General features: G+C 48.0%; 4 protein-coding genes across 9 annotated transcripts; 3 read left to right on the top strand and 1 right to left on the bottom strand.

Annotated features, from left to right (window-relative positions):
• The first annotated feature begins 1,197 nt into the window (after positions 1-1,197).
• Positions 1,198-32,725, top strand: SPINT2 (serine peptidase inhibitor, Kunitz type 2). 4 transcript variants are annotated; one of them, XM_036345548.1, is made up of 7 exons: positions 1,209-1,721; positions 25,045-25,215; positions 27,845-27,904; positions 29,336-29,389; positions 29,982-30,143; positions 30,475-30,513; positions 32,099-32,725. In XM_036345548.1, the coding sequence occupies exons 1-7, from the start codon at positions 1,616-1,618 to the stop codon at positions 32,263-32,265; spliced, it is 759 nt and encodes a 252-aa protein (XP_036201441.1). In that variant the 5' UTR covers positions 1,209-1,615; the 3' UTR covers positions 32,266-32,725. The 4 variants fall into 4 exon arrangements, with proteins under 4 accessions (XP_036201442.1, XP_036201444.1, XP_036201441.1 ...); XM_036345549.1 differs by lacking the exon at positions 30,475-30,513 and having other exon boundaries at positions 1,198-1,721; XM_036345550.1 differs by lacking the exon at positions 27,845-27,904 and having other exon boundaries at positions 1,217-1,721.
• Positions 32,726-42,365: 9,640 nt separating this feature from the next.
• YIF1B (Yip1 interacting factor homolog B, membrane trafficking protein) lies at positions 42,366-50,206 on the bottom strand. Of its 3 annotated transcripts, none has more exons than XM_036346701.1 (8): positions 50,080-50,206; positions 45,648-45,886; positions 45,462-45,566; positions 45,180-45,258; positions 44,992-45,049; positions 43,828-43,983; positions 43,653-43,746; positions 42,366-42,724 (listed from the first exon to the last, which is right to left on the bottom strand). In XM_036346701.1, the coding sequence occupies exons 1-8, from the start codon at positions 50,117-50,119 to the stop codon at positions 42,569-42,571; spliced, it is 927 nt and encodes a 308-aa protein (XP_036202594.1). In that variant the 5' UTR covers positions 50,120-50,206; the 3' UTR covers positions 42,366-42,568. The 3 variants fall into 3 exon arrangements, with proteins under 3 accessions (XP_036202594.1, XP_036202593.1, XP_036202595.1); XM_036346700.1 differs by having other exon boundaries at positions 50,071-50,193; XM_036346702.1 differs by lacking the exon at positions 50,080-50,206 and adding an exon at positions 49,929-50,041.
• Positions 50,207-52,201: 1,995 nt separating this feature from the next.
• KCNK6 (potassium two pore domain channel subfamily K member 6) lies at positions 52,202-60,237 on the top strand. Its single transcript, XM_036346098.1, has 3 exons — positions 52,202-52,839; positions 58,978-59,373; positions 59,511-60,237. The coding sequence occupies exons 1-3, from the start codon at positions 52,233-52,235 to the stop codon at positions 59,732-59,734; spliced, it is 1,227 nt and encodes a 408-aa protein (XP_036201991.1). The 5' UTR covers positions 52,202-52,232; the 3' UTR covers positions 59,735-60,237.
• A 7,894-nt stretch (positions 60,238-68,131) lies between these two features.
• Positions 68,132-106,691, top strand: CATSPERG (cation channel sperm associated auxiliary subunit gamma). Its single transcript, XM_036346097.1, has 28 exons — positions 68,132-68,223; positions 69,336-69,760; positions 74,313-74,457; positions 74,755-74,881; positions 75,062-75,134; positions 76,538-76,693; positions 81,292-81,463; positions 84,565-84,702; positions 85,920-85,979; positions 86,202-86,321; positions 86,848-86,898; positions 86,994-87,123; positions 87,618-87,729; positions 88,744-88,902; positions 88,986-89,098; positions 89,817-90,030; positions 90,342-90,404; positions 90,517-90,715; positions 90,832-90,950; positions 91,087-91,167; positions 91,259-91,315; positions 103,186-103,342; positions 103,539-103,602; positions 103,710-103,805; positions 104,214-104,300; positions 105,896-105,988; positions 106,077-106,176; positions 106,266-106,691. Exons 2-28 carry the CDS (start codon positions 69,365-69,367, stop codon positions 106,527-106,529), a joined length of 3,546 nt encoding a protein of 1,181 aa, XP_036201990.1. The 5' UTR covers positions 68,132-68,223; positions 69,336-69,364; the 3' UTR covers positions 106,530-106,691.
• The last annotated feature ends 6,515 nt before the right edge of the window (positions 106,692-113,206 follow it).

The raw sequence follows: 113,206 nt of genomic DNA, 5'->3' as shown, positions 1-113,206 counted from the left end.
GGCTTAGTAGGATAGGGGAAGGGGTGGAGTGCTCAGGTGCTGGGGAGATCTTTGGGCTCACATTTGGAATCTTGATCTGGAGTTCCAGGACCTCACTGCAAGATCAAAGAAGATGGCTGGCATAAAACTTTAAGGTAAACACCATTTTACCCAATTAAGGCTCTTCACATATCAGGGGTGGATGAAAATAGGTTTATAGTTGTAACTACAGGAAACAGAGTTTATTCCTGTATTATTTATTTTGCCCACCCCTGTATTAATATGTCAGGAGGGAGGCTGACTAGTGGGAGTGGCCCTGGCTCCTATAACATACTGTTGTCTTTCTTATCTTAGGATTTTTTGCTTTGCTGTTCTAATTCCTGGAATGTTTGTCCATTATCCCTTTTGTCAGTGTTCATTTTCAAAACCACCTCCTCGTGGGCTCCCCTGCACTGCCAGCTCAATACGTCTCTTTTATTTCCCGCTACTCCTATGCCTGTCCCACTCCATCCACCTTTTGAGATTCTCTTCCAGGAAGTCTCTCTGGCCCCCACGCTGGGTCAGGCACTTCCTCTGGGCTTTCCTCCTTTAGGGCCTGATTACTCTGCCTGTGTTTCCCTATCGCTGCCCCTATCCCAGTCTGGTGAATAATTTATCTACTTTTCAGGACTGGGAACTGTAGAGGCAGAGCCTGAGGCTGGTGTTCATTCGTAAGACCATCCCCTCCTCCGGAGAAGCTCACACTGAATGGGGGATGTGTCTGGGTTCCCATCACCCACCACCCCAGCTCATGATCACTTGGCCTGTGCTTCCCGTCACATCCCTAGTCACTCTGCCCTGTGGCTGCTCCTATCTAGAGACTAGAGACGCAGGGACTAGTCTGACGTGGTCAGTGCTGCATTACCAAGTTCCGACGAGGCGCTTAGAGAACGTCGAATTTAGAAAAAAATAAATTTCTCTTCCTCAAAGGAAGACTGAATTGAGGCGGGCAAAAAGCCAGCTTTTCAGGAGGAGCGTGTCTGCGCCCTCTGCTTCCACTTGGAGTTGGGCGAAGGTACTGGGTCTTCATCAACCAGCCCCAGGGCAAGGGTAGCAGGAAGCCCGGGCTCAGCGGGCATGCGCCGACCCGCAAGCCAGGCTTAACCGGGGCGGAGCCAACCTTAGCCCGGGCCTTTCCCCAGCGCCAGGGGGCGGGCCCAGGTGCGCCGAGAGAGGACGGCCGCGCAGGTGCCTGCTCCCTGCGCCTGCGCCAGGTGCTCCCCGCCCCCTCCCAGGCCACCTTCGACGTCTCCTTCCAGCCGGCCGCCATTGGCTCCAGCCCCCACCGAGTCATTTGCCGTGTGGTGGGGTTCTGAACGGTGGGCAGTCGCTGTGTGTCACCGGGGGCCAAAGGGCGAGTGAGGAGCGTTCTCCCGCGTGTGGGCGTAGGAGGCAGAGAAAGGCGCTTTCTTCCGGAGACTTCGGCGCCAGTGCCTGCGCCAGCGCCAGCGCCAGCGCGACCCCTCTACGAGCGTCCGCACCTGCCCGCGAGGCGCTCCAGTGCGCGTGCGCGGCAAGGGGCTTCTCGCACCTGATCGCGAGACCCCAACGGCCAGCGGCTGGAGGCTTCGCCTGCGCGCGGCCCGTGGAGCTAGTCATGGCGCAGCTGTGTGGGCCGAGGCGGTGCCCGGCGCTCCTCGCCCTGCTGGCATCGTTGCTCCTCTTCGGGGCCGAAGCGGCCGACGGAGAACGTGACGTCCACGGTGAGTGCCCGAGCGGGTCTCCAGGGAGGAGTGGAAGGCCGAGAGGCCGAAGGCGGGACGTTAGGGGCAGGATGTGGAGGGTAAGTTGGGATCCGAGGGACTCTGGACAAGGTCTGAGTGGGGAGAGTGGGGAGAGTGGCGGGGGAGGAAAGGGGCGACTTGGTGAAGCTCACAGAGGGTGTGGTGGAGCCAGCTCCGGGAGAGGGAGCCTTTGAAGGGGTTGGCAGCTCTCGGGAGTGCGGCCGGGCGGGGGAGTCAGCGTTGAGAGTTTCCAGTGGGTGAGGGACGAGACCGGCGTGTCGCCGGGGAGTAGCGCGGCCCCTCCCGTGGCAGGAAGGGGTGAGAGGCCCCCCAGAAGGCCAGCCGCGTCCTGGCCGCACGAAGCCCCAAGGCTCAGGAAAGCCTTGGGCGGCCAGGCCTGTGAGGAAGGGGGTTGGGTAGGTGACCTGCTGGCAGCTTGCTTCTGGGAAGCCGGCTCCACCCCCGCCTCTTTAGAGCTGGGACGTGAGCCTCCTGAGAAACCTTTCTGGTTCAGCCGCCGTGGAGCGCCTCCAAGAAGGAAGGTGATTCTCGGTGAAGTCAACAGGAAGAAGAAAAGCAAAAGTGTTGGAGGGGAGAAATTTTGCCAGATGCCAGGGTATAAGAAGAGTATTGGCGCCCTGGCCGGGTGGCTCGGTTGGTTGAAGCATCATCCTGGACACCAAAGGTTGCGGGTTCGATTCCCGGTCAGGGCACGGACCTAGATTGCGGGTTTGGTTCCCCTCCCCCACCAGCCTACTCCCCTCGGGCTCGTGCGGGAGACAGCCGATGAAACATCGATGTTTCTCTTTCTTCCTCTCCCTCCCTCTCTACAATCAATAAAAAAACATATCCTCAGGTGAGAATTAAAAAAAAGAATAATATTGGTTTTGAGGAGCTGGGCCTAGATTTATTATTGGATTGGTCCTTTAAGAGGTTCGGATTTAAACCTCTCCACTCTTAAGGAAGTTTAGCTTGAAAGGTCTTTTTGAACAGGTGTTAGAACCTTAACTTCTTAAGACAAGCACAAGTGGGCTTTGAAAATAACTGTTGAAAGAATTCATTGATTCAGCAAAACTTTTTGAGGTCTTGCTATGTCTCAGGGACAGTGCTGTGACTCAGACAAGCCAGGTCCCTACACTCACAGAGCTTATAATCTGGTGGGAGAGCCGAAACCGGTTTGGCTCAGTGGATGGAGCGGCGGCCTGCAGACTGAAAGGTCCCAGGTTCGATTCCGGTCAAGGGCATGTACCTGGGTTGCGGGCATATCCCCAGTGAGAGATGTGCAGGAGGCAGCTGATCGATGTTTCTCTCTCATCGATGTTTCTAACTCTCTATCCCTCTCCCTTCCTCTCTGTAAAAAATCAATAAAATATATTTTAAAAAAAAAATCAATAAAATATATTTTAAAAAAAATCTGGTGGGAGAGACAGATAGTGAGTAAACATTTAAATAAAGAGCACTCATCACAATATTAAATTACTAAGAAGTAAATGAACAAGGCGAAGTACACAAATGAGGTGATGTAAGATGATGGGGGACACTTTTCCTCCCAATATAATCACCTAAAATTTTATTCTCTATTATGAACAAACAACAGGTTCCAAATTTCATTTTTTCCCTTCAAAAAGTACACTATTCAGATTCCATGTGTATATTTTGAGGCAATTTGCTTCTCTTGCCATTCTTTCTCTATGACTTGCCCTGTGACCCAGATATATAAATATCTATGTTCCTGTGCTTCCTCTCGTAGTCTTTTCTATCCTTCAACAAGACTGTGTTCTTATAATTGTGCCCCCCTTCTAGCCCCAACCCCTCTCAGGTGGGTGCTTGGCATGTGAACAAAGAAGCCAGCCAGCCTGCAGGACCCCTTGTAAGAGCCATATAAAAATATGCCTGATGGGGGTCATTTTGGTTCGGTAGTCAGGGGAGCGCTCTCTGAAGAGGGTGACATCTGAGCTCTAAGATGAAAAGTGAGGAGGTGGCAGCCACACAAAGACCTTAGGGGTGAGTGTCCAGTTGGAAGTTATGGAGTACAAAGGCCTTGAGGCTGGAAAACACAGGGTGGTTTTGAAGGAAAAGACCAGGAGAGCTAGCCAGCCAGTGTGTGTGGCTGGAGCAGAAAGGGAGGAAGGGAGAATTGGAGTAGGATGTGAGGTGAGAGAAACAGGCAGGAGCCAGTGGCATTATAGGCATAGGCCAGCCTATTAGGGAAAAGTGAGAAAGCCGATGGGTGTGCAACAAGTCATCATCTGCAGTGACTTCTGAAAACTTAATTTCTCTTTGCCTGAGACAGAGAGAAAAAAAAGTGAGTTATTGGGGATGTCAAGGGCTCAGCTCTAGAGGAATAAGAATTAGGAATGTATTATTCTTTTTTTTAAAAATGTATTTCTTTATTGATTTCAGAGAGGAAGAGAGGGGAGAGAGAGATAGAAACATCAATGATGAGAGAGAATCATTGATTGGCTGCCTCTTGCATGCCCCACACTGGGGATCGAGCCCGTAACCCAGGCATGTGCCCTTGGCCGGAACCGAACCTGGGACCCTTCAGTCCGCAGGCTGACGCCCTATCCGCTGGGCCAACCCGGCTAGGGCTGGAATGCATTATTCTTATTCTTTGTTCATTATTCTTGCAGTCTGAACCAGGATTTGTCAGCCCTTCTGGACTTATGTAGATGAAGTAATTATGTTAAGGATGTATAGTACCTTCCAGTTACCTGGCCTGGACTTTGTCAAAACTGAGTTTGGGGCTAACATCTATTGCTTATTCTGCATCTGTATTTCAGGGATGGGGAACCTTTTTATTCCAAGGGCCATTTGGATATTTATAACATCATTCGAGGGCCATACAAAATTATCAACTTACAAATTAGCCTGCTATGTTTGGTCAAACATTTAATTCACCCCTAATGCCTTGGCAGGGCCAGACCAAATGATTTCACTGGCCTGACTTCTCCAGGTGTTATTTAATCCTTGAGAAAACCTGGTGTGGGGAAGTGCCGGGGTCCAACCCCAGCAGGTCCAGGGGTTCCCAAAGGCGTAGACGGAGTCGGCGAAGAAGGAAGGACACAGAGACAGTGTTCAGTTGATCAGCAGCCTAGCCAGGATCTCCAGCCAGGATCTCCAGCCAAGTTCTGGTCTGGATCTCCAGAGAGGTTCTGCTTAGGATCTCCATCCAGGTTCTGTGTCCATGTTCTCTTGCTAGGTTCTCCAGGTTCTCCAGCCAGGTTCTGTAGCCATGTTCCCTCGCTAGGTTCTCCAGCCAGGTTCTGTCCAGGTTCTCCAGCCAGGTTCAGTCACCAGGTTCTAGTCAGGTTCTCTTGCCAATTTCTGTAGTCAGGTTCAGTCCAGGATCTTTTGCCATGTTCTCTCGCTAGGTTCTGTCTCTAGGTTCTGAGGCCAGTTTCTGTCCAGGATCTTTTGCCATGTTCTCTCCAGCGAAGTTCTTCTGTCTCTAGAGAATGTTCTGTGTAGGTTCTGTGCCTCCTGGTTCTGTCTTCTAAGTTCTGTCTTCTTACATCTGTATTTATACCAGTTGATTCCAATCCTATCAATCTCTATTCCAAAGGTTAGGGCGTTTCTTATCTCCATTCCAGGGAGTAAAGATTATGTAGCTTAAGCATGATTGTTCATAGTTAAAGTGATTAATTACCCGCCTGGCACTTAGTTAAGAGGTTTTATTCCCTCCCTAACTTCAGGGGAAAATCCTTACCTGGGGAAACAACCTTTCTCAGAGACCTTGGTTAAAACACATAGTGCCAAGGAGGTGAGCAAACATATTAAGGACAGTATGCCATATATGCCAGGTCCCTTGAAACAGCAAGCATGGACCGGCTCCCGGCAGGGAAGTTACAGATCTTATCTAAGGTCACAAAATAGTAATTGACAAAGCCAGGTCTGGCTGCAGTGGCCTCCCTGGCTGCTGCAGATGACTGGACCTACTGACCTTTCAGAAGTACTCCTGTTTGGCTGGGTCAACTAATGCCCTTGCTTATCTGAAGTTGTTTGTTTGAAAGCTTTCTACCTTTTTTTCCCCTTCTTCTTTCCTGATTGCTTTGATTTTCCCTGAGTGAGGTGTTTCTCCAGCCACAAGCAGCTGCATAGGCTTTGTCAGATAAGTAGGGTGGAGCTGCATAGGTTCTGTCAGATAAAAGTGTGTAGTGGACAAATGTTTAGGGGCTGATTATACTAGTAGGTCAAGGAATTTAATCTGTGAAGACATGAGGGCGTTGAGGAGTCATGGAAGGGTCGTAGGGCCAATGGATTGCTGAAATTGAGGTTTTGGAGGGAATGAACTAGAAAGATAGGACATGGTGGGCAGTGAATGAGATGCGTGAAACTGAAGTTCTGAAGAGGCTGCAGTTATTTTTATTTTTTAAAATATATATTTGTATTGATTTCAGAGAGGAAGGGAGAGGGAGAGAGATTGAAACATCAATGATGAGAGAGAATCATTGATTGGCTGCCTCCTGCATTTTTCCTCTTCTGGGGATTGAATCTGAAACCTGGGCGTGTGTCCTTGATGGGAATTGAACCCGGGACCCTTCAGTCCCAGGCTGACACTCTATCCACTAAGCCAAACCGGCTAGAGCAAGACTGCAGTTATTAAGACAAGACCTAGGCATGACCATGGAAGAGTCTGGGGGAGGATAGAATCATTGGAAGAGAGGAGGTCTTCATAGAGGTCAGGATAATTCAAGGATCACTGGCCCGGATATGGAAATCACCAAGGATTATGATGGGAAGAGGGGGGGTGGCAGTGAGCCTGGAGCTAAAATCATGGAGAAGTGAGGTGTAATGGCCTGGGTCAGGAGATGATGCACAAGGTGGATACTATCTGCCCTGAGGATAAGATTCTTTGCTGGGGGACTGGGGAGAGGATGGAGGCAGAATGTCTGGAAGTAGCACCTAGGAGCAAGGTGACCTACCCACTTAGAAGGGCATAAGAGAAAGCATATCTTCAGGGGAGAACAGACGAGGTTAGAGATAAGAAAGTCAAAGTGACTGAGAAAAGGAGAGATTTTACTTAAGATAGGTCGTAAATAGAGAGGCCCCCAAGAGTTGGGGAAAGGGAAATGGTAACAAGACAGGATGATGGGTATGAGAGGTAATTTAGGAGGCTGGGACTAATGTGATAATGATAAGCATGTGAGAGGAGAATCATGGAAAGCACAAAGAAAGTATAAATTTTTAATAGGAAAATTTGTATTTTGGCTTTCCCTGAAAATATGAAGATCTGGTGCCACCAGTCCTATCTTCCCACAAATCACCATGGGCTGGGCCCCATCCCTCCTTTTGGACAGGCTAGCTAGCCGCTAGTTACTACTCTCAGTGTGTATGTGTTCACTTGGCTTACCCTTTTTATCTGTAAACATTGGAGCTGTGACTTCCACCTTAAGTATATGCTCCATTTAGTAAATGGAGGTGGCTAAAACAACTCTATAAATTGTACAATGAGTGTATGTATGTGTGTTATTGATGTTGGGGAGTGGAAAACCCTTTATCAGGTGACCACAAATGTGCGTAATTTTTTTCTCTCTTCCCCAGGTATTTGGAGGGCTCCCAAATAGTAATTTTGATCAATTCAAGGACAGTAATATATTCCTCTGCAGAGTAGTACCTCAAAAATTCCTTTAGGGAGTAGTCAGTTGTATTGTATATTGGCATAGTAACTGTTGCCAATACCTTTATCCCGGCCTGGGATTTATTTTTGGGACTTACGCTGAGGACAAATGCAGCATTTGAGAACCTCTATTGCACTTTCACGTGATTTTCAGTTTCCATCAACCTCTTGGGTTAATTACAGTTTCCCCAGAATTTTTTTTTTTTTTTAAATATATTTTATTGATTTTTTACAGAGAGGAAAGGAGAGAGATAGAGTTAGAAACATCGATCAGCTGCCTCCTGCACACCCCCCACTGGGGATGTGCCCGCAACCAAGGTACATGCCCTTGACCGGAATCGAACCCGGGACCTTTCAGTCCTCAAGCCGACGCTCTATCCACTGAGCCAAACCGGTCCCGGCCCCAGAATTTTTACTAAAAGGGTGAACTTTAGCAAATCTCTAATAAGGGTGTTATTAGTCAGTACATTTTTCTCTTCTCACCCCCCTGGATGGTCAAAGACACAGTGATAGATAGGAGCAAATGTGTATATGGTGTTGGTGATCAGCTGGGGATTCTCCAAAGTAGCATCTTCTGGTATTCTTGTCTGCCATAGAAGAGGCTCTTGTTCTGCTTGCAGGCAAGAAAGTGGTTCCAGGACAGTTTGAAATAATTATTCAGCACATTTATTGAGCACATACCAAGCTTTATTTTTAGGCCCTGGAAACAGAGCACTGAAAAAAAAGACACACAGTCCATGGTAATTAAATTGTGATGAGATGAAGACAATACAATAAAGAAATGAACAATGAATATAGATCTGGGGATGAGTACTTTGAAGAAAAGTAAGGCAAGATTTGGTGTTTACTGAAAACATGGGCTTTGAAGCTCAAATGGCACCAATCCCCAAAAAACATTCAGGGTCTTGCTTTTAGGTCCACTGAGGGAGAATGGACCTTTCTGTGGAAAAAGATACTTTCCATCAGAAACACTCTTTTGTCCTGGTCAGCATTTGAAAGTGCAACCTGTGATAGAAAAAGCCAGCTTCTCTTTCACTGCTACTGCCCCACCTGTTTCTCATTTTACCTATCCCCAGAGCCATTTGCTTGCTCAAGCTTGTCTTCTTGGTAGTTGGCCAGACAGCCAAGCCTCTGTTTGCCATGTCCTGAGACTGACAAGGAAGGCCAAATAAGGGATATAGTAGCCTGTGATTCATGTGAGGGGGAGAGAACTCTGAAGAAGTCACACCAAACTGACTTCATTAACCCCAGGAGGCCTTGGTGGCCTACTGGTCATATGACTAATTCATAGATGAGTCTAGAATCATTAGCTTATGGATTATGGATATCTTTGTATGATCCTGGTCACAAATGTCATTTCAGGTGTTGTTTCTGACAAGATCTTTTTGAAAACTCCCTGTGATGGAATGTGAGGCCAGGAACTTTTGAAGAAACAGTTTTAGAAATAAGGATCGCCCTGGCTGGGTAGCTCAGTTGGTTAGAGGGTCAGGGCACATACAAGATTCAACTAATGAATGCATAAATAAGTGGAACAACAAATCTCTCTCAAATCAATAAAAAGAAATAAGGGTAGCCCTAGCCGGTTTGGCTTAGTGGATAGAGCATCAGCCTGCGGACTCAAGGGTCCCAGGTTCGATTCCGGTCAAGGGCATGTACCTTAGTTGCGGGCACATCCCCAGTAGGAGATGTGCAGGAGGCAGCTGATCGATGTTTCTCTCTCATCGATGTTTCTAACTCTCTATCTTTCTCCCTTCCTCTCTGTAAAAAACCAATAAAATATATTTTTAAAAAAAATCACTTAAAAAAAAAATAAGGGTAAACATTTTTAATTGTTGTTTTTCAGATGTTTGAGATGAATTTCATCAATGGGGTCCTGGGTCCCTGTCTTTAGAAGCCCCTTAATCTGAAGTCCCTAAGTTTACATGTGATATTTTGTCCATGTGTTTCCCAGTGTCTAAGGCATATTCGGGGGATGGAGGAGATATTATATATTACAATCGTTTATGACCTTTCAAAGGGCCACTCTGTATAAATAAGTATACAGTATGTGTGGTATTGGAATTTCCTGGGGTGACTAGGAAAAACATGTCAGGGCTCCTTGGGGTGGGTGGAGAGTGTAATAGTAAAAAACAGGTTGAGAAACACTGCTCTAGGAAGAGGGTCCATTAGGTTTTATCAGTTTCTGAAAATGATCCATTTTTTCAAACAAGGTCAAGATCCCCTGAATGTGAACTAACAGTCTCATAAAAGACTTTGAAACTGTTTGTTTCCAAGTTGTTCAGATCACCTACTGTATTTCTAATTATGAATTTAGTAACGGTATAATTTATACTCCTGTTTGGGTGATAAATATGAAATGCTGGTGGGCAGGAGTGCTGGTTTGTGTTGTGTTGGTAGTTTATGAAATGTAAACTTTATCTAAATATTTTATATCTTAAAATGCCAAGATTTTATATCTAAAACATTAAGATTTTATGAGCCTTATAATTGAAGTTGGGTTTGTCCATTTAAATGTTCTTTCCTCATAAATACCTACGGGTTATTTTAAAGTTTCTGAATTATCCTATTAATGAGAACTTCCAGACACCTGGATCTAGAGGAGATGGGTAGTTAGTAGTTTTCCATTCTGTAAACAGAAGTACTCAAGTATGTAGAACCTATCTAGCTACCAAAATAGGTGAACTAAGGCTGATTATAAAATAAATGTCAACTTTGGAATTTGGCATGGTAGAATTAAAACAGCTTGCTTACCTCCCTGGCATTGAGTACCTCTTCACTCATACAATGAGATTCTCTCAATCTTCAGAGGAAAGATATTTGTAGTCCAAATGGGTAACCAAGGCATATTTTTTCTTATTTTCTCCAGTCCCACCCTTGGGCTTTCTGTCCCTGAACTCTTGAACTCATGATAATCTCATGGTGCAGGAGTTCGATCTGTGTGATAGTTTGCCATTACCTTACTTCAGGTGAAGATAAGTTTTGTCACCTCAGTCATGGCAAATGGTACATAGCAGAAAATCCAAGGGAAGGAGTGATTGAACTGGTTTGACCAACTCCTTAATCTGAGGTTGTACTTTTGATTTTCCATATTCCCTATATCCTGTCAGTCACCACATTCAGTTGGACTTTCTAGTGAAGTGTGTCATCCTTTTCTTTATTTTCGTTCCCACTGTCTCTATATTAGTCTGGTCTTCATAAAAGTATAATATCTACTGTTTATTTAAAGCTTTGTGCTAAATGTTTTAAGCGCTTGTAATGTATCATAAACTATTATAACCTTCACAACAATCTTATGGTATTAACCTGTGTGTGTTAAAGACAACCCTCCCATTTGAACTGTTTTCAAGAAATGCTTCAGAGCCTGACTGGCGTGGTTGAGCATTGACCCATTAACCAAGAGGTCACTGGTTTGATTCCCCATCAGAGGATATGCTTGGGTTGCAGGTTTGATTCCCAGTATGGGGTGTACAGGAGGCAGCTGATCCATGTTTCTCTCTATCACTCTCCCTTCCTCTCTCTATAAAATCAATAAAAACATATTAAAAAAAAAAGAAATGCATCAGAGCAAGCCTGCAGAATTTAGCTCAGTGGGGCCTATTAGTGAATTCAAGTTACAGTGAGCAAATGCCCTTTCCCAGATACGCCATTGTCAAGATACTCTCAAGGTTAATGGTGCATTCCTCAGCAGGAAACATAGGGGGACATTTTGCTAACAAACTTGCCAAATAACACTTTTATACTAACTAGGTCCAGAACAGGTATAAATCACACACAGAGGCCTTCACATCAACGTGGGCTGAGTTTTATTTATAATGTCCTCAAGATTGTTCTCTTGCTAACATTCTTAGCCCTTAACGTGAAAAGATTTTAAAGTGAAAACTATCCTGTTTACTACAGAATACTTTTGACACCAGATGTGTGGGTTTTTCTACATCAAGCAGTTCTCAAGTTCTCAGACACTGATGGGGTGTCCTGTGGTTTAACTCAATTCTTTTTTTAATAACTCAATTTTGATAGTACCCAGAGTTAGCACAGACTCCACAAGTTAAGGGGTCAGTCACACAAAATGCCCCTCCTCCCTAGATGCCACTTAAAAATCCCAGGTTGTCATATGTACTTCTGACCAACTTGCTATAAATGACGGGTTCCTTTTATATACCTTTGGGTTCAGTAGTTCAATAATTTGCTAGTAGAACACTCACTAGATTCTGGAAAACAACATTTGCGGAATTATTATAAAGGACACAGATGAATAGCCAGGTGAAGACATAGGTGAAGTCTTGAAGATCCCCAGCACAGAAGCTTCTGTCCTGGGGTGTGGAGTGAGCCAGCCACTCTCCAGTCATATGGATGTGTTCACTAAGTAACCCAGAAGCTCTCCTAACTCAGTTTCTCACCCCTGTCCCCTCCCTGGAGGATGGGAGGGTGGAGCTGAACGTTCTAGCTAGACCTTTAATCTTGCCTTGGTCTTTCTGATGCACAGCCCCATTTTGAAGCTCTCCAGCCCCCCTCCCCCCATCATCTTATTAGCTTACAAAAAGTAATTTTATCCCCATCATCTCATTAGCATACAAAAAGTAATTTTATCACTCCAGAGATTCCCAGGGTCTTAGACACTCTTGTGTCGGGAACCTGGGTCACAGACCAAATATTAGAACAAAAGATGCTCCTAACACTCGGGAAATTTTAAGGGTTTTAGGTGAGGGGTGGGGAGGGGCACAGGGGGTCAAAGACCAAATATATTTTTTCTTATTGTATCACAGAAAGCACTGCCTAATCTTCCTAAAACCTGCTAAGATTCTTTGATTTAGATACTCCAGGTTTTTAAAATCTGCATGATTTTTTAAGTAGGCAGGCCTAAATCAATGAATATGGGGCTTGGTGAATTAAGAAATATGTGAGTTATACATTTTCCAGTTTTATTATTAGGCTTACACATTTTTGTTCCCATGTTATGAATGAAGAAATACTAGGAGGTTAGGAAAATGCCCCTGGGTAACTTCAGCAGGTAAAAGGGAGCCAGGTATTCCTTCAAGCTTTGGTCCTTTATCGGGCTAACTATTGACTCTAATCTGTCCTACACACTTTTGCTAAATGACTCTTCCTTATTGTGTCACTCCCCTATACCAGAGTCTTTAGTCATTTCCTTGTATGGCTTATAAGCCCTTTGAATTAGGCTGTGATTATAATATTTTACCTTGTGTGGTTCCTTTTTTCTTATCTTTTCTACCCAAGGGAGTCTTGTGGCTGTAATTGAAGTATAAACCCCTGGAGGGCAAGGACCACATTCCTAGTTAGTGCCTTCAGTGTATAGGATGGCTTGGAGGATTTACCTTGGATGGTTCCAGTTTATACTTTTACAGAAAAACCGTAGAACCAAGCAACGCTTACAGAGATGGAGTTACATTTAGCGCGGGCCCAGAGGAAAATGTCTCTCAAATTCTGGGTCCTTCCCACACGAAGTTTCTCATATTTATACGATCTTACCCTCTTTATCTCCCAAATATGGGTTTTTTCCGGTTCCCTTTGCAAGTTCTTAAAGGGCCCTATGTGCTGGCGCTTTGAGACCTTGACCAAAAGGCTTGGCCTGACGCCAGCACTGATAACTTCGTCTGGAGAAGGTTTAGTGGCTCTCTGAAATGGGAGTAGTCTTATTTTCCTTATTATTTTAGCCAGCAAGCATCTACAGAAGCCAGAAATAGCAGGGTTAAAATTTCAAACAGCAGTTTTTATATAAGATGGATGCTTCAATATCACCATATGTCCCAGGGTAACTATTAACACTCTGAAAAGTGTCTTGATGAGAATCAATTATGTGGTCACCATATTTACGTATGATAGCTATTCACAAACACTATAGCTTAGTACTGCTCCAGATACTAGGGAAGTTAATACATTCAGTTTTAATTCATGTAGTTTAAAAATTTTTTACTGAAAAAAGGAAGCAAACAAACGTGACCATAATCTGCTGTCCAGATAAGGCCACTGATGGCTCACACTATACCAAAAACAGGTGAAAAAGAAAACCTGTATGTAAACGACTCCTTCCTTTAGTCCCTTTCCCTTGAGGGTTAGATTCATGCATGTGTCTAAATTAAAAGTTTAAAAAAGGAATTATGATACAAAAACCATTCTTTTGCTCCCCCCCTTACACCCCCCCACCCCTCTCGCCCAATCTCAGACTTAGCCATGTTTCTGTACCAGCACATACACATTGGACTGTTTTCACAGCTCTGGTTATTCCATTATGTGAATGTCTCACAGTTATTCATTGGCATAAACAAGATGTCTTGGTGGTGAATTTTCAGCTGTGGTGATCTGTGAAAACCAAGCCCTGGTAATAGTTGCCCCTGGTCTTTGAAATTCTTGAATTATATGACTCTTCATTACTTTCTTTGCTTTTGAATACTGAACAGTGAACTGTACTTTGCCTTATTTTTGTGTATAAAATATGATTTTCAAATGTTCAAGAATTTAAAAAAATGTTTTTATTTATTTTTAGAGAGAGAGGAAGGGAGAGGGATAGAGAGATAGAAACATCGGTGAGAGAGAAACATCATGGATTGGTTGCCTCCTGCACGCCCTTACTGGGACTTGTTCCCTCCTGGGTATTGAGCCAGCAACCCGGGCATGTGCCCTGACTGGGAATCGAACCAGTGACCTCTTGGTTCATGGTTCAACGTTCAACCACTGAGCAACACTGGCTGGGCTCCAAGGACTTTTTATATCAAATAATTTCTCTTTGGCCATTATCTCTTAGAATTCTAAGTGGCTTCAATGAAGAGAGTAGAGCTGTTTTTATTGGTAAAAGGGTGTGCTACAGTCTTTTAGCAAAGGAATGCATGGTCAGTTCTGCTAAAGAAATGTAAACTCTAGCAATCTATGTGGTAGCTTCTGACTACACATATAAGACTGAGTTCTGTAAGGGTGGAAAATCTGAACAGGGAGTTTTTTATAAACACTGTAAAAATAATTGGCAAGCCAAGTATGATTTTTATGTTTTTTAGTGGTTGAAAATCAAAATAATTTTTAAAACATGTATAGGTTATGTGAGATAAAATTTTTAGTGTCCGTAATAAAGCTTTATTGGAATGACAGCCTTGTCATTCATTTACATATTGTCTGAGGTAGCTTTTATGCTACAATGACAGAGTTGAATCAGAACTATGTGATAAATGGTGATGGGGAAAAAATATTTTTTAATTGCAACTAAAAGTTAAAAAAAAGAAGTATGTAGCCCACAGCTCTTGAATAATGGCAGTCCTTGCTTTGCAGGGTTTTCAACATGCAAAAATTTTCATTACCACGCTTTCATGAAATAATTTCAGTCCCTTAACAACAGGCCTCAGAATACAGTAACCACAGTATAATAACTGAAAGTACATGGGTACAGGTTTCCCCTGCTAGTCAGTCCTACCGTCACAAATCACTATAAACTATACGTACAGCAGTGATTGGTCCTTTCACATTTGTTAGTTCATATATAGCAAAGCATGTAGTTGTGTTGCCGCCTTGTTTCCCAGTGATAAACCTATGTGAGTTTATATAAATGGTTAATCAGTAGAAGGAATTGGCCAAAAATAGATTCCAGTGCAGCAAAGAAAAAAAGTGATAATGCCAGAACTGAAATTCCAGTGGAGCATAAATGGAGTGACAGAATAACTAGCTGACTGTGGGAATGTTGACTCTACCTCCAGTTGAGAGACTGGATATGCCCCCAGCGGACCTTAGTGAGGGCCCACTTAGCAACAGAAATGTGGCAAAAAGGATGAAGTCGCAGGGGAAGTAACACTGGCAAAAACCTTCACAAAAAAGTAACTCTCAGAGCAATTTTGTTTTACTTTTTTTTAATCTTCACCTGAGTATATGGATTTCATTGATTCTAGAGAGAGCAAGGTAGGAGAGAGAGAGAGAGAGAGAGAGAGAGAGAGAGAGAGAGAGAGAGACAGACAGACATTGATGTGAGAGAGAAACATCTATTGGTTGCTCCTGCTATGTGCCCCGACCGGAATCAAACCCTTTGAAACAGTCATATTTTTTCCCTGTTTATTTGCATGATTTCAATACTAGCATGCAAAGCAAGTACTACCTGTATGTTCTATTTGACCCATCATAAAAGAAGTTTACTGAAAAAAAAGGAGACATATGTAATACTCTTTGTAATACTTTAAGCAATAAAACAAAATAAAAAAAAAAGCATTATGAAGACCGTAATATGGGAAATATTTATAAGTGAATAAAAGCAGTTTATAGGTTTGAACAAAATTATACTCAGGGTAGTGGTTGTCTTAGAATAGTAGAGTTATGTATAATCTCTATGTATGGTATATATATATACATATGTTTTTTCCAATTTTATAAACTTTCTGTAATTGTATTATATATTTTATTTGAAAAAAACAATCAAAATAAATTAGAATGTCAAGGGGGGAAAAAGGAGACATATGTAATACTCTTTGTAATACTTTAAGCAATAAAACAAAATTTAAAAAAATGTTTACTGACATTTGCTCTAGAGAAACAGATGGTGGTTGGGAAGAAGAAGACCATTTCATGGCAGCCTCAGGCTTGGGAGATGATTGGACTTTCTTATTAGGCCTATAGTGAGGCAAGGTGTTCTTTAGTTTATAGCACTCATGGGACTAAAAAGTGTATCGAGGACTAGAATCCTAGGCAAGTTATTTTTGTTTGTTTTAAAAGTAAACTGTTTTAAAGTTATTTTTGTTTGTTTTAAAAGTAAACTGACTCATTCCCAGCTGGAATGGCTCAGTGGTTGAGCGTCAGCCTATGAACCAGGAGGTCACAGTTTGCTTCTCGGTCAGGGCACATGCCCGGTTGCGGGCTCAATCCCCAGTAGGGGTCGTGCAGGAGGCAACCAATCAATGATTCTCTCTCATCATTGATGTTTCTATCTCTCCCTCTCCCTTTCTGAAGTCAATAAGAATATATATTTTTTAAAAAGTAAACTGACGCCCTGGTTGGTTTGGCTCAGTGGATAGAGTGTTGGCCTGCAGGCTGAAGAGTCCCAGGTGTGATTCCGGTGGAGGGCACATGCCTGGGTTGCAGGCTTGGTCCCCAGTGGGGGTGTAGGAGACGGCCAATCAATGATTCTCTCTCATCATTGGTGTTTCTATCTCTCTCTCTCCCTCTCCTTTTCTGTCTGAAATCAATAAAAATATATTTTTTTAAAAAAGTAAACTGACTTTGGGTATGAAAACATGAGTAAAGAAAACACCAAGCCAAAACTGGTTTGGCTTAGTGGATAGAGCGTTGGCCTGCGGACTGAGGGATCCCAGGTTCGATTCCGGTCAGGGGCGTGTATCTGGGTTGCGGGCACATCTCCAGTGGGAGATGTGCAGGAGGCGGCTGATCGATGTTTCTCTCTCATCGATGTTTCTCTCTCATCGATGTTTCTTCCTGTCTGTGAAAAATCAATAAAATATATTTAATAAAAAAAAAAGAAAACACCAAGTTCAAGATAGTTGTTCATTGCAAATGGGATTGAAGTGAGGGGTATCCTATCTAATAAAGAGGGAATATGCTAATTGACCCTCAGGTCATCACAAAAGATGGTGGTGCCCACAGCCAATAAGCTAATTGAGTGCCCCACCCTCAAAGATGGCAGGACCCACAGCCACAAGATGGCCAGCAGGGGAGGGCAGTTGAGGGCGACCAGGCCAGCAGGGGAGGGCAGTTAGGGGCGACCAGGCCATCAGGGGAGGGCATTTGGGGGCAACCAGGCTTGCAGGGGAGGGCAGTTGGAGGGGACCAGGCCGGCAGGGGAGGGCAGTTGGGAGCAACCGGGTCGGCAGGGGAGGGCAGTTGGGGGTGATTGGGCCAGCAGGGGAGCAGTTAGGCATCGATTAGGCTGGCAGGGGAGCAGTTAGGCATGGATCAGGCTGTCAGGGGAGTGGTTAGAGGGTGATCAGGTGGCAGGCAGAAGTGGTTAGGGACAATCAGGCAGGCGAGTGGTTGGGAGCCAGCAGTCCCGGATTGTGAGAGGGATCGGGCCTAAACTGGCAGTCAGGCATCCCCTGAGGGGTCCCAAATTGGAGAGGGTGCAGGCTGGGCTGAGACACACACACACACACACACACACACACACACACACACACACCCCGCCCCACCCCAGTGCATGAATATTTCCACTCTGTCAATATTTTAGTCCTTTAAAATGTTATAATTTGATAAAGCTGAGAACTAGATACACCAGTGTTATGTTTTCTATACTTTTTAGAATGTTTGAAATACTTTATTAAAGTAAACTTTAAACTTACTTTTCAGTCTGCACAGCTGTAGTTGTGCATTTTTGAAGAATAATTAGACACCATCTTCTTCAGCCTGTGAAATTAAATTAGATTGGTAGTGCCTGGGAGCATACCACCAGGCTAATGTTTCTGTGATGTCCTTGTTAGGAGGTGACAGCAGATGGTTCCAGCCAGCTGCACACAGAGAGGAATTGTCTGAGCCATTGGCTAGGTGTCTTGGTTAAAGCCCTAGTGGTTTCAGAACCTGAGAAACCTGTTTTCATGACCAAGACCCAGCTATTTGGCAGTTTTGTAATAACTAATGTTCAAAATGCCTGCCTGGGTTTTATAATTAAACAGTTTATATTTCATGTAATGTGTGATTTTTAACCATTTTGGATGCTTTTCCAAAGGTATGTTATTGTTACTTGAAGGCTGAAATTCCATTTTTGCATATTGTGAAGCGAGTATATCCAGATTTGGTTCCCTTCAGCTTTTCTTACTCTGCATTTTGAAAACAGAGTATTTAATTTTTTTTTATCCTCGCCCATGGATATGCTTACTTATTTTACAGGGGGATGAGAGAGAGAGAGAGAGAGAGAGAGAGAGAGAGAGAGAGAGAGAGAGAGAGAGAGAAAGAAAAGAGAGAAAGATCAATTGGTTGCCCCCCATGTGGGCACCGACCAGAAGATCAAACCCAACATAGGCATGTGCTCTGACCAGGAATCGAACCCACAACCTTTTGGTGTATGGGATGATGCTCCAACCAATTGAGTCACACAGGCCAGGGTGAAAGTGCTTAATTTTGCACTAGCATTTGTGAGCATACAAGTCGGACTTAAGACATTTTTTTATGATTGTTTCCTAACACTATTCTAAGACTCATTTTGTCATCTCCATAATAATAGAATTATTCATTAACAAATAACTTCCTGAAAATTTGTCCAACCAAATCTCCCTCAGTGTTGGCCAGTTCCTTTGGTATGATGTTGTCCCTGACCCTGTCACAGAGTGTGGCTGAGAACAGGCCCAGCCAAGGGCCTGGCCTTGGTGACCCCTCAGATTGTGATAAAGGTCTTCAGGAATGTTGTGGCTTTTAGGCAACTTCAGTGTCATGTTTTTCCCAGGGCCTGGTACTGTAGAAGCTTTTTCAGTCCGAAGAGTCATTAGAGTGGTGCTATCTAATCAGACCAATATGAATTGAATGCATATCCAGGTCTGCTGCTCGCTTAGCTTAACCCCCCCCAATCAGGCCTGTGTCCTTATCTGCAAAGTGGGGATATTACTACATGATTCACAGTTTAATTGTGACAATTAGAAATAGTGCACATAATGTGCCTTGTGTACTGCTTGGTGAAAGCAATAAATGGGGTGGCAAGAAATAAGTAAAACGGCTTTTTGATTTTAATCTGGATACCAAAGTAGAGTACTTTACTTTTTTGTTTGTTTGTTTTGTTTTGTTAATTCTCACCTGAGGATATTTTTCCATTGATTCTTAGAGAGAGTAGAAGAAAGGGGAGGGACAGAGAGAGAAACACGATGTGAGAGGAACATATCAAACATCAATTGGCGGTGAGCCTACAACTGAAGTATGTGCCCTTGACCAGAATTGAACCCGGGACCCCTCAGTCAATGTGCTGATGCTCCATCCACTGAGCTAAACCGGCTAGGGCTTAAGTTCTTTTAAGGAAGATAAATCGTGGAATCTGTCTTACATACTAAAAGTATTTCTGGTTTCTTGTACAAGTTTTTTGGAGAATAATGAAAGAAAATTTGTTGTTATTATTTGGGGTGAAAGTCAAGAATATATAGCCTGTGTTTCCTAAAGGGACACTGTCTTCTTTGAAACAAGCAAATAAAACAGATTTATTTTTCATGAGCTCATTTCTCTCAGGCCTAGAGAGTAAAAATGTATATCATAGAGGCGTAAAAGCATATGACAAAATGAGATTTTTCCACCATTTGGCTTCTATATTCACAGAAGCACTTGTCTTGATACAGTAAGTGGATGGTTAAATTTCATCTTAATTGAACCTCACTTTGGCCAATTAATCTGCTACTTAGAGCTCTTTTACTTTTTTCCCCCCAGATCTATTTTTATTGATTTTTTTTGAGAGAGAGGGAGAAATACCATTTGGCTGCCTCCTGCATGCCTACTACTGGGAATAGAGCCCATAACCTGTGCATATGCCCTGACTGGGAATCGAAAAAGTGACCTCTTGGTCCGTGGAACAACGATAAATCCACTGAGCCACACACCAGCCAGGCTCTTTTACTTTTACTTGAATAAAATTTGAGTAAAAAAGAGATTACCTTTTTTCTCTTTTTATTATAGGAATTTTCAAATGTACACAACAAAGTAGTGAAAACAGTTTTATGAGCCCCCTCAAATCATCCCTTGGGTTCAACAATTATCAATATTCTCTCCAGATACGCTGTGATTTTTGTCTAATTTAGAGACAAAAGTAAAGTTTCCCCATCTCTTACTCTACCCAAGGAACCTGGAAATAGGCTGCTTTTGAAACTGAAGCTATGAAATCAGTGTGTGATAATTGAGAGCAGCTGTGTGTGACAGATTAGCCTCCCAGGCCCGAAATATTAGTAAGGAAGGGACCAGCATATCCACAGAAAGAACATTTCAGTAAGGAAAGAAAGCATCTCTGAGGCAGACCCAAGAGAGAGGATGTACCTGGGAATCCTGCGGCAAACTTTTCTTAACCGCAAATCCAAGTGACCTTCTACATTTCAGCTTGCTTTCTGAGATGGTATGCTGGTGAATGTACACATCCAACTGGCTTGACAGTTATTTTCTTTTTTTTTTTAATGTTTTTTTTTTTGTTTGTTTTTTTAATATATTTTATTGATTTTTTACAGAGAGGAAGGGAGAGGGATAAAGAGCCAGAAACACAGAAACATCGATGAGAGAGAAACATCGATCAGCTGCCTCACGCACACCCCCTACTGGGGATGTGCCCGCAACCAAGGTACATGCCCTTGACTGGAATCGAACCTGGGACCCTTGAGTCTGCAGGCCAACGCTCTATTCACTGAGCCAAACCAGTTAGGGCTTGACAGTTATTTTCTCAGTATCCTCTTGTGTGCTGTGGTAGCAGGGATCAGCATCCCTGTGGGTGTTGTCTGCCTGTAAAGATGAGGGCCACATTCCAGGCAGTGTTGACTTCCTTCACCAAGGAAACTGCCATCCACCCTGGATAGGTGTTTTTTTTCTCTTCTTTGCAGACACTGAGGCTTCCATATCTGCACAGAGTGTGTGTATGGCATATGTGCTTATGAAAAACCACCAAATTTTCACCCTTTATACTTTGGTCACCCTGTTGCGTTGGTGTCTGGTAGTTCTTACCTTGAGCTTCGATTGGCCCTCTCTCAGGTTTTGTTTTAATTGAGATGTAATTCGCATACTATATAATTCACCCATTTAAAGTGTACAATTCCACCCTTAGCTCTTTGCCAAAAAGGCAGTACCTGGGCATGCTCTCCATCCAGGTAGTGTGCCCATGCCATTCCCTTTCCTCTCTCCTTCCCCTACAGGCACAACCTCCTAAACTCCAAGGGACCCCATGAGACTTGCACCAGGGCGGTAATGGGCAGCAGCAGTTTGTCCTACGTAAATCCCCTGAAGCTGTATTGACTTCCCAGTGAGCCAAAGCAGCCCAGCCTAGCCTCATTTCCCCACCTGGTTCCTCTCCTGTTATTCTAGGCCCTTTCTTGTTTCACTGTCCCAGTTTTAATAAATGTCCCCTAAAATAAAATGAAAAAAGGCAGTGCCTGGTACTGCTCAGGAAGCAAGGACACACAGCAATCAGGGTGCTTTCCAGGGCTCTCAGCTTAGCAGGACATCAGGCAGGCTGTCGCTGCCTCGAGCAGTTGGGTGCTCCCTGTCTTGATGATTTCAGTTTTGGGTCCTAAGTGGATCCTCACTGTCTTGTCTCATAGCTATGCTGCCACTGACATTTGGCCAGCCATATGTGTCAGGCAGAATCATTTACCAGAGAGCTCTCCCGCCTTGTTTCCCCTGGGTTGTGTTAACAGGATATGTTTGTGACCTTTTTTGTTTATTGGTTAATACTCATCTGAGGGTATTTCCTCCATCACTTTTTAAAAAAAATTTATTGATTTCAGAGAGGGAGAGAGAGAGAGTTAGAAACATCAGTGATGAGAGAGAATCATTGATAGGCTGCCTCCTCCTCACCTCCTACTAGGGATCAAGCCTGCCAGCCAGGCATGTGCCCTTGACTGGTATCAAACCTGAGACCCTTCAGTTCTCAGGCCAACTCTCTGTCCACTGAGCTGAACCAGCGAGGGCCCTCTACTTTTTTAGAGTGGAAAGGAGGGAAGGCTGGGGGAGCAAGAGAGAGAAACATTGATGTGAGTCAACTGGCTGTCCCCAATATGCACCCCAACCAGGGGCAGAGAGCGAACCCACAACCCAGGCACATGCCCCTGACCTAGAATTGAACCCTTCGGTGCACTGTCAAACGCTCTAACCACCAAACCATGACAGCCAGGGCTGTTTTGTGACCTTTGGCACATTGTTGAAAGTACCTGCTCCAGGTGCACACCCAGCTGGTTCTGGTTGAAGTGTTATGGGCAAAAATTATCCCTATTTTTAAAAAGACTGCTTTATTAAAGTATTATTTACATACCAAAGATCATTGGTACATTTACAGAGTTGTATAATCCAGTCATCCCCAAAGTCCAATTTTGGAACATTTCCATCATCTCCAAAAGATTCTTGTGCCCATTTGCAGGGACTCAGCACCCCATCCCTCAGCACCAGAGACCATTAATCCACGTCTTACCCTAATGATTTGCCTATTCTGGATATGCTGTGTGATTCTGTTCATATCACATGTCCAGATAAGGTATGTTTTAACTGGTGATTTCATTGATAGTTGCTTTGAAAGTAACAGTTTCTTACTTCAGAATATGCTTTTCCTGCTATACTAGTTACTTGTGATTTATTGGGGTGTGTGGGGTATTTTGCACAGCACCAACCTTTTTTGTGCAAAGATTGATGTTTTTCTGGAACATTTAGTTTCATGCTGATCATCCTATATAAGAAAAGGGTAATATGCAAATTGACCCTAACAGCAGAATGACCGCTGGACCAGTCACTATGAGGCACACTGACCACTTCTTGGTCCCTTTCCCTGGCCAGCAGGCTCTGATCACCTAATGGCCACCTGTGGTGGGGGTGGGGCTGACCTCTCAGTCCCTTCACCCGGCCGTCAGGCACCGATCACGTGATGGCGAACGGGGAACTGGGGGTTGGTGGCAGCAGGGGGCAGGGCCGGCTGTGGGCAGCTGGGAAAGATGGCCCTGATCGCAGGCCAGGCCTAGGGACTGTACTTGCACATGAATTTCGTGCACCGGGCCTCTAGTCTATATAGATAAAAAGCTAGCGACTGGAACGCCTTAACGACCAGAACGACCGGTTGCTATGACGCCCACTGCAGCCAGCCTCCCGCAGCCCCTCCCCCCAGCTAGCCCTGCCCCTGATCAGCCTCTCCCACCCCAATCAAGGGCAGGGTGGCCAGCCCTGCCCCTGATTGCTCCCTGACCCCAATAGGGGCCGGGCTGGCTGGCCCCATCCCAGATCAGCCCCCCCACCCTGATCAGGGTCAGGGCTGGCCGGCTGGCCAACTGCCTGCGGCCCCCCCAACCCCTCAGCCAGCTCTGCCCCCTATGGGCTCCCCACTCTGATTGGGCAGGGCCGGCCAGCCAACCACCTATGGCCCCTCCCCAGGCCCCCCCACCCCATTTGGGGGCAGGGCCAGCTGGCCCACAGCCCCTCCCCAGGCTGGCCCCAGCCCCCCCAATCAGGGGCAGGGCCCACTGGCCAATCACCCGTGGCCCCTCCCCCCAGCTGGCCCGGCACTGATCACCCTGATCAGGGCGGGCCAGCTGGCCCGCCAACCTCAAACCATCTCCTCCTCCCTCTGACAGGCCTGGCTCCAATTGGGGCCCGGCCAGCTGGACCCCATCTGTGCACGAATTTGTGCACTGGGCCTCTAGATGTGACATATTTTGGAGACACAAGAGAAGCCAAATCCTCTTCCTATGCTTTCTAGAGTCATCCTCTAGTTCAGTGGTCACCAACCAATGATCCGCCGACCACTGGTGGTCCGTGAAGTCTGAAAGATTGGCGACTGCTGGTTTAAGGAAACTTTGGAGCAGCAATAGCCAACTGGTGGTCGTGAGATCCAAAAGATTGGCAACCGCTGGTTTAAGGAAACCTTTGGAGCAGCGGTCGCCAACCTATGGTCCGCAGACCACTGGTGGTTCGTGAGATCCGAAAGGTTGGCGACCATTGCCCTAATTGGTGAAGTAAACCTAACAAACGTGAAAATAACATGGAGCCAAGTGTTGGGCCCTGAGATATTTATCAAGCACCCAGTGCTAGGCTCCCTTTTGCCAGATGTAGAGATCATGGAGGCCAGGATATAAGGAGAGGTAGTGTGGACTCATGATCACATGGGAAGGTTGAGTCACTTGGCTTTTTTTTTTAAATATGTTTTTATTGATTTCAGAGAGAGGGAGGGAGAGATTTAAACATCAACGATGAGAGAGAATCATTGCCTCCTACAAGAGCTGTACTGAGGATCAAGCCCACAACCCAGGCATTTGCCCTGACTGGGAATCGAGCCACGCCAGCCAGGCTATCTCTTACTTTTTTTAAGAGAGGGAGCAGATTGCTAGACCTTTCTCAGGCAGATGCATCTGGCTGGAATTTTATAACATTGTTTTGTTTCCCTTGTATAAGAGCAGGCCAGATTTGGGGGCACCTTGGTGTGCTCAGGTGGAAGCAAAGGAGTGACCTGAGTTGCCCTTGGAGCTGGGGGTTGGCAGTCGGGGGAGCTAGAGTTGGGTAGTTCTTTCTGAGGCTCTGTGGTAGTTTAAGTATGAAGCGGCGTGCTGGGTCAGAGAGTGGGTAGGAAAGGTTAAGAGAGTTCCTCTTGAGAGGTGCTAAGAGTGCTAGTGTGCTTTCTTCCTGCTCTCCCATCGCCAGTGCTGACTTTTCAGCACTCAGCTCCCCTAGGCCCATTGTGATGGGACACACATTCAGAAGGACCTTGATGTCTGTTTTTTGCATCTGAACATCAATTTCTGTACTGGATATGTGCGTTTTTGATAATGGGGGCAAGGACAGAACCAACATGCAACTGAAATACAATTCGGTTGAGTGGGTTGGTATCTTTGTCATTAGATGATGTGCTTCTTTCCTGTACAAGGAAGGAATCACCAAGGAGGGCCTGATGGTGACGCTGCAGAAACAGCTCATGGAGGAACTGTGCTGGACTGGCCCTCATGTTGGGGCTCGGGACGACTGTGGGCCTCCTCCTGCAGGTCTGAGCATGTTCTCTGTTGCTGGGATTGCCATGCCAAGCTAACTGGTGTGTACTTTGTGTTTTAGACTTTTGCCAAGTTCCGAAGGTAGTGGGAAAATGCCGGGCCTCCATGCATAGGTGGTGGTACAATGCCACTGGCGGATCCTGCCAGCAGTTTGTATATGGAGGCTGTGGTGGGAACAACAATAATTACCTGACCAAGGAGGAGTGTCTTGAGAAATGTGCTGATGTCACAGGTAAGATGGTGGAGTTGAGGATATGTTACATTTAGAGTCAGTTTATTCATTGGGATGTGGGTGCCTTTTGCTCTTCACCAGTTCTTCATAGCTGGACTTGGGGGATGTTTTAAAAATCAGAAGAAACAGGCACAGTGTGAAGGTTACCAACACAGTGGTTTCACAGTGGTCCTCTCCATCCTCTTCCCAGAAAGGGGAGAGTAGGCAGCCGGCTGGGGTGGGGGCAGGACTACGTCTTCTCCGTGATTTCCTTTCTCCTACTACTGAGTGCAGGTTCCACACCAGACCCCACACAGGAGGAAGTGACTTTAACCCTTGAACAGAGTCCAATGTTCAATCAGGTAGGCTGCCCCAATTGCTCCCTGGACATTTGGGTTATTTTTGCCTCTGGAGCAAATGACTTGAGGAGCTCACCCATCCAGCTGAGTTCTGAGTCAAGTTAAAACTAGAACAGCCTGGCCAGCATGGCTCAGTGGTTGAGCATCCACCTATGAACCAGGAGGTCACAGTTCGAGTCCCCATCAGGGCACATGCCTGGGTTGCAAGCTCGATCCCCAGTAGGAGGTGTGCAGCAAACAGCTGATCGACGATTCTCTCTCATCATTGATGTTTCTATCTCTCCCTCTCCCTTCCTCTCTGAAATCAATAAAAATATTTTAAAAATCAAAAAACCTAGAACATACTTCCTGGAGTCCGTCCTTTTCCTAGCCCTCACTTGCAAGGGATTCTGTGGAATCAAGATAACATTGACCCTGAGAGCCTCACAATTTGAATAAAAACTTAACTCCCACAACAACCTGCACTGGCTCTGAACTGAGCCTTGAGGGACCTCTTGATGGCAATGAGACATTGGACCTCTGGGGCCTGGTTCCTCCCAAGTACTCCAGAGAACCCAAACTGTTAAATGTTTTCATTGACAATCTCTCTAACATTGTTATGTGACTTCCCTCATCTGTTCTTGATGGCTTGGCATCGACATTAGGGCTCGATTCTGATTCTGTGTCAGGATGTGCTGGTGCCTTTACTGCTCCCTGCATACCGCCAGCCTGTGAGCCTGTGTCCCGCCTCCTTGTGCGGTTTTTCTCTCTCCTCACTCGCCGGCTGTAATCTCTCTTGGCTTTGTACTCTGCATTAAAAAATCAGATAACCTTAGTAAAGACGCGGGGGGGGGGGGGGGGGGGGAGGATAGTGGCCTTGGCTATAACTTGAGATTTGAAACAGTGCTGAACACACAAGCCCACCAGTGACTGAGTGCCTTGAACACTTTGCTGATCTTTGTGTGCTTGGTGCCCAGTAGGCACTCAGCAAGTGTTTGGAGAGCTGGGGTATTGTTTTTGGATCATACAGGCAAGCTTTTCACCGTTCAGGGAGCAACTGGCAACCTTACCAGATGGTGACTGAGGAAAATAGCATTTATTGTAATTTTCCATCATCAGCTGGGATCCAGTGTTGGGGGAGGGACTAAGGGGAAATAATTTTGCTACCTTTTCTGTCCCTTCCTCATTGATTTGACTGTAGAAAGTGTACCTGCCCATTCTGGTTGCTTCTCATTTTCTCAGGAAGAGAGTTGTTTTTAACAATGCAAGCAGCAGACACTAGGTATTAAGACAGGAGGTCACTATAAGGGGTCAGGGATGGTTGTGTTTGGCTGGGAGAAGACAGGCAGCTATCTTTGTTCAGAGTCTGACCCTAGTCTTAAGGGCCTAGAAAGCTCTTTTATTGGCACCCAAGCATGTCTCCACTGCATGTCTCTTGAGGATCTCTTGTGAGTCTGTAAGAACTCGAACTGCCAGAGGCGCTAGGCACTGGGGCCTTTGCCAGCAAGTTCTCTCCCAGGCAGGCAAGCTCTGTGGGAAACCACATGATAATGAGAATGCCAGTTTATTAATTTATACTGAAAACCAGAACCTCCCAGGGGACCAGACACTCAGGTCCCTGTGCCTGCACCTGTAGTCCACATAGGCAGTCCTCTCAGCCAACTTCCCCGAAGATTGCTTGATGAGGAGTGAGGCAGAACAAGGGGAGCTGGCTTGTGACATAAATGTTTAATGGCATCTGGTCAGGCCAGCCTCGTGCCTCTCCAGAAAGTCTGTTGGGACTAGTAGGAAGGCGGGAAGCCAGGGTCACTCCCTCCTGCACCCTGCCAGCACTCCTTTTTGTGCTTCCTTAAGTGGCTAGCCACTCTACCTCACACCCTTAACTGTGTATGTGTGTGTAAGAGAGGGAATATACATTACATAAATTTTACCATTTTAACCATTTATAAGTGTACAATTTGGTGGCATTAAGTACATTCTCATTGCTGTGCACCCCCTTAATTTTTTAGTCATTAGATAGGTTACTGCAGTTAACAGGGTATTTGGCCTTGTAAGCCATATTATCTTTTTACATTCACTTCACACATCTTTGCTCCAATTACTAGCAGGTTGATCTTAAAATTTAACCCACAAGGACAGTCTTGGTTCCTTATTTCTAAGTTCTGGCAGGCTTGTGGTCCAGTGTGCTCATTGAAAGGCCCACATAAAGGAGAAACGGGAGTCTCCATGAAGCTCAGTGTTACGCCTTGTTTTGTTTCACTGGATAGCTTGAAGGAAGGGGCACTTTCTCACTATGGTTTGTCTCCTTGTAGAGAACACTAGTGATGGTTTGGCCACCAGCAGGAATGGAGCAGATTCCTCAATCCCAAGTGGTAGGTTTTTAAGAGACCCAGGATGGAATGAGGGCTGTCCAGATGGGGAACTGTGAAAGGATATTTGTAATCTGGGACTTATACATAAGCTTCCACCTCCTGGTTCTTCTGTTCACTCACCATTGGCAAACAGGGGCTCTGCCTAGGCTGCCACCTTCTGGCTCCTTAACAGAAAGGAGAGCTGGGGGAGTCTGCAGTGCTTCTGAGCTGGCCTCAGCTTCCTCCTGTGGGTCAGGGAATTGTGATCACTGCCCATGTGACACAGGCCCTTCCTTCTCTCTAGGCTGGCCTCTGCTGTCTCACTGCTCACCCCACCTCTCCTTGCCTGTTCTGCCTCCTCTGCTTCCTGTGCTAAGAGTACTCCTCTGCCTCCTGCCTCAGTTCCCACTAGTTCTTGATCTTGAGCTTTGTGTTAGCTTGCTTTGTACTGCTGACAGTAGCTACCCCATTCCTCCTTTATGCTTAAAGGGCTCTGCCTCAGGCCGCTGGGGTGAGTGGTATAAATGCACTAGCAAGTTTAACCTAGCTTTCCCGAAGGCCAGTCCCTAGGCGATGGGTCCTGCTAGGCAAGTCGTTCTGCTCCCGCCCAGTTGGAGGGCAACCCCCTCTGACTGTGACACCAGCACTTGTGGGAGAGTGTTTATTCTGTGACTTGCAGAATGCTGAAAGTTAGGCTAGAGCCACTTTCCAGTTTTGCTAGGCCAGGAATCCTGTGACCATCCTGGCCATCACTTTGCCTGGGCTCCCTATTCCCAGTCTGGCCTCTCCAAGGCCATCCAGAACCCTGGGACACTTGCATAATAACTGGTGTCAGTCCTGTTTCAGAAGAAAATTTCCCCAGGAGAGTAAGGGAGGGGCCTCCTCGCTGTGTAGAGAGTGAACAAGACCAGCTTCCTCATCACCCCAGAAATTGTGACTGGGATTAGTTTCCATAGCAACCCCTGGAGTGGCAGGCGGGCCTCCCCATTTAGCATTCATTTGGTGTGTGCTATGGAACCCATTGGCACTGGAGGTAATGGTGCAAAGCTGCCCACATAGGGTGCCAGTGTCCACACTCCCTCAGTGGGCCCTTTTATTTATTTATTTATTTATTTATTTATTTATTTATTTATTATTTATTTTTTAAAATATATTTTATTGATTTTTTACAGAGAGGAAGGGAGAGAGATAGAGTCAGAAACATTGATGAGAGAGAAACATCGATCAGCTGCCTCCTGCACATCTCCTACTGGGGATGTGCCCACAACCCAGGTACATGCCCTTGACCGGAATCGAACCTGGGACCCTTCAGTCCACAGGCCGACGCTCTATCCACTGAGCCAAACCGGTTTTGGCTACACTCCCTCAGTGGGCCCTTTTAGACTCAGCCCCCGTCAGACCACATGTCCTGTGTCCGTCCCAGCCTCCCTGATACAAATGTTTGTGTTTTAGTTCCCAGAAGACAGAATTTTGATGACCCCTCTGGTGATATTTTCAACTACGAAGGTATAACATTTTTCAAAATTCATTTTTTATTTTAGATGATAGAAAGTATAACTTTTAAAAAATACTTTTATATGGGCAAGATGTATTTTCTCTAGTTAACTGGAATTGAGACACAGTGGAGGATCTCCACTAAGGAAATTGTAGCGTGGAGCTTCATGGCCTTTCCTAGGTGGCGTTGAATGCACGAGGATGCTCAGGGTAGCAGGCAGCAGGGCATGCACAGCGTGCTGCAGGAAGCTGTGCTCCAGAGAGGCAGTCCAGAGTGCAGGCCCAGCCTCAGAGTCCCTGACTGTGAAATAAGGGGCCTAGGACAGATTACTTAGAGACCAAGTTAATACATGGAAAGTACCTAGAACAGTGCCTGGCATAGAGGAATCACCGTTATAACATAGTCTGACTGTAAAGAGAAAGATACTAGAAATGTGGGGGAGGGTGTCTAAGGGGCCAAACTGGCCACTTCTGTAGTTTACCAGTTTCTGTAGCAGACAGTTCTCCCTTGGCTGGCAACTGTGTGACTGCCCTGGAACACTCTAGCTCCATCTCCCTTCCCTGGGCCCTACTCATTTGTGCTCCTCGGCTCTCCCACTCCCAGAATACTGCACTGCCAAGGCGGTCACTGGGCCTTGCCGCGCATCCTTTCCACGCTGGTATTTTGATACCGAGAAGAACTCCTGTGACAACTTTATCTATGGAGGGTGCTGGGGCAATAAAAACAACTATCTCTCCAAGGAGGCATGCATGAGCCGCTGCGTAGGTGAGTCTGTCTGATCCTGGATCCAAGAAGCAATGGTGGGTGGATGGCCCTCCCAGAGTTCATCCCTATCCCTAAACCGAGGCCCTAGAAAGGTTGTCATCTGGCCTCCATCCTTCTCTGGCTCCCTATTGGGAAACAGGTGGGCTTTGGCCCTGGCTATTGGGCAGACATAGCCCACCAAGGTGACAAAGCCTTAAAGACCTCAGAAGAGCTGGAAGAGGAAGTGCCTCAGAAGGATTCTGCCATGAAGTCCCAGGGCCGAGGGGGATCTTCAGGTGGCGACAGCTTTGAGGGAGGAGGACTGACCTCAAGGTTGTGTGTTCTCTTCCAGGCAAGCAGCTGTATCCTGTCCTGCCCCTGAGCACTAAAGGTAAATGGCCGCCTACCCTCCCCCACCTGCCTGCCTGCCTGCCTAAGCTCAGCTGTGGTTTGTAGGCTCGTGTTGTCTTAGACACATCCTTCTTCACCATAAACATCTTTAGGTAGAAAGTCGTGTTTCTGCACAAGAATAGCCAGGCAGCTTGGAGCATGTGGTTGATGTTTGTCCCACCACAGAGTGTACATAGCGGGGGCTTGGAGTGAGGCAGCTGGGGATGACTGGAGGAGGCAAGTCCTGCTGTTAGGCATGCGGGGATCTGCTGCACACCGGCCTGAGTCTGACTCCAGGTTTGGAGGGAACTTTGCTTTGTGGGGTGTACGGAGTTGGTCATGGGTGATAGGAAGGAAGTTGGAAACCTTGCTGTATGCTAGGCACAGCCAGTGCTGCTGTCCCCAAGCAGTATGGTCAATAGTCTGATAAGGAGGCTGGGCCTCTGTTTCTGATTCTGAGCCTGTCATGGAGGATAGTGTTTGCACAAAGGACCTGTCACACTGGTTTGGCTTCTTTTCACCTGTTGCCCTGGTAAGGAGTTCCAACCTGGCCTGCTGCCTGCTCTATCTTAGAGGAGGGGTGAAATAAACTGGTTTGCCAGGCCTAGGCTGAATGCAGCCCAGCCCATATCTGGAGTGCTGGTGGGGTAAAGATGGAGAGGGACTCACCCCTTTCTGATTCTGTAGCCAAGTGGGGAAAGGGAACCAGGTAGCTGCCACAGGAGCCACATTCCTTTAGTGCAGTGATGGCGAACCTTTTGAGCTCGGCGTGTCAGCATTTTGAAAAACCCTAACTTAACTCTGGTGCTGTGTCACATATAGAACTTTTTTGATATTTGCAACCATAGTAAAACAAAGACTTATATTTTTGATATTTATTTTATATATTTAAATGCCATTTAACAAAGAAAAATCAACCAAAAAAATGAGTTTGTGTGTCACCTCTGACACGCGTGTCATAGGTTCGCCGTCACTGCTTTAGTGGAACCCCACCTGGAAAGAAAGCATCTTCAACGACCAGTAGGATGACCAATGTTAAATTTTCTAGGGCCATTAGGAGCAGTAGGGTCCCCTCCCGGCACTGCTCCAATGACACCCTTGCCTCCACTCTTACTTCATTCCACAGGCAGCCTCCCAGCCACCTGCAGCCCACCTTTCTCTGTGACTGGTTGCGGGTGGTATATGAACACATAGCCTGGGGTTTTATGTTTCCACACACCCCAGACATGTATGCTCTTTACATCCTGGTGTGCAAGGGCTTAGGACTCCTATACAGCTTGCTCCTGAGTGGTGGAGGGAAATAGAGAGTTGAAATGAGGCTGTTTGTTCAAAAAGAAGGCATACAGTTGCTCTTTGTCTGAATATAACATGGCACCTCCCTGTTTCAGGAACCAGCTTCTTAGGACTGTAGGGACTCTCCTGATGACCTCCCTGGTGGGCCATGTCAGTTCTCCAGACTCTCCCAGGTTGGGCGGAGGGATGTTAGGCACAAGGGATGCTGGTCCTTACCTTCAGCCCCTAGGGCACCTGTGTTGTTCCTAAGCTCTGTGCTGCACTACTGGTTCTGAGGCCTCTCTCATCCCCAGTGGTGGTCCTGGCGGGGCTGTTCGTGATGGTCCTCATCCTCCTGCTGGGAGCCTCTGTGGTCTGCCTGATCAGAGTGGCGCGGAGGAACCAGGAGCGCACCCTCCGCACTGTCTGGAGCTCCGGGGACGATAAGGAGCATCTGGTGAAGAACACATATGTGCTGTGAACGCCCTGTCACCAAGAGGCCACGTCTCTTCAGGATTCAGGACCCCCTGCTGATGAAGAGAACCTGGGGGTGGGGGCACAAATGTAGAAAGTGTGTGTGCTTTTTAAAATAGAGTGATTGATTTGTATTTTTGTGATCATTAGGGCTTTTGGTCTGTTTGTTACTTCAGACGTTAAGAGGGCTTCCTGGTCCTCTGGGCAGGTTTGCTTTGTTCACATTTGGGTGGCTTGGCCCCAGACCAGAGTCAGTTCCTCTTTGATTTCTTTACTCCATGTATAGTTTTCTTTGTCTATGTTGAAGCCTTTTGCCTCCTTCCCCATCATAGAAATTTCCTTTGTTTGGTTTGTGGGTTTTTCTTTTTTTAAGTAAACAAATAAAAAGGTTTTTTTTATTAGAATTCTGAAAGGAAGAGAGTAAAATGTACCAGTTCAATAAAAAGGGTCATCCCTTTTAAAATATATTTCAGCATGTGCTTTATTTCTTTATGCGACTGCTAATTTAAACTCTACCAAAATTATCACAGGACACTACATGAGATGTCCCATTCTAGAAACTTTTTTTTTTTTGAAACAAACCCTTTTAAAAAGAGCATCTTTCAGATCTTTTTGAATGAAATATATCTTGCATTATACGTGAGTGCCCATGAAGTTTTATCAAACAACACAGCCTTACCACCCATGGTGAGCTCTGGGTGTTTGTTTCTTTGTTGTTGTTGGTATTTTCTATTCTAATTCTCTTTTTTAAATTCTGGCCATATCTCACTGAGTAAGAGCAGGAGGGTTGCTCTTTAATTGATTTTTTTTATTTTTTTTTTAATCTACACCTGAGGATATTTTTCCACTGGTTTTTAGGGAGAGTGGAAGAGAGAGGGGAAGGCAGAGAGAAACACATAGATTGGTTGCCTACTGCATGTCGGGGCCTGGGCTGGGGAGGAGCTTGCAACCAAGGTACATGTTCTTGTCCAGAATCAAACCTGGGAACCTTTGGTCCACAGGCCAACACTCTATCTACTCAGCCACACTGGGTAAGGCTGATTTTTTATTTTTGAATGACCCACTAAAATGGATCACTGCTTTGCACAGGAGGGTTGGAATAAGGATGCATCCTGTTCAGGGGAAGACCGAGACGTTCCTAAAATTGGAGTGGTTCTAACCAAGATCATTTGGGCCTCATGATTTTCATCTTTTCCTGCAGTTGTATAGTTTTCTCAGGTCTCCCATGAGTCCCTGTATTGAAATGGGGACAGGGCTACAGGCTGTCCTGATTCTGCTGCCTATCTGGGTGTTCCCTTCCTATCTTGACTCTGGAAGCCACTTTCCTCCCCTCTATCTTCCAAACATATAGTCCTAAACACAGCAGAATCCAGGCAACCCACAGCATTAGGTAAAATTTCCCAGGGTTGAGAGACCAAAGAAAAAGGCTAATAACTCCATCAGGGCATCAAAGAGTTTTTTAAGGGAACTTGGAGCCTATCTTGAGCAGCAAGAGGTCCTGAAGCCACTGAAGAATTCTATTGAACAGGGCAAGATGACAAAGGTACTGGGGGTGACTTGTTTCAGGTAAAGGAAAATGGCTTATTATGCTTGCCTGGGACAAGCAATGGCCTATTCCAGGAACCAGCTCTAGTGGGGTATAGGGGAGGTGACCATCAGTCAGCCTCTGTTCTAGCTGGGCAAATTGGTCACATGAAGGAACATGCTCAGTCTCCACCTGCCTTCGTGACTCAGGAGGCTGGACTCTGGCTCGGGAGTGGGCAGAGGTACTTGGCCAGCCTGTGTGCCCTATGCAACCTGACAGTTCCAATTTTTCTTTGGCTGCTCCTTGGAACAAAATAACTAATAAACTTCTTCCTAGAAATCTTTCGGGCCAAAAAGGACACATTCTGTACATTGGAAGGAAGATCTGCATCCATCAGGGCTTAAAAATCTATTCTAGAAGCAAGTTGGCAAATACCTCATCTGCTCCTTCCTGGCCTCCCTTGTCCATGGTAGGTGTTGCTCATGGATTCTGGCATTTTCCCTGCCAAGCCTTTCAGTCATTGCAGTTGACTCAGTTGGTGAGCAGGAAAGTCTGCACTGCCCTACACAGATCGGGAACCCCAAATGGGAGAGCCTGTGGTCCAGAGAAAGGGCATATGCATTGGGAAGAGACTGCCTACCAGTCCAGGTATTCAGTAGTGGATAGCTCACTTAACTGCTTTGAACCTAGAGTTTCCTCACCTGTAAGACAGTGAGGAAACTAAGATAGGTGGAGATGAGGGTAACATGAGATCACATGGCAGGTTGCCCATGGGACGTGCTCAGCAAGGAAGCCTCCTTCAGGGAAGGGGCTGGTTTCCGCCTCCGCCCACATACCTACTTGTTTCTCAGTAGTGGGTGGCTCTCCCCTAGACCTACCCTGCCACCATGAGCAATCATTAAATCCACGTAAGTCTTCATCTTCAGGAACCTCAAACTCGCTGATGCCTTGGAACTAGGAGAAGGCCTTTCTCCACCTACAAGCATTGCCACCTTTAAACCTTAGTTACATGAAAGTGTTGTGTTTGAGTTTTTTAAGAAAATTGGGAATCTTTTACTGCTGTAGTAAGAGCATGTAAATTTTCTTAACACCATCAAGACTAGTTGAGCTTTTGAGGGCTTTGTTTCTGACACAGAAGTTCTCACTATGACTTGCTTCTGTCAAAATATGTCCCATTTGTCTCACGGTGAAAGAGGCCCCAGGGCCCACTTGCTCCTGTAGATTGACTACGGTGGTGCCACCCTGCACTTTTCAGGTGTGGTGCTGCCGTGCCAGGCTGGTCAGCCACTTTCTGCCGTGCCATGGATTCGACTGGATGGACCATTGACAGGCTGACAATGGTGTTCTTTTTCTTGCAAAGGCTGCCCAACAGTGGGCCAATAGCCAAGTTACTCAGTAGACACTTCACAGCCTTTGGCCTCATTAAGTGAAATGGACTTTTTAAAAAATCACCTCACAAAGATCTCACTTCCTCCTGGTCCATATACCTTAGGGAGGCAATTTGGTCACTGACTGGCAGTTCCCAGAAAGGGCCTTCCTATGGTGGCTGTCCCTGTACATTTGTAAAAATACTTGTTCCACTCATATCTGACCCAAACAGAAGGTCTGGGTATGAGTAAGTGTTGATAGAAGAAGTGAAGCTATACCTACTGGGATGGGATACACACTGATTTCAAGTCCTTGGAGGAGGCTTTAGACCCCAGGAAGTGGGGGTGGAGGGAAAGTGCAGTCAGAGCCTTCTCTGTCTTTAGATCTAACACCGAATCCTGGCCAATCACCTGGTCCACCTGAGCCCTGCAGCATCTGCAGCTGGCAACGTGACTGACAGGCATGGCTAGTCCTGACGAATTCTGTGCCTAATCCCATCAGTAGCAGCTTCTGAATGCAGGCTCCACCTCTAGACATTCATAAACACAGACCTGCACAGCCTTGTCCTAATCTGGCTGATGAAATCACACACTGCTGCCTGAGCACCCCTGGATTATGCCATGTACGGCAGTGGAGGCTGTAACTACTCAGTGGCACTGCCCATGTGGTTTAACCAAACCAAGGTAGTGTTCCAAGTCAAGTTCAACAACAAATCCTGAACTGCTGTGCCCTATGCCCCAGCAGTCTGTGCTTTTGTGTGTGGGAAAGAATGAGTCATAATGTCTCCTCATGGGGCATGAGGGCTGCTTTCAAGCTTTGTGATTATTAGCATGACATGGAAGATCAGCAGGGCACCCTGCCCTCCCTGTGGGTCCTAAGAGATGACAGCCTAACACTATATCCTGGAATGAGTCCTGCTCATTCACAACCAGATGGCAGATTGGCCTCATAGCAACAAGACCGACCCACTGCTGTTTGTGGAGTCCTGTTAACTGTAGCCCTAATTAAATGCTGTATGAGAAAACTGAACAAATATGGCCCCAGCCCTTGTTAGATTAATCAGTGACTGACAGAATGGCATATTCATGTGAAAATTCATCAAAAAGGGCGAGCCCTGACCGGTTTGGCTCAGTAGATAGAGCGTTGGCCTGCGGACTGAGGGGTCCCGGGTTTGATTCCGGTCAAGGGAATGTACCTTGGTTGCGGGCACATCCCCAGCGGAGGGTGTGCAGGAGGCAGCTGATCGATGTTTCTCTCTCATCGATGTTTCTGACTCTCTATCCCTCCCCTTTCCTCTCTGTGGAAAATCAATAAAATATATTTTCAAAGAGCAGGGCGAGCAGGCTGTTGGTAGAAACAATACTCTGTGCTGCTACAGATCTTTCTGGGTGTGCCAAAATGCATGACCCTGACAGCTGTTTACCTAGGCCAGTGGTCGGCAAACTGCGGCTCACGAGCCACATGCAGTTCTTTGTCCCCTTGAGTGTGGCTCTTCCACAAAATATCGACTTCTGCGCATGGGCCATGAAGTTTCAATTGCACTGTACGTGCGCGCACATGGTATTTTGTGGAAGAGCCACACTCAAGGGGACAAAGAGCCGCATGTGGCTCACGAGCCACAGTTTGCCGACCATGGACCTAGGCCATTTCCCGGTTTGCAGTGAGCACCTTGAGGGATGAGGAAACGGCTCCAAAGAGCACACTTGTATATTGCCTACTATAAGGTGGAAGGCCCCCAAGCTCAGTGTCCCACTCTTGTAGTGCAACCCTCTGCATGTGGAGGGCCCATTTGGACCCTCCATTTTGTCCCCATGTGGCAAGGGAAACCAACACAGATACTGATGCTTATGTGTCTTGCTGTGAGTAATAAAGCCTTTTATCTCTGACCCAATAGTCTGGAGGCTTCTGCCAGCATTTTGGAAACTGCTCCAGGGCCATCTTGCTAGCTAGCTGGTGAGCAGAGTAAAATCAAACCCCAGACACAACAGTCAGTTGGGCTGTCAGCCACTTGGAACTCCCAAAGGATGGTTGTCAGTTTTCTGATTATTAGCATTCCAGAAAGACTCAGGCCAGTGCAACACTTTCGTGGGAAAGGAAACCGAGGCCCTGCCCACTGCATGCTTAAGGTCGTCCATCTCCTGAGATGTGGTTAAGTTCTAAGAAAACAGTTCACAAGGGGGATTATGGTGTTTATAGGACCGGGGCACTCATGTAAATTCCAGAAAGAAACTGAACCAGGCCTCAAAGCAGTTTTTCCAGTGAGTTGTGTCAGTCTTGAGATGAGCAGAAGTGTGGGGCCCCCATAGAGGGTCTCTCCCTGCACCACCTTGTCTTCCCTGGCCACTAAAGTTGGCATCCAGCAGTCTCTTCCTAAATTGTAGTGATTAAAACATCAGGGTTGGAGTGACCCTGGAAGAACGTGTGCTAGTGAAAAGCTGGAGGAGGAGTGAATGACATCAGTATTGCAGGCCAGTCGGAAATACACGTTCCCTTCTCCCACAAAGGAGAATGCATCACTTATACCTTTAGGTAGGTTTTTAAAAATTTCTTTTAAGCAGAAATAATAAAACAAGCAGGGGAGGGCAGTGCCATTAGATGCCGGGGCCAGGCAGAGACTGGATAGGACATACCTAAGCTACTGTCCTTGAGAACTAATATTTTCCAAAGAGCAGAAGAATGAACATGCTCTTAGGACTTCACACCTGTGTTTTCCATCCAAGCATTTGCGTCTGCCTTCCCAGCTTTGCTCTGGCCTCCTTCTGGGTCAGGCACCGTGCCACCAACAGGGAGTAGTGAGACAGACTCCTGTATCTATTTTCCTCTTCTTCCTTTCAGTAATAGAAGTACCCAGGTTTTAGGAGAAACTTTATCTCCCAGTCTCCCCTGCAGTAACCATGTGTCTATGTCCTGGCTGAACTGGTATGTGCTGCTTCCAGGTAGGTTACTTAAAAGGAAGTGCTGTGCCCTCCACTTGCCCCTTCCCGTAAAGAGGAACGGATGGTGGGGTGTGGAGAGTGGCTACAGTGTTTGGACAGGTTCAAGCCTCGTACTAATGAGAGGGCACAGTCCTCTCATTGCCACATCCAAGTCCCAGCTTGGAGGGCAGAGCCCTCCCAGCACAAATCTAGCCAACAGCTATAGTTGTAAGCTTAAACCCATGGTCCGAACATGTGACCCCACCTGCCTGAGTGATGCAGGCTTGATAAGAGTTCAGGTGCATGTAACTGAATAGGATTGAAACCCACGAGAATGTTGTAAACATCTTGACCATGCCCTTAATTTGCCTTGTGGAATTGGCCATAAAATAAAGACACGACTTGTAGTCTGTGGCACGCTCTCCATCTGGGAGCAGCGTCCCACCCAGACCCAGTTTTTTCTCTTGTCTGTCTTTTCTCCAACCTTCACCGTCCCCTCTCAGGGTCACTGAACCAGGCTGAGCTGGTGTAGCACATAAGGCGCCCTGGGTCTGAGTATGCTATGGCCGCGCCGACTTGCCACAGTGGGGGAGGGATGCGGAACCAGGTGGGAGGAGCGCGGGTCCCATACCACCCACTCACCACTTGACTCCCATCAGCTCAGGCTTTTGTAGTAGAGAAAAACTGAAGCTATGTTGTTCAGCCTCTTGTCTTTTGGGTCTCTGCAAAAGCTGCCACATCCTAACTATAATACAGGAGTGATTAGAGAGGAGTCTGAAGGACCAGGCCGTGGCCCCCCAGACCCATTCACTCTCCACGCAACTTTAGCGCAGCAGAGTGCTACTGTGTCTTGTGTTTGGAAGACTGTTTATTCTGCTACCCACAACCTAGCCCACTGTCCTTGGGCATAACATGAGGATCCTACTGGCAGTTTTTTGAGGAATCATGAGATTGTGTTTGTGGATAATAATAAAACCTGACATTGAGCATCTATTTACCTTGTTCCAGGCAAGCTCTGTGGAAAACCATCTACCTTATCAGGTAAGTTTTCCACTTTACAGAGGAAGACACTGAGGCCCAGAATGGTTGACTTCTTTGTCCACAGGACAGTAGAGCAAGGGTTTACCTGTAAGCAAATTGACCTCCGGAATCCAAATTCATGGCCACTCTATGCTTGCTCTAACCTTCCATTAGATTAGCACAGTGCCTGGCATCGGGTAACCTCACTCATTCACCAAATAACAAGCACCAACTCTGAGCCATGCTGTTCTGGTGTTGAATAAAGCAGACAAGGTCCCCACACTCATGGAACTTATGACCTGCCTGGAGAGACAGCCACTTTTATATCCTGCATACAGTTGTGGGGAAAACCACAATCATTTCAGTTCTTCTCATTCAGAGTAAAGAACAAAGATCTTTGATTTACAAGACATCGCCCCCCAATCCTCCCCATTTTCTTTCTCTCCATTCTCACTGCCATTCTGAGGGCCTTTGCACTTGATAGTCCCTCCAGATCCTTGCATGGCTTGTCTTCTCATCGTCAGATCTTTACTTAATGACTTCAGTGACGCTTTCCTTGGTATCTCCAACTAAAATCCAACCCCTCCCCAACATACCATATAGTTATTACCTAGTCCCCTTTCTTGCTGCATTTCTCTTCTTAGCACATATTATTTTTAATGGATTTTATTGGGGTATAAGTTACATAAAACTCACTCCTTTCAAATGTAAACTCGGTGATATTTAATAACTTTACCAAGTGGCGCAACTGTCTCCCTAAGTCCATTTTAGAACATTTTCTTCCCGCCCCCCACTCCAAGATCCCTCCTGCCCATTTACGGTTAATCTCCATTCCCACGAAGCTCTTAGCAACCACTAATCCACTCTGTCTCTCTAATTGCCTTCTGTGAGCACATCACATGAATGCTATCATACAACAGGTAATCTCTGTGCCTGGCTCCTTTCTCCCATAATGTAGCATGGATGTGCCAGTTCATCCTTTTTGTTGTATAGATATATCATTTTCCCTACCATTGGTCAATTTGTTTTCCAGTTTTTCTGTTGTTTTTTCTAAAATACTATACATTTTTACCTTGTTTCCCACATAGAATATCAATTCCAGGAGGCTGGACGTTTTGTTCACCTCTGTACCCCCAGCACTTGCACTGTGCTGGACACATATAAATATATGCTGCTGGGATGAGTGAGAATCAAGAATCAGGATAACTTAAAGATAATAGCAAGGGCTGTGCTGGCCATCAAGCAGTGGAGAGATAAAATGACGGGACTCTGTGGAACTGGCAGTCAGGCAGGCTCTTAAGGAATGAACTTGGGAGCAGAGACCTGAGTGCACAAGGCTGATGACTGCACATTCATTGTCATCCGCAGGCCCCAGCCACCTGCTTTAGGTACAGGCTGCCCAGCTGCTGGCAGGGCTGGGCTGGAGAGAAACGTAGACAACTTAGCCTGACAGTGACGGGAGCAAGTGGCCCAGCCCAGTGTGGGGAGGGAAGGCTGGGTTCTGCCAGCTGCCCCTTCCCCTGATCACCCTCCAGGTGTTCAGATTTGAGCCACACTCCCTGTGTGAATTCCAGCTCTAGGCTGTTCATTGCTGCATTTGCCCCTTGTCATCTTACTTAACTGTTTGATCCCTCAGTTTTTTCATCTGTAAAACAGGGACAGTAACAATATCTACTTTTTATTTTTAAAAAGCCAAAACATTATTTCATAAGCACTTCCTCTGGTGTGGTTCAGTTGTTGAACATTGACCTATGAACCTGGAGGTCATGGTTCGATTCCCAATCAGGGCACATGCCCAGGTTGTAGGCTGGATCCCATGTGGGGCGTGCAGGAGGCAGCCCATCAATGATTCTCTCTCCTCATTGATGTTTCTATCTCTCTCTCCCTTCCTCTCTGAAATCAATTTAATATATATTATATATATATGAATGTAAGCTCTTACTCTGTGCCAGGCACAGGTCTAGGAAACTAATCCATCTGATTCTTACCTTTACCCCATATGGTAACTGTCATTTACAGATGAGAAAACTTGAGGCACAGGGCAGCAAAGCAACTGTCCTCAGAATTCGCCACTACTAAGTGGTATAGCTGGGCTTCAAATTCAGCAGGCTGGTCCCAAGTTCACACTCTTCACCCTTTTAGACTGCTTGTCATCAAGCCACAGAGGGGTTGCTAACATGAGTAATAATGCACGATGCCCTTAGAACAGCACCTAGCACGTAGTAAGCACACAGGGAGTGAGTGTTCTCACGCATACAGGCCACAGGGAGCCACCCTCCCTCTTGAATCTGCAACTGCCCACCCCAACTCCCAACCACACAGCCCCACCTCACTTGCCAAGGCTGGAGGGGAATGGGTTTTTTTTTGTTTTGCAGTTAACTGTCCACCCTCCCCATTGCGCAGAGGAAAAGTTGGGCGGTGCTGGGGAGGGGCTGAGGCAGAGCTGAGGACTCTGAACAAAAGTCTGGAGGGACTCCTCAGCATTCCTTTTGAGGGCATGTCCCACTGCTCCACCCCTACACACACACACACACTTTGGACACACCTTCTCTCACCACATAGAGTTGGACCCGTGTTCCTGGGAGTGTGCAGGAGACATTTCCTATCCCAATCCAGCCAACTTCTCTCAGCAGCCCTGGAGTCCACCTCCAAAAGCTTACGGGGGGGGGGGGGGGGGGGGGGGGCAGGCCAGGTGAGTGACCCCAAATACAGCTCCCCCAAAGTTCAGGTCTGTCAGAAGCAGGGGCAGCTAACGGAAGGGTTAATCACCTCTCGACAGGGCATATCCTGTGGGGGAAGGGGGTGCATGGTGGAATTGGGTGCTTTTGACCCCAGAGCCCTGAGTCTCAAGCTCAGGCTTTCAACTTGCCCGGCCCTTGGCCTCACTGTTATGCTTTCAACTAGCACGGCCATGGCCCAGTAGCTCCTCAAATTCTGACAGCAGCTCTGGCAACTCAGACATGGAGGTGAAGATAAAGGACTTGTCCCTCCCAAGTGGGTGCCCCTTCACCAAGGAACCCCCTCTCCTCTCCTATTCCCACAGCCCCACCCTGCAGAGATTCACGGAAGCGCCCCAGTCAAGGTCAAGAAGCCCAAGTTGAAAAAGGGGAAGAAGGCTTCCTACTGGGCCAGGCTCATTAAACCTTCACCTCTGGTGGCCTCCAGGTTGCAGGCAACTGTGAACCACGACACGCCCCCCCCCCCCCCCCCCCCCCCCGCCTCCTTCGCTTCTCCAGCGGGCCTGGCCTGCCCCCTGTAGGCAACCGCACAGCCACCAAGGAGAGCTACCCAAGCTGGGCTCATGGTTTATTGTTTCCAGAACAGAGGCCGTCTGCTGGGGGGTGGCTAGTGCCCCAGGGGAGCTCTGCACCTGGGGTGGGGGCGGGGGCAGAGCGTCTTGGGCTGGGGGGCCATGGCAAAGGTGGGCTGGCAGGTGGCCGGGAGAGGAGCCGGCAGGAGCAGCAGTTAGAGGCCCGCCGGCCTCACCTCACCAGGTGGAAGGTGAGCCAGTACATGAGCAGAGGCTGCGCTGCCGCCACAGCCATGGTCAGGTACATGCGCAGCTGGTTTCGTGCTCCGCGCACTGGGACTCCCTCGGCCGCAGCCTCCGCCAGGATCTTCAGCCGCAGCGTCCGGATCTGGGGCCGGTAGAGGTTACCCTTTAGCCCTTCCCGCCAGTGGGAGCGCCTGGACACTTTCAGTCCCTGCCCCTCTGCAGTTTCCATTTTCTCCCTCCCTCCACAGGGGCAGCTGCGCTCATCTCCACTCTGGGACTCCCTGGCTTCCCCGAATCTAACAGATGGTGACGCTCTTCCCAAGGCCTTGAGAAAATGTCAGGGCTCAAACCCAGGCCAGGCCCCACGGTGAGTTAGGGAGGAACTGCACTGTGATCACCCTGTCTGGGCGGCGTGGCTCCGGTTGCTGTCACTGCTCATGCTGGCAAGATGATAATTTTTAACACAAACCAGAATGCCTTTTTAAAAAATCTTGTAAATAACATCTAAGTCAAAGTTTATCTGATGATTAGATGTGGCCCACAAGTTACCAGTTTGTGCCCTCTGCTTCTCACTCTAGGTCCCCCAAGTATCCTGAGGTGCAGTTATCATCCGGATTTTACAAAAGAGGAAACTGAGATTGAAAAGGAGAAAGTGATCTTCCCAGGATCCAGCTAAGCTTGGGATCAAACCCAGGCCTAGCTTAACCAGCACCCCCACAAAGAGCCCTCAAACAAGCTACGTCAGGGGTGCTGAAACTTTTTTCATCTTAAAGAAAATCCTGGCAGGAAAGTCCACGATGTAAGGAGAGTGCTGTGAAGGTGAGCACCCGCCCACCCTAGCAGTCTGGCTGGCTCCTCTCTTCCTTCAGGCCCTAGCTTGGACACCCCCTCTTCCAGGAGGCCCTCCTAAACCCCAAGCTGTGGCACCCACTCCAGGGGTCCTCAGTTCAGCAATGCAGCTCTGGTCTAAACTCTCCACCTGACATCCGCTGCTTGGATGTCTTCAGGGGAACCCAATCTGCCCAAGGGACCTGTGTCTTCAACTTCATGTCCCTTGAGCCCCAACTTACCATGAACACAAAGATCGACATGCAGCACCAGCCCAGCACCAGATAGTAGCCAATCTTTCCAAACAGCAGGCCCATGAGGATTCCACCAATCATCCTGGGAGAAAGAGGGGAAGGCTGGTCTGAGGAAGAGGCCCAGGGCTGGGGCTGTTTGTGGAGGGGAGATGGTGGTACTCACCCAACATATTTGTAGCCCAAGAAGGCCACCAGGTCGATAGTGGTGAGGTCGGTGTTGACAGTGACCAAGTAGAGGCTGAGCAGGATGGCCAGCACCTCCAGTGTCAGCCAGGCCAATGCAGAGCTGGCCTGTAATCCTAGGAGGTCTGGGGAGAACCTGCCGGCACCCAAGCTGTCATTCGATTGGCCTGCTCAAACCCTCCCTAAACATCCACTGGGGGACAGCCTGTGTTGGGTGGGGCTGGAGACCCGGCAGTGACCAAGGTGGATCTAGGCCCTGTCCTCATGGAAGTCCCATTCAGGAAAGGCAGATCTGTCCTCAGTGACACCCTAGACATATCAGGGCTGCGACTGGGGAAGCACAGGGCATGGGAAGTGCCTGACCCAGCGGGAGGGGTGTCAGATAGGGCTTCCCAGAGGGACATCTGCCTGAGGCCTGAAGGAGTAAGGAGATGGTTGCTCTCTGCCATATTCAAATGATAATTATTTTCAGTGCCACAAAGGAAATGAACAGGGGCCTATGAACAAGAGGTGGAGGCTTGACCCAGCCTGGGGTGGTGGGAAGGCTTCCTCAAGGACGTGACATTGGAGTGGAGACACTCTGAGTGAGCAGATGCTCGGCAGGTGATGATGTCAGGGAGGAACGCACTCCTGAACAAAGGAAACCAGATGTGCAAAGGCCCTGGGATGGCAGTGCTAGGCCTGGTGGAGGATGGAAAGAGGACCACAGTGGCACAGCAGAGTGAGGCGGGGCAGAGAAGGGCCTCATGGAGGTTAGTGCAGGGCTAAGAAGCTGGGGCTTGGTCTGGGGCCTGGGGAACTATGGACAGTTTCTGAGCAGGTTGGGATGTGGTCAGGCCTGCCTCTCAGACAAGACCTTCCTGGCTGCTGCTAAAGTCAGGGTGCAGGGGGGTGTGGGTCAGGGCAGCTGGTTAGGAGCGGGAGAGGATAAGACTAGATCTGGTGGTGGAGGCCAAAGAGGATGAATTTAGAGAATCACCCTGTACAGGGTACTACATGTGGGTGGGAAGGAGAGGGGTGACCCTGAATATGACACCTAGAGAGCACAGTGGGCTATTCTGAGAGAGGGGACCAAGAGACTCTCCCAACTGCCCCTCAGTCCTCCAAAGCCCGTGCCACCCTACCCACTTGCATTCTCTCTTACCTATCCTGGGTTCCCAGTGCCAGGCCAGCCACCAAGACGTAGGTGATAAAAGCCATAGCTATGGGAAGCAGACACACAGACACAGGTCAGAGGAAGGACCATCTGGGCTTCCAGGTACCTAAACCTCTGCCCTAGATATGCCCACCCAGAGGGAGGAGGGTGCAGGGCAGTGGTGGATAGGGTGAAACCTGGAATGTAGAGGTCTGGAGCGTTGACATCAAAGCGCGGGGCCACTGGCGTGTCCTGCTGGTACTGCACCTCCCAGTCCTGTGGGGATAGTGGGGGAGCAGACAGAACCCCCAGAGCTGGGCTCCTCTACCCTGCTCACAGGCCCTCTCTTAAGGCTTATCACCCATCCTGCCCCTCATGCAGGACCCAGACTCTGACTCAACCCCCATCCACTGCCCCCTACCCAGAGGCTGTCTTTCCCTCTGACCGTGGATGGTCACTTCAGTAGGTGGCGCTCTGACCTGGTGCAGGTAGGGGAAGAAGAGCAGGCCCAGCTTTTTGCCCACGTACAGGGTGTCCACAGCGAAGTAATACTTGAGCTTGGTGACGGGAATGAAGCGGTCGATCTGGGGAGGCAGAGCTCTCCCTGAAGCCCTGGCCTCATGGCCCCAGCTTTCCCCCCACTCCCACCAGCCCAGCCCACTCACGTTCTTATCCACCAGCTCCTTGCCCTGTGCGGCTAGGCTGCTCCCATAGGCCATGGCCATGTTGGACACAGGATCAGCTAAGAAGGCTGCCTGGGGCGAGGCAGAAGCTGTAGGGTAGCCCAGGCCACTGGGTCCCCGCTGGGCTCCATAGCCCTGGCTCTGGGCCGAACTTGTGTCATCAAAAAGCTGATGGGGGTCAGCCATGCCCAGATGGGACACAGGGATCCTCCGCTTTGAGGCTGCAGGGGGAGAGAGGTAGATGTCTCATTCATTTTGTGGGCACCCCCCCCCCCACCTTACTCCAGTGGGGCACTGGTTTTCATGTTAGATGGGTCAGCCAGTCAAGTGCAGGCAGGCTCTGCTCGCCATCCATCCATCCAAATAACAAGGATGATGACGTTGCTAGCTACTATGCACAGAAGGCTGTACTAAGCTTTTTACAAACAAGTTCTCTGTCCATATCCCTCTTCATGTTTCCCCCTCACTCATTCAGCTCCAGCCACATGGGCTTTCATTGAGCAGACCAGGCATACTCCCAGCTCAGGGCTGCTGCACTGGCTGTTCCTCTGCCTGAATGCTCTTCCCCCAGGTGTCCTCATGGCTCACTGCCCTCCTTGAAGTCTTGGCTCAATGGGACCTCCCCCACCATCCTGTACACAACTGCGCCTCCATCGGTGGCACCCCCTCCCTGCTTCATTTATATCCACAGGACTCGGCACCAGCTGCGATACTAGATGTTTTACTTCTTTTTCCCCCTGTCTGTCCACAAAAGCGTGAGTCCCCAAAGTGGGAATCGTTCTTGTTCATGGCTAAATCCTATACCTAGCACTTGACAAACACCTACTAAATGAATCAGTAGCTATCCCCATTTTACAGATAGGAAACCCGAGGCCCAGACAAGCTAAATTACTTGTGTAAAGGGCCAAACAGAGTGAGGGAAGAGCAGGAGTCCAATCCAGGTTGCTCAATAAATATTACAATAATTCAACCCCAACTGAGCACTAACCACATATTAGGTCATGTTCTAAACATTATGGATTAACTCATTTAATCCTCACAACAACCCATTTGTGTTGATGCTGTTAGCACCCCCATTTTACAGATGGGAAAAGCAAGCCCCAAAGAGGTTCAGGCCCCTGCTCAACGTCATACAGATAATATGAGGCAGAGCCAGGGTTCAAGTTTTTAAAAAGGTCCCTCTGGCTTCATGTTGGGTATAGAGGAAAGGAGGGAGGAATTTATTGATGGTCCAGGCGGGAGACCAGGATAGAGAGTGGAGACTGAGGGGAGGGGAATGGGCTGCTTCTGGATAGATTTTGGAGCCAGCTGGGAGGGCCAGGACTTACTGGATGTGTGCTTAATTGGGGTGGGGTAAGAGAAAGGAGATAGAAATATGGAGATGACCAATTTGAACCCAGCACTCTGGCTCCAAGGCCTTTACTCCTAACCAATAAGCAATGCTGTGGCAGCCAATATTCATTGAGCTCCTTCTATATGCCAGGCAACATTGTGGGCACAGGATACAAGGTGGTAGGATTACAATGGATGGGGTAGGAGGCAAGTCATCTGCATCGTGACTTTCTCTGTGCCTCAATTCTCTCCTCTGTAGAATGGGTTAATAGTCCAAGGCGAAGTGACACTCAGACTCCTCAGCCCTTGGCCTGGCTCCTATTGTCAATTACAAGCCCCTCAGCTCTTCATCTCAGTCATTTGTAGCTGGAAAACTGACCCAGGTGTCCTCAGTCCCAAAGAACGCAGCAGTGGTTCTGGCCCTCTTGTCCTCAAGTTCCACTTCCCTTTTTCCTCTCTCATTTCTGGCCGAAGGGTCACTTCCTGAAAGCTTTGGTGTGAGCCTGTCCTTCCTCCCTGTTACCCCTCAGCCAGTGGTATTTGGGGTCCTGCTCCCACCAGCCACCTAAAGGCTCTCTGCACCACCAGATCGGGTCCATTATTCTGCTCTCATCCAATTCAAGTCCTCACAGCACTAGGTGCATTGCCCCAAATGCCAACCTCCAACTCTTGGCTTCTGAGACACTATGCCTGTCTTTTTCTCTTTTCTGTCTGAGGCCCACAAATACCTACTTAGCACTCTCCTGTGCTAGGCTCTGATGCAGGTAGCAATGATCAAAGGGACAAAAACTCCTGCCTTCATGGAGCTGATGGTTTCCCAATCTGTCTCTCTCAATCGGTGACTTATTTCCAGCTCCCTGGAATGTGTGACCCAATTTTCCACCCTTGCCCTGTCTTCTGCCCTCACCTAGGGCAATCTCACCCACACCCACAAATTTCACAGTGTGCCTTAGGCTCTGGGCTCTGTCTCTGGCCACCACTTCTCTCCTGTAGCCAGACCCAGGTAGACCACTTCTTGGCAATGGCCTCTGGTTGCCCCTGGGCCCTAACCGCCGTCTCCAAGCCCCCGATTCCCCTTCTGTCTGGCATCCAACCAATCAATCGCTAATTCTTGCCCACTATGTCTCAATGTTACCCTTCCCTCTCAGACTATGTCATCTTGCACCTGACTTAAATGTCCTCCCCCTGGGTCCTCCTGTCCATTCTTAGCTGCACCAACGTTCTCTCCAGTGGGCAGCCAGAGCGATCTTTTTCAGTGCAAAAGAGAACATTTCCTGTCTTCTGCCTAAGATCAGGGCCCACTGTGTTTAGAATAAAATCCTAATGCCTATGAGGCCCTGCAGGACCCAGCCCTGCTAACCACCCTCTTTTACTACCTTACCCCTCCTTGGGGCTCACTGCACCTCAGTCATAATGGCCTCCTCTCAGACCATGACCCTGCCAACCTCCTAGCCCCCCACAGGCTTTTTAATATACATATATATGTGTGTGTGTGTGTGTGTGTGTGTGTATATATATATATATATATATATATATATATATATACACACATATACATATACATATATATACATGTACACACGCACACACACAGACACATATATATATATATATATATATATATATATATTCTTGATTAGGGAGGGGAAGAGAAAGAAACATCCATGAGAGAAACATCCATCGGCTGTTTCTGCAAGCCCCATACTGGGGATCGAGCATACACCCTGACCAGGAATTGAACCAGTGACCTCTGGGTGCCTGGGACATGCTCAACCAACTAAGCCACACCGGCCAGGGCCCCCATAGACTTTTGAACATCCATCACCTTGGAACACCTTCCCACTATTGACCACTGCCAATGTTGCACTCAGGCCTCAGCTCAAATGTTTCCTTCTCAGAGATCTTTCTCATTCCTCAATATAAACACTAGCCACACCTTGTTCTTTCTCATAATATCCAGTGATTCTCTTTTCCCTGCTGAGCGCTTATCACAATTCATTTGTCTACTTGTTTACTCAGCACAGGCCTCCAGCGCTTTTCCCTCACTACAGATCCCCTTCTCTGGGCTAATTAGATGCACCTCTTCCAGGAACCTTCACTGACACCCCCAGGCTGGGTCACATGCCTCACCTGGGCTACCACAACACCTCCATCCCAGCCATAATCACTCTGATGGTGCTTCCCCTCCCTGGCTCTAACCCGTCTGCCTGTGCTGCTTCTTTCATCAGAATGTCCATCACTCAAGCCTGCTGCTGTCTTCTGCTCTGTACTGATAGCTCCATGAGGGCAGGAACCTGTTGGGCACCACTGTATCTCCAGCATCACCTACCACAGGACCAGCTAGGCACCTTATTGATGTTTGAAGGGAGGAATGGGCACATCACACTGTCTCCCTCAACACATCCTGATTATTCCCTTTATGGCTCTAATTACTCCCCAAATTATCAGGCTGCCTTGTTTTTTCTGAGTTTAGTGGCTGTCTTCCCACCAAACTCAGAAACAAACAAGAGTTAACAATGACCGGTGCTTTGCTGGTCGCTACCAGGTACCCACATTCCAGCCCAGGGCTGGGCACAGGGGAGCTGAGGCAGGATATGTTGAATGAATAGATGAGATGCACGCACATTCACGGAGATTAGACATACAAATTCGCAAAGATGGAAAAAAAGAGGTTAACAGCCAAATAAACACAGGTTCAAATCTTAAATAAGGGATAACCATGGCCCTCCTCGCTCATGGAGGGCTACGAACCCTGTCCTAGGGCATAGGCGACAGCCCGAGGCTACGAAGGGGTAAGGGGTAGGATGATTGCTTACGGCAAAATCAATGAAAGTCGCGCTTTTCTGCTCATTATACAGTATCCTGCCCAAAGTTGTTTTCTTTCAAAATAATATCCTAAGGGGAAAAAAATCGACCCCAAAGCGCCCCTACCCGGAGCTGGCATCCTGGTGCGGTGCACACCTCGAAGCTCCAGATCCCTGACTTCCTGACCTCCGACCTGCAGCGACCTCGCCAACCGCCGCGGCGGCCCCGCCACACCCCGCCCGCCTCATCACCTCGGCGGGCCACGTACGCCACTTACGCTGCCGGGGAGTCCCCGCCGCGGAGCCAGCTGGATGCATCCTTCGTTGCTACCGCCGCCGCCCCAGCCACGGTTCGAAATGTGCCCGCCCGGCTTCCGTAGCCACGTCCCACCGGCGACGCGACAGCCAATGGGCGTTACGATCGTTCAGAGGCCACGCCCTCTCGTGGAAGCCTGGCCGCGTTCGCTGTGGGTAAGAGGGCAGGGCTGGAGGCCCGTGACGTAAGCCGAGAGTCCAGACCGGGGCGGCAGGAAGGCGGGGCAGGGAGCGATTTTAGGAGTAGACGGTGTCGTGCATGATGGGAAACGTAGGTGTCGAGCGAAGAGGCGGATGGGAAATGGAGTTCTCCCTGGAGAGACGCTCAATTTGGGTCGCTGAGAGCACGCGGGAACCAGGGAAGGGTGTGGAGCAGGGAAGAAGTCCATTTGTATTTCCGAGGGGCTAAGCGGAGTGGTGCGGGCTCTGCCCTTTACAGTTTGGGCAGATCTTAGGTGTTAAAGTGAATGTTTAGAGTGAGAAAAGAATACTCAGCAAGTTAGGGGGTAAGAACCAAGATGTCTGTAGGAATATCTCTTTACATATTTCCCCAGAAAATGATAAAAAATGCTTTGGGTTGTGACCTGGTTTTCCCAGTTCTCCCAAAACACTTTACATCCCCCAGCAACTCACAGCACACCCAGCACACCTGCAAGTGAGAAGCCGGGAGAATTAAGCTTCTTTAGTCTCTCCTCTCTTTGTCTTTCAGTACTCCATGGATCTCACTCGGTCTCCCCCTTTCTCTCCCCTCAGCCTCCCATTTTCTGTCCCACACTTTCCTCCACTATCTCAGGCAAAGATAACTGCGTGACTTCTGGGCAATGACAGCACTCCGGAAGGCTGTCAGCAAGTGACTCTATCACTGTGGCTTTCCCTTTCCTCCCGAGGCATTGCCTTTTCTGGGGACCTTGAGGACTGTTCTAGTCTCTCAGTTATGAGTCCTGGCTTAGTCGCGGGCTTTCTTCGTGAGTTGTCCTCATTCCTCTTCTGAACCTCTGGTTTAGCATCTGTCCTTCAGGCTCCATCACTATTTTTTCATCTTCTGAATACTTTTATTACTAAGCAAGTATTTTAGCTTTGTGTTGCCTCATGTTCACATGGTCACACCTTACCAGTTTTGTGACTACTCAATTGTTAAGCCTAAAATTTCTCATCTGTTTAATGACTAATAGAGGAATAATAGAGGAGGGGTTGAGATACAAGCTCATGTGTCCATAGGGCCTTTGATCACTGGCCCCTACTGTTGCTGTTGTATTATCAGGTGTCTCTTCCTGTGAGTTCTAAGCCCCAAGTTGGGCTCTTTCCCAAGAGCTGCCACAGTTTTATAAATAGAACCATCTGGGTGTGTCTGAACTGGTCCCGGAGCCCCACTCCTTTGCCAGTCAGATGTGGTCAGGAGTCGGGGCTGCCCTCCGGAAGGCAGTCAGAGAGGGGGGTGTGGAGAGGGAGCAGGGAAGCGGGGAAGCAGAGGGAGCAGGGAAGGAAAGATTCCCCCCCTTCAGTGAAGGTGTGGATCTGTGATTCTGCCTGGAAAAGAGACCCTGGCTCTTTCCCGTTCATCCTTCCTCTCTCACTTCAGTTATTTCCTTTCTCCAGAAGCTCTTGATTTCTCAAAAGCGGCGGTAGTTGCCTCCTCTGGGCATCCTCCATCCCAGCCCTGGTCACTGCCGTGCTGCTTTCTGGGCTGTCACTCTGAAGTGCTGGGAGCCCCCTGAAGGCAGGTTCCAGAACTGTCTTGGTCACTCAGCAAAGGGTCGGGCACAAAGTGGGCACTGAGCAAAGATCTGGTGAAGAGCTAAATATCCCGATTCTGTCCGTAAGGGCACGAGGACCCCTGACCCTTTGGTGTCCGTTGTGATTTAGACAGGCCTCCCCACCGGTGGACGCAACTCCACTCCAGAGCGCACGACTTGGCGAATGGGATGAGGGCTGGATGCCAACTTGTCCCCTGGTCCCCTCAGCCATGCACCCTGATGAAAAGCACAATCTTGTAGCCCAGCAAGATGGCCCGGAGGAGTTGGGGCGCGACTTCTCGGTCCTTGAGCAGAAAGGAGAGTTCGGACTCTTTCTAAACAAAGGAATCAAGACGCCTGGGACGCAGAGAGGGAAAGGCAGAATGCCCCACTCTTTCCATCCGGTTAGTCTCCTGGGTCCCGGAGTGCTGAGCTCCACCCTCCCGGTGTTAACACCTGGCGGTGGGGCGTGCCTCAGTTTCCCGGAGGCGGGGCGCTTCTCCTCCCTCTCCTGCCCCTCCCCTCCCCTCCCCTTTCTTCTCGGGTTCCTCTTCGGGGAGCTGAAGGCCGTGCTTCGAGCTCCCGGAACTAAAGCTGAGCGCCCGGCCATCTACAGGCGGGGGCCACGTCAGCGGGGCGGCGGGGCTCGGTGGGAGCCGGGGAGCGCCATGCGGCGGGGCGCGCTCCTGGCGGGCGCCCTGGCCGCTTACGCCGTGTACCTAGGGCTGGGCGCGCTGCTGGTGGCGCGACTGGAGGGGCCGCACGAGGCTCGGCTCCGCGCGGAGCTGGAGATGCTGCGGGAGCAGCTGCTGCGGCGCAGCCCGTGTTTGGCCGCCCCCGCTCTGGACGCCTTCGTGGAGCGAGTGCTGGCAGCCGGCCGGCTGGGACGCGCAGCGCTCGCCAACGCTTCGGGGCCCGCCAACGCCTCGGACCCCGCCTGGGACTTTGCCTCAGCTCTCTTCTTTGCCAGCACACTGGTCACCACCGTGGGTAGGTGAGCGCCGCCCCAGTCCCTAAACTAGCGAGAACCCACCCCCAGGGGCACTCGGGAGCCCTCAGGAGGTAACCTTGTCCCAGCAGATCACTCCAGTCCGTTTTGGGCCTGGGATCCCCTCAAAACCCCTGGAGGAAAATCCGGGATCCACAGTCGTGGGATCTGCCTCCCTCGGGAAGCCCCCAGCCAAGCCTCTCCTCCCCGCAGAAAAACACTCAGTTCTCCAGGACGAGGGCTGTACTCAGTACCTGCCAGGGAGCATCTGGGACATTCTTCCTCTCCCTCACCCCTTGGAGACATGGCCCTTCCAGGCCCCTCTGGGCCTGGACTGCACTCAGAAACCTCCAGCGAGGACCTGGGACCCTGGGCCTGAGACCCTCACCCTCTCTGGACTCGGACCTCAGCCACCCAAGACTCTGGTCTCAGAATACCACCCCCTCAAACAGTGTCTCCTGACTGACCAGATAGATCTTTCCTGGAAGCCTTTCGGGAAGCCCTATCCCAACCTCCTCCTGACTCTGGGTCCTAGAGAGAACCCCGAATCTCCAGACCCCCTCAGGGTGCCATCACTAAAGACCTTACTGCCAGTAGAGATCCCTCAGCCAGGACCTGGGGCCTCCCTCTGAGAGGGCCCCTCCTCTGGATGGTGACCATTACCCTGAAAGGGGCCCTGCCTGCAGTAGCAGGTGGCCTTTGCCTCTCTCATACTCATACTCCCCAGCAGGTAAGCCCTGACTCCAGATACAGGACCCCTCTCCACGTACCCCACTCCGTCTTGACATCTCCCTTGTATCGGGGAGCCCTCAATGCAGAGTTTTCTCCCAATAGAGACGCTTTGGTTTTCTCTGGACCTGAAATTCCATTTTAGCAGCCCCTAACTATGGATGTATGAGAGACAACCGTCGTGGAGGGAGCTAGATTATCCTCCAGAAGCCCCCAGCCAGGACTCCCTCCCCTCCAATCTCAAAACTGGCTCTAGCAAAACCCCTTCTGCTTTCCAAACCAGGGTCTCCCCATGGGGGCCTCTTTGAACCTGAGAACCCCTAGTTGAGACTCATCACTCTCAGCAAAAGCCCCAGAACCACCTGGACCTTCTATCAGGGACACCAGTGCCCTCCACACACCCTATCATTGAGAGCAGAATCCCCACCACACACACACACACACACACACACACACACACACACACGCCATCACACGATTCCAGCCCAGGAACTCTGCTCTCTGCACCTGCTACCCCTGCTCAACCTGGATTTCCCAAGAAAGGGAATCTCCTAGGCTCTAGGAAACACTCCAATCTCTAGACCCGCAGCTGGGAACTCCCTGTTTAACACTGCCACAGCCTGATTTGGACCAAGGATACTCCAGGCCCCCTGTACCCCCAGAGCCCTCCCCAGTGTCCAGTCAAAACCATTACCACTTTCCACCCTTGGACCCGAGACATCCACCCTGTCCCATCGTCCCCTTAGCATTGTCTACGCTCATCATGTCCTCTCAGACATCCTCAGGCTCATAATCCCCCTCTGCCTGAGGAATCTCCTCCCAGTCCCATTTGTAATCCAGAAAATGCCTCCACTGAGGCCTGTCACCTTTCCTCTGGATCCAGGATCCTTTTCAAACCAGAAACCAACCTCCTCAGGTAGGACCAACCCCCTCCCCCAGCCCTGCCCGGGACATCCCTTCCCACCTCAGCACTTGCAGACCTGGGAAATCCCTGTTGTCAAGGCTCTGCTGGTCCTTTCACATCCTCTCCCCAAAACTCCCTCTTCCTCTCTCTGCTTGGAATTTGGCCTGGGGGTGAGGAGAGATGGGGGCTGGGGCAGGCCTAGCAGACTCCTAACTCCTGCTCCCTGCCTGCAGTAGCAGGTGGCCTTTGCCTTTGGTGCCCCATTGTGTGGACCAGCAAACCAAGTCCATTGTTAGCAGAGCTGGATGCTCCTCTTATACTCTGTTCCGCTGGCTGGGCCTGCCTGACCTGCTCCTGCGCTTCACTGGGTCACATGAGTGTCTCCATCAACCTCCTCCCAGATCCTGGCTTCTGAGAAGTTGTCCCAAGAGGACAGATGAAGAAGCCAAACTCAAGGCATGCACAGCCTGGGTTCGGATTTCTGCTCAGCCCGCTGCTCAACTCTAGGCCTCAGTGTCCTCCCACATCTGTAAAATGGGAATAGTAACACTCCCTACTTCACAGTAATAATAAAACCTGGTAGAAGAGTTGCCACGTATGGGCTTTAACTCAATCAGCACAACAGCCTTGTAAAGCTGGTACCATTAGTGGCCCTATTTTTTAAAATAAATACACTGTATTTTTATTGATTTCAGGGAGAGGGAGAGAAAGACATCAATGATGGAGAGAATCACCAACTGGCTACCTCCCACACAGTCCCTTGGTGGGGGTCTGAGCCTGCAACCCAGGCACCTGCCCCAACTGGAATTGAACCCTGACCTCCTGATTTATGAGTAGACCCTCAATCACTGAGCCACATGGGCCGGGTCTGGCCCTATTTTTTTAGCAATAGAAACTGAGGCCCAGAGAAATTGGACAACTTGTCCAAGGTCACACAACTAGGAAGGTGTAGAGTAGAAATTTGAACCAAGGCGATCAGGCCTTAGAGTCCCATGCTCTTAACCAATACACTGCACTACCTCTGAAGCCTGCATGAAGAGGAGTGACGTGTGTATACTGAAATGAAAAATTACTCAGGTACTTGTTAAAAATGGTAAGTTGTTGCAATAAGGGAGCGAGACTGAACTCAATTCTGAATATAACAAAGACAGCTGGAGATAGAGAGCAGAGTGAGGGGATCAGTGGACGGGAAATTATTAAGAGAGAGGGGATTCTTATTTACTGGCTTAATGGGATTGTTGCAAAAGGCCAAGACCTCAGCTCTCAAAGGTGGAAAATAAGGAATGTGATCAGATATCAAGAGTGGAGGAATTCTCCCTAAACTGACAGCATTCTTGCTAAAACGGCCTAGTCAAGAGGAGCCTAACTAAAGTTTGGTCAGGAGGAAGTCTTTGTAAGTTTGAAGGGTTGGGGATAATAACAGGTTTTCTGTGCCTCAGTTTTCATTGTTATTGGTGGGAAAGCCTGGAGCTCTGAATGTGTCTGAGAAATGAAAAGCCAAAAGTCTTTCAGAGAGACTTCTTCCACGGCACCTCTGGTCTTGTCAGGCCCGAGCCCTCTGAGAAAGGCCTTGGGCCTGGAATTGATTCAGGCAGACTTGCTCCAGTTGAGGCCAGAGATGGTGGGATCAGCATCCCGGAAGTGAGCATGACTGCCATGGTAACTCTTTTTATGTCTTGCTAGATGCTATGCAATCCACCCTGGAAGGGTTATTACTATTGCATTTGAAGAAGACATTTTTTTATGAGCCCATTTTGCAGGACTCTGAGGAAAGTCATTGGGTCAAGGTCATGTAGGGAATAAATGGCAAAAAACTGATTTGAACTTTGCTCTTTGAGGTAGCAAGTTGAGACTCAGATTATTTGCATACCTGCCATTTCAGCTGACTGCTGGAGTTTCTCCATTAAAACCTTTGTATTAGTGAGGGTTGAAGCCATAAATGAAAAGCCTCAAATAATAGCTGCGTAAATAAGATGGAAATCTATTTCTGGAATGATGCTGCATGGTCAGAGCGCCTCCATAACTCTCGGTGCAGGGTTTCCATCCCGAGGTCACGTCATGGTCCAAGGTGGCTGCTCAGCTCCTGCCTTTCTGTTTGTATTTCAGCCAGCGGGAAGAAAGAAGAAAGAAGGGGATAGGCATCTCCCTTTCTTTTATGGCTCTGTGTGTGTGTGTGTGTGTGTGTGTGTTTTCTTTGTTGTTGTTAATCCTCACCCTAGGCAGAGGGAGGGAAAGAGCCAGAGAGAGAGAAACATTGACTGATTGCCTCCTGCACATGCGCCCTTGGCCAGAATCAAGCCTGAAACCCTTCAGTCCACAGCTGACACTCTAACCACTAAGCAACCGGCTAGGGTGGCGCCACCCTCTCTTTAAGGACACTTATTGGAACTTGTTTGCTTCTTTCATGTATGCCTCATTGGTCAGAAATTATTCTAATTACACCTAGCTGCATCTTATTTGCGCAATTATTATTTGAGGTTTTTTCTTTATGGCTCCAACCCTCATTAATACAAAGGTTTTAATGGAGAAACCCCATTAAAGAGGGAATGTCTTTATTCCAGGTGGCCATGTGTATAGCGAAAGCCAGAGCCTTTTTCCCCCCCAATTTTTTATTATGGTAAAATACACATAAAATTTACCATTTTTAATTGTACACTTCAGGGATATTAGGTACATTTACATTGTTGTGCAATCGTTACCACCATTCATCTCTAGAACAATTTTCATCTTGCAAAACTGAAACTCTACCCTTAAACACCAACTCCCCATGTGCCCTCTCCCCAGCTCCTGTCAACCACTGTTCTACTTGTGTCTCTGTGATTTTGACTCCTCTAAATACTTCATATAAGTGGAATCATACAGTATTTGTCTTTCTTCGACTAGCTTTTCTCATTTAGCATAATGTCCTCAAGGTTCATCCATGTTGTAGCATGTTCCTTCATAAGGCTGAATAATACTCCATTGTATATATTTACATTTTGTTTACCCATTCATCCATCGATGGACACTTGGCTGTGAAGAATGCTGCTATGAGCATGGGTGTACAGGAATCTCTTCCAGCCCTTACTCTCAATTTTTTGAGTATATAAAAAATCAGATCCCTTTGTATGGGAGATGTGTTCATCTGCATGATTCCACATGTTATTTTTGATCAGGGGGATGGATCTGCAGTCTTTTGGGCTAAAAACATTTGACCTCAACATTAACCAGGCCCCTTATCACCCCCATCATATCTCTGACCTTTTGGGTTGATTTATTTGGGAAATAAAGATATTTTAAATTATACATTAAAACAGTGAGCCAGTCTCACTTACACCTGAATCCCCCTGTATCATGTTACAGTTTGCAGAACTCACACCAATGGTCCTGTGGTCCTGTGTTCTCACGGCCCTCCAGGAAGTCACTGGGGCTTGTCACACCCATTTTAGAGTACAGGGGGCCAGACTTGAGGCTGCACCCTTCATTTATTATTTTGACTATTGACTGAGTGCCCACTCTGTGCCTGATACCAGCACTATAGCATTGAACAAAGCAAACAGAAGCCCCTGTCCTCCTGAGATGGCACCCGAATGGGGGAGACAGAGAGTAGCCAAATAAGTAAATCATATAGTTTGTTAGACAGTGTTAAGTGCTATGAAAACAAACCAAAAAAGTTGGGTGAGAAGCTGTAAAAATTTAAAATAAGGTGGTCAGACCTAGTTGGTTTGACTCAGTGGATAGAGCCCACAGATTGAAGGGTTCCATTCCCATCAAGGGCAGGTTGCCGGTTCCACCAGCCCCAGCAGGGGCACACATTCAGGAGGCAACCAATGGATGTGTCTCTTTCACATAGATGGCTCTCTCTCTCTGTATCTCTCCCCCTCCCTTCCACTCTCTCTAAATAAATCAATGGAAAAATATCCTCAGGTGAGGATTACAACAACAAAATAAAGGGTGTCAGGGAAGGCCTCATGAGAAGGTGATGTCTGAACAAAGACCTGGAGAAGAAGGGAGCCCTGTGGAAACCTGAAGGAATGTATTCCATAGGGAAAGAACAGATAGTGCAAAGGCCCTGAGGTGGGAGTGTATTTCCCTGCTGGATTGTGTGGGTCCTCAGGATCATGATGAGGACTTTGTCCTTCCTCCTGAGTGGGATGGAGCCACCAGGGGGCTCTGAGCAGGGGAGGGACATGACTTAACACTGGTGTTCACAGTGCCCCTCGGGCTGCGTGGGGGATACAGACTGTGAAGGCAAGGGTGGAGGTGGAGGAGGGAGGCCAGGGAGGAGACTACGGGGTAGACATGAAGGTGGGGTGGTGTGAAGTGGATGGACTTGGGGTCTACTTGAAATTTGAGACAATGGGATTCACTGACAGAAAGTGGTTGTGAGTGATAAGGAAGTCAAGGGTGACCAGAAATGAAAGAATGGGGGGCAAGTTCAAGGGTAACATTAGGTCTTGGCTTAGGATGGCCACAGACCCCAAGTAGGTGCCAAGTGGGCAGAAGGATTTCCCTGTTACTTCCACAGGCTATGGGTACACAACACCGCTGACTGATGCGGGCAAGGCCTTTTCCATTGTCTTTGCGCTCCTGGGCGTGCCGGCCACCATGTTGCTGCTGACTGCCTCAGCCCAGCGCCTGTCACTGCTGCTGACCCATGCACCCTTGTCCTGGCTGAGCATGCGCTGGGGCTGGGACTCCCGGCGGTTGGCCCTCTGGCACCTGGTGGTTCTGCTGGGGATCATGGTGACCACCTGCTTCCTGGTGCCCGCCGCAATCTTTGCCCACCTTGAGGAGGCCTGGAGCTTCTTGGATGCCTTCTACTTCTGCTTCATCTCTTTGTCCACCATTGGCCTGGGTGACTATGTGCCTGGTGAAGCCCCCGGCCAGCCCTACCGGGCCCTCTACAAGGTGCTGGTCACAGGTGAGTAGGGTGGCTGGCTCAGGACCGAGGGCACAGCCTTGTCTTGGAGGGTACAAGGGGGAAGTTGAGGGTCACAGCCCCACCCTGGGCCTGCCAAGGTTCTGAGTTCATCCATGGCCCCTCTGCTGTCTTTGCAGCCTACCTCTTCCTGGGTCTGATTGCCATGGTTTTGGTGCTGCAGACTGTCCGGCATGTGTCTGACCTTTACGGCCTCACAGAGCTCATCCTGCTGCCCAGCCCACGCCCTGCCGGCTTCCATGAGGATGAGGATGATCGGGTGGACATTCTGAGTCCCCAGTCAGAACCACACCAGCAACTCACCACCAGCTCCCACACCAACTACGCCTCCATCCCCAGGTAGCTGGGGCAGGCACCTTGAGACTGGATGGACCTAGCCTGCGGCTGAGGGACCATGTGACTGGAACTGACATACGACCCTCGTGGGCACATGCCAGTGCTCATGAGAGCACTGCCACCAGCTGTCCATCCTTTGTCGTACCTGTCCTGGGCTCCCCAAGCACCTGCATTGCTTTGTTCTGGCTCCTTCTCTCATCTCCCCCTCATTCAGTGCTTCTTTGGCTTTCTCACCGTCTCTGTCTTTCCCTCTCAACGTCTCTTTTTTTCTTACTCTTTTATTCCATCTGCTTCTCTCAGCAACTCAACATCTACAGTTCTACCAGGCTCTGGGCTCAGGTATCATTTCAGGCACTAGATCAGTCACTTCACCCTGGGCAAGTGACAGTCCGTTCTGAGCCTTCATTTTCTTATCTGTCCATTGGAAAGAACACAGGATGGGGCAAAAGTAGGTTTACAGTTGTTCATATGGAAAATGATACAATGATCAATAAATAATACTAGAATAAACTGTTTCGTGTACTCACAACTGTAAACTTACTTTTGCCCCACCTGTATATTAATTCATCCCAAACTCTTCTATGTTGGGCATTGTTAGTGATGTAGCTGGGCCCTGTTCTCCTGGGGCTCATAGTCTAGTAACTTAGACGTCCCCACACAGTGAGCCCAGAACTGGCAGGTCTTTAATAGCAGACGCAGAGTGGTCAGTGGTGTGATGGAGAAAACATGGAATGCACCCAATATAACTTGGAAGGTCAGGGAGAACTTCCTGGAGGAAGGGACAACTGAACTCACTCCTGAAATATGAGTAGCAGTCAAGGGAAGAAGGTGTAACTGATTTTCCTCAGGTGTCTCCAGGGAGCAAGACCCATGCAGAGAGCCCTGGGGTAGGCCTGGGTCCTAGAGTCTTCCTCAGCAGGAAACAGGATCCCAGTCTGGATCCGAATGGCACAGAAGGCACTGTTCTTAGCCACAGCACTACCGTAACAACTGTTCCCATTTGTGGAGCACTAAGTGCATATTCTGTGAGCTTTGGAGCCAGCCTGCTTGGGTTCAAATCCCAACTCAGTTGCATACTGCCCATCTCCTCGGGCAGCCACTTCCCCTGTGATTCTCAGGTCCCTCATCTGTAAAATGGCAATAATAATAGTACTTCACAAGATGACTTCACAGAACCTTCCATGTTATTCTGTGATGCTTTGACCAGGCCCTGTTCTGGGTAATTTGCATGAGAAAATACAATATTATCCTCTCTCCACAGTTGAGGAAACTGAGGCATAGGAGGGACGTTCCTTGTTTTAGACACAGAACTAGGAAGCAATAGATTTCCTGTCTGTCCCCGCCCCCCGCCCAATGATACATCAGCAATAGCACTTACACCAAAGGTCCATCTACTGAGCCGTTACCTCTCCCAAACCCTATGAAGGTGACAAGGGATGTGCATCTGAGCCAGGCCTTAATAGACAAATGGGAAGGGCAATTCCAGACAGAAGGAACCATGTATGCAAAGGCCTGGAGGTAGGAAAGCATGTTAGCCATCAGCTTCTGTGACTAGTGTGGAGTGAATGGGGAAGGATAGTGGTGTAGTTGACATGGGCCCCTCTTAAGTGTCTTTAAATGATCAGCTTGGGAAACAGCTTTTTTCTTGAGGACACTAGAGAATCACAGCAGGGTTTCTACCAGAACAGGGTCATAGTTGGGTTTGTGCCTTAGGAAATCCCCCAGCTTTTCTGTGGATGTAGATGAGAGGGGGAGACAAAGGCTGGGTGCCCAGGGAAGGCTATGGCAGGAACAAAGCAGAAAATCATGGCGCTGGACAGAGCCCACAGGAGCGGGTACAGGTGGAAGGATGCTCAGAAGACCAAGTGGACAGGCCATAGGCCTTATAGATTTGGGGTAGGGAACAAGGCCATGGAAAGGTGCAAGGGATGGTCAACTGCCATCAAGATTGGAGCCTTGGAGAAAGAACAGGTTTGAGGGAAGATGCTGAGGCTAGTTTGGAACATGGTGAGTGTGAGGGGCTAAAGACACTCAGAGGAAGATATCAGGAGGCCACAGAGCCCCCAGGGCTGAGGCTCAGAGTAGTTGAGGCTGGAGACAGATGCAGGAACCAAGGCCATGAGGTAGGAGTGAAGAGAAGACCAGCCTTGAGAAATCAGCCTAAGGATATTTATATTTTGTATCAGTAAGGAAAGATTTGGGCAGCAGGTAACAAAATCCAGAATGGCACGAGGTGAAACAATGAGATGAGTGAATATTGCACATCACCAGAGTTGGGGAGAGCTCTAGGCATGATACAGTGAAAGCTCCAGGAGGGTCTTGGGCCCCAGGTTCCCACTCTGCTCTTCCACCCTCAGCTGAATGTTTGGCTTCCACATGGACTCCCCTTATGGCCCCAAAGTGGCTGCTGCAGGCCCAGGCATCACAAGGAGATGTGGTAATTTTTAGTACAAGAAGAGAGTGGCATCTTTTTCCATGCTGTCTCTGGAATCAAGAAAATCCTTTCCTGAAGCCTCCCAGCAGACTTCCTCTTCCATCTCACTGGCCAAAATTGCCTCACATGCCCATCTTGAGCCAATCATTGGCTTGAGGAATTCAGGATTAGCTTAGATTCTTCAGGACTCCCCCTGTTCCCCAGAACTGAGGCTGGGGGTGAGGTTTCAGCTTGGAGGCTGGTGAATACTTGAATGAAATTGGGCTTCTATTAGAAAGGCCGGAGAGTGGGAAGATGGGTGGATATTGATTAACAAATCAGCCAAGGCCATCATGTATAATTATGCAGGTTGGGACTTACATAAGGGATGCCTGACTAGCAGGGTGGACACAAATAGGGTCTGAAGTTCAAGGCTAAATATGCCAAAAGGAGGCTTCTTTTTCTAAGTAAAGGCCCCATATTGGTAAGAGAATGAGAGTATTTTAGGAAGGAAGAAGTCAACATTGTCAAATCATGCTAAAAAGGCACACAAGATTGTTTTAATAATAGTAATAGAAAACACATATAGGATTTACTATGAGCTAGGCACTGCTCCAAGCCCTTGATACATAATTTACTTACCCCTCTTATCAACTGTTAGGTACATTCTCACCACATTTTATAGTTGAGGAAAGGAGGCCCAGAGAGATCAAATAATTTGTCCAAGGTCACACAGGAAGTGGCAAATGGATTTGAGCAAGGTTTTGATTGGTCACCTTGTCCCATGGGAGTTCAGAAACACCTACTGTCAAGCTCTTCCTCAGCCTCGCAGTCTTCTGTCTCCTCACCATGCTAAAGTCAGCAGCTGGGGGGGAGGCAGTTGTTTCTCCCCTTCTTGAAAAAGAAACCAGACCTTGTTCAGTTGAAGACATTTTTAAAAAGGTGCATGCCGCCCTACCTGGTTTGGCTCAGTGGATAGAGCTTCAACCTGAGGACTGAAGGGTCCTGGGTTCAATTCTAATCAAGGGCACATGCCCAGGTTGTAGGCTCGACTCCCAGCAGGCAATGGTTCTCAACCTTCCTAATGCCGCGACCCTTTAATACAGTTCCTCATGTTGTGGTGACCCCCCCAACATAAAATTATTTTTGTTGCTACTTCATAACTGTCATTTTGCTACTGTTATGAATCGTAATGTAAATATCTGATATGCAGGATGTATTTTCATTGTTAAAATTGAACATAATTAAAGCATAGTAATTAATCACAAAAACAATATGTAATTATATATGTGTTTTCCGATGGTCTTAGGCGATCCCTGTGAAAGGGTCATTCCACCCCCAAAGGGTCACGACCCACAGGTTGAGAATCGCTGCAGTAGGGGTTGTGCAGGAGGCAGCCGATCAATGATTCTTTCTTATCATTGATATTTCTATCCCTCTTCCCCCTCTCCCTTCCCCTCTGAAATCAACAAAAAAATATTTTTAAAGAAGGTGCATGCTAAAAATTCAAAAGGCACAAAAGAGTATACAGTGGAAAGTCAATCTTTCTCCAGCACTCAGGCTGTGTTGACTGAGTTCTCAGACAAATACGAGCAATATACATGTGTGTCAGTGTCTTTCACTCTACACAAATGGTACCTGGTGTGACGAGGAGGTTACCATTACAGATTCTAGAGGCAGAGTCCCTGGATAGAAATCAGAACTCTACCACTCCCAATCAGGGCAGGTGATTTCGCCTCCCTGTGCCTGAGTTTGCCAATCTGTGAAATGGGAGGATAATGGCACCTACCTCATGGGCTTGTTAGAGAATTAAGCAATTTAATATCTGTAAAGCTCTTAGAACAGTGTCTGGTATTCATTAAAATGTCAGCTAATCATTATTATCATTTCTGCACTTTGTTTTTTTTTTTATATGTTATGTATAATTTTATATACTTTTTCTAATATTCTCATTTCTGCACCTTGATTTTTTTTTCACCAACTCAGTGTAATTCATAGGTCATCCCAGAGACACACAAGTAGGTCTTAAATCCTTTCTAATTTCTGCAGTGCCTCCTCTAGGACACACATCCCATAAATTATTCCAACATCTCCTTAATGGACATGTGGGTGGTTGGCAGTTTCTGGCATAAAGGATGTTGCAGGATGTACCTTTGTATCAAGGTCTAACAGAGGCACCCCTCATGGGGCTGTATTTCTGAGCTGGGGTACCATGAGAAGATACCAGTCTCTCCGATTCTGCTCAGGAATCTAGAAGGGCTCAGGTACACAGCTGCTGAGTTTTCTCTCTCAGATGAAGTCATTCTTCCCTGGCCTGTGGGTGGGCTAGGGGCAGGAGCCTACACATCCATCAACTGTTCATTTACCTAGAACACCTATTCTGTGTTGGACAGAGTTGGGAACAACAGTGACAGAAAGCCCTAGGCCCTGTCATACTAAAGTCTGTGATTTTGCGGGAAACAAAGACCGGTTCCCAGATGGTCATGTTCTGGTGTGGTCAGGGGAGGGATAGGGACTGGCCATGTGTCACAAGACCCCAGGGAAGGAAAGTGTTCAGCCACCGACAAAGTAGAGAAAAGTGTTTCAGAAGGTGCTACAGCATGTGCAGTCTGGAGAGAGAACACGCCTCACCCAGGAATTCAAGTTGCTCTGTGTAAATAGGCTGTGGGCTACATATACCTTTAGGGAGAAAAGAGAAGAGCTGGATAGGAAGGCCAACAGGCAGGGTTCTGGAAACCAACTTTGGAGGTTTCCCCGAAGTCCCAGGGAGTCATGAAAGGTTTTAGAGCACCGGTTCCCAAGGTGTGTGGGCCCAAACCGTCAGTATCAGCGTCACCTGGGAGGGGGCGCACCAAAGTTTACCACCTGAAAATATGCCTTTGGAGATGCTGATTATTTCAAGCTGGTTATTTTTAACAAGAGATAGAGGACCTGCTCCTGATGGGAGCTATCGTCAGAGTTAACTACAATTCAATAGGAACCAGGTGTGATAGGAGGGGGGACCCTGGAAAGGCTTAATTGACCAGAGTCCTCTCTGTGTCCCATTGTTAAACAAGCTCAGCAAACATTTACTTACAGAACATCTGCTTTTCTATCTCCACGTGAATTGCCTTCCTGCCTTAGAAGTGGCAAACCACAACCCCCTTAACTCCAGAATGGCATATAAACCTCAACTGCCCCAAGCCTCTTTGGGTCTGCTGTTTTATGGCACCCCTGCATGTGCATCTGAAATAAACTTGTGACATTTTTCTCCTGATAACCTGTCTCATATTAATCTAATCATAAGTCCAGAAGAACTTAGAGAGGTGGGAGGAAATTGTATTTTCCTGCTTCCACACCTGGAAACTTGCTAGAAGTACCACATTTTCAGACCACACCTCAGACCTACTGAATCAAAAACTCAGGAGGTGGATCCCAACAACCTGCTTGAACAAGCTCTTCTGGCAAGTCTAATACACGCTAAAGTTGGAAAACTACTGGTTTAGCATAAAGTCAGCTTTGCAGTTCATCAAAAAGTAATGGTCTGCCTGGTGGCTCAGTTGGTTGGAGCGTCTTCCACACATCAAAAAGGTTGCAGGTACAACTCCCGGTCAGGGCACATACCTAGGTTTCAGGTTCACTCCCAGTGAGGTAGCCTAAGGGAGGCAACCAACCCATGTTTCTCTCTAAAATGTATGTCTCCTCTCTCTCTCTCTCTCTCTCTCTCTCTCTCTCTCTCTCTCTCTCTCTCTCTCTCTCATCAATAATAATCTATATATAAAAGCCAAGCGACCGAACAGCAGAACTACCAGAATGACCAGTGGCTATGACACAAACTACAGCCCAACTGGCTGATGGTGGGGTGGCCCCTCCCCCCTATGGTCCCCCACCCCACCCTGATCAGTGATTCTAAGTAAGTAAATGCTCTCCAGCCTTCATAGACCAGGCACCTGAATGATGAGTGATCAGGAGGAAAACTGCTCACAGTCTGGACCATCAGTCAGGTGTCCAGGAGAGGTGCCCAGTGCAACCACCATCTTCCCTGCCCCCGACTGCCCCCCACCCCAATTGGGGGCAGGTGGCAGACCCCATGCATGGGGCCTCTAGTAATAATAATAATCCTATCTAATAAAAGAGAAACATGGTAAGTGGTGTACGACCGCTACCCTTCCCATTGGCTAACCAGGGTGATATGCAAATTAACTGCCAGCCAAGATGGCGGCCGGCAGCCAGGCAGCTTCAAGCTAACATGGGCTTGCTTGCTTCAGTGATGGAGGAATCCAACGTTCCCCGCCTGCCTTGCCGGCCTCTGAGCTTGCAGTTTGAAATATTGTAACAAATATAGAAGCTAAACAAAACCCCAGAAACCTGCTTTCAGCTGGCCGGAATCTCAGAGCTGGAGTTATACATTGTTTCGATTATAGAACCCAAACAAACCAGATACCTGCTTTCAGCAGCAGAGGTCTCAGAGCTGGAGCCAGAGCTAAAGCTGGCCCAGAATTTAAAAAAAAAGAAAAAAAGGAGCAATTGGGAGCGTCAGCCACCCGCCAGCCTGAAAACAGCCCTCAGCCCCTCACCCAGACTGGCCAGGCTCCCCAGTGAGGACCCCCACCCTGAAGGGTGTGTGACCAGCTGCAAACAGCCATCATCCCCTCACCCAGGCTGGCCAGGCACCCCAGTGGGGACCCCCACCCTGATCCAGGACACCCTTCAGGGCAAACCAGCCGGCCCCCACCCATGCACCAGGTCTCTATCCTATATAGTAAAAGGGTAATATGCCTCCCAGCACTGGGATCAGCTGAGCCGCGAGGTCTCCCGGCACCAGGATCAGTGTGACAGGGGGCAGCGCCCAAACCCCTTGATCAACCTGCGGCTCTGTGTGTGACAGGGGGCGGGGCCACAACCTCCCTATCCGCCCTGCTCTGTGTGTGACAGGGGAAGGCGCCCCAACCTCCTGATCAGCCCTGCTCTGTGCCTGATACAGGGGAGCTCCCTAACCCCCTGATCGCCCTGCAGCTCTGTGTGTGACAGGGTGCAGTGCCCCAACCACCCCCCCCCCCACGGGCCCTGCTCTGTGTATGACAGGGTAGAGCCATAACCTCCCCATCGGCCCTGCTCTAAGTGTGAGAGTGGCGGCACCCCAACCCCTCTGATGGGCCCTGCTCTGTGTGTGACAGGGTACAGAGCCCCAACCCCCCTGATGGGCCCTGCTCTGTGCGTGACAGGGGGGAGCTCCCCAACCCCCTCATTGGCCCTGCTCTGTGCGTGACAGGGGGTGGCGCCCCAACCTCCCCATGGACCCTGCCTTGAGTGTGACAGGGGGCGGTGCCTCAACCCCCCAATCGGCCCTACCCTGAGCGTGACTGAGGGTGGCATCGCAACCTTCCAATCCGCTCTGCTCTGCATGACTGGGGGCGGCGCCCCAACTCCCCAATCGGCCCTGCTCTGAGCCTGACCAGGGGCTGCACCTAGGGATTGGGCCTGCCCTCTGCCACCCGGGAGCAGACCTAAGCCAGCAGGTCGTTATCTCCCGAGGGGTCCCAGACTGCGAGAGGGCACAGGCCGGGCTGAGGGACCCCCCCCCCCCCAGTGCACAAATTTTTGTGCACCGGGCCTCTAGTAATAATAATAAAACATCCTCGGGTGAGGATTTTAAAAAGTCATGGACTGAATCCTTGTTAGGCATCAGGATATAAATGGAAATTGTTAACCTGAATATTTATTTACTTGTGCCAGGCACTCTTCCCGTGTCACCTTATTGACTTCCCACAATAACTCTACACGATGGCTGCCTTTGTTCTGTTTTGTTGAGGAGCGTGTTAAACTGCAGTCAGATTAATTCCCACAAGGAGACCAAACTCTTCTTAGGTGTAGCATTTTTAATATAAAAGCCTGATTGGGTAGAAGCACGCGAAGGTATCACAACCTTTGCCTCCAACACCCTCTGCTGGCCAGTCCCGGCCGCCAGCCTGTTACAGGCGCGTTGCCGTGGAGACAGCCCAGCCCGGGCCTCGCGAGGCGGACGGCGGTTGAGGAAGTTCGGGCGAAAGCAAACGGGGCTGGAGCGGCCCAGTGACGGTTGGCCGGTTTTACCGAAGTGACTGGTACCTCGGGGTGGGGAGAAAAGGGAGGTGCCTGGTGCCCTCCATTTGGGCGAAGGGGATGGAGAGGGGGGGAGAGGCAAGGAGAGCGAGGAGAGCAGAGGCACCGCGCGGAGGCGGGGAGATGCGGAGAGAGGGCAGGGCGAGAAGCAGCGAGCCGAGTAGCGGCGGGGCGAGAAGAGGCCGGGCGTGGAGCCCATTGAGTCCAGAGCGTGGAAAGGGGTGCTGAGCAGAGGGGGTGAGACGAAAAGGTGATAGCCCCGTCACTGAATGAAGATAGGTGCAGGGCCAGGAGAGATCGAAAGGCAAAGTCTCCAAGAAGGGACGGGGCGAGGCGTAGGCTCGGGAAGAGCAGCTGGTCCAGGTCCAGGGGGAAAAGATTGCTGATAAGGGGCAGGTCGAGGAACTGGGAACAAAGGCAAATCGGGAAGCAAGCTCTGGGTGAGAAACGGGAGGGGACAGGGAAAGGGGCGGGCGGGGCGGGGCGTGGAGAAGGTCCAAGACCGGGAGCGGGGCGGGCTAAGTACAGCATCCCGTAAGCAGGCAAGATTCTAACGAGGAGAAAGGGGCGATACAAAAAGAAGTGGGCAGGCGGGCCAATAAGTGGGGGTGAGGCGAGGTGCAGGTGCAGGTGCAGGTGCAGGTGCGAGATCTGGGGGAGTAGCAGGACTGGGGGTGGGGTGGGAAATAGGTGGGACGCAGCCAAAGCGAGAAACAGAGACCGGGTGCAGGGCAAGTGTAGAGCAAAAAACAAGGATGGTGCAAGGCTGAGGGGAGCGATGAGGAGGTGGAGCGAAACCAGCAGCGGGGGCGTGGCCAGGAGCGGCGGTAGGGGCGGGACCCGGAGAAACAGCGGAGGTGGGATCTCGCTTCCCAGTAGATGCAGGACCTGCGGCGTCAGCGAGGTCGGGAGCAGAAGCGGAGCCCAGAGCAAGAGCAGGGGCGGGACCAGGAGCAAGAGCAGCGTGGGGGCCAGAAGTCCTAGCAGAGGCGAGGCCCGGAGCAGGTGGGGGGCCAAATGCAGGAGCTGGGCGAAGCAAGGACAGAGGTGGGATCTCAGAAGGTGGCCCCGGAGAAAAGTCTTGCTAGCGGGTGTTGACTCCTGCATTCTCCAGGTTCCAGCCACGCTGCGCGCTGCCCCGTGATGAACCCTGCTGGCCCTTCGTGGCCGAGACTCCGAGTCCTGTGGGTGCTGTGGTCACTGATGGCGGTGCTGTTGTCACCGTGGAGGCTGTGGGCTGTCGAGGATAACCAGGAGTGCACCTGGCAGGTTGTCCTGAACAAGTTCGAGACGGTAGGCAAGAACCATGGGAGTGACCGCTTCTTTGAGCAAGAACCCCTGGACACAGTGGACAATTTGTTTAGTCTTCTGGTGGACGCGCCTATCGACCCGGAGGAGGTGAGGGGACTGGGGTCGGGTGAATGGGAGAGGTCCTGGAGGTGCATCCGACTGGGCTCTGGACATTTGCCCAACTTCTCCTTGCAGAAATACCTGGGCTTCCCGTACTACCTGAAGATCAACTACTCCTGCAAAGGAGAGGTGAGTGTTTGCAGCTCAAGCGGGCTCATTCTGTGTGAACCTCAGTTTCCCCTTTTCTAACTTTTTAATGGTAGTGGCACCACCAAACCCTAGGAGCCCTTAAGGATTCACAACGATTGCCAGAGCCCCACCAGGCACATAGTAAGTGCTCAAGTAGGCCTTTTTATTTTTTTTTCATTAAAAAATTAAGATATAGCCCTAACTGGTTTGGCTCAGTGGATAGAGCATGGGCCTGCGGACTGAAGGGCCCCGGGTTCGATTCTGGTCAAGGGCATGTACCTTGGTTTCGGGCACATCCCCAGTAGGGGGTGTGCAGGAGACAGCTGATAGATGTTTCTCTCTCATCGATGTTTCTGACGCTCTATCCCTCTCCCTTCCTCTCTGTAAAAATCAATAAAATATATTTTAAAAATTAAGATATAATTCACCTGCCATAAAATTCATTTAAAATGTACAAGCCAATAATTTTAGTGTATTCACAAACTTGTGTAACCATCACCACTAATTCTAGAACATTTTCATTACCTCAAAAAGAAACCCTGTACCCCCACCCCTCCAGACCCTGGAGACCACTAATTTACATTCTGTCCCTATGAATTTGCTTATTTCAGGCAGGCAGTACAATATGTAGCCTTTTATGTCTGGCTTCTTTCACTTAGCATGTTTGTTTTTGTTAATCCTCACTGCAGGATATTTTTTCCATTGATTTTTTTTAACTTTTTTTTAAAATATATTTTATTGATTTTTCACAGAGAGGAAGGGAGAGAGACAGAGAGTTAGAAACATCGATGGGAGAGAAACATCGATCAGCCGCCTCCTGCACACCTCCTACTGGGGATGTGCCCGCAACCAAGGTACATGCCCTTGACCGGGATCGAACCTGGGACCCTTCAGTCCACAGGCCGACGCTCTATCCACTGAGCCAAACCGGTCAGGGCTCCATTGATTTTTAAAGAGAGTGGAAGGGAGAGAGGGAAGAGAGGAGAGAAAGAGAGGAATAGAGAGGGGACATCCATGTGAAAAAAACACACCCATTAGTTGACACCTACATATGCCTCGGATTAACCTGCAACCCAGGTAAGTGAACCTTGACAGGGAATCCAACCCTAGACTGGGAATCGAACCCACGGCCTTTCAGTCCTAGGGCTGAAGCTCTAACCACTAAGCTACATTTTCAAGGCTCATCCATGTTATAGTATCTATCAGTATTTCCTTTTTATGGCTGAATAATATTCAACTGTATGGATTTTTTTAATCCATTAATTTATAAACATTTGGGTTATTTCCACTTTTTTGGCTGTTCTGAACAATGCTGCTATGAACATTTGTGTACAGATTTTTGTGTAAACATGTTTTCAGTTCTTTCATATATACTTAGGAATGGAATTGCTTGGTTATATGTTAACTCCCTTTCACTTCTGAGGAACTGCCAGATTATTTTCCAAAGCAGCTGTACTACTTTACATTCCTATCTATGAGGGTTCCTGTTTTTCTTCATCCTCAATTGTCTTTGTCCACCTTTTTTATTATAGCCATCCTAGTGTGTATGAAATGGTATCTCATTGTGGTTTTGATTTGCATTTCCCTCATAACTAATGATTTTGAGCATCTTTTCATGTACTCATTGGAGAAACGTCCATTCAGATCTTTTGCTCATTTAAAAATTGAGTTGTCTTTTTATTGTTGTGTTGTATAATTTCTTAATATATTCTGATACTAGTTCCTTATCAGATGTATGATTTGCAAATATTTTGTCACAGCCCATTGGTTGTTTTTTCACTTTCTTTTTTTATTAATTTAATTTATTGGGGTTGACATTGGTTAATAAAACCATATAGATTTTAGGTGTGCAATCCTATAACATTAGTTATATTGTATTGTGTGTTCACCACACCAAGCCAAGTCTCCTTCCATCACCATTTACCCCCCTTACACTCTCTTCTACCTCTCCACCTTTCCCTCTTGGTAATCAGCATGCTGTTGTTTGTGTCTGTGAGATTTGTTGTTGTTGTTGCTTAATCCTTTCACCTTTTCCACCCAACCCCCTTCCTCTGACAGCTGTCAGTCTATTCTCTATGAGTCTGTCTTTTCACTTTTTTGATGGTGTCCTTTGAAGCACAAAAGTTTTGTGTTTATTGAGATATAATTCACATACCATAAAATAGCACAAAGTTTTAAATTTCAATGAAGTCCAATTTATCTTTTTTGTTGTTGTTGATTGTGCTTTTGGTGTTGACTAAGAAGGCTTTGCCTAACCAAAGGTCATGAAGATTTACTCCTACAGTTTTTACTAAGAGTTTTTAAGTTTTAACTCTTACATTTAGGTCTTCAAAATATTTGGAATTAATTTTTGTATGTGGCGTGAGGTAAGAAACCAACTTTGGCCCTAGCTGGTTTGGCTTTGCGGATAGAGTGTTGGCCTGTGGACTGAAGGGTTCCAGGTTCAATTCCGGCCAAGGGCACGTGCCTGGGTTGCGGGCTCGATACCCAGTAGGGGGTGTGCAGGAGGCAGCTCATCAATGATTCCCTCATCATTGATGTTTCAATCTCTCTCTCCCGCTCCCTTCCTCTCTGAAATTAATAAAAATCTATTTTAAAAAATAAAATATTTTTAAAAAGAATCCAACTTTGACATGTAAATACCCAATTATCCCAGTACCATTTGTTGAAAATATCATTCTTTACCCCAGTAAAATGTCTTGGCACCCTTGTCAAAAATCAATTGACCATAAATGTAAGGGTTTGTTTTTGGGTATAATTCTATTCCATTGTTCTATATGTCTATCCATATGCTGGTATCACATGGTCTTGATTACTATAGCTTTGTAGTAGGTTTTCAAATTGGAAAGTTTGAGTCTTCAAACTTTGTTCTTACTTGTATAATTTCTTAATATATTCTGATACTAGTTCCTTATCAGATGTATGATTTGCAAATATTTTGTCACAGCCCATTGGTTGTTTTTTCACTTTCTTTTTTTATTAATTTAATTTATTGGGGTTGACATTGGTCAAGTAAGCTTTTTAAAAAATATATATTTTATTGATTTTTTACGGAGAGGAAGGGAGAGGGAGACGGAGAGGGAGAGAGAATTAGAAACATTGATGAGAGAGAAACATCGGTCAGCTGCCTCCTGCACACTCCCCACCAGGGTTGTGCCCGCAACCAAGGTACATGCCCTTGACCGGAATTGAACCTGGGACCCTTCAGTCCGCAGGCCGACGCTCTATCCACTGAGCCAAACCGGTTAGGGCTCAAGTAAGCTTTTTGAAGACAATGGAATGTTGTGGTCCAGAAGTGAAGTTCTGGAGGCTGCAGACTTGGGTTTGAATCTGCCACTGATTAACATTTACATGGAGGAAGAATAGCATGATTGTTAACAATTTGAGCCAGGCTGCCTGGGTTCAGATCCTATACCATAACAACTGTGATCTCAGGCAAGTTACTTAACTTCTCTGTATCAAAGTTTCCTCATCCTTAACAAGGGTAAGGTAATGATTGTGTCAACTTCATAAAATGATTAACTATGTGTGAAGCTCTCAGCACAGTGTCTGGTTCACAGAAGGGGTTCGGTGAATGCTAGCAATAAGTTTCTAGAGCATGACCCTGGGCATAGAGTTTTACTCCATGAACCATCTCTCCTTACCTGTAAAAGTATGGTAATAATACCGTGATTCGTTCATGCAATACTTACTATGGGTCAGATTCTCTTTTACAATGGAGTGGGGGTACAGTGATAAACAACACAGCCAGGTTTTTCTTATGGATTCAGCCCATCAGCAGAGCAATCGGTAAGTACATACATACAATAATTTATGAAGGGTAATCCATGCAGAGATGAAAGCTTGTGCAAAGGTGATTAGACCCGTTAAGTGTCTCACCTGGTCTCGAAGCCCACTCTGGCCCGAGTGCAGCCTTCTTGCATATGCTTGACCCATACACTTGGAGTACCCTTCTTCCCTCCTTCCATCTCCACCCTAAGCCCTGCCTGCCCTTCTCAGCCCAGCCAGGATTCTGGCATCTCTGGGAGGTTGTCTCTGGCTGCCCCCTGACCCTCTTCCCGAGTCTTTTCTGTCTACTGTCCCATCCCACCTTTACCCCAGGTCCCAGCCCCCAAACCTCGCTATCTTTTGACTATTGAGGGTGGCAGAGTGTCTCATTTCTGGAGGGAAAGTGGAAACCTCAAGAGTGGGCCTGGGATTAGTAGTTCTGGGTGCCAGGATCATTCCCGCCATCACGATTTTGCTTATCCCATGCTGCCCTTCTCTATGTATTCCCTACATTCAAATTCTATCTGAATACCGTGGCCCTGGACTCACCTCATCCAGGAAGACCTCCTGACTGCCTCCACAGTTTCTAGCCCCTCTACCCCTTTCCTAGCTTGGTCTGTCCTCCATCCCACCTCCAAACCTAGACCATGTTTTCTGACCTTCCCCTGGTGGAGATTCTGTTCTTCCTACCCAGCCCAGGAAAACAGGTTATCAAAGGTGGGGTCAAGGCAGGGGGCCCAGAGTTTATCTTAAAGACACACCTGTGGGGCCATCTCTCCCTCAGTCCTCCGAGGCTCTGGTCCGCAAGGGCCACCTGACGGGGCTGAAGCCTGTGGTGCTGGTCATCTTCCAGTCCCCAGTTAACTTCAATCGCTGGAAGTTAGAACAGCTGCAGATCCAGATGGAGGCAGCCCCTTTCCGCAGCAAAGGTGGGCCTGTGGGGTGCCTAGAGGGGTGGGGGATTTCTGGGGGCCTCAGAGGGTTCATGACTTGGAAGGGGAGGTTGGGGGCATCAGAGGAGTCCATGACCTGGTGGAAATGTGGGGTTTGTTGGGGGCCCTCAGTGACATCTGTGACCTGGAGGAGGGGGGTGAGGGGAGGCTTCAACAGGTTGCATGGCCTAGATGGGGCTACACAGAGGCCCCAGTGAGGTTCATGGTGTAGAGCAGGACATGGGAAGTTGCAGGGAGATCCCAGTTGCCTCAGTGCCCCCTGCTTACCAGCAGAGCAGTGCAGTGCAGAGGAGATGTGTAATTTGAGCTGGTACACACCCATGCCCGTCAAGAATGGCAGTGTGGTCATGCGTGTGGATGTCAGCAGCAATGGCCTCGGGCCCTTCATCCCCAATAAAAGGTGCCCTTCCCCACACCCAGGGTAGGGGGTGGATTCTGGGAGGGACTTCCTTATCTCCACATTCCCAAAGAAACCAGGAGGAAACCAATGGGAGGGAGTAGGCTGGGGAGGTGGCTGTGAGCTGTGGCAGGAGTCCCTGAACCCAAACCCTTGCCTGTGCCTGCTTCACACCGCTGCCAGGTTTCTGGTGAACATCAATGGCTTCTTGAAGAGACAGCAAGACAACAGACTCCAGTTCACTGTGGGAAATGAGGTAAGGGGGCCTGGACAGTGGGCACAGAAGATGTGGGTTACAGACAGTGGGCCGGGGCTCTGATTACTCCCCCCACAAGTGGCACGCTCCACTCAGAGCAGCGGTTGCCAACCTTTCGGACCACCAGTGGCCCACGGACCACCAGTTGGCGACTGCTGACTTAGAGCACTTACTTTGTGCCAGGCCCCAGGGGAAGTGTTCTACTAAAGCACAATCACATTACATCTTCAACACTGACCCTGTGAGGGAAGGTACTTTTACACACCCATTTTAGAGAGGGTAAAACTGAGGCTTGAAAGGGATGGGACCATTTGTGCAGTCTCTCAGCATGTACCTATGGAACAAGACCTGAAGCTGTGTCTGCCTGATTCCTGCACGCATATTCTTAATCAGAGTCCATTTATTCAGTCATTCAGCAGGCACTTACTGAGCACAAGGCATCCCCATTGCGAACAAAACAGTGGACACACAGACCCAAGTCCCTGACCTCTTAGAGCTGACATTCTAGTGGGAGAGACATATAGCAAACCAGTAAACATGAAATCAAGTAAATTCTATGGTAGGTGAAAAGATGGAAAGTGCTCTGGATAGAATTCAGACAGAGTGCAGTGGATAGGGTCTGTGCAGGAGGGGACTGCAGTGTTTGATGGAATGGTCAAGAAAGGTAGAATTGAGCCCTGACCAGTGTGGCTCAGTGGTAGAGTGTCAGCCTGTACACCAAAGGGTCTTGGGTTTGATTCCTGGTCGAGGGCATGTACCTGGGTTGCAGGTTCTATCCCTGCCCTGGTCAGGGCATGTGCAGGAGGCAACCAATTCCAATTGATGTCTCTCTTACACATTGATATTTCTCTCTCTCTCTCTCTCTCTCTCTCTCTCTCTCTCTCTCTCCCTCCTTCTCTCCCTCTCTCCCTTTCTCCCTCCCTCTTCCCTCCTTCCCTTCCACTCTCTCTAAAAATCAATGGAAAAATGTCCTCTGGTGAAGATTAATGAAAAAGAAAGAAAGAAAGAAAGAAAGAAAGAAAGAAAGAAAGAAAGAAAGAAAGAAAGAAAGAAAGGCAGAATTGAGAAGGATGACATTTGAATAAAGCCTTGAAGGAGAAGAGGAGGGAATCATGTGGACCCTAGGGGAAGAGCATTGTATACAGAGGGAACAGCCAGCACAGGCTCTGAAGTGGGAATGTGCTGGGCAGTCTGAGAAGCAGGAGGCCCATGTATCTGGGAAAGAGTGAGCTAGGGGGAGAGTAAGGGGGATGAGGTCAGTGAGGTGTGTGTTGGCAGGGGGGTGGGGGGAAATTGTGTGGGGCCTTTGGTTAGGGAGAAGACTTTGGCATTTATCCTAAGTGCGATGAAGCCATAGGAGGGTGGGGGATGTTGAACAGCCTTCCTGCCCCTTCCGCCCGCAGCTCTTCAATCTGATACCCCGGTACTTTGTGAATGCCCCATCGAGGCCCCTGTGGTATACTATGGGCCAGACACCTGTGCTCATCCTGGGTGGAATTCCTGAGGAGAAGTCAGTTCTGCTGACTGACACCAGCTTTACGGACTTTTTTCTTGTGGAGGTGAGAGGTGCAAGGGAGGCAGTGGGCTGGGGCCTCTGGAAGGGTACTGGCCCTCAGCCCCTCAAGTGGGTTGCAGCTTTGGGCTATGGAGGGGGTCCCCAAAGACATTACCATCCCCATTAGAGGCAGATAGCATGAAGGAAGGACATATGACTCTGCAGCCAGACAACCTAGGTTCAAATCCTGGTTCTGCTACCTCCTAGGCGTGTGACCTTGGGCAAGTCACCTCACCCACCCTGGCCTCAGATTTCCCTTCTGTAAAATGGGAATTATATTTACCTTATAGAATCAGTCTGAGGATGATTTCAGTTAATATTAGCTGGACACCAATGAGCTATTATTATTTGTAGGTCCACCATTTGTAATTCTGAAAACCTAAAAGCTTTGAAAATGGTATTTTCACAAATTTAGGGCTCTAAATTCAATTGTCAAGAAACTCTGACCTGAGCTAACAAAGGCTACTTAGTCTTTTTGCATCCCATGTAGTCTTAATATTCAGATTATGCCCTGCAGAAATTTTAAGATGTTTGCTTATGGAGTGCTACCCCAGGCCCCAGTGGTTTACATATGAATGCTATATATGTGCCATACTATCTTCTAAACACTGAAAATTCTGAACCACAATATACATCTGGCCCCAAGGGTTTTTGATTCAGCTTTGGGTGCCTATATTATTCCCAGAATGGGGAAAGAGTGTCTGAAGCAAGGTTCTTTTGGTGTGAATGAGAAACACATTTGAGCTGGTACTGCTGTAGGCAGAGTTCCAACCCAGTTTGGTTTAAGCAGAGGAATGGATTTAGTAGGTGCACCTAACTGCAAAGCCAGCACAGAGGAGGCTTCAGGCCTGGCTTGACACAGGACTTCAAATGAGGACTTCTGCTCCATTTCTTCTGGATTAGCTCTGTCCTCAACGTGGCTCAAAATCCAACTCCCAGGGTGGGGAACAGGAGCATCACTTTCCTAAATAGCCTTTCAAAAATCCTGAAATGTATCTCCTTGATCCTGATTGGTCCAGTTTGAGTCATGTGTCCCAAAATGATGGAATATGCCAGCTGGCTTAGCACAGGTCATGATATCCATCTTTATGAGGAAAGCAGCTGAGACAAGAGGCAGAGAAAGAATGGTTCCCCAGAGTGAAATCAGGGTAGCTTTACCACAAGTTGAGGGGAGAAGATGCTGGTTGTTAATAGTGGCCAAGATACCAACTGTGCTCCATAGCAACCCCAAAAGGTTGTCTCAACCTCTTTCCATCAAGCTGAAAGCCCCACCCTTGATGTCTGAGAAGCCCATGTAGATTTACATTCTGGCTCTAAATTCCTGCTTTACTGAATTTGTTCAATTTATAGACCACCTCCCTGTCCTGTGTCAGCTTTCTCCCATCTGGGCCAAGTCTTTCCAGACATTGCTGTTTTCTCACTCCTGCTCCAAAGACACGCACAGGGGATATGTAGTTGATAGGGATTCTGCTGAAGAGATTTGGAGGGCAAAGAAGGAGGTTTACCTCACAGGAATGAAGAGTTCAATTTTAACTTCAGACACCCTTATAATTGTACTAGGGCCCCAGTGCATGAGGGGGTGTCTCCCATGTCCAACTCCAACTGCTGGCTTAGGCCCGCTCCCCAGGATCCTTACTCCTTACCACCTGCCTGCTCTCTGCTCCTTAGCGCTACTGCCACCACTGCTGCACTCGCCAGCCATGAGCGCAGCTTCTGACTGAGCAGTGCTTCCCCTGTGGGAGTACACTGACCACCAGGGGGCAGCTCCTGCATTGAGCATCTGCCCTATGGTGGTCAGTGCATGTCATAGCCACCAGTCGTTTCGCCATTTGGTCGATTTGCATATTAGGCTTTTATTATATACTAGAGGCCTGGTGCACGAAATTCATGCATGGAGTGAGGGGTTGTGTCCCTCAGCCCAGCCTGAACCCTCTCCAATCTGGGACCCCTCTCACAATCCAGGACTGCTGGCTCCCAACTGCTCGCCTGCCTGCCAGCCTGATAACCCCCTAACCACTCCCCTGCCAGCCTGATTGATGCCTAACTGCTCCCCTGTTGGCCTGATTGCCCCTAACTTACCTCCCCTGCTGGCCTGGTCACCCCTAACTGTTCTCCTCTGCAGGTCTTGTCACCCCTAACTGCCCTCCCTTGCCAGCCTGGTCACCCCTAACTGCCCTCCCACTGCAAGCCCAGTCACCCCCAACTTCCCTCCCCTGCCAGCCCTGTCACACCTAACTGCCCTCCTCTGCAGACCTGGTCCCCTCTAACTGCCCTTCCCTGTAGGGCTTGGTCCTCCCTAACTGCCCTCCCCTGCAGGCCTGGGTACCCCCTAACTGCCCTCCCCTGCTGGCCATCTTGTGTCCACATGGGGTGGCTATCTTGTGTGTTGGAGTGATGGTCAATTTGCATATTACCCCTTTATTATATAGGAGGATTTTAAAATTTTTATCATGGTGAAATCATAAAATTAACCACTTCAAAGTGAACAATTTAATGGCATTTAGTACATTCATATTGTGCAACCACCATCTCTATCCAGTTCTAAAAAATTTCTGTCACTCCAAAATAAATGCCCATTTATTCTCATTCTCTAATCATGGGGATTTCTCCCATGTTGCTGTCTCCTCTTCTTTCCTTCTTCCTCACTATTCCCAGACTGCCCCTGGGATTCATCAATGTGTTGGTCAGGTTTAGATGCTGTTACAAAGAGACCCTGACAGAAAGGGAATAGCTTAAATCTGGGGTCCTCAAACTTTTTAAACGGGGCCAGTTCACTGTCCCTCAGACCGTTGGAGGGCCAGACTATAGTTTTAAAAAAAACTATGAACAAATTCCTATGCACACTGCACATATCTTATTTTGAAGTAAAAAAACAAAATGGGAACAAATACAATATTTGTATTTGCATGTGGCCTGCGGGCCGTAGTTTGAGGACCCCTGACTTAAATAGTTCCTTTTCACCATCCCCTAGGCCCCAGGTGCTGATCTCATTTGTATGATGAAAAATGGGTCCTGCTCGTGTCCATATTCCAGCCAATGGGAAAGGGAAAGAGCAGAAGCCGAGAGCAAGCATTTTTCTTTTAAGCAAATTTCACTTCCACTTACATTACTTTAGTGAGGAATTAGTCAGTTGGCTGTGCCTAACTGTTAACTAACTCAAGGGGTTTTCTGCTTGACATGTTCTATTGAAGAACAAGACGTGGTTGTAGCAAGGTAGTTTTATTTACTTGCATCACGTAAAGGATACGAATCCAAAGCTCTGTCTCCCTGAAGGGAGGCTTTAGCCATTGCTTATATACATGATTTGGTCAATTATATGTCGATTTCTTCTTAGCAGTTGGCTACACTTATCTGGTTAGGTTCTTGTCAAGCTCATCCTGTATACAGCTAGTCTGCAAAATACTGTGCTACATTTTAACATTTAGCAAGAATAGCAAGAACCAGATCTTGAGACCCTTTCCTATCTAACACAACTGCAAGGGAGGCTGGGAAATATAGTCAATTTTCCCCAATTATCTAAAAATGTCTTTTAAAGTTTCTTTGTTTGAATCAGGACCAATACACTGCTTGGTTGTTAAGTCTCTTAAAGCCCTTCTCACCTATAAGTCTGCTCCCCAACCCTGTCTGCTACCAGCCCCCTTTTTTCAGGCAATTTAATAAACCAGGCCTTTTTATCCTATAGAATTTGGCTGCTTGCTTCTTCATAGAATCAATTCACTTGTTCCTCTGACCCTGTGTATTTATTGGCTCAGGCTGCCATAATAAGGTCTCACAGACTAGGTGGCTTAAACAACAGAAGTTATGTTCTCACAGTTCTGGAGGCTAGAAGTCCAAGATCAAGGTGCCAGCAGATTTAGTTTCTGGTGAGACCTCTCACCATGGTTTGCAGAAAGGGTCCTCACCTGGTCTTTTCTCTGTGTGCATGAGTGGAGAGAGTTCCCTGGTGTGCCTTCCTCTTCTTATAAGAACACCAGTCTAATAGGATTAGGGCCCCACCTTATGACCTCATTGTACCTTAATTATCTCCTTAAAGGTCCTATTTCCAAAAACAGTACAGTCACATGAGAGGTTAAGGATTGAACATATAAATTAGGGGTGGGAACACAATTAGTCTATAACACAACATATTGCCAGTCTAAAAGCTTGATTAAATTTAGATTCAATCTTATATGCAAGAACCCTGCATTGCTGGCGCTTTCCCACTGTTGGGGATATTGCCGGGGTTAGTGATCAGTCAGTAAGTTCGGATAGTGTCAGCCTGACAGTCAATTGTGTTCCAAGTTAGAATAGGATTATTAAGTATGTGCCTTGGGCCAAGCATTGGATCTTTTGGGTCTGCGTGGGTACAACACTCAGGGGCCATTGAATATTCTGTGTGCTGTTCAAATTTAGGGAACACACAAAGCTCCAGGCTCCTGCCTGGTCACCTCCTTCCCTTGTTCATGTTGAAGAAGTTTGGCCACTAAGGTTCTGCTGCAGAATGAGCAGGCAGCTGCATGTGTTCATCTGGAACAGTTGTCAGAGCAGGACCCTCCCCTCAAGGCAGGATGTGGGGGCCGAGGCAAAGGCCCCCTGCTCACCACTGGCTGTACTCCTCTGCAGTTGAGCATTGACAGTTGCTGGGTAGGCTCCTTCTACTGCCCCCAGGGTAACTTCACCGCCACCATCTACGATGCCATCGCCACAGAGAGCACCCTTTTTATTCGGCAGAACCAGCTCGTCTACTATTTTACAGGCAACTATACCATACTCCACGAGAGCAACCATGGCAGCGGTGAGGAGGTTGTGGCTGGGCCATGTGCCTAGGGGTCTGGACAAGGGAACTGCCTGTTGGAGCCCCAGGGGCTGCCTTAATGAACCCATCCACTGTGGCACCTGGGGCTGGGATTGCCAGTGGGGGAGGAGGGAGTGTTGGAGGACTCTCCAAGGTCCTGAATCACCCTGCCCATCCGGGAGGGCATTTTCCCACTGTATCTATGCTGGGGTGGGGCCTTCATCCAGACCTTCCCAGAAAGTGAGAGTCAGCTGGGGGAGGTTGAGAGTGAGGGAAGGGAGGGGAGAGAAAGAGAGAGAGAGAGAGAGAGAAACAGAGATGGGCAAAGTCATGAAGAGAGAAAAAGGAAAGACTTGATTCAGCCTCATCCTTTAAATCGGGGGGGGGGGGGGGGGACTTTTTCTGCCAAGGGCCATTTGGATATTTATAACATCACTAGAGGCCTGGTGCACAAAAATTTGTGCACTCGGAGAGGGGGGGACAGAGGGGTCCCTCAGCCCGGCCTGTGCCCTCTCGCAGTCTGGGACCCCTCGGGAGATAACGACCTGCTGGCTTAGGCCTGCTCCCGGGTGGCAGAGGGCAGGCCCAATCCCTAGGTGCAGCCCCTGGTTGGGCTCAGAGCAGGGCTGATTGGGGAGTTGGGGCGCCACCCCCTGTCATGCACAGAGCAGGGCGGATCAGGAGGTTGCGATGCCACCTTCAGTCACGCTCAGGGTAGGGCCGATTGGGGGATTGGGGCACCGCCCCCTGTCACACTCAAGGCAGGGTCGATGGGGATGTTGCGGCGCCACCCCCTGTCATGCACAGAGCAGGGCCAATCAGGGGGTTGGGGTGCTGCCCCCTGTCACTCACAGTGCAGGGCCCTTCGGGGGGTTGGGGCTCTGTACCCTGTCACGCACAGAGCAGGGCCCATCAGGGGGGTTGGGGAGCTCCCCCCTGACACGCACAGAGCAGGGCCAATCAGAGGGTTGAGGAGCTCCCCCATGTCACTCACAGAGTAGGGCCGATTGGGGAGTTGGGGCACCACCCCCGGCACACACACAGCAGGGCGGATCAGGGGGTTGGGGCGCTGCCACTCTAACACTCAGGGCAGGGCCGATGGGGAGGTTATGGCTCTACCCCATCACACACAGAGCAGGGCCTGTGTGTGTGTGTGTGTGGGGGGGGGTTGGGGCGCCGCACCCTGTCACACACAGAGCAGGGCCGATCAGGGGGTTGGGGCGCCGCAGCCTGTCACACACAGAGCCGCAGGGTGATCAGGGAGTTTGGGCGCTGCCCCCTGTCATGCTGATCCCAGTGCCGTGAGGCCTCTCAGCTCTGCTGATCCCGGTGCTGGGAGGCATATTACCCTTTTACTATATAGGATAGAGGCCTGGTGCATGGGTGGGGGCCTTGAAGGGTGTCCTGGATCAGGGTGGGGGTCCCGCTTGGGTGCCTGGCCAGCCTGGGTGAGGGGATGATGGCTGTTTGCAGCTGGGCACACCCCCTTCAGGGTGGGGGTTCCCACTGGGGTGCCTGGCCAGTCTGGATGAGGGGCTGAGGGCTGTTTTCAGGCTGGCAGGTGACTGAAGCTCACAACCACTCCTTTTTTTCTTTTTTTTTTTTTTAATTCTGGGCCAGCTTTAGCTCTGAGGCTTGGCTCCAGCTCTGAGGCCTCGGCTGCTGAAAGCAGGTATCTGGTTTGTTTGGGTTCTATAATCGAAACACTGTTTCAACTCCAGCTCTGAGATCCCGGCTGGCTGAAAGCAGGTTTCTGGGGTTTTGTTTAGCTTCTATATTTGTAACAATGTTTCAAACTGCAAGCTCCGAGGCCAGCAGCGGCAGGCGGGGAACATTGGCTTCCTCTATCACTGGAGCAAGCAAGCCTCATGTTCACTTCAAGCTGCCTGGCTGCCGGCCGCCATCTTGGCTGGCAGTTAATTTGCATATCACCCTGATTAGCCAGTGGGAAGGGTAGTGGAGGTATGGCTAATTACCATGTTTCCCTTTTATTAGATAGGATTTTCATGCCATACTAAATTATCAACTTCAAAATTAGCTTGCTGCTCTAGCTAGTTTGGCTCAGTGGATAGAGCGTCAGCCTGCGGACTGAAGGGTCTCGGGTTCAATTCCAGTCAAGGGCACATGCCTGGGTTGCAGGCTTGATCCCCAGTAGGGGGTGTGCAGGAGGCAGCTAATCAATGATCCTCTCTCATCATTGATGTCTCTCTTTCTCCCTCTCCCTTCCTCTCTGAAATCAATAAAAATATATTTTAAAATATATGCCAGTATTTAAAAAATTAGCCTGCTATATTTGGTCAAACATTCAATTAACTCACCCCTAATGCTGTTGCAGGGCCAGATCAAATGATTTCAGAGGCCCAAGGGCTGGACACCCTCTACCCCTGTTTTAAATGGGAACACTCTTAGTTCTTCTAGGTTTACCCCCCAATTCAAATGAGAGATGTCATTTGGACTTAGGGTCACTTGGACTTACAGGGTCACAGGAACTTGGCGTCACCTATATTTCATTAGTTAATGCGTGTTCTTAACAGCTCATTTTTCTTCCTTTCTTACTTGGGACACTTGGCCAGTGGGAGGAACCAAATTAAAATGGGCTCAAGCCAAAAAAAGGGGGTGTTTTCTCAGCTTAGATAGCTAAAATACAAAACAAACCAGGAACATGTTGGTTTCAGGCATAGTTGGGACTCACTGTAGCTGTTAAACAGGCTCTTCTTGTGATGGCCATGGTGATTCCCAGCAACTGCAGACTTTTATACCCTCAGGGGCCCCAGGAAAGAGCATCTCTTTGTTAGTGGTTGCAGGTTCAGACTGTCTCTGATTTGTCCCGCTTGGTCATAAGCCCAGCTTAGAACCAATGGCTCTGGCCAGGGGAATGGAAGGGTGGGGTCAAGCCAAATCGGAACCTCAGGGACAGAATGTGAGTCAGGAGGATTTTCTCAAAGGCAGCTGGAACTCTATGCTAAAGGTCCCTCAGTCAACACACTGAGCAGCTGCTCCAGGGAGAGAGGATGATAACAGGTTCATTAAGGCCAGGGAAATGTGGATGTAGGGCCCAAGTCCAAATACCTGGGCCTGAGGTCCCATGCTGGCCACTGCAGAGAGCTGGGTTCGTGTACTGCCCAACGAGTGCATCAAGAAGCTGTGCCCTGTGCATTTTCATGGAAATGGCTCCGAGTACATCATGGCCCTCACCACTGGGAAGCATGAAGGTTATGTCCACTTTGGGACTATTACAGGTAAGGGTGGGGGCCTCTGGCAGCCCAAGAAACTCCTCCATTCCCTCTCACCTCTAAGAATTCTGATCTTGGGCTCTAACCCTTCACTACGTGCCTTCAGAAGGAGTCCCATGGCCTAGCCAGTTTGGCTCAGTGGATAGAGTGTGAGCCCGAGGACTGAGGGGTCTCCAGTTAGATTCCCAGTCAAGGGCATACACCTCGGTCCCCAGTATGGGCGTGTGTGGGAGCCAACCAATTGATGTGTATCTCTTACAGCGATGTTTCTTTGTCTCTCTTTCCCTCGCTTCCACTCTCTAAAAATCAATGAAAAAATATCCTCTGGTGAGAATAAACAAAAATAAACAAACAAAGTCCCAGGCTGGAGGTTGGTCCTAGGACTTAGACATTTGTAGGGATAGTGCCTGGGGTGTATTATGTATCTTATATTATTTGTTTGGTTTCAATAGGCATAAGTTCAATTCAAAAATTATTTAGGCATAAAGAATTTGTGGACTTATAAGTGAAAAGACAAAGTGCCAACTTCAGGCATGGCTGGATCCAGGGGCTCTTAGGGTATATTGTCAAGACTCTGTCTCTTGGCAAGATAGTATAGCATAGTAATTATGGCACAGGTCTAGAGAGAAACTGCTTCAACACTCCCAACCCAAGTCACCTGTGGTATGGACAGGTGACTTATCCTCTCTTTTTGGCCTCATTTAATCAGAAAAATTGGACCAATAATACTACTAGTACTTGCTTCACTGTGTTGATATAAAGATTAAATATGTTGGCATCCGTAAAAGTCTTAAAATAGTGCTAGGGACATGGTGAGTGCTAGGAAAGGGATTACTATTATGAGCCCTGTGATTTAGCTTCATCTTCAGGTAGATGCTCCTCTTTGGGGGTTAAGGAGGGCTCCCAGGAACTCAGGATCTTCTCCCACCCAGCGTGAGTCACCCAGGAGAATGAGAGCAGCCTCTTCCTCATTAGCCCTAAGGGTGCACTCTGATTGGCCGATTCTTAGTCACGTGCCTGGACCTAAACCAATTACTGTGACCAGAGACAGACATACTCTGATAGGCCAGGTGTGAGTGACTGAAAGGTCAGGGGGTAAGACCTGTCCCCTGAAATCCATAGGCCTGAGGAAGTGGGTGGGGGCACCGGCATTCTACTGTGGTGGGATGCCTGTTGGGCTGAGAATGGGAAAGGCCTGAACATGGAACTGTCCTGCTCCGCAGATGGCCTTGTTTCCTTCCAGATGCTGCCCAGGCAGCAGTCCGTGTGCGAAAGGATACAAGGTACCCATGTCCCAAATGGGTCTACCGTGGGTGGGTGTGGGGATCTAGGGCATGGGAGAGCAGGAAAGGGTGGGAGAGGTCACAAGGAAGGAAAAGGACGGGCAGTGTCATGGGGAGAGGTGAAGAGTTACAGGGATGAGATGGGGTGGCAATCTCAGAGAGGGAGGAGGTGATGGAGAGGGCTGGGCTCGGGGCTGCTCTGGACCTCCCCTTCCCTCCCAGTTGTCATCTGCTCCATAACCTGGGCTGTATACACTGAGCTTAACTACAACCTACTGCTGCTGGTGGAGATTGAAGACACTGCTGCCAGGAAGTATTTCCAGATGGTCGGCTACAACCTGGGTAATTGGGGTACTATGGGTGGGGGGCTTGAGCGCACAGCCGACAATGGGAGGGAAATGTTGCTCGTGTCACTCCTAGGTAAGGGGGGGTGGTGGCGAACAGGCTTGGTGGGTTGGAGGAACTGAGAGGAAGTCAGTGTGACTAGAACGGAGCAGGAAAGAGAAAGGAGGACCATGAACACTGGAGCAGAAGCCAGATAAGGAAGGGCCTGTGGCTCACAGTAAGGAGATTTGGTTTTATTTTACCTGAACTGAGAATAGGGTGCCATGTGCAGTTGAATAGGCTGTGCCCTGCACTCCCCAGTCAAGGAGCTACAGGAGGCAAGTCCTGTGCCCTAACTGGATGTATCTTCTCAGAGGTGGTGCCTTTTTAGAATTCATGTAAAGAAACAGTAAGGGCAAGAGGCCCGAAGGGGAACCTATTGCAGGATTTTTGGGAGGAATTGGGAAGCTGGTGACTTGCCTAGTTTCAGGTTTTTGAAAGCTCAAAGCCTCAGGAGATTTTGCTGTGTTCTCTTCACCTGCAGTCAATGATTACCTGTCCATTCTCTACACCATCCCGGAATTCATTCCTGATGGTAGGAGGGGAAGGTAGAGGGGGCCTCAAAGGTGAGTGGGAGCCAGGAGGGATCCTGCCTCACTACTGTGTCTACTCTGCCTCTGCCCCCGCCAGCTCGAGGCCTGAAGTTCCTGATGATCCTAGGGACAGAGTCTTACACCAGCTTCCCGATGGTGCCCAAGGGCATGTCCTACAACTCATTTAATAATCTGCTGTTCATCTGGGGTAACTTCCTCCTGCAGAGGTAGGGGGCTGGCATATTCTGTTTCCCCTGCCCCATGAGGGGTGGGGTCCTTTCTAAAGTCACCAACTTTTCAATTTGCCCAAGTCCCAAACTTATGAGGACTGTAATGGGGAAAACATAGGCGGGGGTGGCGAGGGCTAGAATGGAGGGAACTAGGGGAGCCCTCATGTGAGGTCCCAACCTATGTGAGCAATAGAATTGTCTGGGGAAGGTTAGGGCACTTTTCACCCCTCAGGAACCTAGGAGCCCCTGAGCCAACTCCATGGGCGGTTGACAACATGCCAAGTCGACCAAATCCTCCTGTTTACAGATGGAAAGTTCCCCCGGAGGGTTTGGAATCAGGGGCAGAAACTAGAATCACAGGTTTCCTTTTCATGTTCTCACAAAGCTAATGGAGAAGTGAGAAAACAACTCTTGTTCAGCTTGGTCTGGGGGAAACATATCTTCCAGGGGCCTTGCCTGAGTGCTCCTAGCTTCCATCTCTACCCCTGCAGTTATGACAGTGAAAACTTCATCTTCCTGGCGGACTTCCCCAAGGAGCTATCCATCAAGTACATGGTCAACTCATTCCATGGAGACATAGCTATTGTCACTGAGACTGAGGAGGTGGGCTGCCCTGCTCCTCTCCCCACTTCCTCTCTGACCATCCCAAAGCCCAGAAGTCTCCCTTCTCCCCCTGCCAGGGTAAAGGGGCCAAGGGGAAGGAACACCCTCAGGGACTGTGGGGAAGGGCAGCAGAAACTCTTTACAGCTGAGAACGCTGGAGCTCAAAGAGGCTAAGTGTCTTCCAAAGTTCCTCAGCAGAGTGAGGGACCTGTGCTCAGAGTTATACGATCTGATTTCCTGAGGGTGCCCTCTTTTATTTCATCAAGCAGGTGTTCCTTTCATAAACATGCAGCACTTACTGGAGGCCTGGCCCAGTGCTGGGGCACAGTGGCAACTGAGTCAGCCCTGGGCCCTGCCCTCACAGGGTGTCAGGCCAGTTGGGGAAGACAGAGTCATTCCCAGACAGTGACAGTTGAGAGTGGTCAGGCTGCAGCAGGGGAAATCACCTAGGGATGTTCAGAGAAGGGGCCCGACCTGGTCAGGGTGTGTGTGTGTGTGTCAAGAATGGCCTCACAGTGGAGGCCACATAGATGGTGGACATCCTGGAAGCTGAGGTTCAGGAGGAGGTGAGATCCAGAGTCAAATGTACTGGGGACATGGGGCCTGGGCATCAGTGCAGAGATGGGAAATTAAGGCTGATGATCCTAGGGACAGTCTTACACCAACTTCCTGATGGTGCCCAAGGGCGAAATTGAAACCCTGGAGAGTGAGAAGAAAAAAGGAAAGCTCAGCCCCAGGAACCCCATCCATTAGAGAGTATATGTATCAGGAATGCTTACATTAGCAGACAGAAACACTGAACAAATCATGGTGAGTGGGAGCTGGAAGCAGAAATGGTGGGTTCTGGGAGGTAGAGAGGCGGCACTACAGAAAGAAGGGGTGTGAGCTCACCTGATTCCAGCTGGAGGTGAGCTCCCAAGCCTCACCCCTCAAGGAATGGGGCCATCACACTTGGCAGAGGAAGAGGGGGGTCAGAGGTCCCATGGCCCTCACACACAGCTGTTGCACCTCCAGATCTGGTACCTCGTGGAGGGCAGCTATCACGTGTACAAGTTGTTCCCATCCAAGGGCTGGAATGTGTACATCAGCCTCCAGGTGATGCAGCAGTCCTCTCTCTATGCTTCCCGTGAGACCATGGTCACCCTCTTCTATGAAGACAGCAATCTGTACCAGGTGCCAGTCAGGGGCTATGCGAGACTTGGGGGGGACAGAGGGGGGCTGACACCAGCTTATCTGGCCCCGCCTTCCCACTGCAGCTGGTGTACCTTGTAAACAACCAGCAGGGCCAGCTCATCAAGAGGCTTGTGCCTGTGGAGCAACTTCTGATGTACGAGCAGCTCAGTGACCCCCACTCCCTGGAGAAGCAAAAGTGAGAAGACACTGGATGGACCAGCGGTAGTCAGAGAGCCCCAAACACTCCCCCACACAAAGCTCCCATTCCATGGGGGGGTGGAGAGAGACCAGACCATCCCCAACTAACAACCTTAGGGCTATGATGTGGGAGGTCGGGGTGAATGGAAGTTCGAAGAAGGCATTTAACCCAGTCAGGGAGGGAGCACCAGGGAGAGCTTCAAAGAGAAAGATGTACGTGAGCTGTGAGCTGTGAGGAAGGATTGGCCAGATAATAAGATGGAGGACGTTGTTTCAAACAGGGGGAATCATGTTCAAAGACCCTGAGAAGGAAAGGAGACTGGGTTTTGAGAACAAAGTGTAGTGCAGATAGAGTGCAGTGGTGGTGGCAGGGCAGACAAGGTGAGCCAGTGGCCATAGGGAGGACTTCATCTTGAGGGCCCTGGAAAGCTATGCTGGGATTAAGGGGAGGGGCTGCCTGGTCATAATAATCCTCTGGTCACCTGCATGAGGAGCCCCGGGATGGGCGGGGTGGAGAAAGGGGGAGGTGGAAGGACTCTTAGGAAGGGGAGGAGAGTCTAGGAGGAGATCCAAGACTCTGGTCTGAGGCTGAGGAAGAGCAGGACTGGATTGGATTTGGGGAGTCAGCAGCGCAGGGGTGGGAAACAGGCCGGTGGAGGCTCTTGGGGCGCAGGGCGCAGAAAAGTAAGCGGCCACCCCCCACTACCACCGCCCAGGAGTCACCTGAAACTTTCCTTCACCAACTTCTGCCCCTTCGCGCTGATGCGCCTGCGGGACCTGCCGGACCAGAAGATCTACACGCGCCAGGAGCTCTACCGGGCGCAGCCGCCGCGCGTCCTAGAGCCCTCGGGCTTCCACACCGAGAACTCACTCGCTGTCTATCAGGGCCTCGTCTACTACCTGCTCTGGCTGCACTCCAAGTACCACAAGGTGGGCGCCTGGGGCAGGGGCTGTCCCCGCCGGGGCTTTGAGAGGAACTGCGGAAGCCCAGAAGGCCAGGTCTGTGGAGCTGGAAGAACGGCCGCGGAGGGTGGAACAGAGCGGAGTAGCCTGGTATCTGAGGCTAAGCGGGGACTGGGAGATGGCGTTCCGGCTCTGGCCGTGGGGCTGGATGCAGGGCGGGCCAGGTTATATTTTGCTTTGGGTTAGGAGCTGGGACTGAGGCTGGGCAGGGGTCTGGGAATGTCGTCTGCCTGTGGACGCTCCGCTCCGCCCCCTCACGGTGCTGGCGGTCTCTGCAGCCTTATGCCGACCCCGTGCACGACTCCACCTGGCGTTGGTGGAAGAGCAAGAAACAGGACCAGGTGCGTGGAGAGGGTTGCGAGTTGGAGGAGGGGCGACCCCACCTCCCACTCCGCCCCGCCCTGTCCGGCTCCTCACTCAGGGTGCTGCCTCTCCGTGCCTCCCATGCTCCAGGACTACTACTACTACCTGGTGAGCAACGGGAAGAGTGCGGGTAACGTGCACATTGACATGGCCAACTACAAAAAGATCTACGACGTCAAGACTGAGTACCAGCTGCCGGAGCGCATCTTCCTGGATAAGGGCACCAGCTACAGCTTCTCCATCTTCCTGACCTTCCGGGGCCACTCGTTCAAGTCTGAGCTGGAGCCAGGTCTGTGGGCAGGGCCTGAGTGGAGTCGGAGTGGCGGGGGCGGGGTGGCTGGGACCTGGGCATCATCCTGGGACGGGTCTGGTTCTAGGCCTTAAACCCTTCTATGCCCCGAGCAGGCAACATCTTCCAGCTGCTGAGCCAGGTGGACCTGGGCGTGGTGCTGGCCGACCCCAGCTGCATTGAGGCGGTGGTGAAGCAGGAGGTCCTTATTAACCGCAACTCAGTGCTTTTCAGGGTGAGGACAGGCAGTGCGGAGGTGTAGGGACAGATTTACCCAGGCAGTGGACTTGTGGGAAGTTCGTGGTTCCTTAAACCGTTCCTAGATCTTTGCGCATGCCTGTCGATCCCTTCGTTTTCGCCCCCCACCCCAGGTTATGCTCCGTGATAAAAGTGTTTGCTTTGACCAGGGCATTAGTGGCCATCACTTCATGAAGACGGCCATGCTGGTCAAGGTACGGTCCAAGCCTGGAGAGGAGGGAAACAGGATGAGGGGGAAAGGCTGGTCCCCAGGGACCCACCCTCATCACCTGATCCCACCCACAGGTGGCGGGGTCAGCTGGGCACTGCGTCCAGAACACGATCCAGGGGCTCCGCATGCAAGTATTGAACCTTGGGGTATTGGGCCCTGTGCTGGGTGGGAAAGGGTTGGGCAGAGTGGAAGCAGGGCTGATTCTGTGTGCTCCCCTGGGAGTCCCACCCACCCACTCACCCACTCCTTTCATTCATTTCTGTTTTCAGAAAAAACTGCCTTTATAGTTATGTAGATTGCATCCAAGTTTGCATATTCCTTCTAATACTTTTCTGCAAGGGGAGGTAAAGAACCTGTGACGTGGGCTTCCTTTTCAAATGGGCACAAAGGCACCATGTGGGCCAGCTTGGCCCTTTTCCCACCTGTTGCTCTTCATGTGCCCACTTACATGTGCTTTGATCACTCCTTTGGGTCCTTGGTTCTTCACTTACTTACACATGCAATATCCCCTTTGCACCAAGGCAGAAACTGAGCCTCAAAGAGATGCAGACATCTGCTCAGAGTAACTCAGGGAGCTAACAAGTGGTAGAGGAGGGACCTGACCCAGAGGCATTGTTGTCACCCACTCCCTACACACTAACCAGCAGGCAGACCCTGGTGCTTCTTCCTCCTGGCTTGGTATGACTGAGGGCAATAAAAACAGGTTGTAACAATCCCAACACTTGGATTACATGAGATAATTTGGGTCAAGTGCAGGATAGAGCAACTCACCTCAGTCTCCATAAGTGTTTCTTGCTATGCTTAGTGATATGCATTATTTATCATAACCTGAAAAGGTCAAAGTTAACATCCTCATTTTGACCTGGCAGATTCCTTCTGGGAATCTAATCTATAACACACAGCAAAGGGTAGAAAACAACCTAAATGTCCATGAATAGGGGAGTGGTTAAATAAATTATAGTACATCCAAGCAATGAAAACCTATGCAGCTATAAAAAAAGAAAGAAAGATCTTCATATACTGGTGTGGAATGGCCTCCAAAGTGTATTTTATTCTTAAGAGGAAAAAGCAGGGTACACAACAGTATATACAAAACATTAGCGTGAAATAGGTTCATTGAGAACATATACTCATGTTTGCTTTTATTTGCATGAAGAAACTTCAGGGAAATGGGCAAAAAAATACTCAAGGTGGTTCTCTGCTCTGGTGATAGAGAAGAGGCAGGATAGTTGGAGGATGGAAATGGAAACTTTCACTGTGTGTGTGTATCTACATATATTCATACGTGACCATGTTACCCATCTAAAAATGAAGTTTTGCCCTACCTGGTTATGCTCAGTGGATAGAGCATCAGCCTGCAGACTGAAGGGTCCCAGGTTCGATTCCGGTCAAGGGCATGTACCTTGGTTGTGGGCACATCCCCAGTAGGGGGTGTGCAGGAGGCAGCTGATTGATGTTTCTCTCTCATCAATGTTTCTAACTCTCTATCCTTCTCCCTTCCTCTCTATAAAAAATAAAATATATTAAAAATGAAGTTTTAAAATAAGCCAATGATTTGCCCTGGCCAGTGTGGCTAAGTTGGTTGGAGTGTCGTCCTATACACTAAAAGGTTCAGAGCACATACCCAGGTTGTGGATTTGATCCCGGTCAAGGTGCGTGTGGGAGGCAACCGATCAATGTTTCTCTCGCTCTCTCTCTAAAAATCAATTTTTTAAAAAAAGCAAATGACTTTTAAAAAGATAGGGAAACAGAGGTGCTAAAGGTAGTCTGAACTTCTTTTTCTTTGTATTCTCAGGCTGTGGCCTTTCCGGTTTCTAGCCCCCATCTCCCCCCCAATCCCCCCCCCACACACACACATTACCAGATCAAGAGGCAAGTGTATTTAGAAGGCCTGGAGCCTCTCTCTGGCTCCCCATCCTGGAAAAAAATGGAAACTGGAACTAATTGATGAACAGTGGGTTTTCAATTTGTAAATGAAGGATGAAGGAAGGAAGAAATGAATTTACACATAATAGGTGCTCAATCAAATTTGGTTAGATGAATAAAGGCTAGCAGTGTCTCTTAGCAGGCCAGATCCAAACATGGGCCTCCTTGGGGGATGGAACTGGAACTGGGATCAGGGGAATAGACCAGGAATAGACTTCACTCTCTGTATCCAAAGCTTACTAATTCATTCAACCAATATTTATGGCGTGCCTACTACATTCCAGCATTGTTTTAGGGGCTAGAGTTATAGCAGTGAACAAACAATTTCTGCCCTTGTGAAGCTGATGTTCCAATGGGGGAAGTGTATTCATTCCTAGGTCTGCCATAACAAATTACCACAAACTGGGAAGTTTATTCTCTCCCAGTTATGGAGAACAGAAGTCTAAAATCAGGGTTGGTCCTTCTGGAGGTTCTGAGGGAGAATCTGTCCCAGGCCTCTCTTCTGGGTTCTGGTGATTATTAACAATACTTGAAATTCCTTGGCTTATAGATGCATCACTGAAATCTCTGCCTTCATTTTCACAAGGCCTTTTCCCTGTAAGTCAGTGTCCAAATTTCCCTCATGTTATAAGGACACCAGTCATTAGATTAGGGCCCAGCCTAGTCCAGTATGATTTCTTCTTAACTATTTTTTTTATTGATTTCATAGAGGGAGAGGGAGAGAGAGATAGAAATATCAATTATGAGAGAGAATCATTGATTAGCTGTCTCCTGAACACCCCCTGGCCCCCAATTGGGGATCACAACTGTAACCTGGGCATGTGCCCTAGACTGGAATCGAACCTGGGACCCTTCAGTCCATAGGCTGACACTCTATCCAACTAGGGCTGACTTCATCTTAACTTGATTACATCCATAAAGACCCTATTTCAAATTAGGTCACACATTAGCAGTTACCAGGGACTTAGGACTTCAACATATCTTTGGGATGCACAATTCATCCACAACAGAATCTGACAATAAGATAAATAAAAGATATTGTGGAAATTTTAAAAATGGCGGTGGAGTAAGTGGATGCTGTATAGACATGCTCCCAGAAACAAACTGGAATTACAACTAAAATACAGAAAAACTTCCTGAATAATCAATGGAAGACTTGCTGGAGAGAAACCTGATAACTGAAGATGGAAAGTGGTGACTGCATAGAGACTGGTAGGAAGGGCAGAGGCAAGAAAGGGCTGGCTGGGCTCCCACAGACAGCAGCTGACGTTCTGGAGAGATATCTCAGCTGTGGAGCATTGCCACTGAGAACCCTGGGGTCTAATCCCCAAGCTGGGCCCCCAGCAGAGAGCACCAGAACTGAGAGAGGTGCCCACATAAAATCTGGCTGTGAAAAGCAGAAGGGTTGCTGTCTGCCTGGGAGAGATGTCTGGAAATGCAGGCACCCTCTTAAAGGGCCAATGCACAAAATTCCCTGTGCAGCCATTCATCTTGTGTTCCAGCAAGGGAGAGCAGAAGCCAGGATAGGGAACTCTGAGATTAGAGTTTGGAAAGCAGACATCCTGGTTTGCTGTGCTGAGTCATTCCCTCACACTGCGGAGGTCATCTTTCTCATGCAGACAATTGCTACACAGTCAGCTTTGCCTGGGAGGAAGACAGCTGACCCACCCTATTGGAAAACACCTTGCCTCACTGTGTGGAGTTTCTGATACCATTAAGAGACTGAGAATAACAGCCTCCAGGCAGAAGCAATTGCCCCACACTGTTGAAAAAAACTCTTGCTACAGCTGAAGACAATGGCCTGAGAGCAATTCAAGACAGAATCCCATCAGTCTGTAGGCAGAAGCAATCTCTGGAGAATTTAAGTCTCTGCCTGATCTAATTAATCAGAAACAGCGTTTGACACTGTCCTGCACCAGAGATTGAGAGTTGTAGCATATCTACCTAATACATAGTCACAAACCCAAACAGGCAGCCAATATTAGGAGACAATGAAACAACCCACAAATGAAAGAACTAGAGAATTCTCCAGAAGAAGATATAAATAAAATGGAGATAAGAAATTTATCTGATATAGAGTTCAGAAAAATAATGATAAAGATGCTCAACAGCATGAGAAAGATATAGTAACTATAGAAACATAAAGCATGACATAGCACAAATAACACATTGGAAGAAATACACAGCAGATTAGGGAGAGCTGAAGATTGAATCAGCAAATTAGAAGACAGGTTTGAAAAAAATCAGAGAACCATAAAACAATAAAAAACAGGAGGACAGCTTAAGGGAGCTCTGGGATAACATGAAATGTAACAATATTAGAATAGCAGATGTGCCAGAAGAGGCAGAAAGGGAAAAAGGGGTAGAAAATGTGTTTGACAAAATAATGGCAGAAAACTTCCTAACATAGTAAAAGAAAAAGTCACACAAGTCCAGGAGGCACAGAGTCCCAAGCAAGAAGAACCCAAATAGGCCCACGCCCAGACACATCATAATTAAAATGCCAAAAAAGAAACAAAAAGAATCTTAAAGGAAGCAAGAGAAAAGCAAACTGTTACCTACAAAGGAGCTCCCATAAGGCTGACCCTGATTTCTCATCAGAAACTATATAGGCCAGAAGGGAATGGCATGAAGTACTCAAGGTAATGGAAAGCAAGGATCTGAGACCAAGATTACTATATCCAGCAAGGCTATCATTCAAAATACCTGGTGAAATAAAGAGCTTCCCAGACAAAAAAAGGCTAACAGAGTTTATCACCACCAAAACAGCACTGCAAGAAATGCTAAAGGGACTGCTGTAATGAGAAGAGATAGGTACAAAGTTAAAATGGTAATAAATAAGTACCTATCAATAATAACCCTAAATGTAAAGGAATTAAATGCTCCAATTAAAAGGTATAGAATAGCTGAGTGAATACAAAAACATGACCCAACTATATGCTGTCTACATGAGACCCAACTCAGAGCAAAAGAGACATACAGGATGAGAGTGAGAGGATGAAAAAAAGTTTTCCAAGGAAATGGAAAAGAAAAAAAAAAAGCTGGAGTAGCAATACTCATAACCAACAAAATAGACTTCAAAATAAAGGCCATCACAAGAGACAACAAAGGTCACTATATAATACTAAAGTGATCAATCCAACAAGAGGATATAACCCTGGTAAACATAGAAGCACCCAATATAGAAGCACCTAAATATATTTTAAAAATCTTCTAGAGGACTTCAAGGGAGAGATAGATAACAATACAGTCATAGTAGGAGAATTTAACACCCTGCTGACTTCACTGGATAGATCTTCCAGACAAAAACTTAACAAGAAAACAGAGACTCTAAAGGACACACTGGATCGGATGCATTTAATTGACATTTATACAACATTTCACCTCAAAGCTGTAGAATATACATTCTTCTTAAGTGCACATGGATCATTCATAAAGATAGACCACATGTTAGGACACAAAACAAGTCTCTACAAGTTCAAGAAGATTGAAATCATATTAAGCATCTTCTCAGATCACAGTGGAATGAAATTAGAAATCAACTACAGTAAAAACACCCAAAACCATTCAAACACCTGGAGGCTAAACAGCATGTTACTAAACAATGAATGGGTTACCAACAAGATCAAGAAATAAATCAAAAACTTCCTGGAAACATATGAAAATGAACACACAACAAACCCAAATATCTGGAACACAGCAAAAGTAGTCCTGAGAGGGAAGGTCATAGCACTATAAGCATACCTCAAAAAACAAGAAAAATCAATAATAAGCTCTTTAACTCTACAACTTAAAGAACTAGAAAGAGAAAAACAAGAAAAACCCAGAGTAAGTAGAAGGGAGGAAATAATAAAGATTAGAGCGGAAGTAAATAATATAGAGACAAATATATATATATATATATAAATCAACAAGCCCTAGCCAGTTTGGCTCAGTTGATAGAGTGTCAGGCTGTGGACGGAAGGGTCCCAGGTTTGATTCTGGCCAAGGGCATATGCCTGGGTTGCAGGCTTGATCCCCAGTAGGGGGCATGTGGGAGGCAGCCAATCAATGATTCTCTCTCATCATTGATGTCTCTGTCTGTCTCTCCCTCTTCCTTCCTCTCTGAAATCAATAAAGAAATATATATATATATTAAATATAAGAAATATATATATATATATATATTAAAAAAAATGAAACCAAGAGCTGGTTCTTTGAAAGGATAAACAAGATTGTTGAACAATTAGCCAGATTCATCAAGAAACTAAGAGAGAGGACCCAAATAAATAAAATCAGAAGCGAAAGTGGAGAAGTAACCACTGACACTACGGAAATACAAAGGATTGTAAGAAAATACAATGAACAACTATATGCCAACAAGCTGGACAATGTGGATGAAATGGATGAATTCCTAGAAGAATACAATCTCCCAAAACTGAATTAAGAGGAATCAGAAAACCTGATAGGCCAATAACAACTGATGAAATAAAAGCAGTAATCAAAAAACTCCCAACAAACAAAAGCCCGGGTTGAGACGGCTTCACAGGAGAGTTTTATACCAAACATTCAAAGAAGAACTAACATCTATGCTCCTAAACTATTCCAAAAAATCCAAGAGAAAGGAACATTTCCAAGCTCTTTTTATGAGGCCAGCACTGTCCTAATTCCAAAACCAGATAAAGTCACTACAAAGAAAGAGAATTATAGGCCAATATCCCTGATGATTATGGATGCTAAAATCCTCAACAAAATATTAGCAAATGCATCCAGCAATATATTTAAAAGATCATACACCATGACCAGGTGATATTTATCCCGGGGATGCAAGACTGGTACAATATATTTGAAAATCAATAAATGTGATACATCACATAAACTAATTGAAAGACAAAAATCACATGATCATATCAATAGGTGCAGAAAAAAACTTTCAACAAAATCCAACACCCATTTTTAAAAATAATTTTTTATGGATTTTAGAGAGGAAGGGAATGGGAGAGAGAGAGATAGACACATCAGTGATGAGAGAGAATCATTGATTGGCTGCCTCCTGCACACCTCACACTGGGGATCAAGCCCACAACCCAGGCATTTACCCTGACCAGGAATCAAACCGTGATCTCCTAGTTCATAGGTCAGCACTCAACCACTAAGCCATTCCAACTGGGGCTAATACCCATTTTTGTTTGTTTGTTGTTATTGTTTTAAGATATACATATTGATTTCAGAGAGAAAGGGAGAGGGGAGAGAGAGATAGAAACATCAATGATGAGAGAGAATCATTGGTCAGCTGCCTCCTGCACACACCCCACTAGGGAACGAGCCAGCAACCTGGGCAAGTGCCCTTGACCAGATTCGAACCTGGCACCCTTCAGTATGCTAGCTAGGGCTCTATTCACTAAGCCAAACCAGCTAGAGCCAACACCCATTTTTGATAAAAACTCTCAGCAAAGTTGGAATAGAGGGAGCATATTTCAACATGATAAAGGCCATATATAACAAACCTACAGCTAACATCATACTCAATGGGTAAAAACTAAAACCAGTTCCCTTAAGAACAGGAACAAAACAAGGATGTCCGCTTTCACCACTCTTATTTAACGTAGTACTGGAAGTCCTAGCCACAGTGATCAGACCAGAAGATGACATAAAAGGCATCCAAATTGGAAAGGATGAAGTAAAACTCTCATTCACAGATGACATGATATTGTACATGGAAAACCCTAAATATTCCACCAAAAAACTACTGGGCTTAATAAATGAATTTGGCAATGTAGCAGAATATAAAATCAGCACCCCAAAATCTATGGTTTTCTTATACACCAATAGTGATTTCTCAGAAAGAGGAACTAAACAAACAATCTCGTTTACCATTGCAACAAAAAATTTAAGAAAGAAAAAAAAAATTTTTAAGATACTTAGGAATAAACTTAACCAAGGAGGCAAAAGACCTGTACTTGGAAAACTACAGGAAGTTGAAAAAAGAGAAGATATAAACAAGTTGAAGAGTATACCATGTTCATGGATTGGTTGAATCAACATCATTAAAATGTCCATACTACCCAAAGCAATCTACAGATTCAAAGCAATCCCTATTAAAATACTAACAGCATATTTCACAGATCTAGAACAAATACTCCAAAAGATTATATGGAGTCAAAAAAAGACCCTGAATAGCCGCAGCAATCTTGAGAAAGAAGAACAAAGTTGGAGGAATCACAATACCAGATTTCAAGGTATGCTACAAAGCCACCGTAAACAAAACAGCCTGGGACTGGCACAAGAACAGGCATATAAATCAATCGAACAGAACAGAGAACCCAGAAATTGACCCAAGACATTATGCTCAATTAATATTTGACAAAGGACGCAAGAACATACAATGGAGTCAAGAGAGTCTCTTTAATAAGTGGTGCTGGGAATGTTGGACAGATACATGCAAAAAAAAATGAAACTAGACCACTAACTTACACCATATTCAAGAATAAACTCAAAATGGATAAAAGACTTAAATTTAAGTTGAGAAACCATAAAAATCCTACAAGAAACCATAGGCAGCAAAATCTCAGACATCTCTTGTAGCGATAAGTTTACAGATACATCTCTTTTTTAAAAAAAAATAGATTTTATTGATTTTTTACAGAGAGGAAGTGAGAGGGATAGAGAGTTAGAAACATTGATGAGAGAGAAACATCGATCAGCTGCCTCCTGCACGCCCCCTCCTGGGGATGTGTCTGGAACCAAGGTACATACCCTTGACCAGAATCGAACCTGGGACCTTTCAGTCCGTAGGCCGAAGCTCTATCCACTGAGCCAAACCTGTCAGGGCTACAGATACATCTCTTAAGGCAGTGGTTCTCAACCTTCCTAATGCCACGACCCTTTAATACAGTTCCTCATGTTGTGATGACCCCCAACCATAAAATTATTTTCGTTGCTACTTCATAACTGTAATTTTGCTACTGTTATGAATCATAATGTAAATATCTGATGTGCAGGATGTATTTTCATTGTTACAGATTGAACATAATTAAAGCATAGTGATGAATCACAAAAACAATATGTAATTATATATGTGTTTTCCGATAGTCTTAGGTGACCCCTGTGAAAGGGTCATTCGACCCCCAAAGGGGTCGTGACCCACAGGTTGAGAACCGCTGTCTTAAGACAAAGGACACGAAGGAGAAAATAAACAAATGGGACTACATCAAAATAAAAAGCTTCTGCACAGCAAAAAAAAATCAACAAAATGAAAGGGAGCTTACTCTATGGGAGAACATATTTGGCAATGATACATCTGATAAAAAGCTAATGTCCAAAATATATAAGGAACTCATACAACTTAACAAAAGGTAGACAAACGATCCTATTTAAAAAATGGACAAAGGACCTAAATAGACACTTCTCCAGAGACATTTGAAAAAATGTTCAGTCACTGGTCATCAGAAAGATGCAAATCAAAATGACAATGAGGTACCATCTCACACCTGTCAGGATGGCTATCATTAACAAATGAACAAATGACAAGTGCTGGTGAGGATGTGGAGAAAAGGGAATCCTAATACACTGCTGGTGGAATGCAGACTGTTACAGCCATTATGGAAAACAGTATGGAGTTTCCTCAAAAAAATTTAATATGGAACTGCCCCCTTTGATTCCACTTCTAGGAATATATCCTAAGAAACCCAAAACACCAACCAGAAAGAATGTATACACCTCTATGTTCATAGCAGCACAATTTACAATAACTAAGATGTAGAAACAGTCCATGTGCCCATCAGTAGATGAGTGGATAAAAAAGCTGTGGTACATTTATACCATGGAATATTATGCAGCAGTAAAAAAGGAGAATCTCTTACCCTTTGAGACAGGATGGAGGGATCTGGAGCGTATCATACTAAGTGAAATAAGTCAGTCAGAGAAAGACAAATATCACATGATCTCACTCATGTGGAATCTGAGTAACAAAATAAACTGATGAATAGAATGGACCCAGAGACATGGAAACATGGAACAGAGTGTGGAATCTCAGAGGGAAAGCAGTGAGGGTGGGTGGGAGGTAATCAATCCAAGACCTTGTATGCATATATGCATGGCCTATGGACACAGACATGAAGGCCTGGGGCGGGGGGCAGGGATGGGCTGGAGGGGGACAGATGTAATACTTTCAACAATAAAGAATTATTATTATTTTAAACATATTTTTTATTGATTTCAGAGAGGAAGGGAGATAGAGAGAGAGAAATATCAATGATGAGAGAGTATCATTGATTGGCTGCCTCCTGCGCACCCACTACTGGGGTGGACTGAGGCCACAACCTGGGCATATGCCCTAGACTGGAATCGAACCTGGGACCCTTTAGTCCACAGGCGGACGTTCTATCCCCTGAGCTAAACCAGTTAGGGCAAGAATTATTTAAAAAATATATATATTGTGTGTTAAGAGGTGATGAGTGCTAGGAGGGAAAAGGCAGGCAAGGTGCATGGGGTAGGTCAGCATTTGCTATAGGATGGCTCAGGAAAGACCTGGCCGAGGAGGAAACATTTGAGCAAAATCTTGAAGGAGGGGAGGAAGTGAGTCATGTGTTTATGTGCCAGAAAGGCATGCCAGTGAGAGGGAATGGTTGGTAAAAAGGCCTGGAAGTGGGAGTATGTTTAATGTGTTAGACTAAAGGAACATGTAGGGCAAGTGTGATTGGATCAGGGTGAGCAAAGAGGAAAGTGGTGAGAAATGAGGTCAAAGTGGTGATGGAGCAGATTATGTGAGGTCTAATGGGGAGGGCTCTAAGCAGAGGAGTGGCTCTAGTGTTCACAGGGTCCCTCTGACTGTATGTGGAAGACATATGGGCAGTGTTGGGGGGTGAGATCCAGGGAGGGAACAAAGTTAGGCAAGTGTGGGGCAAAGGAGCTGAGAGGTGGGGGGAGAGAATGGCTCTATTTTGAAGTCAAGGGACACAGGCTATCTGAATGGATTGGATATGGGGGTGAGAGGAAGAAAGGTTTCCAGGATAAGGCCAAGGCTTTAGCCTGCACATGGAGGGATGAGGTACCATTAGTTGAGATGGGCTGTGGATATATTAAATTGAAGATGCCCATTAGACTTCTAGTGAGTTAGTGGCAGAGAGGTATAGTCTTTGGCCCAGGTCCAGCATGAGAAGTGCTTAAACTATGACTGCTAACTCCTCTCCACAGTCACTGTCAAGCCCAGACCACAGTTTCCAGATGTCCATGTCCCTTTGACAATTGGGTGAAACCCTTGGGACATACCCCTGAAATGGGCCAGGGGTCATTCATTCTGAAGGCAATGTCACAGGGGTTTCCTAACCCCTGTCCCCACCTGGCTGCACTTTCCTCATATATCCCATGCTCTGCCAGGTCAATTGTTTGAGAATTCAAGCCCAACTTCAACCCTATAAACTAGGTGCACCTGACTAGGTGTTAGCTGCTCCATAGGTGTAGGCTTTATTGTTTTATATGTGTTTTTCTGGAGGCCGCTAGAAGCCACATGGCCCAGTTTGGGTTTCAGCTCTACCACTTAACAGCTATGTGGCTTTGGATAGTTAACAAGTTGCTTGACCTTTCTGTGCCTCACTTTTGCCATCTCTAAAATGTACTATAGCTCAGCCAGCATGGCTCAGTGGTTGAACATTGACCTATGAACCAAAAGGTCACAATTCAATTCCCAGTCAAGGCACATGGTCAGGTTGGGGGCTCGATTCCCAGTGTGGGGCATGCAGGAGGCAGCTGATCAATGATGCTCTCCCATCATTGATGTTTCTCTCTCTCTTCCTCTCCCTTCCTCTCTGAAATCAATCAAAATATATTAAAAAATAAATAAACTGTATTATATCCTCAACTTTGCAAGGCTGTTTGGAGAATCAAATTTGAATATGTAAAGTGCTTAGAACACAGTGCTTTGCACACAGTAACAGCTATATAAGTATTTGCAGTTATTAGAGTATTGGTTTAAGGAAAATAGTAATCAGATTGCCCCCTGGTGAGGGTGAGCCTGGCAGGTAGTGATGGGGTGTGTGGGAGGAGGGGTGTCCTCCCCTTCCCACTTCCCAAGTGAGGCTTTTCTCCTCCTACTCAGGGTAACTTGATGGTGCCAGTGCTTATAGGCTGTCCACCGGGAAAGCGCCTGGCCTTTGACATCACCTACACCCTGCAGTACAACAACCTACAGAACAGACACTATTTTGACTGCGTTCACGTAGACCCCGAGATGCCCTGCTTCCTCTTCCGTGACAGTGCGTGTCCAGTCTCCTCCTCTGCATTGTTCACTGTCCTCTGCCCCCACCACTTTGCCCTCCCTGCCCCCTTACCTTCCACCCACTCTCTGCTCTTCCCCTTGGTCCTCTCTCTCTTTTCTCTCTTCACCATCCTCCACTTCTCGAGCCAAGCTAATTTCTCCTCCTCCTGGCTTCAACCTCCTCCCACCCACAGTTTTCCACCCATTCTTCTTGATCCAAGATTTGGTGACGGGAGAGTCTGGCAGTTTTGAGGGCAGGTAAAGGCATATCCAAACCAGGGCTGATGGGAGAGGGGAGGGGTCATAGATATGATGCAGGACTCAGGAAACTGAGGCCAGTTGGTGTGCACCTCTGCTCCTGGCAGCTATGTACTGAAGGTGGTGGGCGGAGGTCCCACCCTGGACACCATCAAGGAATACAGCGAGGAGGAGATTTACCGCTTCAACAGCCCCCTGGACAAGTAATTCCTGTGGGATCCAGCCCCATAATTTTGCCTTCCTTTCCCTGCAGAACCTTCAGGCTTCCCAGCCACAGACCTTACCCTTGCTCTTGCTGCAAGCCTCACCCACCTTGGTATCTCAGGCCCCTGTCCACAGCAAGGCTCCTAAGGTCCCACAAACTCTTGCCCCTTCCACAATGTGAGGCCCTGTGCCCTGCCTACCAAAGGTTCCAACCTCTACCCCAACCCCACCCCCACCCCCACCCACTGAAGGCTCCAACCCCGCCCCCGCCCCCGACCACTGCTCACATTGCTGGCCTCCCTTTGCAAGGGCAGCCCAGGGCGCCCCCCCCCCCCCCCACACACACACTCCCCCTGCTCCACCGAGGTTCCATGGTCCTCTACTGAGGTTATGGCGGTCCTCCACAGCACCTACAGCCTCATCTGGACCACCAAGAACTCAACAGCCACCGAGGACTTGGCTTTCAGCATCATGTCCCACAACATGGGCATTGAGTGAGTGCACATCCTGGCTGCTGGCCCCTTATCCCCCACATGCCCATAATCTGTCAGCCAATCCATCCCTTCTGCTTCTGGGAGACCAAGCCACACTGACCACCTTTGTGTTCCTCAAATGGGGCTGATCTTTACATAAGCTGGACCCTCTGTCTGCAGTGCTAGTCCCTCTTACTTCTTCTTCAGGCCTTAGTTCAGATGCCTCTTCACCAGGAGGATTTTTCTGACAGTTCTAGATGGGACAGTTGGTTTCCATCCTTCTGTGCTACCCCATTCCCGCCTTGACCCTCTGCCTTTGTTCCCCATCCCAGCCCTGTCTCCTATGAGGTCTGTCTCCTATATAGGTCCAGATTCAGAATAAACTCAACATAATATTTGTGGAATGAGACAATGAACAAGTTTAATTAATTCATGGTAGGCATTATTGACATTTGAGTAGAGGTCTTAATGATGAATTAAACAATGGAGGAGTAAGTTAGTGTATAGGGACTCAATTACTTTTGTTGTTGTTGTGCTGTTAATCCTCACTCAAGGATATTTTTTCCATTGATTTTTAGAGAGTGGAAGGGAGGGAGAGAGGCAGAGAGAGAAAAACATTGATATGAAAGAGACACATCAGTTGGTTGCCTCCCACAAATGCCCAGACCAGGGCCAGAGATGGAGCTTGCAACCAAAGGAGCCTGCAACCGAAGGAGCATACATGCCCTTGACAGGAATGGAACCCAAGACCCTTTGATCCGTGGGCTGACGCTCTAACCACTGAGCAAACCCAGCTAGGGCTCAATTACTATTTTTTATTCAATGAAAGGAAGAAAATGATGCCATGAGCAAATGAGAGAAGTGAGAGAATGAACAAAATAACCAACTTGCACCTAAGTCAGCATTCAACCTATGATTGTTTGATAAATGAATAAAGGGAAGAGTAAATGAAGAAAGATGTGACTTTGTACCTAATAGTTGCTGCAAGCCTCACCCACCTTGGTATCTCAGGCCCGTGTCCACAGCAAGGCTCCTAAGGTTCCACAAACTGTAGGGTCAAGCTCTATTTGTAGGATGAAGGAATGAAGGTAGTAAGGAATAAGTGAGGAGTTGGTACATAAAAGGTGTACAATCCATAATCTAGATCAGGGGTAGGGAACCTTTTTTCTGGCAAGGGCCATTTGGATATTTATAACATAATTCTCAGGCCATACAAAATTATCAACTTAAAAACTAGCCTGCTACATTTGGTCAAAATTTAATTAATTCACCCCTAATGCCTTGGCAGGGCCAGATCAAATTATTCCATGGGCCTTATACAGCCCTTGGGCTGGACATTCCCCACTCCTGATCTAGATGAATGCATAGTAACAGAGGAATTGACAGATGGACATGGAAAGGCAGGAGGAAATGAATGAGTAAACAAATGGCCTATCACTTCCCAGGCGTTTAGCCAGCCTTATTGGGTAAATGAATGAAGGAATGAATCAGGTATGAAGTTATAAGATTGTACCTAATCAGTGCTAACTTAAAGTTTTTGGGGTAGAGGGAGAAATCAAGGGTGGGCACGTGCTATGCATGATTTGCAGCACAAATTCCTGAACATGGGCCCCCAGGTGGCTGTGTCTGGAGAACTCTCCATGCCATGACACCGTTCCCCATAGCATCTTCGCCCCCGAATTCTTCTTCAAGGTGCTGGTGAGCAATAGGTAAGCCAGGCATGTGGCCCAGGTGGGATCAGGGGCTTCCTGTGGGGTGCCTGACTCCTCCCCAATCCTTACCCCCTTCTCCCACCAGAGGTGTGGACAAGAGCACATACTGTGACTACCAGCTCACCTTCCTGCTACATCTACACGGGCTTCCACTCAGTGCCAAGCGAGCCCTCTTCATCCTCATGGTGAGTGACTGGCTGCTCAGGAGCTGCCCTGCAAGGTGGACAGGGACCCACCAGGCTGCCCATTCACACCTGTTGTGTGGTACGTGCAGGTTTCAACCAGTGTGTTTCTTGGCCTGGTGATCCTCTACATCATCACCTGCCTCTTGCTGCCCCTTATGTTGAAGATGTGCAGTACCCTCCGCTGGAAGATCAACAACATCATCACATCAGATTCCTTCTACACCTACAGCTCCTCTTCTATAGCCTTCAGCAGGTCATCTGAGACCAAATCTAGTGCTGGCTCCAAAGTTGGCTCCAAGGTGGCAGTGAACAAGGCTGAACCTGAGGAAGTTGTGAAGAAGCCACTGACCTAGGCCGCTTACCTGCCCCATCCACTCTCATTCCTTCCTTCCTGGGCCATCTTTGAAATGCAACTGTCACCCATCCCAAACCTGTCTCTCTGTTTTGCTTAAATTTTCATTTCTCTTTCAGACCACACAGCCGCATAGGTCATTAAAATACCAAAGTCCTTCTGTGCCAGCTGGTAAATAGCAGCTTCTCTATGTGCCTGCCAACTAAGCCCCGCCCCAGGGCGCCCATGACCTCTCTACCGTCCAGCAGGGTCCTCCATGACCCAGGCCCATTGCTATGGCCTGAAGTCTGTTCTGATTGTTCAGTACCCAGGTTTCGCACCAGTCATTAAATATTTCAGATATCAACACCTATCTGGTATTTAGCTTAAGGAGGGGACTCTGGAGAGGTTAGGATTTTTTTTTTTATAAGTAGCAAAAATTTCACTCAAATAGTCCAAATGGAAATGATAATATATGGATTTTTGTCAAGATAAGTTCCAGGTATGGCTTGATCCAGAAGTCTTCAATATCCATAGGATTCTCACTCCATTTCGCTGTAGCTTTCCCTCCTCTTCCCTCCTCTGAGTGTGGTCTCTGGCCTCAGGCCAGCCTCCCTCACAATCTGAGGGTACACATCCATGTGTCTTATTGTCCAGAGGAAGGAAGGCCTGGGGTCTAACATGGCCAGGCTGTCAGTCCTGTCAGTCACTCCATTGGATGGGTTGGGTCATAAGCTCACCACTTTATGTCTCACACTGCCAGAGGGATTTGACTTTGAGTGGCTTAGACCAATCAGAGGACACTCCTATATCTGAGGGCAGTTAGTCTTGCCCTAATCTCATGCTTTCTATGAGTATGTGTAATGGCAGTTCTTCTTATCAAGAGGGGAAAGAAGCTGAAAGGCAAAAAGCAAATGCACCTTTGTACTCCACTCCCTGTCTCCCCAGTGGACTCAACTACCGCCCCTCTCCAGAGGTTGCAAGTGAAGTGACTCTGGAAGTCCTCTGACCACCCCCCTTTTCTCTCCGACTCTAGGAGTAGAGGCCCAGGGGACATACACTCTGAAAGGACACCAGATAATACAGCAAGACCGGCTTGTCCATGACAATATAGCTCCAGGAGCAGGCAAGGCCACTAAGGTCATGATATTGAGCTTGAAAATTATCAGAGGAACACTCAGAACTGAGAAGCTGAAGGATGTGGTCAGATGTTACAAAGATGTCCTGGTTTCCCTATGGGGAATGGCTCAAGACTGGAGACAGAGATCCCAGGAAGCACTAGGCCAGGGACCTGGGCAGAAGAGGATGGTGCTGGACCAAAGCCTGGTTGATAAAGGAGAGGAGGGGGCAGGTGGGAGAGATGCTCAGGAGGCCTAGTGAACACACTGTGGGGGTGGTGGCCCATGTAAGAAATAGGAGCAAGGGAGAATTTAAGAAAAGGTCCAGAACTCTGTCCTGGGTTTGGGAGACAAAGAAACTGTCCCTGAAATGAGGACCAGGGAGAAAGAGCAGGTTTTGGAGAGACACTGAGGCCAGTTGGGGTCTGGTGGGTGTAGGAGGTCTGAGAGACTTCTAGAAAAGGCTATCCAGGAGGCTGCAGGAACCTCAGATCTGGGGCTCAGGAGGAAAGTCAGGGATAGTCAAGCAGTATAAAATAATAGTGAGCAGTACAAATTCATCTATAAACAAAATTAATTGCATTGATTCAATTATGGAGAATGTGATGAAATAACATCCTGTTTTGACCATTCAGGCTGATTTCAAACAGAATCCATGGACACTAGTAGGTAGTGGAATAAATATTTTAAGTTGTGAAAGAAAACAAAAAAGATAGTGGAGGTAAATGTACTTGCTTTCCCCCACAACATCAAAATTACAACAAAACTACAGAACCCCCTGAAGTCTAGCTGACCAGAACTCCTATAATTAAGGATATACAAAAGAAGCCACTTGAGCCATAGTCGGTTTGGCTCAGTGGATAGAGCATCGGCCTGCAAACTCAAGGGTCCCAGGTTCGATTCCAGTCAAGGGCATGTACCTTGGTTGCAGGCACATCCCCAGTAGGGAGTGTGCAAGAGGCAGCTAATCGATGTTTCTCTCTCATCGACGTTTCTAACTCTCTATCCCTCTCCCTTCCTCTCTGTAAAAAATCATAAAATATATTTTTTTAAAAAGCCACTTGAGTGGTAGGAGGGGCGGAGATGCAGAATGGGGTAGTCCCACACCTATGTGTGGTGGTTAAAAATCTGGAGAGATAGCCTGAGGTGTAAGGGATCCCAACTCCACACCAGGTTCTCCAGTCCAGGGTTACAATGCCAGGAAGAGAAGTCTGTGAAAACTAAAGGGGATTGCAGCTAAATGAGATCGAGAGCTACTAGATCCCAGGCATTCCTCTTAAAGGGCCCGCTCATGGACTTACTTGCAGATGGACTTACTCACTCTGAGCTCCAACACTGGAGCAGCAGCTCAAAAAGCTCAAGGGAGCCCAGTCGGCATGGTTCAGTGGTTGAGCGTTGACCTATGAACCAGGAAGGAGGTCATGATTCGATTCTGAGTCAGGGCACATGCCCAAGTTGCAGGCTCAATCCCCAATGAGGGTGTACAAGAGGCAGCCAATCAATGATTCTCATCATTGAGGTTTTAATCTCTCTCTCTCCCTCTCTGAAATAAAAATCCTATCTAATAAAAGAGAAACATGGTAATTAGCTGTACCTCTGCTACCCTTCCCATTGGCTAATCAGGACAATATGCAAATTAACTGCCAGCCAAGATGGCGGCCGGCAGCCAGGCAGCTTGAAGCGAACATGAGGCTTGCTTGCTTCAGTGACGGAGGACTCCAATGTTCTCCACCTGCCGCTGCCGGCCTCTGAGCTTGCAGTTTGAAACATTGTTACAAATATAGAAGCTAAACAAACTCCAGAAACCTGCTTTCAGCCAGCTGGGATCTCAGAGCTGGAGTTGAAACAATGTTTTGATTATAGAACCCAAACAAACCAGATACCTGCTTTCAGCAGCAGAGGCCTAAGAGCTGGAGCCAAGCCTCAGAGCTAAAGCTGTCCCAGAATAAAAAAAAAAAAAAAAAAAAAAAAAAAAGGAGCGGTTGTGAGCTTCAGTCACCCGCCAGCCTGAAAACAGCCCTCAGCACCTCACCCAGGCTGGCCAGGCACCCCAGTGGGGACCCCCACCCTGATCCAGGACACCCTTTAGGGCAAACCAGCCAGCCCCACCCATGCACCAGGCCTCTATCCTATATAGTAAACGGGTAATATGCCTCCCAGCACCGGGATCAGCTGAGCCACAAGGCCTCCCGGCACCAGGATCAGCGTGACAGGGGGCGGGGCCACAACCTCCCTATCTGCCCTGCTCTGTGTGTGACAGGGGGAAGGCTCCCCAACCTCCTGATAGCCCTGCTCTGTGCCTGATACAGGGGAGCTCCCCAACCCCCTGATCACCCTGCGGCTCTGTGTGTGACAGGATGTGGTGCCCCAACCCCCTGATCGGCCCTGCTCTGTGTGTGACAGGGTAGGGCCATAACCTCCCCATCAGCACTGCCCTGAGTGTGAGAGTGGCGGTGCCCCAACCCCCTGATCCGCCCTGCTCTGTGCGTGACAAGGGGGAGCTCTCCAACCCCCTGATGGGCCCTGCTCTGTGCGTGACAGGGGGCAGCACCCCAACCTCCTGATTGGCCCTGCTCTGTGAGTGACAGGGGGCAGCACCCCAACCTCCTGATTGGCCCTGCTCTGTGCATGACAGGGGGTGGTGCCGCAACCTCCCTATGGACCCTGCCTTGAGTGTGACAGGGGGCGGTGCCCAAACCCCCCAATCGGCCCTACCCTGAGCGTGACTGAAGGTGGCATCGCAACCTCCTGATCCGCCCTGCTCTGTGCATGACAGGGGGCGGCGCCCCAACTCCCCAATCAGCCCTGCTCTGAGCCCGACCAAGGGCTGCACCTAGGGATTAGGCCTGCCCTCTGCCACCCGGGAGCAGGCCTAAGCCAGCAGGTCGTTATCTCCCGAGGGGTCCCAGACTGCGAGAGGGCACAGGCCGGGCTGAGGGACCCCTCCTCCCCCCGAGTGCACAAATTTTTGTGCACTGGGCCTCTGGTATAATATATTTTTTTTTAAAGGAAAGAAAAGCACAAGGGACATATGGAGAACTGAATTGTCTGGCTTCAGGGCAAAGGCTGGAGGGGCAGCTTTCTCCCAGAAGTGCTGTAGAGCCCACTGTTACTTTTCTGAGCTCCCCCCCTGCGGGCACCATATCTGAGTCTCCATCAACCTGGCTAATACGGTTCACCCAGTTCTGGTGGTTCCCTGAGAACTCCACTCCCACCCAACTAGGGTCCACCCACGCCATTTCCAGTAGCTTTTTCATACAAATTGCCCATCTTGGGTCATGCTGCAGAGTTTCCTAAAATCTCTCAAAAGTTCACAAACCTCAAACTAGTAGCATCTGGCTTCAGCGTGCCCTGTACCTCTTGCTAAGTAGCCCCAAGCCTCAGTTCATGGCACAGCTTCTCCCAGATGTTACCAAGTCCAGCACAAATGGCAACCATTTGCAAATTACTTTGAAGTTCATACCAGGTAGCCCCAGGCAGAACAAAGGCAGCTGTTGACCTTGGCTTGCACCAGAGCCTCCCCAAGATGCCCCAAAACCAACATACCCAGTAGCCAGCTTCAGACCACTCCAGAGCACCACCCAACCACTTCCACAAAGGACACATCCAAAGAGCAGACTTGCCAGGCATCAGAGCCCTACTAAAGCAAAACCAACTCTGTGATGTCAGCCACTGCACAACAGCTGTTCTGCTATAGTCATGGCCAGTCCTTACAACTAATCAGTCTGAGGGTCAATCCTTCCCACTGACATACTAACAGCAATAAAGACTCAACTACAACAGGAGGGCACACATAACCCACACAAGGGACAAACCTGGAGCACCCTGCTCAGGTGACCAGGGAGACTGTGCCACTGGGCCCCACCACATAAGGCCACTCTACCAAGACCAGGAGATATAGCAGCTCTACATAATACATAGGAATAAAAACAGGGAGGTGGCCAAAATGAGAAGACTAATATGTCCCAAATAAAAGAATAGGACAAAACTCCAGAAAAAGAACTAAATAAAATGGAGACAAGCAATCTATCAGATGCAGAGTTCAAAACACTGATTATAAGGTTGCTCACTGAATTCAGTGAGAACTTTAACAAAGAGATAAGAAACATAAAAAAGAGATAGAACACCTTAGCTGGTTTGGCTCAGTGGATAGAGTGTCAGCCTGCAGACTGAAGGGTCCCAGGTTTGATTTTGGTCAAGGGCACATGCCCGGGTTGTGGGCTTAATCTCCAGTAGGGGGCATGCAGGAGGAAGCTGATCAATGATTCTCTCTCATCATTGATGTTTCTCTCTTTCCCTCTCCCTTCCTCTCTGAAATCAATGAAAATATAAAAAAAGAAAAAAGAGAAGGATAGAAAACATAAAAAGGAACCAGTCAGAAATGAAGAATACAATAACTAAAATGATGACTACATTAGAGGGAATCAACAACAATAAATTAGATAAAACACTATTGAATCTGCAATTTGGAAGGGAAGGTAGCAGAAAACACCCAATGAAAACAGCAAAAAGAAAAAGAATCCCCCAAAATGAGGATAATTTAAGGGGCCTCTGGGATAAAATCAAGCATACCAACATTTGCATCATAGGGTACCGGAAAGAGAGGAGAAAGAGCAAGGAATTAAAAACCTATTTGAAGAAGTAATGATGGAAAACTTCCCTAACCTGATGAAGGAAAGAGACATACAAGCCCAGGAAGTGCCAAGTCCCAAACAAGATGAACCCAAAGAGGCCCACAACCAGAGACATCATAATTAAAATGGCAAAGGCTAAAGACAGAGAATTTTAAAGCAGCAAGAGAAAAGCAGTTAATTAACTACATGGGAATTCCCATAAGAATGTCAGCTGATTTCTCAACAGAAACTTTGCAGGACAGAGGGATTGGCACAAAATATTCAAAGTGATGAAAAGTAAGGACCTAACCAGCCAGCTTATCATTTATAATCTAAGGAGAGAGATAAGAAGTTCCCAGAAAAACAAAAGCTGAAGAACTCCATCATCACCAAACCAGTATTATAAGGAATGTTAAAGGGACGTTTGAAGGAGAAGGAGAAGATGGAAAAGGAGAAGGAGAAAGAGGAGGAGGAGGAGGAGGAGGAGGAGGAGGAGGAGGAGGAGGAGGAGGAGGAGGAGGAGGGGGAAAGAGAAGGAGAAGAAAAAGAAGAAGGAGGAGGAGGAGGAAGGGGAGGAGGAGGAGGAGGAGGAGGAGAAGAAGAAGAGACAGAGGTGACAGAGGAGGAAATATGAATAATAAAATGGCAATAACTGCATACCTATCAATAATTACTTTAAATGTAAAAGTGAAATGCTCTAATCAAAAGCATGAGGTGACTGAATGGAGAAGGAAACAAGCTCCTCACATATGCTGTCTACAAGAGACTTACTTCAGATTGAAAGACACACAAAGACTAAAAGTAAAGGGATGGAAAAAGATATTTCAGGCAAGTGGAAATTTTTAAAAAGCTGGGGTAGCAATATTTATATCATACAAAATAGACTTTAAAACAAAGGCTAGCCCTTGCCAGCTTGGCTCAGTGGATAGAGCATCGGCCTGCGGACTGAGGGGTCCCAGGTTCGATTC

Source organism: Myotis myotis, unplaced genomic scaffold (genome assembly GCF_014108235.1).
Source record: "Myotis myotis isolate mMyoMyo1 unplaced genomic scaffold, mMyoMyo1.p scaffold_m19_p_19, whole genome shotgun sequence".
Classification (NCBI taxonomy): domain Eukaryota; kingdom Metazoa; phylum Chordata; class Mammalia; order Chiroptera; family Vespertilionidae; genus Myotis; species Myotis myotis.
The sequence above is the reverse complement of the archived record's forward strand: the minus strand, read 5'-3'. Positions and strand labels throughout refer to the sequence as shown.

Excerpts from the sequence above, each read along its gene's own strand:
- SPINT2 (XM_036345548.1), top strand. The coding sequence starts at position 1,616 with ATGGCGCAGCTGTGTGGGCCGAGGCGGTGCCCGGCGCTCCTCGCCCTG. Across the intron at positions 1,722-25,044 it reads CGGAGAACGTGACGTCCACG|ACTTTTGCCAAGTTCCGAAG; the intron begins GTGAGTGCCCGA and ends TTTGTGTTTTAG. Across the intron at positions 30,144-30,474 it reads ATGCATGAGCCGCTGCGTAG|GCAAGCAGCTGTATCCTGTC; the intron begins GTGAGTCTGTCT and ends GTTCTCTTCCAG.
- YIF1B (XM_036346700.1), bottom strand. The coding sequence starts at position 50,119 with ATGCATCCAGCTGGCTCCGCGGCGGGGACTCCCCGGCAGCGTAAGTGG. Across the intron at positions 45,050-45,179 it reads TCCAGACCTCTACATTCCAG|CTATGGCTTTTATCACCTAC; the intron begins GTTTCACCCTAT and ends TGCTTCCCATAG. Across the intron at positions 42,725-43,652 it reads TGTCGATCTTTGTGTTCATG|ATCCGGACGCTGCGGCTGAA; the intron begins GTAAGTTGGGGC and ends TACCGGCCCCAG.
- KCNK6 (XM_036346098.1), top strand. The coding sequence starts at position 52,233 with ATGCCCCACTCTTTCCATCCGGTTAGTCTCCTGGGTCCCGGAGTGCTG. Across the intron at positions 52,840-58,977 it reads CACACTGGTCACCACCGTGG|GCTATGGGTACACAACACCG; the intron begins GTAGGTGAGCGC and ends TTACTTCCACAG. Across the intron at positions 59,374-59,510 it reads CTACAAGGTGCTGGTCACAG|CCTACCTCTTCCTGGGTCTG; the intron begins GTGAGTAGGGTG and ends CTGTCTTTGCAG.
- CATSPERG (XM_036346097.1), top strand. The coding sequence starts at position 69,365 with ATGAACCCTGCTGGCCCTTCGTGGCCGAGACTCCGAGTCCTGTGGGTG. Across the intron at positions 69,761-74,312 it reads ACTACTCCTGCAAAGGAGAG|TCCTCCGAGGCTCTGGTCCG; the intron begins GTGAGTGTTTGC and ends TCTCTCCCTCAG. Across the intron at positions 75,135-76,537 it reads AGTTCACTGTGGGAAATGAG|CTCTTCAATCTGATACCCCG; the intron begins GTAAGGGGGCCT and ends TTCCGCCCGCAG.